The sequence below is a fragment of the Mobula birostris genome, chromosome 2, assembly GCF_030028105.1.
Source record: "Mobula birostris isolate sMobBir1 chromosome 2, sMobBir1.hap1, whole genome shotgun sequence".
Lineage (NCBI taxonomy): Eukaryota > Metazoa > Chordata > Chondrichthyes > Myliobatiformes > Myliobatidae > Mobula > Mobula birostris.
In genome coordinates, this window is record NC_092371.1 from 71248652 (window position 1) to 71392830 (window position 144179).

The window sequence follows — 144179 nt, forward strand, 5'->3', positions numbered from 1 at the left end:
TGAAGTTAAAAGCACAGGCAGTTCCTCAGACTAAGAGATTGCATATGCAAAAGCCAAATGTTAAGACAATGGGGTTATGTTAATTGGCCTGCGTCAAACCAGGCAACATGGCTATGTTATTTGCGCCTTTATGACTTGGGTACAAGTTGGCAGAGTAGGTAGATGTTGTCACTTAGCATATCAAACATGGTCACAGATATAGGCAATCAATAGCCTTTATGTACTCAGAGTCAGCCCTGACAACAATATTTTTTGGTATCTGGCTCTCTGTCATCAAAAGGTTTTAGAATTTTTGTGTTAATTAATTTCTCCAAAAGGTGTTTGGACCTTCAGAAGTGCCTTATCAAAATTACAATGTGCTTCCACTATGTATCTCAAATAAATCATTTGTCAACCCAAAGTATTGAAGTAAACAATGTCATTATAACTCTTGAAATTGTATTGAATCACCTACTATTACCTTTGATCTTAAATGTATAAAAATATCATGTACTTTTGGGTTTGTGAGCCTCTATCAAGAGGGTCTCCAGAATTATGCCTGTTTGTTATGACGAATAAAGACTTCCATATCATCAGCTTCAGTGTCTCTCCTTCGGCTTGGTGTGTGGTTGAGAGAAGTTCAGACATCAGCTGAAGTAGTCGTTCATTTCTTGTCTTGCTTTACAGATTTAAATCATTTAAGGAGCCATTTTGATACCATTTTCACTATCATAAAGATGGCTATCACTTGTCAACATTTAAAGGTTACAACATAATTATGGTATAAATGCTTAATGCTTATTAAATCAAAAATTATGAAACATTTTTGAGAATTTTCCACATAGTGCATTTCTAAAAGTAGATCTACAATAAAACAAATTAACTTCAATCTCTCAACACAGTAAAAAACACCTCTTGAAAATTTATCATTAGATTAATACCATAATACTCAAAATAACCTGCACTACCCACTGATTGTACAGTCCTATTTAAGAGCCCAGGATCAATAAGAGTGCCATATAAAAGCAAGTCATTTTCTTGCCTATCAAGATCACATCATCAGGATGTTTTAGCCTGGGGCTCTTTATACACCCTGCACTTAAACAGTTGAACTGAAAGCCATTTTGGCTCATTTAAAAATATATAGTCACTAAGAATGTAATGATGTCATTCTGTTCTGGCTGATTTTGCGTCGGATGTACATTATCCTACGTTGAAGTGATTTTGCATTTGACTGATTTGCATTGCACGGTACATTTTGAGACAATTTACATGATATATTTTCTTAAATTTAATCTTTTATTTTAAATGAAAAGCATTTATGCCTTAAAGTGCAAGCAAAACATTTCTTGTAAAAAAAAACTAACAGCCTTGCAAACTAGGAACTAAGCCCATGTCACTGATCATAGTTGGTTCTGTTGTGTTTATCAGTATTAAGGTTATATGAAAATATACGTATTTCAATATAGTCAGTCTGATCTCAACCTGCACAATCAGTCTTCCGTATGGATTATAAAATGGGAGACCAGTAAAAGTTCTCATTTCTGGTATAACTCTAAATATGATCCATATTCAATCAAATACTGTGCTCTTTTTTTTCTCCATATTATCTGTGGAGTGTGCTAAACTTGATTCATTCCTGACCTTTCTAGTGCACAAGAGATCATTATCTGACTCTTGCTGAGATACCCAGCTGATAAATGTAGATCGTAAAAGTGACACAAGTTAAACATTTTGGCCCCTTTTTCAGGCAGTATGCTCCATTTAATGATCTTCATTTAGATGATGCCTTAAGTGCACTCAGGCCATTCATGAATATATTTCATTACACCATTAGAAATGCACATATTTAAATAAAATTTAATGATAGCTAATCCTGAGTTCGAAATGCATACACATTAAATATCGTACAATTTCATTCCTGAAAAGCCCTAAAACTATTAAAACAGTACATTTTATTAATTTAATTTATTGAATTGTAAATTTTAAAATATTTCACTTCTTCCTCTAACATTTATATTTTTTGCATGAGTCAATCTGTGTAAAGAAGAATTGCAGATGGATGATTGAATTCTGACATGCTTAAATTGAAAGAATCAAGGAATCACAATTATACCAGTGATTCTATATCTAGCTAACCATGCGCCTGAGTTTTATACTCTTGAGGATATTAATGGATTTTTAAAATGATTGTCCATAGGCTTGTGGACCTCGCTGGCTAGGCCAATCATCCCTACTTGTCTTTGGGGCAGTATCATTTTATGTTTGTACTTACGACAATACATAGAGAGGCCACTTAGCCCATTAGATCTATGATCATTCCCAGAAGAGCAATCCAATTACTCCCATTATCTTGCTCTTTTGCTTATGCAGTTTATTCTTTCTCACTCATGCCAATTCAAAATTCAAAATTCAAGATCGTTTATTGTCATCCTTCTGGTTTAAGATGACACTGGTGAATCTCGGAGACTTCTGGGTGGTGGTGAGGAAACAAGAAATGAAACTCAATATGTTGTAAAACTTTTTCTGGTAAATGATCATCACAAACAATAATCTGTAACTTCCCTTTGGACTTGGAGGTGATTTGATGTGTCACAGCCAAGGCAAGGTCCACCAACAATTGCGAGGAAGACTCGAAGTTTGATCAAGTTAAGGGCCGGGTCATAGAAACATAGAAACTTAGAAAACCTACAGCACAATACAGGCCCTTTGGCCCACAATGCTGTGCCGAACATATACTTACTTTAGAATTGGAAAGGTCAGGTACAGACGGAATCAAGGCAGACAGGTCCAGGCCCCAGAACGTACTGAAGTGACTGAACATAATGTTTGGATGATGATTTAGGCACTGGGCCAGATTAAAAAAGTCAGGGTATTGGGGCCTGATGTGAGGGAAAGGCCGGTTCAGCTCATTGCTCCGCTCTGCGCTGAACTAAAGGTCTGGGGTCAGACTTTCTTTGTAGATTTCAGTTCAGAATGTTTTTTGCTTGCATTTCTTGTTTGCATGATTTGTTGTTTTTTTTCCCCGCATATTGGGTGTTCGATGGTCTTCTTTTTCTAATTTTTTTTGGGTTCTTTGTTTCGTGGCTGCCTGTTAGGAGATAAATCTCAATGTGTATAATGTATAATATTATACAGCTGTATAAGACCTTGGTCAGACCCCACTTGGAGTACTGTGTTCAGTTCTGGTCACTACAGGAAGGATGTGGATACTATAGAGAGAATGCAGAGATTTACAAGGACGTTGCCTGGATTGGAGGGCATATCTTATGAGAATAGGCTGAGTATACTTGGCCTTTTCTCCTTGGAGTGATGGAGGATGAGAGATTACCTGATAGAGGTATATAAGATGATGAGGGGCATTCATTGTGTAGACAGTCAGAGGCTTTTACCCAGGGCTGAAATGGCTAACATGAGGGGGCATATTTTTAAGGTGCTCGGAAATAGGCATTGAGGGATGTTAGGGATAATTTTTTCACACAGAAAGAGGTGGGTACATGGAATGTACTGCCGGTGGCGGTAGAGAAAGAGGATACAACAGGATCTTTTAACAGCCTCTTAGATAGGTACTTGGAGCTTAGAAAAATAGAGTTACATGGTCGGCACAATATTGTGGGCCATAGGGCCTGTAACGTGCTGTAAATTTCTATGTTTCTATGTATACAAACTTTGATAATAAATGTACTTTTGAACCTTTGAACCTTCAGTACACAATTGTAAAGGAGAATCAAATGATTGTTACTTTACTTTATTGTCGCTAAACAATTGATACAAGAGCGTACAATCATCACAGTGATATTTGATTCTGTGCTTTGTGCTCCCTGGAGTACAAATCGATAGTAACTAGTACAAATTTAAATTATAAATCATAAATAGAAAATAGAAAAGGGAAAATAAGGTAGCGCAAATAAACCGAGAGGCAGGTCTGGATATTTGGAGGGTACGGCCCAGATCTGGGTCAGGATCCGTTCAACAGTCTTATCACAGTTGGAAAGAAGCTGTTCCCAAATCTGGCCATATGAGTCTTCAAGCTCCGGAGCCTTCTCCTGGAGGGAAGAGGATGAAAAGTGTGTTGGCTGGGTGGGTCGTGTCCTTGATTATCCTGGCAGCACTGCTCCGACAGCGTGCGGTGTAAAGTGAGTCCAAGTACGGAAGATTGGTTTGTGTGATGTGCTGGGCTGTGGTCCCGATCTTCTGCAGCCTCTTCCGGTCTTGGACAGGACAACTTCCATACTCTGGATTTGATGCAGCATATAAAACAAATAATAAGCATAAAGAGCACAATAAAAATTGAAAAAAACAATGAATATAAATATAAAAGCAATCCTATAAAACACAACATACAAGTAACTGTTATATACATAGACACAAAGTGATGCTCAGTGATATGTACGTAGTGATGGTGCTGAGGGTTAATGGGGGAGGTGTTAATCAACTTGACGGCTTAGGAGAAGAATCTTTTGGACTCTATTGAATGCTGCACAGCTTCTTCCCTGATGGGATTGGGACAAACAGTCCCCGAGCAGGGTGGGTTGGATACTTCATGATATTCAAAGATTCAAAGCACATTTATAATCAAAGAATGTATGAATTATACACCTTGAAACTTGTCTGCTTACAGGCAGCCATATTGCTGGCCTTTTCTGGCACCTTTCTGTAAATATGTTCTTGACGGCAATGAACTCCTTTATAATCCTTTCTGTCATTAGCCCATGTCAATGGGAGATAAACAGTAGCTAGTTAGCCTAGCACATGTTTTTGAGACGTGGGAGGAAAGCAGAGTAAGTGGAGGGTACATGCAAACTCCACATAGTGAGCACCCAGAGTCTAGAACAGAAGCACAAACACTAGAACCAAGAGTAAAAGTAATGCATCTCTTACCGGAAAGATCACATCACTAACATTGCCTTTTTAACTCTTTTATTGCATGGCCACTTTCTTAACAGTACAATTAGCAGTCTTCACCAGTTAACCATCTCTGGAGTTGAGAGGAATGAATGGAGGATTTCACCGAATCCTGTCGAATGTTGAAAGGCCTAGATAGAGTGGACGTGGAGAGGATGTTTCCAATAGTAGGGCCTGGGACCTCAGATCAGACGGCACAGCCTCATAATACAAGGATTTTGCTTTATAATGGAGATGAGGAGAAATTCCTTTAGCCAGAGAGTGGTGAATCTGTGGAATTCATGGCCACAGACGGCAGTGGAGGCCGAGTCATTGGGTTTATTTATAGCTGAGATTGATAAGTCCTTGATTAGTAAGGACATGAAAGGTTATGGGAAAAAGGCAGAAAAATGGGGTATAGTGAGGGAAAATAAATCAGCCATGACTGAATGGCAGAGCAGACTTGATGGGCCAATTGGTCTAATTCTGCTCTTATGTCTTATGGGCTTATGGTTTTACTGTTACTCATGTAATGAAGGATCTCTTATTATTGCATTTACTGCCCTGTATATATACTGATTCCAATGCCATTTGAAAAGCAAAATCAACAAGTATTAGAGTAACACACAAAGCTGCTAGGGGAATTCAGCAGGTCAGGCAGCATCTTTGGAAGGGAATAAACAGTCGCCGTTTTCAGGACAAGCCGATTCATCGGGACTGGAAATCCAGTGGGAAGAAGCCAGAAAAAGAATGTAGGGGGAAGGGAAGGAACACAAGATGGCAGGTGATAGGTGCAGCCAGGTGAGGGGGAAGGTTGGTGGTAGGGGGAAGGGGATGAAGTGAGATGCTGGGAGGTGATTGTTGGAAGACAAAAGACTGAAGAAGAAGGAATCTGATAGGAGGGGAGAGTGGAGCATGAGAAGAAGGGCAGGAGGAGGGCAGCAGAGGGAGGTGATAGGCTGGAGAGGAGAGGAGAAGGGGTGAGGCAGGAGCCAGAATGGGGAATGGAGAAAGAGAGAAGTGGGGTGGGGGGCGGGTGGGAGAAGAAATGACTGGAATCATAGAAATCGATGTACATACCGTCAGGTTGGAATCTAGATGGAACATGAGGTGCTCCTCCTCCAACCTCAGAGTGGCCTCACCATGGCAGTGGAGGTGGCCATGGACCGTATTGTTGGTATGACAAAAGATTACTTTGATAAAGTTATAAATAAATAATGAGTTTGGCAATCCACTTTTTGACATCTGTGGTTGCTTATTGCTTGGGATTCTTCTTCCTATTCACTTAGAGGATGTGTATTCTGCTAGCCAGCATTCTTGTCTTTCAGGGGGTGCTAGTAAGCTGTATCTACAGCCACTCTAGTCCTCATGGAGAAGTGTGCACATTGTAATGTTGAGCAATGATTTCCAGGATGGTGAGGAAGGGGCAGTGATGTACCTCTGCACCTGGATCTCATATGATTGGGAGGGGAATTTGGTTGTGCTTTTGTACACGTGCTGCCTTTATATGTCATAGGTTCCCAAGGTGATGTTAGAGTACTCATGATGAGCAATTTGTGGATTGTATACAATGCAGTTACATTCTTGGTGAAGAGACTGAATGTCTGGCATTTGGTGGATAGTGATCAGCACAGTATTGTGGCAGTTAACGTAAAGCTATTACAGGGCCAGCGACCCCAGTTCAATGCCCACTGCTGTCTGAGTTTGTAAGTTCTTCCCAAGACTGTGTGGGTTTCCTCCAGCTGCTCCAGGTTCCTCCCACTTTCCCAAGAAGTACAGGTTAGTTGGTTAATTGGTCACGGGGGTGTAATTGTTGGTCAGGAAGAGCCTGTTACTGTGCCGTATCTCTAAATAATCTTTTAGTAAAAGTGAAAGATTACACTTGGAAGAATTTTTCATTTCCTACCTTTTATTCCCTTCAATCCTTCAATAAAACCCATAACTCTGAAATAATAACTGAAAATCAACGGTGGGTCTTCCAGCAAAATAAAGAAATTTTAAATTTCTGATATGGGAACATTTTCTTGGTATTCTTTCAGATAGAAAAACTTCTAGTACATTACCAGTATTGGCATCCATCAAGGAACCTACTGTATTTTTTTTACATTGCACAAAATACTAGATTGACATTTTATCTTGGTTATTTATCTATATTTTAAATGAAAACTTTCTTGAGGTTGTTAAGGTTTCTTAAGGTTCTTTTAGGTTGTTATAGCTGGGGATGGTAATGGGGACAAACTCCCACTGCCTATTAAATGCTCCCAATGGTGTGCACCTCAAAAAGCCTCTGACCACCAAGTCCAGCTACTGGTCTCCATGTGTGGCTCAGCTTCTACGCCCGGTGGAATCATTTCTACCGACAGGAGAAGGGGCAAAGGTGGGTTACTGGTGCCTTAAAAACCAGTCACTTTGGGCTGATGAGGCTTGTCAGCCGTGGTTGGAAGCTCATCTATGAGAAGGACAATTCTGATCTCAAACCTCCGCTGCCTTGCAGCTATATGGGGAAGGCATCAGGAGTAAACCTCAAGGGGAAGGCATCAGGAGTAAACCTCAAGGGGAAAATCCACAGCTGAAGTCGCTAAGGCAGTCCTAGATTGAGTTCAACGCTAAGGCAGTCCTAGATTGAGTTCAACGCTGGCTGGCAACTCCTGCAACCTTGCTGGTACCAAACTGTATTGGTCTCTGCTGTTCCTTTGGGTTCATCAGTTGTATGGAGAGGGGGAGCTTGCTACATGGATAACAGCTTGTTCTCCATATTGTACTGTCCAGACTTGTGTATCTAGACAGCTGGGACACACTATCCATGGTTAACTCTGACCGACGGAGGCCCTCACTCCACTTCACAAATGAAATTTTTAATCCTCTTCAATCTAGCTTGATGTTGTGTATCTTCATTGTGCCACAGATATGAATATACGAGTGTGAGGTTATATTTGTGAATGTGGTCTGATGTTTGATATATTATTGTAATTAATAATCAACTTAACATTGATGACAGTAGTAACTTCTCACAGGGATTGTGGAATTTCTTGAATTCCCAACCCAGAAGTAGCTAACAAAGTTCCAAGTTAATTTTATTATCAGAGTACATATATGTAACTGCATACACCCCGAGATTCTTTTTCCTGCGGGCAAACTCAGCAAATCTATAAAATAATAACTGTAACACACATAAAAGTTACTGGTGAACACAGCAGACCAGGCAGCATCTCAAGGAAGAGGTACAGTCGACATTTCGGGCCGAGACCCGACCGAAACGTCGACTGTACCTCTTCCTAGAGATAATGCCTGGCCTGCTGCGTTCACCAGCAACTTTTATGTGTGTTGCTTGAAATTCCAGCATCTGCAGATTTCCTGGTGTTTGGGTTTTTAAATAATAACTGTAACAGGATCAATGAAAGATCAAGTAGAGCACAGAAGACAACAAAACTGTGCAAATACAAATATAACTAAATAGCAATATGTAACTAGAGCATGAAATAAGAAGATAAAGAGTCCTTAAAGTGAGATCATTGGTTGCGGGAACATCTCAATAGTTGAGTATAGTTATCTCCTTTTGTTCAAGAACTTGATGGATGAGGGGTAGTAACTGTTTTTGAGCCTGGTGGTGTAAGTCCTGAGACTCTTTTACCTTCTACCTAATGGCAGCAGCAAGAAAAGAGCATGGCCTGGATGGTGAGAATCTTTGATGATGGATGCTGCTTTTCCACTGCATTCTGAGTTAAGAATTTACTACCTTCAGTACTGGATCTGTGATAGCTCTATCTGTTGTTCGGTGTTAAGGAACATGCTGTTGGTAATACCAAGAAGGAAAACTATTAGAAAATTAGATAGTTATTCAAGATATACAATGAGTGAAACAGGTGAGCCAGGTTTGCAGAGTTTCACAATTACACTTTGATTAAACTATGAGATATTTTTCCTATGTTAAAGGCACTATACAAATGCAATTAGTTTTTATGAAACATTGTTGTTAAATATTTCACAAATGCAAAATAAGCACTCCAACCAATGCACAAAAAATTCAAAGGCCCTCTTTGGATTTTAATCTGGATTGGAAAAATTGTTTCAGTGCTCCTGTTTTAGATCACTATAAAGCAAAATTAATAGTGAGAGAACATTCATCCTTTGAAGAGTAAAAACTGTTCATTTTAACAAAATTCTGTCTTCTTAAAGTATTTCCAAGTCTTGTGGCTTCAGTAGAAAACCGGCTTTGGTACCATTTTGAAATATTATGGTAAGAAATACAATTAAATCTTCCAATCCTTTTGGATATTGAAACAAAAATAAAATCTTTACTAATTCTTTCACAACAAAGTAACCTTTGCTTTACATTCATTAAAGAAAATATACTTATTCTTGTCATATCATCTGTGTCTAAGGAAATTACATCTATATTCTTTAGAGGTAAGGGGAACAAAAGTTTCTTATTGAAACATGTGAGATCCTGAGGGGACATGACATGTGGGAGAACCTTGAAAAATGTGACAGGATTTGGAGTGGTCACCTATTTTTTCTCCCTCTCTTTACACTACTTATTAAATTTAGTTTTTATATATACTTCTAATTATAATTTATAGCTTTTATTATTATGTATTGCAATGTACTGTTGATGCAAAACAACAAATTTCGCAACATATGCCACTGATATTAAACCTGATTCTGATCCTCTTATTCTGGCTTCTTCCCCCTTCCTTTCCAGTCCTGATGAAGGGTCTTGGCTCAAAATACCAACTCTTTATTCATTTCCATAGATGCTGCCTCACCAGCATCTGCAGAATCTCTTGTTTTCAGGAACATTCAGTGAGCAGAGGTGAAATGAGGCAGAACACGTCTGATCTCTGATTCACAAATCCCAGCCAACTTTGAAAAGCGAGTACTGTATCGTTAAAAGGAACTTTTTGCACTTGATTTTGCATGTCTAAAGTAATGATTCTTGTGGAGGTATACTGCCCTGTGTGCCAGCAAAGCACATGTCAACACGTTTAGTTACTGCATCTGTGTTTGAAAAGGGAGAAAACTTGGGGGAGACTAAGTAATGGGAGAACATTTTGGTCTATTGGAATCCTGCACTGTCTGTAGGCTGGGGACAGATGTATCCACTTAAGTGGTTTGCTTGTTGAGAGTCCAATATTGCTGTAATTGCCAGTATTCTGTTTATATCTCGTGTGTGCCAAAGAATAAATTGACTTTTTTTCTTATTGTTAATCAAAACCAAATGGAGTTAAACTGTTTGACCACTGTAAACAGATCATTTCAGCTCTGTAATTGACTCCTAATTATTTTCACAGCATAAAAATATCAATTTATTCTCTGGGTGTTGGAGGGATCTTCACAGCCTGACAATGCGATAATTAACCACAGCAAAAATAAAACTCCAACTGGTGGCAGTTAATTATCACTTACCAGTCTGCACTACAAGATGCTGTTCACACTCATGGAAGAATTGTTTGAAATGTCTTACATTTGTAATTTATGTTTATGGATATTTTGCAGAGGACTAAACAGAACTTATAGTTTCCCTTTCCAATATAGCTGTTTCAGGATTGTATTTAACTCATTCAGATCTGCCTCTGCTGGATTGGCTTTGTCCAGTTCACTGCATTCCTTCTTGACATTGTTCAATCACTTTGGCTTCTGGCAGGAAATACATGACTGTAACTGGGGAATCATAGAGTCAAAATTTGAAGTTCAAAGTAAATTTATTATCAAAATATGTATATTATATACAACCATGAGATTCATCTCCTTACAAGCATCCAAAGAACAAAGAGATCATTTTAAAAAGACTGTCAATCATCCAATATGTAGAAAAAGAAACAAATTGTGCAAACAATAAAAATAAACAAATAACATTCAGAACTGAAGTTCATGGAAGTGAGTCCACAGCTGCAAAGCCAGTCACAGCTGATCCAGAAACCCATTAGTCATACAGCAGTAAACAGGTACTTTGACTCTTTTGGTCCACACTGATCAAAATGACCACCTGAACTAGTCCCTTTTGCCTGCATTTGACCCATATCCTTCTATACTTTTCCCATCTGTCCAAATGTCCTTTAAATTTTGTTAATGTAGCGCCTCAACCAACTTCCTCTGGTAGCTCATTCCATACAGAGATCAACAAGCTCAAGGACAGCTGTTGAAAAGACCTCTTATTTGTATTTTTATTTGCTTTATTTAGAGATAAAGCATGGAATAGGCCCTTCCGGCCCTTCGAGCTGCACCATCCAGCAACCCCCAACAGCCCCGTGTTAACCCTAATCTAATCAGGGGACAATTTACAATGACCAATTAACCTACCCACTATGTCTTTGAATTGTGGGAAGAAACTGGAGGACCCGGAGAATATACATACGTGCCAGGGGGAGGATGCATAGAGACTCCTTACTGAGGATGCTGGAATTGAACTCTGAACCCTGACGCCCCAAGCTGTAATAGTGTTGAGCTAACCGCTATGCTACTGTGGTGCCCATGTACAATGAGATGGACTCTTGATCTCACAGTTGACTGCCTCATGGCCTTGCACCTTATCGTCTGCCTGCACTACACTTCCCTTGTACCCCTACACTATTAAGGGCATGCTGTGCTTGCAAGCTGCCCCCAGCATACCCTCAGGTGTGTTTGCTGTTATACCAAATTGTGCATTTCACTGTATGTTTTGTTCTACATGTGGTAAATAAAGATGAATTTTGAATCTTGAATATATAATTAGCACTCTCTTGTACAGCCTCGATGTATTTATGTGATGAAATAATCTCTATTATATATAGTTCGTGATTCCTCTACCCTGGGAAAAAGTGTGTGTATTCATCCTATATATGCTCGTCATGATTCTGTACAACGTATGTGTCCCTCAGAGCTTACTGTCCCCATTGTGATTTATCTTCAGGGAATTTGAATAATGCTGAGTGGTTTAATTGCAGACCACTCTCAGCATCTAAAGCACTGGTCTGATGTTTCCCTACCCCACCATCACCCTCTTCACCCTTTTGGAACACTCAAGCCAAGCCTAGAAGGTGAATACCTCCTGCTATTCACTCTAAAAATAAAGGCAATATGTATTGTTCATAGAGATTTGTGACTTACTCTGTTTATTTTCAGATAATGGACCATGTTCTACATTGATAGATATTTTGTGCTTTCCAATGTTCTAATATGCAGTAATTTCTACACAGAACGTAGTGCATAGACAGTGTATGTGATACAGTACTATATCTCAAGGGTCTACGCCAATATACCCTGAATGCTTTAGCCAAGGCATGTAGAGCCCTGGATCTTGTCTTGAGTATGAAAAGACACAGGTCCTATATCAGCCACTGCCCAACCAGCCATTTATCCAGCCCTCCGTAGAAGCTAATGATATCACCCTTGAAAATGCAGACCACTTTCCCTACCTTGGCAGCGTACTCTCCTCAAAAGCAGACAGCGACTGAGAGATTAACTGCTGTCTGAGCAGTGCTTGTGGAACCTATGTAAGATTAAGGAAAAGACTCTTTGAAGACTGTACCTACAGATCCAAACAAAACTTTTGCTCTACAGAGCAGCTGTCCTTCCTACATTACTGTGTGGAGCTGAGTCATGGACCACCTACAGATGACACCTGAAAGCTCTGGAACAATTGCCCCCAATGTTCCTTATGGAAGATTTTGAGGATCAGCTGGAAGGATAGGCATACTAACACCAATGTACTGAAGGAGGCCAACACAAACAGCATCTCCACCACAGTAAAGCAATACCAGCTCCAATGGATAGGTCACGTCACCCAGATGCATTGCATTTCTCCCATAGATCCTTTATTCTCAGTAGAAGGAAGGACAGCAAGTCCCTAGTGGGTAAAGGAAATGGTTCAAAGGTAACATCAAATTCAAAATTATATCTGAAAAGAGGGAAGACATTGCACTAAATAGATACTGTACACTTGGAGGAGATCTGTTGAAGAGGGAGCTGCACTACATGAGAATGACTTCTGCTGTGCCGCAGAGAACAAGTGGCAGCTGTGAAAGGAGAGACTGAACAGCCGAAAGACCAAGTCACTAACCATAGCCACCAGTTCCTCTTGCCCACACTGTACCAAAATATACGGATCCTAGACCGGCCTCCGCAGCCACTTGAAGACTCATCGACAGACGATTCCCAAGGAGAATATCATCATACACGACTTGAGAGATTGCACTACTCCTAACACTTAAACTGATAACCAAAGGATCATTCTCATAATAATGTGGCATCCACCTCTTTTAAAATAATTTTTAATCCATTTTCTTTAACTTGGACAATTTGTTTTAAAAGTTAAACTTCACCATTACTTGGCATGCTTCTTAAACTTTCATAATATGAAAGCTCCAAGTAAATTTATTATCAAAATATGTATATGTTACTATATACTACATTGAGAGTAATTTTCTCGCAGGCATTTACAAAGAAAAAATAGAACTACTATAGAATACTAATACCAACTAGAGAAGGGGCAGTGTTGGATCTCCTGTTAGAGAATGGGACAGTGCAGGTGACGGAGGTATGCGTTGGGGAGCAGTTTGGGTCCAGTGATCACAATACAATTAGTTTCAGCGTAATTATGGAGAAGGATAGGACTGGACCTAGGATTGAGATTTTTGATTGGAGAAAGGCTAACTTTGAGGAGATGCGAAAGGATTTAGAAGGAGTGGATTGGGAAAATTTGTTTTATGGGAAGGATGTAACAGAGAAATGGAGGTCATTTAAAGGTGAAATTTTGAGGGTTCAGAATCTTTATGTTCCTGTTAGGTTGAAAGGAAAAGTTAAAAGTTTGAGAGAGCCATGGTTTTCAAGAGATGTTAGAAACTTGGTACAGAAAAAGTGAGGGATCTTCAATAAATATAGGCAGCTTGGAGTTAATGAGGTACTTGAGGAATATAAAGAAACTAAAAAGAATCTTAAGAAAGAAATTAGAAAAGCTAAAAGAAGATACGAGTCTGCTTTGGCAAGTAAGGTGACAATAAATCCAAAGCGTTTCTACAGTTATGTTAGTGGCAAAAGGATAGTGAGGGATAAAATTGGTCCGTTGGAGAATAAGAGTGGACAGCTATGTGCGGAGCCAAAAGAGATGGGGGAGATTTTGAACAATTTCTTTTCTTCGGTATTCACTAATTAGAAGGATATTGAATTGTGTAAGGTAAAGGAAACAAGTAGGGTAGTTATGGAAAGTAATGGCAATTAAAGAAGAGGAAGTACTGGCACTTTTAAGGAATATAAAAGTGGATAAGTCTCCGGGTCCGGACAAGATATTCCCTAGGACTTTGAGGGAAGTTAGTGTAGAAATAGCAGAAGCTCTGACAGAATTATTTCAAATGTCATTAGAAACGGGAATGGTGCCGGACGATTGGCGTATTGCTCATGTGGTTCCATTGTTTAAAAAGGGTTCTAAGAGTAAACCTGGCAATTATCAGTTTGATGTCAGTGGTGGATAAATTGATGGAAAGTATTCTTAGAGATGGTATATATAATTTTCTGGATAGAAACATGGATTTGTGCATGGAAGTTCATGTTTGATAAATCTTATTGAATTTTTTGATGAGGTTACTAAGAAAGTTGACGAGGGTAAAGCGGTGGATGTTGTCTATATGGACTTCAGTAAGGCCTTTGACAAGGTTCCACACGGAAGGTTAGTTAGGAAGGTTCAATCGTTTGGCATTAATATTGAAGTAGTAAAATGGATTCAGCAGTGGCTAGATGGGAGACGCCAGAGAGTAGTGGTGGATAACTGTGTGTCAGATTGGAGGACGGTGTGTAGCTGTGTGCCTCAGGGATCTGTACTGGGTCCAATGTTGTTTGTAATATATATTAATGATCTGGATGATGGGGTGAGTATGCAGATGATACTAAGATAGGTGGCGTTGTGGATAATGAAGTAGGTTTTCAAAACTTGCAGAGAGATTTAGGACAGTTAGAAGAGTGCCCTGAAAGATGGCAGGTGGAGTTTAATGCTGAAAAATGTGAGGTGCTACATTTTGGTAGAACTAATCAAAATAGGACATACATGGTAAATAGTAGGGCATTAAAGAATGATTTAGAACAGAGGGATCTAGGAATAATAGTGTATAATTCCCTGAAGGTGGAATCTCATGTGGATAGGGTGGTGAAGAAAGCTTTTGGTATGCTGGCCTTTATTAATCAGAGCATTGAGTATAGGAGTTGGGATGTGATGTTGAATTTGTATAAGGCATTGGTAAGGCTAAATCTGGAGTTTTGTGTACAGTTCTGGTCACCGAATTATAGGAAAGATGTCAACAAAATTGAGAGAGTACAGAGGAGGTTTACTAAAATGTTGCCTGGGTTTCATCTCCTAAGTTACAGACAAAGGTTGAACAAGTTAGGTCTTTATTCTTTGTAGCGTAGAAGGTTGAGGGGGGACTTGATACAGGTGTTTAAAATTATGAGGGGGATTGATAGAGTCGACGTGGATAGGCTTTTTCCATTGAGAGTGGGGAAGATTCAAACAAGAGGGCATGGGTTGAGAATTAGAGGACAAAAGTTTAGGGATAACATGAGGGGGAACTTCTTTACTCAGAGAGTGGTAGCTGTGTGGAATGAGCTTCCAGCAGAAGTGGTTGAGGCAGGTTCTATGTTGTCGTTTAAAGTTAAATTGGATAGATATATGGACAGGAAAGGAATGGTTGGTTATGGGCTGAGTGCAGGTCGGTGTGACTAGGATAGGGTAAGAGTTCGGCATGGACTAGAAGGGCCGAGATGGCCTGTTTCCGTGCTGTAATTGTTATATGGTTATACAATACTGTGAAAAAGGCGTGCAAATAATAAAAATAATACTGAAAAAAAGAGTTGTAAAGATTCCTTGAAAGTGAGTGTGTAGATCATAGAATTATTTTGGACTACTGGTGATTGAAGTTATCAGCGCTGATTCAGAAGTCTAGTGGTTGGAGTGTAACAACTGTTCCTGAAGAAAATAACATTTATATGGTCAGACATTAGGACTCCATAGCATAGACTTGAGATAGTTGTTCCTATATGTGATGTGTTGGAGTATTGCATTGATGGTGTGATGCCTATTGCATCCATTATTGATGTGATCAGTTTCAAGTTCCTGAGTGTCAACTTCTGTGAGGATCTATCCTGGACCCAACATATTGATGCAGTTACAAAGAAGGCATGACAGTGACTATATTTCATTAGGAGTTTAAGGAGATCTGGTATGTCACCAAGGACATTCACAAATGTCTACAGATGTACCGTGGAGAGCATTCTAAGTGGCTTCATCACTGTCTGATATGGGAGGGGGCATGGCACAGGATTGAAATAAGCTGCAGAAAGCTGTAACCACAGTCAGCTCCACCATGGGAACTTGTGTCCCCAGCATCCAGGACATCTTCAAGCAGCGATGCCTCAAAATGGAAGCATCTATCATTAAGGACCCCCATCACCCAGGACATGTTCTATTCTCATTGCTACCATCAGGGAGTAGGTACAGACGCCTGAAGAAACTCACCCAACGACTCAAGTATAGCTTCTTCTCCTCTGTCTTCAGATTTCTGAATGGACATTGAATCCATGAACTTCCCCACTACTTGATATTGATTGTTGCTGAAGTTACTTTCAGTGTTGCTGTTGATGCCATTGGTGAGGCTCCTGATACTCTTGTTCATTCTGGTGTAAGCTGGATAGGAATGTTATGTCTCACTGGCTGGCCCTTTTAAGACTTGACAATACGTGATATTTGGTTATCATTTATATCAGTATCTTTATATTGGTTTCAGCTTTCCAACACTGTCTACTGTACATGTATTGCTTTCCCTCTCAACAACTCAATAATATTAAGTAAGGTTACTATAGAGTTGACTTCCTTTTACTTCGGCACGTGCAAATCATTGTTCTTGGTTTTATGATACATATAGCTTGTCTTGTACTTTTTGCCATTCAGTAGCTCGATTGGTGATTTATATTAGACTTTGGAGATGTGCTCCAGTGTGACATTAAGGCAGGCTTTGGATTTCCTGAAATCGAATGATCAGCATGTCCGAGAGCATCTGTTGTGAGGGAAACAGAGTTAATATTTCAGTTCTGAGAATCTTTCACAGACTATGATTTGGGCTTTCCTTTGACTCTCTGTAACTAATAAGCATCATTTTGAATCTATGGATGGATCTCTCTATGAAGCCGTGTCTTAGATAGTATGGGGAGTAGGTCATAATGTTAAACTCATTTCACTCTACATTCTCTCTAAAATCCCCTGGGGTAAATTGGATCACTGGATTCACAGGGATCTCCTGAACTTTGCACTGGCATCTTAGGTCTTTTATAGTGATGAATATAATCTATATATTTTGACCATAAGTCTATAAGATATAGGCGCAGAACTAGGCCATTTGGCCCATCAAGTCTGCTCTGCCATTTCATCATGGCTGATTCATTTTCCCTCTCAGGCCCAATCTCTTGCCTTCTCCTCATATCCCTTCATGCCCTGACTAATCAAGAATCTATCAATCTCTGCCTTAAATATATGTAAAGACTTGGCCTCCACAATCACCTGTGGCAACAAATTCCACAGATTCACCACTCTCTGGCTAAAGAAATTCCTCCTCATCTCTGCTCTAAACAGAAGCCCCTCTATTCTGTGTCCTCTGGTCCTAGACTCACCCACCACAGGAAACATCCTCTCCACATCCACTCTATTGAGGCCCTGCAGATGTTAAAACTAGTATTCAGCTGATCTAACTCAGCTTGTATCCTCTATATACATGAGCCTAGTTCTCTCTGGAATAAATCTCCCTGCAATTCTTGGATACGAGGATCATGGATACAGCCAATAAGACCTCCTTTCTCAGTGTGATGTCATTTTTAATTGAGCAATAACATTTTATGACTGGCTGTTTGCTTATTCATTCCGGACACTACCTGAATCCCTTGTTGAGGAAACACCTGTAACTTTTCATCTCTATCAGCCTCTTCTCTGACCTTAACTCAGTTTATTGGTTCTCCATTTAATAGGCAGTGAATCTTCACACCTAAATCTCTTACCTCATGCTTCTCCTGTGGTGATGGATGAGATACTCCATCTGTCAGCACTGCTTGATTACCTGGTTTGTATTTTAGAACAATTCAGAACTGTGAAGCCTAACTCTGGAAGGAGTGCATATCATTCCATCCAGGGGAAGAATTCTGGGGAATATGGTGAATTTGTTAGAATTCAGCAAAAAAGAAGAACAAGTTGTAGAAGAAGATGATTCAAGTTGTCTTCATGTTGATACAATTGTAATGGTGAACACATCACATACAACAAATACAGGGGCATGCCTGGGGCTTAATGAATCCCTGCCCAAGTCCTGTAAAAATTGCCAACTACAACTGCATCCTTTACAACACTATGGAATCTTTATGACAAATTGCCACCAGGGATAGAAGACTGGCTGATGGGCAGAAGGCAAACAGTTGTTTGCCAGGGATTAGTGGAGCCTGCAGGGGTTGGTATTAGATCCACTACTTTTCATCTAATATGTTAATGATCTGGATAATGGAATTGATAGCTTTATGATCAAATTTGTGAATGATACAATGATAAGTGAAGGGGCAGGTAGTGTTGAGGAAGCAGTGAGTCTGCAGGAGGAACTGAACAGAGTAGGAGAATGGGCAAAGAAGTGGCAGATGGAAAACAGCATAGGGAAGTGTATGGTCATACACTTTGGTCAGTGGAATAAACGTGTAGACCATTTTCTTAATGGAGAACAAATTCAGAAATTGGAAATGCAAAGAGACAAAGATGTCCTAGTGTAGGAGTCACCAAAGATCAACCTGCAAGTTCAATTGGTAGTAAGGAAGAATTTAAAAGCAAGGAAGTAATGCTGAGGCTTTATAAGGCATTGCTTAGACCACATTGAAGTATTGTGAGCAATTTTTGGCCCCATATCTAAGAAAGAATGTGTTGGCTTTGAAGATGGTTCAAAGGAGGTTTATGAGAATAATCATGGGAATGAAAGAGTTAATAGTTGAGTAGTGTTTGATGTCTCTGGGCCTGTACTCACTGGGGTTTAGAAGAGTGAGTATGGGTTTCGTTGAAACCTACAGACTACCGAAAGGCTTAGATGGAGCGGACGTGGAGAGGATGTTTCCAATAGTAGGCGAGTGAAGGGCCAAATGGCACAGACTCAGAATCCAGGAATGTCACATTAGAACAAAGATGAGGATGAATTTCTTTAGCCAGAGCTTGGTGAACGTGTGGAATTCATTGCCACAGACAGCTGTGGAGTCCATCAGTGGGTGTATTTAAAGCGGAGGATGCTTTTATCTACGTGTTATTTTCAATTCTCAGTTTTCTATCTTGTGGATTTTTAGCATTTTCCCGCCCCAGCTCTTTCTGTTTTTCTTACATATTGTGGCGAGCATTTGGTCCATGATGAGAGGCAAAACGAACTCGTTTATCTCAACTGACGTCTTTATTGCGACAAGCACAAAAACAGACAGTATGCTATGACCGGGGAGAGAACCCACTCAGTCACATACAGATGGGGGAGGTGATTATTACACATCCCGATCAGAGTCACTGTAACACTTTATTCTGCATCCTTTTGTGTTTTTTCCTCTGTGCTACCTTGATGTACTGATGTGACAAATTGATTTGTATGGATAGCATGCAAAACAAAGTTTTTCAATGTACCTTAGTCCATATGACTATTATTAAACAATTTATCAATTTACCACTCTAAGCCTTATATTGTTTTTCTTTGAAGAGACTGTTCGGATATCCAGCTTATAAGTTGCTAGGAAGAATCATTTGGTATGGGCTGATTGGTATAATATTGATTTGTATTCCCCGATCCAACTTGATTAACAGAGTGCTGGTCGGTAGTCCTTTCTCTGAGCTGGACAATACTGTGAATTTCATTTCTGTAGAAACTGCCTCACCTACCTAGTCCATGTAGCTCCAGCATCTGGCTTTCAAACTCTCGTTCATCTTTTCCATTGACCTATTTGTATTTACAGTGTTAACTTACATATTTCAAATTTGCAGTCTCCTTTTAGTGGTTGAGTTTGCCAGGTAATCGGCAGCTGAATTTTCATGCAAGGCAGTTCTTTTCTTCCTGTGAATTTATTGTTAAGCACATCTTCTGCAGCACTTCCTTCCATCTTGGATTTCATGCTTTTTTTTCCTGTTGTATAGCTGCATCGATTTTGTTTTCTTCCGCAAGACTGATTTGGAGGCTCTTAGTCTTCATCTCTCGACCTATGGCATCCTATCCTCTTGGTCTTACTAAACTTATCCTTCTCCATCACAGCTTCCTGCAAACCTGGGCAGGTTGAGCTCCAATTGATTAACTCACTTTTCATTCTCCTCCTTGATTTTGCATTTATCGTCAGCATTTCCACTCCTTGTCTGGAAATATATCAATGTACTCACCTGGTTCCTGCTTCAGGCCTTAGAACCCATATCTGTAGATCCAGTGATTTGATTTTGCCTTGAGGTGTGCCAAAGTTTTCAAAGACTCTGTCACACTTGTAGTCTCTGACTCACTCATTTCCCAAACAATGAAAAGATCTGATCCATTCCAGAGGACGTGGCCGACCTTCACTTTGTTACTTGTGCCTTGCAGAAAACTAAAGTTTCTGAGCATCTGTGTAGCGTAGTTGGCCTCATTGGTTCATCAAGAGCTGGAACTGAGCAATAACTGCAGCCACTTTACCCACTCAGTATACACACACACCACAGGTTCATGTTTATTAGTCAAATCCAGCATTTACATTACTATGAGACTGCTGTCACCTTTTTAGAATTTGTTTCCGAAACTCTTGATTTTTTTTTTAATGATATCTTAACACATAGATCTCTTTTGTTATATCTCCCAACCACAGGCTGGGAGTGTATGTTTTCTCGACAAAATATTGTTCTGTTGATGCCATACAGTAAGTACAAATAACGTACTCCTTCTTATAACAATATAAATTCCCAGTGAAACAACAATTTAAATGCTACAGCATGAACTAGATCAGCTGGAGAGCCTGTTTATGGGCTGTACTTTTCTATGACTTCATGACTGTAACAGATTGGGCCCCATGTCCAAATGATCTAACTGGTGCATTTTGTTTTTATTGGAAATTAAGATTGCCATTCATGCTGTGCAGATTCTTCCTGGGTCATAAACAGGTATTGGCATAAGCTCAAATTCAGAATCAGAATCAGATTCAGGTTTAATATTACTGGCATATGTTGTGAAATTTGTTAACTTTACACAGCAGTACAATGCAATACATGATAAATATAGAAAAAAACCTGAATTATAGTAAGTATATATGTACATTAAATAGTTAAATTAAGATAAGTAGTGCAATAACAGAAATTTAGAAAGACAGTGGTGTTCATGGGTTCAATGTTCATTTAGAAATTGGATGGCAAAGGGGAAGAAGTTGTTCCTGAATCGTTGAGTGTGTGTCTTCAGGCTTCTGTACCTCCTACCTGATGGTAACAGTGAGAAAAGGAAATGGTGGTGGGGGTCCTTGATGATGGAGGCACTGCTCCTTGAAGAATTCAATGGGATAAAAATTCACAAAACACACACCCATTGCTCACGTGTTGCATATACGATAGTGTATTAGTAGTGCAGTGTAGGGTAGTGTTGTGATTATCAACATCGCTTTGTAGTGTCAGGGATCATTGATTCCCTCCATTGTCTATAAGGAGTTTGTACATCCTCCCCATGCCCCAGTTTCCTCTCCTATACCAAAACCATACAGTTAATGTTAGTGAATTGTGAAGCTTGTGAAGCTTTAAAGTCCAGCTTGTGAAGCTTGTGAAGCTTGTGAAGCTTGTGAAGCTTTAAAGTCCAGCTTGTCCAAGAGAAGAGGAAGACAGTGCAGATGTTCTTCCATACCATCATTCACGGCTCTTGGGTCATGAATCCATAAGGCATAGGAACAGATCCTTTGACTCATCAAATCCATGTTGAACATCAGCCACCCATAATCCCATTTTTTCATTCAATCCACAATGTCATCAACTGTCCATATGCTCTACCCAAACATTATAATTTTCATCAATTGGTTGATGAGACATTGTTTATTTTGTATTTGCACAGTTTGTCTTCTTTTGCACATTGGTTGTTTGTCAGCCCTTGTGTGCAATTCCTCATTGATTCTGTTCAACTGTGAATGGCAGCAAGGAGATGAATCTCAAGGTAGTATATGGTGACATACACTTTCTTTGAAAATAAGTGTATAAATTGTTCTCTCCGTGACTGCATGGGTTTCCTTCGGGTGCTCTGGTTTTCTTCCACAGTCTAAAGGCATACTGGTTAGCAGGTTAATTGGTCATTGTAAATTGTCCCATAATTAGGCTAGGTTTAAATCGGGGGTTGCTGGGCGACACGGCTCTAAGTGCCGGAAGGGCCTATTCCATGCTATATTTCAACAAATAAATAAACTAACAAACAAACAAATAAATAAATAATCATCTCCCAAAACAGCAGATAATCTGGTCTCTAGCATGTCATTGTTTGTGAGAGCTTGCTGTGCACAATTTAGCAATTGCATTTCCTAAATTAAAATAGTCTTGAAGTTTGGTTAGCTCTTCATCGACGGTAAAGTACATTGAAGAATGTATCAGCCCTTGATATGACGTGATTGTCTGCTGCATTCTGGCTTGATTGGAAAACCATGGGTATTGAAGTTGAAGATTTAATTGTTCTTCTATTTGTTTCATTTCAGTTTGGCTGATTCACAAGCTAATGATAATACCACTTGCAAACAAGGTCTCCAAGTTTAATTAAAATATTGAATATTTTAAATATAAAAGGTATTTGCTTTACTGCCTGATTTAAGTGAATATATGCTGATAATGGGAAGGAATTTTAACTGCTGCTTAAATCCCATGATTGATAAGAGCTCAACCAATCAGTGACTTCCAAATCATTCTGCGTCATTTATTAATTCCTTTTTGATTGATTTGTGGAGGTATCTCCATCTCAATAACAGAGAATATTCTTTCTTCTCACATGTTTATAAAAAATATTTGAGGATCGATTATATTATAATCGATCCCCGCTTCTTGCCTAGTGTTAAAAATTGTGAATATGACGCTATTGCTATATCTGATCATGTGCCTTTGAGTTTGTCTTTTGAATTTAATAATGTCATTCTTGCTTGCCCACCATGGAACATGTCTCAGACATTATTGCAAAATATTGACCTGTTACAGAAGACAAAGGCAAGAGCCACCTCCAGGAAGCCAGATATATTGGAGTTGGATGTCTATTACAAATCTATGCAACCATTATCATTTTCATCAACACATAACAAGATAGGCCCATTTTTAATATATTTATACGTAAATCTGCTGACAGTGGTGTAGTGGCATCTGCACCAAACTTCGAGGCAAGTGGTCGCGGGTTCAAATCTGGCAGGCTCCGTGCACACTCTCCGTCCATGTCGTGTTAAGCATTGAACTAGTGTTACATACCCCGTAACTGGGTTGCCAAACCTGCAGAAATGGATCACCCAGTTGGAGTCTGGATTACTACAACTAAGAAAGTTTTATTAAAGAAACAAGCAACGCAGTACTCTAATCAAAAGGATAATGAATGCAACAGTTCAGCAATGATAAACATACATGTACACAGAATTAAGATAACAGGATCAATCAAGCTCTATCGTTGTCTAGGGGTAAATGACCAGTTTCAAAGTGACGCAAAGTTCAGTTCAATTTAGTTCAGTTCAGTTCACAGTAATCGCTGCCGTGGCGATGGACAGTGGGGGGAAGGAGAGAGAGAGCAAAACGAATGAATATTCAAGGCTTCCACACAGACCTTCGTAGTCAGCTTTCGGGCGAGTCCTTTGTGATGTCATCTGAGGTCACCGTCCGTGACCCCCCTCCGTTTCCAGATACGATCGTTTCCCTGCGGTGAACCCGGCACCCAGGTAAGGGTGGACACACACCACGTTCCCGCCGATCGTGCCTTTCCACCCTGAGCGTCTATGGTCTGGTCCCGCAACCGGCCTTCCAAAACTTCCCACCGACTTGTGAGAGACGCACCGCTTCCAGGGTCTCGTTACCACGGGTGTCGTGTGTGTCCTACCTTAGCGAACCTGTCCCTTTTTATCCCCCTGCTGGGGTATCGCATGTCCATCACTTCAAACAGTTCAGGGTTCAAAGGGGGAGCCGCTCTTGACAGCTCTCCTTCCTTCACTAACATCTCCAAATGCTGTTCCATTGTTTTCCTTATCTCTCTCTCTCCTGAAGACAGGTGGCAGACCAACTGGTGATCCAACTGGTGCCAGCACAGGGCAGCTAACATCTTAATCTATGTGTATTCTTGTCACACTAGTAACTTGGCCTCATAAAAAAACAGATAAATGCTATAGAAATGGCAAGGTTGTGCCTGATGTGCCATAAGGCGTGGAGAGGAATGTCAACCATACATAAAACTGGTCTCGATCCAATCCATATTTTATACCTAGGAATTTATCTCCATCACCCTGGTTATTTTCATCACTTGGTTACTTATCAAATTCTAATTTATTTCACTCTGATTTTCTTGTGTATATATGAAGCAGTAACTTACCAAGGAAGTTAACCATGGTTGATGTTGAAAGTTGCTGATGGCATGATTAATTTTTTGGGGGAATCAGAGTCCTTGGATAATTAGTTTCATTTCCAATGGATGTTGAAATGTGAATCTATCCAACACGATCAGAATAAAAGGTGTAAAAGTACATCCTAACAATCCACATTGCATTGTTCTATTTCATAAATCTGTGGCATTTACATTTTTATTGGATATTGTCATATCAAAATAATGAATTCTCATTGTGAGTTACTGCTTCTGTTCAGTGATTGTCTGTCTGTAACTACAAATAGCATTGAATCCAATTTCAATCTGTTTTGAGGTGAAGTGATACTGAGACAAGGATATCCTAGTTCAGGAGTCACCAAAGATCAACTTGCAAGTTGAGTTGGTAGTAAGGAAGAAATGTGAGTGAAAAACTGCTAATCTAGATCAAGGAAAAATAATGAAAAGGATCAGAGGACAACTGGGAGATTGAAATTCCAAATTTTCCTGAGGTGGAATGTGATCTTTTATCTGAACTCATGACAAAAATTGATCTCTTCTGACCAAATTGGTACCTGTAAACTGGAACAGAACAAACTTTGTAATAAAACTGTTTGTAATGGCCTTGCCTAATTTTCGTTTATGTTATTGGGGAGCCAATATTTGCTGTCTTATTTTTTGGTCTTTCTTCCATAATAAGACTGACTGCCCAAAATGGGTGGCAATGGAATTGAACTCTGCTAAGGATCTTTCAATTTCTGCACTTTTCGATTCCACACTTCCTTGTCATTTGCCTAGACTTATTGTTAATCCTCTTATCAGACATACTTTAAGAATATGGGTTCAGTTCGGAAAATTTAATGGTCTTCATGGTTTTTCTCTCTCTAGCCCTACTTTACACAATCATCTTTTCCTACCTTCTATGCAGGATTCAACATTTTGCGATTAGTATAGAAAGGTTATTAGGCGCTTTGAAGATCTTTTCATAGATAATCGTTTTGCAACTTTTCAACGACTGTCTGTAAAGTTTAATCTACCTAATACTCATTTCTTTAGATATCTTCAAATTAGACATTTCATTAACCCTTTGATATCAAACTTTCCTGAGATACCTGAGAAAAATGTTCTGGACTTGTTTCTTTGTATCAATCCATTGGGTAAAGGTTTAATATCTGCTATTCGGATAAGTTAGTGATTTTGAGGTGTGCCCCCTTCGATAAAATTAGGACTGCCTGGGAACAAGACCTAAATATCTCGTTATCTGATGCGGTTTGGAATTCAATTCTTAAGTTAGTCAACTCAACCTCTCTATGTGCTCGCCACTGCCTTTTGCAGTTTAAGGTTGTACACAGGGTTCATATGTCTAAAACTAAATTATTGCGGTTTTACCCTGACATTAGCCCTGTCTGTGATAAGTGTAAAGGGACTGAGGCTTCTCTTATTCATATGTACTTGGCCTGTCCTAGTCTAGAGAAATTCTGGAGAGAAGTTTTTTCAATCCTATTTCATATTCTTAATTGCCATTTAGAACCTAACCTCTGGTTGCTCTTTTTGGCACCTTGGGTGAAGTAAATATGCACTTGAGTCCAACTAAATGTTGAACATTATCTTTTTCCTCTCTCTTGGCTAGACGGTTGGTTCTTCTTAGGTGGAAAGATGCTGCCCCACCCACTCACGCTCAATGGCTTAGTGATATTATGACCTGTTTAGACCTCGAAAAGACTAATTATTCACTTCTTAATTCGACATAAAGTTTCGTAAGGTGTGGGGACCTTTTCTTGAATATTTTCATAACTCTACTTTAGGGTAAGTTTATCCTTTTTCTTTGTATGCTACAATCCCTTACTTTCAGCATTATGTTTTGTAAGTTATACAGTTTTTTGTTGTGAATTACATTATACTTTTGGTAGTTGGCATTATACTTTCTTTTTTCCTATATATATTTACAACTCTCTGGGGTTGAACGCTCTGATTAAATTTTTTTCTTTTACACGCAGAAATGGTTGGCCTGGGTTTTTTTCAGTGGGAGGCTGGGGTGGATACTAATTTTACATAATTGTCTTTTGAGTGCTTTTTCTTATTGTTATGAATTACCTATTGGATTTGTTTGTTTCGCACTGTATAAATCTCCATTTAGTTGTTTTTTTTTGTAGTTTTACTGTAGAAACACATAAAAAAAATTAAAAAATAGAATAGAATAAAAAAATCTGTTTGTATTTATAAACAGAAGAGGTTTTGCAGAATCCAGAGTAAAACACACACAAAATGCTGGAGGAACTCAGAAGGTCAAACAGCAAATATGGAAAGGAATAAAGAGTCAACATTTCCGATTGAGACTCTTCACACTGATACCCTTCATATCCAAAATGTCAACAGTTTATTCCTTTCCATAGATGATGTGAGAATCTAGCACCAGAGGACACAGCCTCCCAATAGAGGGGTATCCTCTTAGAATGGAGATGAGGAGAAATTTCTTAGCCAAACAGTAGTGAATCTGTGGAATTCATTGCCACAGGCAACTATGGAGGCCAAGCCATTGGGTATATTTAAAGCAGAGTTTAATAGATTCTTGATTGGTCATGGTGTGAAGGAATATGGGGAGCAGGCAGGAGATGATGAAATTGTGGTGCAGACTCAATATGCCAAATGGCCTAATTCTGCTCCTATATTTTATGGTTTTGTGCTGCTTGGCCTGCTGAGTGCCTTAAGCATTTTATATGTGATACTTTGTGTTTATAATTGTTAACCACAACCTGAATATCTTCTCTGCTGTTTATATTTATTCACCCTTTAAAGATGTTCTCATCACTTGACTGGTTCACTTGGCACACAAACTTCCTCATCTCTTCCCATTAGAATTCCTTAACAACATAAATTAATATTTGCAGAGAACAGTGACAATACTTCTCTGAATGCATAAGGAAAACTCATAGTTAACCAAAGAGTATAATAGCTTTGTGAAAGAAAGAGAATGTTTTGACCAATGACTGATAAGACTGGGATGCAGATATTGATATTATTACACGTGAACAATTCAGCAGCGTTTGTGATAGAAACTCAAATTGGGTTGGGATCTTTCAATGCAGATTTGTGGGTGAATTGATAATGATCCTGTGAAGCATCTTGAGATGTTCTACGGTGACTAAAAAAATTAATCAGTCCAAGTTCTTGTAGCAATTGGACTGATGAGAGGATGGAGCGAGGAGATGTTTAGTGGTGCAAGAGCTTATCAGGAAGAATTGATTACAGAGAGATTGAAAGCAAGATTTGGAAGTGTTCAGGCTGATGACAGTCTCCTGTTATTTGTGAGCATGCTATTGATGGTGCTGGAATGTGTTGGGACATTTGTGGGCTGCCTTAAAGGCATCCTTGGGCGTGTTAGTTGTTAATGCAAATGATGCATTTCACTGTGTGTTTCAATGTACATGTGACAAAAAGTCTGAATCTCAATCTTAAACACAAGTTGTCTTGCAGATGCTGGAAACGCAGTGTAATGCACTCACAGAATGCTGGCGGAACTCAGAAGGTCTGGCAACATCTATGGAAAGGAACAAAGGGTCGACATGTTGGGCCGAGATCTTTCATTAGAACTCTCGGCCTTACATGTTGACTGTTTATTCCTTTCCATAGATGTTGCCTGGGCTGTTGAGTTGCTCCAGCATTTTGTGTGTGTGTATTTGAATCTATTGGAATCGTTGAATTTAAATAACAGAACATTATGTTCGAAAGGAGTGCCAGGCTAACAAATATTTGTCGAAATCATGTAATGCATTTATATTTAAATTAAATGACCTTGCTCCTTTAGCAAACATATCTTCAGCTATACAAACTGATAAGTGTGGGTTTCCTCTGGGTGCTCTGTTTTCCTCCCATAGTCCAAAGATTGGTAAATCAGTTAGTCATTGTAAATTGTTCCGTGATTGGGCTAGGTATGGTAAAATCAGGAGCTGCTAGGCAGCATGGTTTGAAAGGCTGGAAGAGCCATTCCATGCTGTATCACAATGTTATAAATAAATAAGTAAAATAACTTACAGCAAAATGCACTCAAACAGTCATCTATTTGGTATGAAACAGCTTATAAATCAAAAAAGAATGGCATGAAACAGCTTATAAATAAAAAAAGAAAGTCAAAGCATTGGTGAGGCTCATTCAAAAATGCAGCCTCCACCTTCTCTAGGTTGTACTTACCTCTTTGACCAAATATTCGTTTAATCACATCTCTATTAATTCCCAGTAATGATGTGCTGGGTGCAGCCTGCAAGAGTCGCCATACATTCTGGTGCCAACAGTAGCATGCCCACAAATAACTGGAGAGTGTCACCAGCCTGAACACTTTCAAAGAGATCACAGGTTTCTTCATTGTCAAATGACCCTGTGATGCTAAAGAAAATCTTGTAGCAGTTGGACTGATGAGGAGATGTTTAGAGGTGCAGGAGCTTATCAGGAAGATTTGAGAACAGAGAGATTGAAAGCAAGATTTGAAACTTCTTTCATTCATTACATTTATTTTATTTCCTTGGGCTATTGGGAGCAAACAGAGTTTTGGAAGTAAAGAACTGGAAGCATGGGTAATGAAAAGATGTATGGGACTAAACAGGTGCTGAATACCTGAAATGAAGATGTACAAGGGAGACACAATGATGCTGGAATACAAAGCATAAAAGAATGGATCCACCTATAATTTTTCATCTCTTGTCCCATCCTTTTTATACTGGATATCTCCTCTCTACTCTTCCATTTTAGATGAAGAGTCTCAACTCAAAGCATTGACTTAGGTTGGAGGAACAGCACCTTATATTCCGTTTAGGTAGCTCCAACCTGATGGCATGAATATTAATTTCTCAGACTTCCAGTAATGCTCCAACCACCCCCGCTTCTCTATTTCCCATCCCCTTTTCCCTCTCTCACCTTATCTCCTATCGCCTCCCTCTGGTGCTCCTTCCCCCTTTATTTCTTTCTTCCATAGTCTCCTGTTTCTTTCACCAATCAACTTCCCAGCTCTTTACTTCATCCTTCCCCCTCCGGGTTTCACCTGTCACCTGATGGTTCTCTCTCCCCTCCCCCCATCTTTTAAATCTACTCCTCAGGTTTTTCTCTCCAGTCCTGCTGAAGGGTTTTGGTCCGAAACGTCAACTGTACTTTTTTTCATAGTTGCCGCCTGGCCTGCTGAGTTCTTTCAGCATTTTGTGTGTGTAGCTCTGATTTCCAGAATCCGCAGATTTTCTCTTATTTCAAAACATTGACCGTCTATTTCCCTCCACAGATGCTGGCAGACCTGTTGAATTCCTCCAGCAATTTGCTTTTTCTTGTGTAAAAACGTGACGTGCCAGGAGGCAGCCTCCATTGAAATTTAAGTGAGGTAGAGTGGTTGAACTGAGTTGTTCTCTGATCTTGGCAGTTTACTTGCAAACGTTTTGTCACCATACGAGGAGATGTCGTCAGTGCGCTATTAATTGTGGCATGCCCTCTGAATGCTTGGACACACCACAACTAACAGTGCACTGATGATGTCTCCTCATATGGTTTGCAAGTACATTGCAACGATTGGAGAAGAGTTCCACCCAGCCATCAACCACCCGAGCTATACATTTTCCAAATTATTTCCAACAGAAGGTATAATTTCAGTCAAGAACTTTTCTTTAGAAGTAACAATTCATTGACCGAAAGCATCAAATATGCTGTCATTATTTGGGATCAAAGGAAAAGAATAATGATTTTTTAAAAAAAAAATTGAAGTGAATGCAGAAAGTGCCAGGAGTGTGTGGCAGGACCATCAGAATCTCAATTTCAGGGCTTTAAGTGGGGAAGGTTCTTCATAGGCAAGAAGGCTTCCCTCTAAAATATTAATCAGCTTAAAGCTAGCACCACTGAAATTTTTACCTCCTTCCTTCCCTGGAAGCCTGCTGTAATAAATTCTTTCCAGCAGTAATTAGCAGGTTTTATATTTTTAATAGATTCATAAAACAAAGATTAATCAAATGAAATGAGGAGCCCTTGATTTACTGTAAATGAAAGGATAGATGAATAAAGATATAGGTGTTAATATTGCTCTTGGTATTACTGTATTTAGTATAGTTCTTCACAGGTCCTGGGGCCTTATCATACCTGTAGATGCTTTGCAGAAGATTGCCTTTAAGTTTAATGTTCAGTGGCTAAAGAGAATAACCTTTGGGATAACTCAGGTCAAGTTGGCAGTGGATTTGTCATTAAGCATGTTGATTGGACTATATCTTTCTAATAAATGGATGTGCTGAATACCTGCATGGTATCCCTGTATCCTATAATTGTGGATGCCAGGTCACCAAAAGGGGGACACTACCAGAAACTTTCCCTGTAGTATTATAAGGTCAAATGACAACTTTAGTCAAAAATGCAACAATGTCAATGAAACAAATATCTACTCAGTTAGAGAAGAGATAAGCCACAACCAAAGGTATATGGCGATGACATTACAGGGAAGAGGATCCCTCTGAATCCAGGGGCCAAAACATTTCCACCCTATCATTAGTCAAGCTTTTGACTACTTTGGTCCTTCATGAAAAATAATTACACGTTATTGAAGGCCAGAAATAGGAACCTTAGGACCTACGCCACCAGATTCAGGAACAGTTATTACTGTTCAATCATCAGGCTCCCAATGACTTCACTCACGTCAACACTGAACTGATTCCACAACCTATAGACTCACTTTTGAGGACTCCACAGCTCATGTTCTCAGTACTACATTTTTTATTTGTGCTATTTGTCTTCTTTTGCACATTGCTTATTTGTCAGTCTATGTTTATCCATCTGTCTATCTATTGATCTATCTATCGATTGATCTATCTGTCAATCTATCTATCTATCAATCTGTCTATCTGTCTGTCCATCTGCCTATCTGTCTGTCTGTCCATCTGTCTATCCATCTGTTTATCTGTCAATTTCTCTGCCTATCTCTGTCTATCACATTATCTATCTCTCTGCCTATCTATCTATCCATCTATCTATCTATTTGTCTGTTTATCTGTCCTTCTGTCTATCTGTCTGTCCATCTCTATCCACCTATATATCTGTCTATCTAGCTCTCAATATGTTGATCTATCTGTTTATCTGTCTGTCTGTCAATTTCTCTGTCTAGCTTTCTGTCTATCTCTCTGTCTATTTCTTTCTGTCTATCTATCTATTTGTCTGTCTATCTGTCTATGTCCTATCAATCTATCTGTCTGACTATCTGCCTATCTATCTCTGTCTAGCTTTCTATCTATCTTTTTCGCTCTATCTATTTATCTATCTCTCTATCTATCTGTCTATCTATCTATCTGTCTGTCTATCTATCTCTCTATCGATATATTTGTCTGTCTATCTATCTATCTATCTATCTATCTATATATCTATATATTTATTTGCAGTTTGCTTTTAGAAACATAGAAACATAGAAAACCTACAGCACAATATAGGCCCTTCGGCCCACAAAGCTGTGCTGAACACGTCCTTACCTGAGAAATTACCTAGGGTTACCCATAGCCCTCTATTTTTCTGAGCTCCATACACCTGCCCAGGAGTCTCTTAAAAGACCCTATCGTCTCCGCCTCCACCACTGCTGTTGGCAGCCCATTCCATGCACTCACCACTCTCTGTGTAAAAAACTTACCCCTGACATCTCCTCTGTACATTGGTTGTTTGTCAGACTTTCATCGATACTATTGTATTCCTCATTTCTACTGTGAATACCTGCAAGACTGAATCTCTAGGTAGTACATATGTGTACTTTGAAAAAAATTACTTTGAACTTTAAACTTCTTGAGGTTTCCTTTGTTGAAAAAGAGCTTTGAAACATTGTGAGTAACAGCAGCAAACTACTTGTACTTGAACTTCAGATTAAAACGTATGTAGAACAGAGGAGCACAGGAGCAGGCCCCTTGGCTCATGATGTTATGCCAATCTAAATAAACTAATGAAATATAATAATTTCTGGCTGCGTATGATCCATATATGAACGTAATACATCCAGTAAGGTGCTCTGAATCTCATGGAAGTAAACAGTCGTGTTGAAGAATATGTATTGAATGGTATCTATACCACAAATGACAACACGGCAAGGGACTGTAGCAGGTTTGCATCCACCATTAAAAGAAATGGTTGGATATTGTGATGACTTACAAACTCACACCTGCACTGTGAGCTGAATGAATCTCCTTCACAGCTCTCATGGCTTTGTCCATCAGATCTATAAAGTTCAAAGTGCATTTGTTATCAAAGAACATATACAGTATACAATCCTGAGATTTGTCTTTCCACACACAGCCACCCTGGAAGAAAACCCTGGAAGCCATTTAAAGAAAAACATCAAAACACCAATCCGCCCCCCCCCCCAACCCGCCACGTGCAAAAAAACCAAATTGCACAAACAGTTAAAAAAAAAGAAAAAATTGAGTGAAAAACACTGAATATAAAACATAAAATCAGAAGAGTCTAGCCATATTCAGTTCAGCTCAATTTAGTGCAATGTAGCATTATCTACAAACCGCGCTGATCAAAATCACCTAAAAGAACAGCAAAAAAAGGAGCGACCAGAAAAACAGAAACACGTCAAAACGTGAACTATAGAGTTCAATCCATAATCCACATCGATTAAACCTTACCCAAGACCTTAGACTCCAGCACAATCCTTCAGCAGATTCAAGCGAGAGGGAGAGAGGGGACCATTTGAACACAGGGATCTTCCTCCAGCAGCGTCAAGTGAGAGGCCAGTAGACAGCGTTGCTCACCCATTCACCTTCCACTTACGCCTTGGTGATTTCAATCTTCCTTGACGCTTTAATTGGCAAGATTGGCGAGAAGTGGTGTTGATCATGGGCTTGCACACCATCTCCAGGCTCCTTGGCCTCGAGGCCACATGCTTCGCTTGAAACCTCGGAGATAGCAAAGTGCCAGATCACACAATCGGTCCAAAAACACACCCCCGAACTCCATCACAGGCTCCAACAGAAGAAGGATCACATTTGTAAGAAAAAGAGATACAAAAGAAATGAAAGATTTCTGGTTCAAAGGTACAATTTAATGTTAGGGAAATGTATACAATATATGTCTGGAGATGCTTTTTCATCGCAACCATCCACGAAAACAGAGGAGTGCCCCAAAGAATGAATGATAGTTAAATGTTAGAACGCCAAAGTCCCCCCAGCTCCTCTCCTTCCCGTGTTTAAGCGGCAGTAAGCAACAATCTCCCCCTCCCGCCACTGACAAAAAAAAGTATCAGCACCCGCTACCAAGTACTCAAGTGTGAGCAAGGCAATAGCAAAGACACAGACTTGCAGTTACCCCCAAAGACTTTGCATTTCACCCAGTATACGACATACCACAGACTCTCTCTCTCCCTAATAAGGGAGAAGAAGGTGTCTCTATTTTCCCAGCGAGTGGGGAGATGTAACAAACAACTCGCTGGTTCACGATCTTAAAAATCCGTTACGTCACTTTTTTCCAGCTCTGTGGCGGAAGATCTCAAATATCTTGGGTCTCCAGGCACACAGCTGTGGATGTTTCGACTCCCCCAACGACACATGGGTCTCCTGCTGTGACACTGACCCTCGATCCGCCCGTCTTCAGAGACCCGAGATCCTAGACTTCCAAATCCGAGCCAGATTCTTAGTCTGAGCCCTTGGCGTGCCGAACAATGGCCAGTTATGAAACCTCAAGAGCGGGTCCCATTCCCGCAAAAAATTGAAGTCAGCATTTAACTCCAGGTCAGGGTCTTCAAATGAACCCTGAAAGGGAAAAATACTAAAGATGGAAATAGAGCTGCTTCCAAAGATGCAAGCGAAGGAGTTGCCATTTAGTGCCAGCATTGCTCCGCTCCGCCTCTATATTATGTGATGATATTATGCATAATTATACTGCATAATAATGGGACAATGCATTTACCTATAGGTCCAAGGTAGAGGCCTGTGAATGAAAGCAATCTACTGCTATGCAACACACACAAAATGTTGGTGGAACTCAGCAGGCCAGGCAGCATCTATGGAAAAGAGTAAAATTGACATTTCAGGCTGAAACCCTTCGACAGCACTGGAGAAAAAAAACTGAGTGGATTCAAAAAGTGGGGTGACGGGAGAGAGAAACACAAGGAGATAGGTGAAACCTGAAAGGGGAGGGATGAAGTAAAGACCTGGGAAATTGATTGGTGAAGGAGATACAGGGCTGGAGAAGAGGGAGTCTGATAGAAGAGGACAGAAGGCAATAGAAGAAAGAAAAGGGGGGAGGTGCACCAGAGGATGGTGATGGGTGGGCAAGGTGATAAAGTGAAAGACGGAAAAGGGGATGGGGAATGGTGAAGGTGAAGCAAGGGGTATTACTGGAAGTTCTAGAAATCAATGTTGATACCATCAGGTTGGAGGCTACCCAGATGGAATATAAGGTTTTGTTCCTCCACCCTAAGTGTGACCTCATCACGACAGTGGAGGAGGCCACGGATAGACATATCGGAATAGGAATGGGAAGTGGAACTAAAATGGGTCGACACCGGGATATCCTGCTTTTTCTGCCAGATGGAGAATAAGTGCTCGGCGAAGTGGTCTCCCAAGCAGTACTGTTATGCATCTGCTCCAGAACACTGGGAGAAATTAAATGCACTGTGGACGAAGGTGATAGGGCAATCATGTTGCCAGTAATTATAGCAGATGTCCATCAGAAACCATTTCCTACATGTTAGAGATCGTTAAGTTTAACCATCCTATTTATGAAAAAAATAGGAAGGGGAAAAACATGGAATTGCAGACTAAAAAGGCTAGTATCACTGGTGGGAAAAATGCCAGAATCTATTATAACAGCCACATTAGTGGGATGCTTGGAGCACATTATTAGCATTGGGCCTAAACACAAAAGATTGTACAGATGCTGGAAATATTGAGCAACATAAAACAGTAATGGAGGAACTCAGTAGTTCTGACCACATCTATGGAGGGGAATACACAGTCAACATTTTGGGCTGAGGCTCTTCATCAAGGTTGGATCAAGGTCAGTGAATTCAGTAAAGAAAATTATGCTTAATGAATTCAGTGGAGTTTCTGTTTTGGAGGATATAACTCATAGAATAAAAAAGGGAGAAACATTGGAAATGCATTTAGACATCCAGAAGGTCTTACTCAGAAGTTCATCTGCAAAATTAAAGCAGATATAATTGGGGACAAAAGGGTGAGATAGGTCGAGAATTGATGGCGACCCAGTCAAATTTAATACCACAGAAGGGAGTGGATAAATAAATATTTATTTATTCAAATTTGTTTATTTAAATTTTTATTAATTTAGATTTTAAAATATTTATTTAAATATGGATAAACAAATAATTTTAAAAGAAGGTAATTATATTTCTAAGTATTAAAGGATATGAGGAGAAGGGAGAAGAGGTACCAGAGTAAATAAGCTACCATGATCATGTTAAATTGTGGAGCAGCTCCAATGGGCTGAACAACCTTCTGTTCTCTATACTTCTATATGTTTTATTGTTATATAGATGTTGCTTTAATATATATTAAACATGCAAGTTTACATTCAGCCTATGCTAACCTATCAGTGCATATAAGTCTTTAATTGGAATAGTTTTTCAGCTTATTCAGCACTGTTCATGCCTTCTTTTTTAATCAAGAAGAGTGTGATGTGCTTCTCATAAAAGGCTAACTTTTGGGTTGATGAATTGCTACTACCTCAAGAAACAACTTCATACAGTTAACTCTTGCAATCTTGTTTATATTTCGCTTGCAGTTTGGTTGAAGATTGACTATATTGTTTACTTGTCCAAGTGAGTGATGGGGTACTCAACTCCAGAGACCAGTTCAGGAGACTCTGCAAGCAATACTCTCAAGATACTCTACAAGCATCACTGAAGTAGATGATCTAGTCATTATCAAATTACCATTTGTGAGATATTCCAATATTTGGAGTATTGTGAGCAGTTTTGGCCTCTTATCTAAGAAGAGATGTGCTGGTATTGGAAAGGTTCTCAACAATGATCCCAGGAATGAAAGGGTTAACATTTGAAGAGTGTTTGATGGCTCTGGCCCTGCACTCGCTAGAGTTTTGAAGACTGAAGGAGAATCTCATTGAAACTGAGAGGTCTAGATACAGAGGATGTTGAGAGGACGTTTCCTTTCGTGGGAGAGCCCTGGACCAGAGGGCACAGCCTCAGAATACAAGGATATCCCTTTAGAAAACAGAAGAGAAGGAATCTCTGGAGTCAGAAGGTGGTGAAAGTGTGGAATTCATTACTACAGACGATGGTGGGGGCCAAGTTATTGGATATATTTAAAGTGGAGGTTGATATGTTCTTGATTAATAAGGATATCAAAGGCTACAGGAAAAAGACAGAAGAGTGGGGTTGGGCGGGCTAACAATTGAATGGCAGAGCAGATTCAATTGCGTTGAATAGCTTAATTCTGCTGCTATGTCTTATGGTCTTTTAAATCAGTTGCTGTGCTGCCAACTTTATAACAATGGCTGTACTTTAAAGAGCTTTGAAATCTTTCAGAGTCACGAAAAGCACCACATTCAGTACATACAAGTCTTTTTTCCCCTTCCTTAAACCTCTTCTCCCTGATGCAGCTGCCTGGTCCAGCCTGGAGACATCGATGTTGATGCTGTTAATACCAATCTTTGTTTGATCTGTGCAGCAGCAGCTTCTTCTCCAGGATAATTCCACTCTCCTTCCCATCCCATCTCCCCTGATGGCTTGGCTAAATGTGTTGAAACCTGTCCCCTCAGGAAGCCAGACTGCTATGTCAGTGCAGACTTTTACTGACACCTTACAATGCAGTTCTCAATTGAATAAAATACTTCTGACTGAATCTCCGGTTGTGAAACTGGAGAACAATTTGCTATCCATTATCTTTTCAAATAGAGACCTGTTTTCTTTCTAACAGTATAGCTGTTTCCTTTTAGGGTTCCCTTCCCTCCACTATTGCTGAATTCATGAACTCTTACTCTACAATGAAAGGTTAAAGAACCCTCAAACCAGAAATGATTATTTCTGCACCAGCATTAACACATATTGTATGACTTTTTAAAAAGAGATATTTCGTGGTTTTTATTTTGCATGCACTGGGGAATTTTAAAGCAACTCCTGCACATCACTCTAAAGCAGCAGGTTAACCTACAAATCTCTTGTGTGTTACTATTGTCTGCATAATATTGTTTTGGAAGTTCAGGAGTTAGGGAAGAATAGTGAGAGGTTCTTAGGATACACAAAAGATGCTTCAAATCATAAACACAAGTTTCTACAGATGCTGGAAATCCGGAGCAACACACACAGAATGCTGGAAGAAACTCAACAGGTCAGGCAGCATCTATGGAAATGGATACACAGTCAACTCATCTTCAGGACTGGAAAGGAAGGCAAAAGACACCAAAATAAAAAGGTGGGGGGAGGGGAAGAAGAACAGTTAGAAGGTCTAACTGGGAGTTTGGAGCTGGTGCTCTTTACACACAGCAAGCAGTTGCTTACTGGCGATATACTGGAACAAAAAATCAGGCAGTTCACTTTGGGGGGAAAGAACACAAAAAGAAAATGCACTAATCTTCGATCACTGGATAGACTTGCACTGATTCCCCATGTTGCTTGGCATTGAAATGTAAAACAGTTCTGGACTCCTGTCATTTTTGTATCACACATGGCTCAGATTTAGTTGCTTTTTAGATTTTTTTAGATAGCTTTGGGACAGAGAGTGGCGTAAGGTTTCAAGTTAGGATTTAGGGACAGGAATGTGAGGGAATTAGAGGACAGGCCGGAGTCTATCCCTTCTTCTTTGTGTTCGAAGGCCAGCCACGCAGATGTTGGACACCTGTGGTCAGATATCGAATGTCAGACCAGCAGGTCAGCATGGATGAGGGCTGATGCACCCAGGGGCAGGGATTTGTTGGTGGGTTTCAAAGTCAGAGAACCATGCAGGCAGAAGGAATTCAAGGCCTAGTATTCGGTGTTTGGTACATCCTGGGGACAATGCCAAAGATCAAGACCCGAGGGTTGAATTGAAAGTCTAGAAGTCAAAGTTCATTGACCGGAGCCTGAGTCTGCAAATCTCTGTGAGTCCGCTGGAGAAGTCAGATCCCAATGTCTCCGGACTTGAGTCCCAGTCAACTGGAGGCTGGGGTGGGGGATGGTGGTGGATGGCAAAGATGGCCATTCCTGGAGGGTATGTGTGTGTGTGTGTAGGTGGAAGGAACAGAACTTGTTTTGTTTATATTTTGATGCTTGTTGTGTTCTGTGTTGTTCTGATGAGTATTTTTGGCATGTTTTGTTTGTGCTGGAATATATGGTGATACTTGCAGGCTGCCTCCTGCACATCCTCAGGTGTGTGGCTATTAACACAAACACCACATTTTGCTGTATACTTCGATGTACACATGTTAAGTAAATTTGAATCTTGAATCATGAATCCTGAATCACACGGCAAATTCTTCACAATCTATTGACTTAACCATCACTGCTCTTATGCATTTTCACTCAGAAGTACAAATGGTTTCCCTATTAGTTTCCAGGAGATTATTATTCCCAAAGTCACACACAGCTGCGGCAGGTCACAAAGAATAATAATGACATGCCATGAATAGGGGTTTCTTTGGGATCGAAAGCTATGAGGAATTGTACTAGTAACAATATAGGTCATCTCCTTCCTCTTCCCATAGCTGAACTGACAACTCTAAGTTGCTTCTGTGGAAATTTTGATTGTCAGAAGAATGGCTGTGTTCTTAAGTTCCCACAGTAAACTGAAGGAAACCCATGGGTTTAATTAACACTCCCTAAATCTAAATCTGATGATTGAGATCTTGTACTTAAGGACTGGTCACCTTTTTTGTAAGGTCTTCACTGTAGAAAACAATGGCTTTAGATTTAACTTCCTCAGAATTCATACAGTTATTAACTTGAAACAGGCTGGCTCTGGCAGCTGCCTTCAAAGGGAATTGCCAGCATTAACCTACTCCCAAATATTACATTCCTGGACTTATATTGACTTGCTATTGATCTGGGATGTCCATGGTGATAGGTGCTAGCTTACTCTTTACTTTATTCTAATCCAAATGGAGTCCAGTGGGGTTACATGGGGAAATCTCCTTCAAAATCCCCACTAGTGAGATTTTTTGTTGTTGTGTGGATTAGACCTGTTTATTTGAAAGCAGATTCCAGACCAGAGAGAGAAAATGGTTTGGTTTACTTTATTTTAATGATTTCAGTGACTTATTCAAACGCTTAAGTTATAGTTCTCCAACATTATTTACAAGCAGTTTTATAGATTTTAAGGTACCTCTGTATATTAGAGACATTTATAAAAAATCTCAGGATTTATCAGGAGGTCAATGGACACCACCTGTAATGTACATGACAGTAGAACTTAGATTATTCTGAAAGTGCTGGTACTGTATATATACAACATAGATTATTAGGTACGACATCAATGAGAAGTCTTAAGGAGCAAGTTTCCCACATTACCTCATTATTGAATCCTCAGCCCTCATCTACTGGTGGTTGTACATGTCAGATTTTTGTATTACTGCATTCAAGCAGTTAGAGTTCCCTTCTATGGCTAAATATGAAATGCATCATTGGCTTCTGATGGGCAGATATTGTATAGTGACTAAATACCATCAGTGACTTAGTTTACCCTCCATTCAATGAATATTTCATTTGCTTTGGCTATTCCTGACCAATCCAGAATAAACTCAATCCAAAACATTTGGTCGGACTATATTAGGAGTATTGTGAGCAGTTTTGGGCTCCATATATAAGAAAGGGTATGCTTGCATTGGAGAAGATCTGGAGGAGGTTTGCAGAATGATCCCAGGAATGAAAAGGTTAATGTTTGAATTGGGTGCCAGGTTGGAGATACATCTCTACCAAAGAAGATTTTAGACACTAATTTCCTCCACTAGTCTGCAGGTAACCCTTGGGCAAGGTGTAGCACCAGCTTAGCACCCCCCCACCACCGGAGCAGGGTCACATGAAGTCATGGGAGCAGATAGTGGATGAGCAGCGGGAGCATATCATAAGTTCTGGTTATGCGACCACTGACACCAGGCATACAGTCTCTGAGGAGTGTTGATAGTGGCTGGCCGTCACCTGTCTTGTAGAGACAATGACAGAAGAAGACAAATGGTCTGGAGAAAGAAATTGCCAAGGACAATCATGATAATGGATAGAGATAGATGGAAGACCATGGTCACCCACATCATATGTCACGGCACATAATGATGATGATGAATGTGTGTATAGCATCTATTGGCTCATGGCTTGTATTCACTGGAGTTTAGAAGACTAAGGTGGGAATTCATTGATACGAACTGAATGTTGCAAGTCCTAGAAAGAGTGGATGTAGAGAAGATGTTTCCAGTAATGGGAGAGTTTAGGACCAGAGGGCACAACTTCAGAATAGAAGGAACATCCCTTTAGAATGGAAATGAGGAGAAATTTCTTTAGCTGAAGGATGGTGAATCTGTGGTATTCATTGCTACAGAGACCAAGTCATTGGGTATACTTAAAGTGGAGGTTAATAGGTCCTTGATTAGTAAAGGCATCATAGTTACAGAGACAAGACAGGTAAATGGGATTGAGAGGGAAAATATATCAACCATGGTTGAATGGTGGAGCAGACCCAACTGGTCAAATGGACTAATTCTGCTCCTATGTGTTGTGGTCAATCAACCAAGTCCGGGCATTACGCTGTTGATGATTTCAGCACAGAAGGAGCTCAACAACAAAAAAAAACTGATTTACTCTCAACTAGATTAAGAAACAGAGTGAAAGAAATAAAGCCAGGATATTTTGCGAAAGCTTGGGAATTGAAAGAGAAACTGTGCGGTGGAGGAGAGGGGGGAATGTGAATGTGAAGCGACCTGCATTCATATTATGGAAGAACAAGAGATGGCGATGCACGGTTGAAAGAATGTACATCTGTAAAACACCAAAAAAATGCAGGAGGAACTCAGCATACTGCACATGTGGTTGTTGTGAAGCCTAAAAGATGAAAGGAGGAATCTTGAAAGTCTATTTCTGGAAAATAGTGAGTTCCCAGAGCTGGACCAAGAAAAAAAAGAGAGGGCATAAAATGTGGATTTCTAAACAAAGTGGGGTTTCTTAAAAGAAAATTCTGGAGAGTAGCAGAGTAAAGCTAAAGAAGTGAAGTCAAGAAGACAGAATCCAGGGGTAAGGAATGGAAGAAGTGAATGGAGCCATGGCAGATCGAATCCTCAATAATCCTACAACTCATGTTCTCAGTTTTATATGTTTATTATTATTATTATTATCTTTTTTTGCACATACACACTTTGTTTTCTTTTGCACATTGGTTGTTTGTCAATCTTTGTGTACAGTCTTTCATTGATTCTATTGTATTTCTTTGTTCTACCGTGAATGCCTGTAGGAAAATGAATCTCATTGTAGTATATGGTGACATATATGTGCTTTGATAATAGATTTACTTTGAACTTTGAATGGTGTGACTGAAATAGCTTGGTCAAAGAATGAGAAGATTTTACCTATTAGAATGGGTTCACCCACCTTAACTTGACAGAAGCAGGGAATTAGGAATCATTTTGTGAAATCTGGAATAGTGATCATACCTATTATGCTCACCAGTTAGTAGATTCCGAGTTCAGCTCCCATTCCAGATGCAAATCTCCAGGATGCCATTTTAGGGCAATGCAGAAGGAGCACTGAGGCAATAAGGGGTAGATGAGCATGGATTCGAAGAAGGAGTCTGAGAGTCTGAGTGGGAGTGCCGAGAAAGACATTTTTGAAATTTTCGTTATTTTTTTTTCTCCAACGGCGTTCTGAGAGGCGGGACTGCGCAGGCGTGTGACGGCGGGCAGTACAGCGCGGCAGATTTAAAAGGAACAGAGCCTCATAGAGCGGTCAGCGTAGTTTGCGGGCTGCGGAGTGAGCCGGGAGCAGAGTGAAGACTTAAGGGCTTCGGCTCAACGGGCTTAGGCGGAAACAGGCGAGGAAGGTTTGGCATTCATTTTCTGTTGTTATTTGAGGAGGGGGCAGTATGAGTGTGAGGGCAGTTTGCTGTTCTCGGTGTCGGATGTGGGAGGCCCTGGAGTCTCCAAGCCTCCCGGACGTCTACATCTGCGCCAAGTTCATCGAGATGCAGCTCCTAAGGGACCGCGTTACGGAGCTGGAGCTGCAGCTCGATGACCTTCGTCTAGTCAGGGAGAGTGAGGAGGTGATAGAGAGGAGTTGCAGGCGGGTGGTCACGCCGGGGCCACGGGAGGCAGACAAGTGGGTCACGGTTAGGAGGGGGAAAGGGAAAAGTCAGGTAATAGGGAGTACCCTGGTGGCTGTGCCCCTTAACAACAGGTACTCCTGTTTGAGTACTGTTGGGGGGGACAGCTTACCCGGGGGAAGCGACAGTGGCCGTGCCTCTGGCACAGAGTCTGGCCCTGTAGCTCAGAAGGGTAGGGCAAGGAAGAGGAGGGCAGTTGTGATAGGGGACTCGATAGTAAAGGGGTCAGATAGGCGATTCTGTGGACACAGTCCAGAGACCCGGATGGTAGTTTGCCTCCCTGGTGCCAGAGTCCGGGATATTTCTGATCGTGTTCAAGATATCCTGAAGTGGGAGGGTGAGGAGCCAGAGGTCGTGGTACATATAGGTACCAATGACATAGGTAGGAAAAGGGATGAGGTTCTGAAAGGAGAATATAGGGAGCTAGGAAGGGAGTTGAGAAAAAGGACCGCAAAGGTAGTAATCTCGGGATTACTGCCTGTGCCACGCGACAGTGAGAGTAGGAATGCGATGAGGTGGAGGATAAATGCGTGGCTGAGGGATTGGAGCAGGGGGCAGAGATTCAAGTTTTTGGATCATTGGGACCTCTTTTGGCGCAGGCGTGACCTGTATAAAAAGGACGGGTTGCACTTGAATCCTAGGGGGACCAATATCCTGGCAGGGAGATTAGCGGGGGCTACTGAGGTGACTTTAAACTAGAATGGTTGGGGGGGTGGGAATCAAATTAAAGAGGCTAGGCGTGAGGAGGTTAGTTCACAACAGGGGGATGGGAACCAGTGCAGAGAGACAGAGGGGTGTAAAGTGAGGGTAGAAGCAAAGAGTACTATGGAGAAAAGTAAAAGTGGCTGGCCGACAAATCCAGGGCAAGCATTAAAAAGGGCCACTTTTCAGCATAATTGTATAAGGGCTAAGAGAGTTGTAAAAGAGCGTCTGAAGGCTTTGTGTGTCAATGCAAGGAGCATTCGTAATAAGGTGGATGAATTGAAAGTGCAGATTGTTATTAATGATTATGATATAGCTGGGATCACAGAGACATGGCTCCAGGGTGACCAGGGATGGGAGCTCAATGTTCAGGGATATTCAATATTCAGGAGGGATAGACATGAAGGAAAGGGAGGTGGAGTGGCATTGCTGGTTAAAGAAGAGATTAACGCAATAGAAAGGAAGGACATAAGCCGGGAAGATGTGGAATCGATATGGGTAGAGCTGCGTAACACTAAGGGGCAGAAGACGCTGGTGGGAGTTGTGTACAGGCCACCTAACAGTAGTAGTGAGGTCGGAGATGGTATTAAGCAGGAAATTAGAAATGTGTGCAATAAAGGAACAGCAGTTATAATGGGTGACTTCAATCTACATGTAGATTGGGTGAACCAAATTGGTAAAGGTGCTGAGGAAGAGGATTTCTTGGAATGTATGCGGGATGGTTTTTTGAACCAACATGTCGAGGAACCAACTAGAGAGCAGGCTATTCTGGACTGGGTTTTGAGCAATGAGGAAGGGTTAATTAGCAATCTTGTCGTGAGAGGCCCCTTGGGTAAGAGTGACCATAATATGGTGGAATTCTTCATTAAGATGGAGAGTGACATAGTTAATTCAGAAACAAAGGTTCTGAACTTAAAGAGGGGTAACTTTGAAGGTATGAGACGTGAATTAGCTAAGATAGACTGGCAAATGACACTTAAAGAATTGACGGTGGATATGCAATGGCAAGCATTTAAAGGTTGCATGGATGAACTACAACAATTGTTCATCCCAGTTTGGCAAAAGAATAAATCAAGGAAGGTAGTGCACCCGTGGCTGACAAGAGAAATTAGGGATAGTATCAATTCCAAAGAAGAAGCATACAAATTAGCCAGAGAAAGTGGCTCACCTGAGGACTGGGAGAAATTCAGAGTTCAGCAGAGGAGGACAAAGGGCTTAATTAGGAAGGGGAAAAAAGATTATGAGAGAAAACTGGCAGGGAACATAAAAACGGACTGTAAAAGCTTTTATAGATATGTAAAAAGGAAAAGACTGGTAAAGACAAATGTAGGTCCCCTGCAGACAGAAACAGGTGAATTGATTATGGGGAGCAAGGACGTGGCAGACCAATTGAATAATTACTTTGGTTCTGTCTTCACTAAGGAGGACATAAATAATCTTCCAGAAATAGTAGGGGACAGAGGGTCCAGTGAGATGGAGGAACTGAGCGAAATACATGTTAGTAGGGAAGTGGTGTTAGGTAAATTGAAGGGATTGAAGGCAGATAAATCCCCAGGGCCAGATGGTCTGTATCCCAGAGTGCTTAAGGAAGTAGCCCAAGAAATAGTGGATGCATTAGTGATAATTTTTCAAAACTCGTTAGATTCTAGACTAGTTCCTGTGGATTGGAGGGTGGCTAATGTAACTCCACTTTTTAAAAAAGGAGGGAGAGAGAAACCGGGGAATTATAGATCGGTTAGCCTAACGTCGGTGGTGGGGAAACTGTTGGAGTCAGTTATCAAGGATGTGATAACAGCACATTTGGAAAGCGGTGAAATCATCGGACAAAGTCAGCATGGATTTGTGAAAGGAAAATCATGTCTGACGAATCTCATAGAACTTTTTGAGGATGTAACTAGTAGAGTGGATAGGGGAGAACCAGTGGATGTGGTATATTTGGATTTTCAAAAGGCTTTTGACAAGGTCCCACACAGGAGATTAGTGTGCAAACTTAAAGCACACAGTATTGGGGGTAAGGTATTGGTGTGGGTGGAGAGTTGGTTAGCAGACAGGAAGCAAAGAGTGGGAATAAACGGGACCTTTTCAGAATGGCAGGCGGTGACTAGTGGGGTACCGCAAGGCTCAGTGCTGGGACCCCAGTTGTTCACAATATATATTAATGACTTGGATGAGGGAATTAAATGCAGCATCTCCAAGTTTGCAGATGACACGAAGCTGGGTGGCAGTGTTAGCTGTGAGGAGGATGCTAAGAGGATGCAGGGTGACTTGGATAGGTTGGGTGAGTGGGCAAATTCATGGCAGATGCAATTTAATGTGGATAAATGTGAAGTTATCCACTTTGGTGGCAAAAATAGGAAAACAGATTATTATCTGAATGGTGGCCGATTAGGAAAAGGGGAGGTGCAACGAGACCTGGGTGTCATTATACACCAGTCATTGAAAGTGGGCATGCAGGTACAGCAGGCGGTGAAAAAGGTGAATGGTATGCTGGCATTTATAGCGAGAGGATTCGAGTACAGGAGCAGGGAGGTACTACTGCAGTTGTACAAGGCCTTGGTGAGACCACACCTGAAGTATTGTGTGCAGTTTTGGTCCCCTAATCTGAGGAAAGACATCCTTGCCATAGAGGGAGTACAAAGAAGGTTCACCAGATTGATTCCTGGGATGGCAGGACTTTCATATGAAGAAAGACTGGATGAACTGGGCTTGTACTTGTTGGAATTTAGAAGATTGAGGGGGATCTGATTGAAACGTATAAGATCCTAAAGGGATTGGACAGGCTAGATGCAGGAAGATTGTTCCCGATGTTGGGGAAGTCCAGAATGAGGGGCCACAGTTTGAGGATAGAGGGGAAGCCTTTTAGGACCGAGATTAGGAAAAACTTCTTCACACAGAGAGTGGTGAATCTGTGGAATTCTCTGCCACAGGAAACAGTTGAGGCCAGTTCATTGGCTATATTTGAGGGAGTTAGATATGGCCCTTGTGGCTACGGGGGTCAGGGGGTATGGAGGGAAGGCTGGGGCGGGGTTCTGAGTTGGATGATCAGCCATGATCATAATAAATGGCGGTGCAGGCTCGAAGGGCCAAATGGCCCACTCCTGCACCTATTTTCTATGTTTCTATGAAATAGTCTATGGCACTATTTCAAAGAAGTACAATAGTGTTGTCATTAGTTTTTTAATCTAATAAAAATCCTCAATCAATATTACTAAAGCTGATAATCTGACTATTATTCACATAACTGTTTTGTGGGAGCTTGATAGACACAAACTGGCTACTGCATTTCCTACACTGCAACAATGACTGCACTTCAAGATTGTCTACAGAATGTTTTGAGATTTTGCGAAAGGGTCAGAGAGGCTGTTGCAATCATGAGACAATCTAGGACCAGAGGGCACAACCTCAGAATAAAAGAATATCTCTTTAGAAAAGAGGTAAGGAGGAATTTTTTTAGCCAGAGTGTGATAAATCTGTGGAATTCATTACCACAGACTACTGTGAAGGCCAACTCATTGGGTATACTTATAGCAGAGGTTGATAGGTTTCTGATTAGTAAAGGTATCAATGGTTACAGGGCTGAAACTAAATTTTACAGGAACACTATTGAGAGTATCCTGACAAGCTGCATCTCCATCTGGTATGGGAACAGTCGAGCACTGGACCAGAATTCCCTGCAAAGGACTGTGAGAATGGCTGAGAGGATCATAGAGGTTTTCCTACCATGCAATGGAGATATTTATCAGGAACATTTTGCACGCACGGTCCTTCGTATTATCAAGGGTTCCACCCATCCATCCAGCACCCTCTTTGATTCTCTACCATCAGGCATAAAAACAAGAACGCAAACACGAGGAAATCTGCAGATGCTGGAATTTCAAGCAACACACATCAAAGTTGCTGGTGAACGCAGCAGGCCAGGCAGCATCTCTAGTCCACGTTTCGGGCCGAGACCCTTCGTCAGGACTAACTGAAAGAAGAGCTAGTAAGAGATTTGAAAGTGAGAGGGGGAGGGGGAGATCAAAATGATAGGAGAAGACAGGAGGGGGAGGGATGGAGCCAAGAGCTGGACTGTTGATTGGCAAAAGGGATACGAGTGGATCATGGGATGGGAGGCCTAGGGAGAAAGAAAGGGGGAGGGGGGAAAAGCCCAGAGGATGGGCAAGGAGTATAGTGAGAGGGACAGAGGGAGAAAAAGGAGAGAGAAATAAAGAATATATATATAATAAATAAATAACGGATGGGGTATGAGGGGGAGGTGGGGTTTTAACCGGAGTTAGAGAAGTTAATGTTCATGCCATCAGGTTGGAGGCTACCCAGACAGAATATAAGATGTTGTTCCTCCAACCTGAGTGTGGCTTCATCTTGACAGTAGAGGAGTGGATAGGCATATCAGAATGGGAATGGGACATGCCTCTACTGTAAAGATGAAGCCACACTATAGATTTTATCCTTACTTTCCTGAATTATACAGTGTTATATGTGTGTTACGTGCTTTATACCCTGGTCCAGGAAAATATTGCATAGTTTGACAGTATGCATGTATATAGTTAAATGACAATAAATTTGACTTGACTTGGCTGGAATGTGGCTGAGAGGGTGTTGCAATGTCTAATTTACCTGCTCATTGAAAGGCACTTCTCTGTGGGAGGTGTAGACTGGCCTGTGTAAGGAGCATTGCAGTCCTTTCGGTACCTTCACTTTAGCTGGTGACATCATGGCGCCGGTAGAGTTTAAACCTGGAGTGCGGTAACCGTGTGACCTTTTTTTGCTTTCTGGATCGCTGTGGAACAGGTAGTCAAGGGTGCCATGGAAACAATAAACAGTGGAGGAGTGCTGCCGTATAAAGGGCCCAGGTGCACACTCCAGATAAGTATTTGCCACTGTGTGCATGCTTAGTGTTTGTTTTGTATTGCCACTTTGGGTGGTTAGTTTTGATAAGCATTTGTTAAAGAGTTTACTGAATGTTTAGTGTCTGCCTTGTCTTGCAAATAAATACTCAAGCAACTTACTGGTAGTGAATCACTTCTGTTCTCACTCACCGAACCCACAAACCTGATTTCACACAGCAGGAGAATAATAAATCAGCAATGATGGAATGGCAGAGTAGACTTGATTGGCCTAATTTTGCTCCTATCTATCAATCTCTTATGGTCTTATGGACATGAAATGCACTCTAGAAATACTTTTAATCCATAGCACTGTTGATAGAGAATCTGTGAAATTTGCTACTGACTCATAAAATCCGTAGCAGTTTCTATACTGAGCATGAAGGTTTTAATCTGATGTTTGCTATTTAAATCTTGTCAGTAGCATCAAGACCAAATAGGTCTGAAATCCTACAGATCGTGTTTAAAAAGGTTCTTCCTACAACTGAATACAGTACTCTTTCAAAACCATTCTCCAAAGTTCAAAGTAAGTTTATCATCAAAGTTCATGTCTGTCACCATGCGGGCATTCTCAATGAATCCATAATAAAATAAGAACCATAATGGAACCAATGAAAGACTGCACCAACTGGACATTCAACCACTGTGCAAAATACAACAAAAATAAATAAATTAGTAATAATAATAATAATAATAAGTAAATAAGCAATAAATATTGGGAACATGAGATAAAGTGTCCTTGAAAGCGAGTCCATAGGTTATGGGAACAATTCAGTGATGGGGCTAGTGAAGCTATCCCCTCTGGTCCAATAGTAGTCATAGTCATAGTCATAGTCATTCTTTATTGATCCCGAGGGAAATTGGGTTTCGTTACAGTTGCACCAACCAAGAATAAATATAACAATATAGCCTGGTTGTAATTGTTCCTGAACCTGGTGCTGTGAGTCCTGAGGCTCCTGTACTTTCTTTCCGATGGCAACAGTGAGAAGAGAGCATGTCCTGGGTGGTAGCATTCCTTGATGACAGATGCTGCTTTTCTTCGACAACTCTCCGTGTAGATATACTCAATGGTGGGAAGGGCTTTACCCGCGATGGACTGGGCTGTATCCGCTACTATTTGTAAGATTTTCTGTTCAAGGGCATTCTGAAGTATGATTCTGAAGCATCTACTTCAAAAGGAGATTTAATTTTCAGACAGATATTTCCTTTGGTTATTGTTTGTATGTAACTCTTGGGAAGGTGAAGAATGGACTGGCATATAATTAATTTCAAGGTCTCTATATACTCAGTGAAGCAAGGGAAGCACACAAGAAAAGAATGCGAATTTTACAAAGATCTGGTAGTGTGATATTGAGTTAACTACTGAATAGTTGTATTATATAGCTCACAGCATTATTTCTTTGTAAAGCCATCTTTGGGAAAATATTCTAAGGGTAGTTTATGTAGTTACATAGCAATTTTGAGTGTACTGCGATGCCTGTGCAAGTACTTGCTGTTATTAAGGGAGTATTGAAATCTCTTCAAACATGGGATTCTGATGTGTTAAACCATTCAATCTCAATCAGGTCAATTCTTCAGACTTTTTTCTATTGCACTGGGAAGGTAACACATTGTAACAGGTGGTTGCAGACAAAAATTTCCTGCTATGGTTAGTTTCTGTATTGGGAAAGTCAAGTGAAACTGGGCAGGAAGTCCTTGCCTATTGTTCCTTTGTGACATTTGAGATAAAAAGTGAAACCGTGAATGATGGGAATCTGAAATACAAACATTAAATGCTGGAAAAGCACAGCAGGTCAACCATTGTCTGACAGAGAATAGCATTTTGCATGGGACTTCTGATTGTGAAGGAAAGTAGATCCCTATTTATATTTTGCCGATCTGTGTACTCACCTTCTATAGCCCTGGTTTATTTTGCAAAACACAGCAATCTCAAGCCTATTTCTTTTAGGTCAAACTCTATTGTGTTTGAGTCATAGGGTGGAGATATTTCTCTACCAAAGGAGGCATAAGGCACTCTTTCCATCAGCTAGCCTGCAGGTCACCCTTAGACAAGGTGTAGCACTTGCTTAACCACCCCTCCCCCCACCTATTCAGGGTAATATGAAGGAGCAGGTAGTGGATGGACATATGAGCAGCTGGTGCATATCACAAGTTCCAGTTTTGCGATGACTGACACCAGGCAGACAATCTCTAAAGAGTATTCATAATAGCTGGGATAACTTGTCTTGTAAAGACACTGCCTGGAAGAAGGCAATGGCAATCACTTCTGCAGAAAAATTTGCCAAGAACAATCATGGTCACAGAAAGACCATGATCAGCTATGTCATATGACACGGACATAACAAACAAACAAACAAACAAACATGATTCATGGCATCAAGAGTGGGAGCTCTGCCAAACTTTCTACTAGAATGGAACTTTGGGGATTAAAAGAAAAAGTTGCAGATGACAAGCATGCAAATCTTGCACAAGGAGACTCAGGTAGAAGATGAGGAGTGGGCATTTGGAATGGAGGTGCATAAAATCTTCTTTTTACAGGATCTATAGATTTCTCTGCCCCAAAGGTTTGTTGAGGCTAGGTCATTAGAAATATTTCAAATGGAGATAGATAAGACTGCTGTCTTATGCAAAAAGATGAATTCTTGATTCCCCAATCTACCTTGTCATTGTCTTTGCACTTTATTGTCTGCCTGTCCTGCACTTTCTCTGAAAATGAAACACTACAATATTCTGTATTCAGTTTTCTCTTTTTCTACCTGGATGCACTGATGATCTGTCTGGATGGCATGCAAGTAAAAACTTCTCAGCGTACCTCAGTACATGTGACAACAATGAACCAATTCCAATTCCAAGGAGACGAGTTGAGTCCAGCATTGATCAGCCATGATCATGCTGGCACACTTGAAGCACTGGCTTGAGGGGTCAGGTGACCTACTTTGCCTCCTAATTTCTTGGGTTCCTTTAGCAAAACTATAGGATATCTCAAAGTAGCCTAGATCCAGCAACAACAAACTGTATTTATGTAACACCTTTAATATAGCAACATATCCCAACATACTTCACAGGAACATTACCAAACAAAGCCAAGTGAAGTGAAATTATAAATGTAGATAGAAAATGCTCAATGGGTCAGAAAGTATCTGTGGAAAGAGAACTGGCCTAAGTGTTTCAGGACGATAACTATTCAACGGAACCATCCACCTGATGGAAGGTAGCAAAACTAAAACATTGACTCTATTCCTTCTTCATACTTCTGGCACAGAGTATAACGGCTGGTCGACCAGTTTCTGTACTGTAAAGTCAGCATAATTTCTTCTAAAGATGGTCTGAGACCTCAGGATAAAATGGATCCACGTTCATTTACCCAACCTATCTACCAAATTTACTTTAGAGGTGAGGAACTTGTTACGTTACTTCATTTATTTAAATCTGGACATTGCACCTGCAAATGTAAAGTTATGTCTAATTTTTATCTAATTGCTTGTAGTGCGACCTATAGTGCTAACCTGCAAGCATCTGATTCTGTTTGATCTCACTATTTAAGCAGACTTATGCCTTATTGAACGTTGCAACACAGTACAGGCCCTTCAGCCATTTCTGCTTCCCAGACCTTTTAACATACTTCAAGATCAATCTAACCTTTCGCTCCCACATAGTCCTTCAGTTTTCTATCATCCCTATGCATATCTAAGAGTCTCTTAAGTGTCCCTAATGAATCTGTCTCTACCACCATCTCTGGCAGGACATTCCATGTGCCCAACGCTCTGCAAAAAATAAATAAATAAATTACCCCTGACAACGCTCCTATACTTTCCTCTAATCACTTTCAAAATATACCCCCTTGGATTAGCTATTTCTACTCTGGGAAGCAGCCTCTAGCTATTCAATCAATCGATGCCTCATCATCTTGTACAGCTCTATCAAGTCACCTCTCATCTTCTTTCTCCACAAAAAGAAAGGCCCTAAATTACTCAATCTATCTTTATAAGACATGCTCTCTAATCCAAGCAGGATCCTGGTAAATCTCCTCTGCACCTTCTCTAATGCTTCCACATCAGTATTGGTTGGTATTTTGATAGGAAGCTACTAAGGAATACCAGGTTCTGTAGACTTTACTGGTGAGGAGAGTGTGGACACCAAACAGTGATGTGCACTGGGCATTAAATTGGTCACTATTAGAGGACTATTTACTCACAATGAATGTGAATGGGTGAGTGTGTACACCCATAACCTCACCAGGGTACTGGAGGTGACACACACCTATCCTGAACCTTTTAGTCACATCCTCACCCGCAGGCCTCCTTGCCCAAGTGTCATTTGTATTACAAAGTAGGTAGCAGCATGGTTTCAGTTCTGATGTAAGATCATAAGACATTTTAGGAGCAGAATTAAGCCATTTGCTCCTTTCAAGTTTGCTCCATTATTCTATCATGGCTGACTTATTATCTCCCTCAACGCTATTCTCCTGCCTTCTCCCTGTAACCTTTGATGCCCTGACTTATCAAGGACCTATCAACCTCCACTTTAAATATACTCAGTGACTTGGCCTCCACAGCTACCTGTGGCAATTAATTCCACAGAGTCACTACCCTCTGGCTAAATAAATTCCTCCTCAACTCTACTCTAAATGGATGGCCATCTAGCCTGCGGCTGTGCCCTTTGATCCTAGACTCACCCAATATAGGAAACATCCTCCAAACTTCCAATATCAATAGGTTTCAATGAGATTCTCCCCCCTTTCTTCCAGGATCCATCGAATACAGGCCCAGTGCCATCAAACACTCCTCATACATTAACCCTTTCATTCCCAGATACATTCTCATGAACCTCCTCTGGATCTTCTCTAATGTCAGTAAATATTTATTAAGTTAGTCTGCCATTACTACCTCGCTAACATCATTTTCCCCTCTTTCAATATCCACTTTCACCTCTCTTTTTATATATTTTTCATAAAACTTTTGATATCCTCTTATATTATTGGCTAGCTTAACTTAGTATAGTCATAGTCATAGTCATACTTTATTGATCCCGGGGGAAATTGGTTTTCATTACAGTTGCACCATAAATAATTAAATAGTAATATGTAAATTATGCCAGGAAATAACTCCAGGACCAAACTATTGTCTCAGGGTGTTTGACCCTTCAAGGGAGGAGTTGTAAAGTTTGATGGCCACAGGCAGGAATGACTTTCTATCTTCATATTTCATCTTTTTTCTCTTTATGGTCTTTTAGTTACCTTCTGTTGGTTTTTAAAGGTTTCCAATCCTATAACTTACTACTACTTTTTTATATTTATTGCATGCCGTCTCCTTTGCTTTTATACTGCCTTTGAGTTCCCTTGTCAGCCACGGTTGCCTCATCCTCACTTTAGAATACTTCTTCATCTTTAGGATGAATCTAGCTTGCACCTTCTGAGTTGCAGCCCCAGACATGCAGTTTTGCAATCATCCCTACTAGTGCCTCCTCCCAATCAACTTTGGCCATCTCCTCTCTCATGTCTCTATAATTCCCTTAGCTTCACTGTAATGCTGTCATATCTGGCTTTATCTTGTCCATCTCAAACTGCAGGGCGAAATCTATCAGATTATGATCACTGTTTTCTAACGATTCCTTTTCCTTAAGCTCCCTATCAAATTTGGTTCATTGCACAGCACCCAATTCAGAATTACTGTTCTAGTGGAATCACCCTCAAGCTGCTCTAAAAAGCCACCTTGTAGGCATTGTACAAATTTTCTCTCTTGGGATCCAGCATCAACCAGATTTTCCCAGTTTACCTGCATATTGAAATCCCCTTTGATTGGTACAACATTGCCCTTTTTTACTTGACTTTTCTGTCTCCCATTGTAATTTGTAGCCCACACCTTTGCCACTGTTTGGAGGCCTGTTTATAACTCCCATCAGGGGTTTTTGAACCTTGCAGTTTCTTAAATCTACATCTTCCAATCCTATGTCACCTCCTTCGAAGGATTTGTTTTCATTTTTTACCAACAGAGCCACCCAACCCGTTCTGCCTACTTGTCTGTCCTTTCAATACAAGGTGTAAGCTTGGATGATTGGGTGTTAAGCTTCTGACTAGGACTTTCTTTCATCGTGACTCAGTAATACCCACAACATTGTATCTGTCAGTCTCTAATTGGTTTACAACAACATTTACCTCATTCTGTATACGGTGTGCATTCAATCTGAATTCATCACCATTTTCAATTTTGCCCCCATGTTACACTTCACTCACTGTCCTTCATTTTGGTCTCACTACACACTGCATCTACTTGTATACCACCTGCCTCATCCTCAGACCTAGCACTCTAGTTTCCATCACCCTGCCAAATTAGTTTTAAACTTTCCTAACTGCTCTACCAAACATACACACAAGGATATTGGCCCTCTTTGGGTTCAGATGTAATCCGTCCCTTTTGTACAGGTCATACCTTCCCCAGAAGAGATCCCAACGATCCAGACAATTGAATCCCTGCCCCAGACACCATTTCCTCAGCCATGCATTCATCTGCCATCTCATCCTATTTTTATCCTCACTGCCACATGGCACAGGCAGCAATCGAGAGATTACTACCCTGGAAGTCTTGATTTTCAGCTTTCTACTGAACTCTCTTTTCAGGACCTTCTCCCATTTCCTACCGATGTCATTGGTACCAATATGTCATTGAGTTCTGTTGGCACATCCTTCCCCTTTAGAATGCTGTGGACCTGATTCAAGACATCCCCAACCCTGGCACCTGGGAGGCAAAATACTATGGACACCTCCTTCATGTCCACAGAATCTCCTGTGTGCTCCTCTAACTATGCAATCCCCATCACAACGTCACTTCTCTTCTCCCTCTTCCCTTCTGAGTCACAGAGACAGACTCAACGCCAGAGATCTGCTCGCTGTAGCTTCTTTCTTCTAGATCATCCCATTCAACAGTATACATAAGAACATAAGAAATAGGAGCAGGAGTAGGCCATCCGGCCCATCGAGCCTGCCCCACCATTCAATAAGATCATGGCTGATCCGTCCATAAACTCAGCTCCATCTACCTGCCTCTTCCCCATAACCCTTAATCCCTTTACTATGTAAAAACTTATCTAACTGCATCTTAAATAAATTTAGTGAAGAAGCCTCAACTGCTTCCCTGGGCAGAGAATTCCACAGATTCACCACTTTCTGGGAAAAACAGTTCCTCCTTATCTCCGTCCTAAATCTTCTCCCCTGAATCTTGAGGCAATGTCCCCTAGTTCTAGTCTCACCTACCAATGGAAACAACTTTCCTACTTCTATCTTATCTATCCCTTTCAAAATTTTGTATGTTTCTCTAAGATCCCCTCTCATTCTTCTGAACTCCAGAGAGTATAGTCCCAGGCGACTCAAACTCTCCTCATAGGTTAACCCTTTCATCCCTGGAATTAACCTGGTGAACCTCCTCTGCACTGCCTCCAAAGCCAGTATATCCTTCCTCAAGTATGGAGACCAAAACTGTACAGAGTACTCCAGGTGCGGCCTCACCAGTACCCTGTATAGTTGCAGCATGACCTCCCTGCTCTTGAATTCAATCCCTCTAGCAATGAAGGCCAACATTCCTTTTGCCTTCTTAATATCCTGTTGTATCTGCAAGCCAACTTTTTGTGATTCATGAACAAGCACTTCCAAGTCCCTTTGCACAACAGCATGCTGCAATCTTTCACCATTTAAATAATAATCTGCTCTTCTATTATTCCTTCCAAAGTGGATGATCTCGCATTTACCAACGTTGTATTCCATCTGCCAGACCTTGGCCCACTCGCTTAACCTATCTATATCCCTCTGCAGACTCTCCACATCCTCTGTACAATTTGCTTTTCCACTCAGTTTAGTGTCATCAGCAAATTTTGCTACGCTACACTCAGTCCCCTCTTCCAAATCATCAATGTAAATGGTAAACAGCTGCAGGCCCAGCACCGACCCCTGCGATGGCCCACTCACCACTGACTGTCAACCAGAGAAACACCCATTTGTACCAACTCTCTGCCTTCTATCGGTTAACCAATCCACTATCCATGTCAATACACTTCCTCCCACTCCATGCATCCGTATCTTATTTATAAGTCTCTTGTGCCGCACCTTATCGAATGCCTTCTGGAAATCCAAGTATACGACATCCACCTATTCTCCTCTATCCACTGCACTCATTATGTCCTCAAAGAACTCCAGTAAGTTTGTCAAACAGGACCTGTCCTTTCTGAATCCATGCTGCGTCTGTCTAATGGAACCACTCCTTTCTAGATGTTTAGCTATTTCTTCCTTAATGACAGCTTGGTTAATTGCCTCTGCCACTGCAATATATTTTATTAGGTTGCCTATAGGCAACATCTACCAGTGATTTTTTCTCTTTACTATTCTAAGCCTCTACCCAGGTGGACTCAACATTCTGCTCCGTAGATCTTATATCGTCTCTTACAATCGCCCTGATCTCATCCCTAATCAAGAGCGCCACCCCACCTCCTCTGCCTTCCTGCCTATCTTTCCGTATTACCTGATACCCTTGGATATTTAATTCCCAGTCATCTCCACCTTGCAACCAGGTTTCTGTAATGGCCACTAAATTATATGCCCTGGTACTGATCTGTGCCACAAGTTCACTAACCTTGTTTCTAGTACTACGGGCATTTAGATAAAGTGCCCTTGTACTCATTGTCCTTTTAGAATCTAGTGACCTATGCGATTTTTGCTTTTTACTTTTATGCATGCTACTCTTAATTTTTTCTTCACTAACTCTAGCTTTGATCTCCGCATCATTTCCCTCTTCTTTTCTGTGTGGGTTCCCATCCCCCTGCTATATTAGTTTAAAGCCTCCCTAACAGCACTAGCAAACAATCTCCTAAGGACATTGATCCTGGCCCTGCCCAGATGCAGACCGTCCGGACAGTACTGGTCCCACCTCTCCCAGAAGCAGTTCCAATGCCCTATATCTCATCCAGTATCTATAGCACTATACAATATTGAGGGAAACGACCACAGGAGTACTCTGCACTGGCTGCCTATTCCATTTTCCTCTTCTGGCATTCACCCAGGTACCTGCCTCCTGCAACTTAGGGATACCTACCTCACTCTAGCTCCTGTCTATCACCTCCTCATTTTCCCATGTGAGCTGGAGGTCATCAAGCTGCAGCTCCAGTTCCTTAACGTGGTCTCTAAGGAGCAGGAGCTCAGTGCACATTGTGCAGATGTTGTTATCAGGAAGACTGGATGTCTCCCACGGTTCCACATCTCACACAAGGAACATATCACTAAATCTGGACCCATTCTCAGTGCACTCACTACGTACTAACAGAAGTAAAAATACTAGAAACTTACTTAAAGTCTGCATCTGTGCTTGCCCAAGCCTGTTTAGCCTATGCTGGACCACTCTAGCACTGCCCCTCTCCAAGAGTCGCTGCTCCACTTTCACCTTCTATGCTGGACCACTCTAGCACTGCCCCGCTCCAAGAGTCGCTGCTCCACTTTCACCTTCTTTCTTTTTATAGTTTCAAATAAAATTCACTCCCGATGAGATTTCCCATTTCAAACAGCTCCTGCCTTGCGGGATGTTGCTCTCTCACACATTATTTCAAACGATGACACACTCCTGATGAGATTTGTGGCTTATAACATCTCCCACCCTCCAAGATGTCGCTCTGTCTCGTTATTTTAAATCACTCTTGATGAGACTTGCAGTTTCCGATGGCTCCCAGTCTGCAAGATGTCGCTCTCTCACTTGCTACTTCAAACAATGACTCACTCCCGATGAGATGTGCAGTTTCAAATGAATCCCATCCTGCAAGGTACTGCTCCTTCACTTGCTACTTGGCTTTGAATTGTAGCAGCTGCCCCATGTTGCTGGCATTCCTAACCCTTTGCAAGCAATGAGTTCTCTCACTGATTTAGGGGACATTGTAAAACAGTGCTTCGTCTCTGAAGTGTTAAGAACTGGACTCAGTGGCATTTGTATTGTTTAAGCAAAAAAACTCTGAACATAACTGGTATCCTTCTGCTTTGGTCATTTAATTCATCTTCCCATTTGCTTTGGTGATTGATTCTTTCGAGTGATTGGACTTGTCATACGTCGAATCTACTAAAACTCCGAGATCTCATTCAGCTTCACCCTTGGCTATTTTAACACCATACATGTTGTATGCGATAATGAGGTGCCAGTCTGGTACACTCCAAACAATCAAAGAGAAAAATGAAAGCTTGTTAAATTTTGGCTGCAGTGCAAAAATTATACAATAGACTCCAGAGGATAAATTGATACTTTCAGACTGGTGTGTAAGCTGCCTGAGATGCAGGTAAATTCATGACTTTTATAAAGTAATTAGATTTATTGACTCGCAATAAGGTCCTGAAAGGATATTAAATGGGATGCCATTTATTCTGAGCTCTGATATTGTGAAGTGAGTATATTAATCTGAGTCAATATAGAGTGGATCAAATCAAAGGTTACACTTACAAAGGAAAGGGATGAAGAGGAAAGATTATCAAATATGGAAGGATGAACTGTCGTAATCCCCAGACCTCAAGTGCCTTATCTTTCTTACCTATCATATAAGTTCTTATGGCCATGCAATGGATCACTGTGAACAGTCATCAGTTGCCTGTGATTATAAGTATTGAACATATACATTCACTGGCTCTGTTACTATAATAAATCTTCTTGGGCTTGTTATTAAATAATGTCACTGTCATTGAATGCAGTCCTGAATCTTTTTTGTTTGTTGTTGCCTCTGCCACCAAAGATCATGCTTGCTGCCACAAGAGATTGTAGATGCTGGAAGCTGCAGTTAAAATTAGCTGCTGAAGGAACTCAAATGGGTCATTCAGCATCTGTGGAAGGAAATGGATAGAGAAATTGTGCACAGTGATCTCCCTCATGGCACTCACCCTTGCAAGTGGAACAAATGCTACTCCTGTCCCTTCACCTCCTCCCTCAATACATTTCAGGACCCTAGGCAGTCCTTCCAGGTTAGGCAGTACTTCATCTGTGAGTCTGTTGGGATCATATACTGTGTTTGGTGCTCCCGGTGCAGCCTCCTGTATATGGGTGAGACCCGACGTAAATTCCGAGACCGCTTCACTGAACACCTACACTTCATCCACCAGAAAAAATGAGATCTCCCAGTAGCCACCCATTTTAATTCCACTTCCCATTCCGATTCCGATATGTCCATCCATGGCCTCCTCCTCTGTTGTGATGAGGCCACACTTAGGTTGGAGGGACAACACTTTATATTCCATTTGGTAGCCTCCAACCTGATGGCATGAACTTCGATTTCTCAGACTTCCTGTAATGCCCCCCACCCCCGTCCTTCACCATTTCCCATCCCCTTTTCCCTCTCTCACCTTATCTCCTTGCCTGTTCATTGCCTCCCTCTAGTGCTCCTCCACCCTTTTCTTTCTTGCATGGCCTTCTGTCTCTTTCACCAATCGACTTCCCAGCTCTTCACTTTATCCTTCCACCTCCAGGTTTTACCTATCTCCTTGTATTTCCTCCCTCTCCTCCCCCACACCTTTTAAATCTACTCCTCCACTTTTTTCTCCAGTCCTGCCGAAGGGTTTCGGCCTGAAACGTTGGCTATACACTTTTCCTAGATGCTGCCTGGACTGCTGAGTTCCTCCAGCATTTTGTGTGTTTTGCTAGGATGTTTGCCAAATGGATCAGGCAAGTACCTTTGCGAGACTATAGAATTGTATGTCTGTATTTCTTAATGCCTGGATCAGCAGAAAATCCTGGTGTTGCCCTTTAGCCTACTGCTGTAGACATAAGAGTACGCGATGTTGCCCTCTGGCTTACTGCTGTATACCACGAGTCTATGTGACTTGGGTGTTTTCACTCTAGCTTACTTGGAACAATACCAAATACGGAAACGTTGAACAAACCATACCTATTCGAATCAGCTATAAAGGGAATGTGTGTACTGATTGTAAGCAGAGTCGTTGCTCTCTGGAGGGACGGATCTCTGTGTCCTGCAAATAAAGAGTCTCCAAAAGAATATCTGGGTCTGAGACATGTGTGAAAAAGGAAATTCCCCAACAGAAACTATTGGTTCAAGGCCTTTTATTGGTGCTGTGATGGTGATCAAAGTCACTGGGAGATACTGAAGCTGGTGATACAGAAGTCTTTATTCAGCACACAAATAGGCACCATACTGGAAACACTCTTAGAAGAGGCTCCCTGACCTAATGTTACATGACATTTTTAGATGCTAAAAATCAAAGATAACAACAGAACAGTTCAGTAATTACAATGTGTTCATACAGCTTCCCTTGACTCAGACACCTAGATCTTCACACCGACACTCAAGACACTCTAAACTGAACATGAGGAATTCTGCAGATGCTGGAAATTCAAGCAACACACATCAAAGTTGCTGGTGAATGCAGCAGGCCAGGCAGCATCTCTAGGAAGAGGTACAGTCGACGTTTCAGGCTGAGACCCTTCGTCAGGACTTGAAGGGTCTCAGCCTGAAACGTCGACTGTACCTCTTCCTAGAGATGCTGCCTGGCCTGCTGTGTTCACCAGCAACTTTTATGTGTGTTACTCTAAACTGAATGTTAATCACTGCTGTCTCTGACATCTCAGGGCTTGGAGGAGTGAATCTTGTGCAGAAATAAATGTGTGAGGTGTAGCCTGCACAAGCATCATTGCTCCTTGCCTTTGGTGTGTTAAGCATTGTACTGCCTGCAAATTTGGAGGTTGCCTATGAAGTAACAATTTGTCCATACAATCTCCAAATGGAACTCCTAAACAGGAACCAGTACAAGAGATAGACTGGTAAAATAGGAAAAGTACTTGTAAGGTATTGGGCACCCTCATTTCCTAACATCCAGCGAGATCCAGAATGGTCATGGACCATCACTTTAAATCCTCTCTCAGTAGATCAGTTACGGTAACACAGCTTGTAGAGCGGCTGCATCACAGCTCCAGTGTCCCAGGTTCAATCCTCACCTCTGGTGCTATCTGTGTGTTCTCCCTGTGACGCCGTGTATATCCGCAGGGCACTAAGGTTCTGCACACAAATCACAAAGATTTGCAGGTTGGTAAGTTGATTAATCAGTACAGATATGGTAAGAGGTAGAATCTGGAGGGAATTTGATGGGAATGCGGATGGAATCAGAATCAGGTTTAATATTGCTGGCGTATGTTGTTGTGGGAGAAAAAGGGTTGGAGTAGGATTGGAGTTAAAATGGGTGATTGGTGGTCAGCAAGGGCTCAGTGGTTTGAAGGGCTTGTTTCTGTGCTGTTTATCTCTATGACTTTGTGAATCACAGACTTCATGATTCTATGATTATCACCACCACACTCTCCCTCATTTTCAAAGACCTTGAATGACTGTTGGTTTATTAGAGGAGAAAGTACCAGAACCTTCCAGTGCTACTTTAAATCATTCAACAGAAGTTCCCTCCATTAAGCTTTGCTTTCCTGGTCAAGGTTACAGAGATTCATTCTCACTTATTCATGCTGTAGTGCTACAGAGCAATCTGGCTATGCATTGGGTGATAATGGGTATTCAGCTTTGCATGCAGTAAGTAGCCTGTTGGTTTGTCACGCAGGCAAGAGTACAGAATTCACTTCTGTTTGTTTAAAAGAACTGATTTTTGTATACAATTTAACTGCATAATGCATAACAAGTCAATGACTGATTCTCTGATGTCATTCAGACATAAGAGGAAACCTGAAAAAAAAACAACAAGTTACTGGAGGAATTCAGCAGATCAGGCAGCATCTCTGGAGGGAAATGAACAGTTGATGTTTGAGATGAGGAATGATAGTATCAACATATCCTTCTCTAATGTCTAGTAACCATTTCCCTCTGCCTCTCTATTTTGCTTTTCCCTTTTCTTTTTTCAATTTCCTCCTTCTCATTCCCCTCCCTCACCCATCAGTTACATCTTTCTCCTGCTGGTTCCCACCTTTTTCTGTTTATGTTATGGTCCACTGTCCTCTCCTGTCTTATTTCTTCTTCTTCAACCCTTTGTCTCTTCCACTCATCACCTCCCAGGTTCTCACATCATTCCTTTCTCATCTCTCACCCACCTTCTGACCCTTCCCCCTCACCTGAACTCACCTGTCACCCACCAGGTTATGCTCCTCCTCTTTTTTAATCCCGGCTTCTGCCCTCCTTCTTCCAGTTTGTGACAAAGGCTTCTGCCCCAAAAAACCTCCCCAGTAGATGCTGCCTGACCTGCTGTGTTCCTCCAGCATTTTGTGAGTGCTGATCTTTGGTGTTACTCCCTACTTTTCTCTGCCAATGGAAAAGAAGAAATTTATTTGTTTACATGTACAGTGTGGAGTAGGCTGTTCTGGCCCAACGAGCTGCACTGCCCAGCAACTCACCTGTTTAACCCTAACCTAACCACAGGACAATTTACAACGACAAATTCACTTATTAACCAGTATGTCATTGGACTGTGGGAGGAAACATGGAGCACTTGAAGGAAACGCAAATACTCATGGGAAGAATGTACAAGTTTTCTTATGGAGGACACCAGAATTGAACTCCGAACTCTGACGCCCCGAGCTATAATAATGTCGTGCTAATCGCAATGCTACTGTGGCATCCTATACTGCACTTCTCTGGGGAAGTGTACCTCTATATCCCTCCGAATACTGGAGTTGCCCTCCAATAAAGGTTCAGAAGTACAGAACTTGATAGTCTCTGTAATTTTTGCAGTGTCTTTTTTTAAATTTTTACAGCACTTCTGGCCCTGCTCTGTGACTGTAGTTGTGGTTCCACCATGTGGCAACTCTACACCTGCACCTCTTTGGTAAAGAAAAGTTTCCTGAAGCTCCATATTAGAATCCCACTCTGGAGAAATGCTCTCTAAATACCCTGGCTGAATTAGGTCTGTTGCTGAAAGCCTCTCTCCCTCCTCATCTTTTTGCATTTGTGGACAGACTGTCCTGTTCTGCAGTCAAGTCCTGTGCTTCACTGCTGGTGGGTCAGTCAGTAGAGCACTCACATCTGGGAGCAATATCCCTTTTGCTGATGCGTGACATTAAATGAACGCACATTGTATCCTTCTGTGGAGTAGTCAATAGGTTTGTAGAACTTCCACCTGGTCTGGAGAAAGATTCAACTCATAACTTGCTGCAGTCAGCATCACCTAATTCAATCATCAACTAGCCTGTAAGAAATTAATTCTCCGAGCGAGTACAGCAGCTGGGAGGCTCAACCATTGCCAAATGCTAGATTCCTTTGTGCATTTTTTTAAACAAAAGGCAATGCTTGTTGAGTTCAGTATGGCATCAATGGCACCAATTCAGCACTGAACACTGGCTGACATCAAGATCTGCCGGGGTAATTGGTAATTGGTTTATTATTGGCACATGTACCGAAATACACGTTTGCAGCCCATCTAGACAGATCGTTCCAAATGCAAGTACATTGAGTTAGTGCAAAAGAAAAACACAAGTTTGACAAATATAACATTACAGATACAAAGAAAGGCCAGTGCAGGTAGTCAGATAAGATATAAGGGGCAGGATGAGATAGACTGAGAGAATAAGCGTTCACTTTTATCATCCAAGAGATTTATCAAGAGTATAATAACTTAAGACCATAAGACTAAGGAGCAGAATTAAGCAATTTGGCCTATCGAGTCTGCTCTGCCATTCTACCATGGCTGATTTATTATCCTTTTCAACCCCATTCTCCTGCCTTCTCCCCATAACCTTTGACACCCTTACTAATCAAGAACCTATCAACCTCTGCTTTAAATACACCCAATGTCTTGGCCTCCACAGCCATCTGTGGCAGTGAATTCTACCGATTCACAACCCTCTGGTTAAAGAAATTCCTCCTCGTCTTGGTTCTAAAGGGACGTATTCTGAGGCTGTGCCCCCTGATCCTTGACATCCCCCCACTACAGGAAGCATCCTTTACATGTCCACTCTATGTCCACCTTTCAATATTCAATAGGTTTTAATGAGACCCTGACTCATTTTCCTAAACCCCAATAAATATAGGCTCAGATTCAACAAACATTAACCCCTCCATTCCTGGGATCATACTCGCAAACCTCCTCTGGACCCTCTCCAATATCAACACACCCTCACTTAGATAAGGGGCCCAAAAGTGCTCACAATACACAAAGTGTGGTCTGACCAATACTTTGTAAAGCCTCAGCAGAAGGATAGTGGGATTGAATTGGGATAACAGCTCTCCTTGATCCTAGCAGTATAACTTCTCAATTGTATGTGGCTTCTATCTGATGGAAGTATGGAGAAGAGAGAATGACCAGAGTGGGTGGGGTCCTTGATTACGCTGGGTGCTTTCCTGAAGCAGCCAGAAGTGTAGACAGAGTCAATGGAAGGGAGGCTGGTTTTCAGGATAGACAGGACTGCGTTTCCAACACTCTCTAGGTCTTTTAAGGTTGCTGACCAGCACAACCCAACATGATACATGATATAAACCATGTAGTAAGTCAATATATTTGGCCCTCAAATAATGAGCACCAAAGAGATCAATTTTGTTATCAGCTCTGTTACCAAATTAATGTTCATTTTGTCAACTGCTGCAAAGAAATTGCAAAAAAAATGCTCAGTATTTTGACCCAAGACCAAATTGTTAACGTTCTTAAAGTAAAGGAGAATATATTCATTTTTTACAGAGATTGGTCCCTCAGCAATTTGCACTGGACACAGACAGGCTGAGGGATTAAGGGTTCAATTCCATACTAATCTGGAACTACAAAACAGTACCTTGCAATTCTAACTTCAGTGCTGCCAGTAAGATGTCTTTCTTATCCACAGCTCATCATGTTACATCAGAACCAACAAAACAAGAGCCAGACAGGAACTTTGCTTTTTATAAATGATTACTCCAATCACATCATTCACAGACAAAAATAACTCCACAATTTAAGAAAATCTTCTTATTTCAAGATTGTGTTTCTGAAAATCAGAGCCATCCAACAATAATATTCATAGACATAAGGACAGATATCACCGGTTTCTTGTTTCACTCTAGCTTTTCTTGAAAGAGCTAAGTAAGATTTACAATGTTGAGAAAATAAATTTTGTGGAACTGTTTTCATGCTACTGATTTTACTTTCTGGGAATATTGTATGATACTTGTCCCTCTGTCTGGGAATATTATTCTTGGATAGCTCTGATTTTCAGAAAGGTGGTCTTGAAATAAGAAGATTTTCTTAAATCAGAATCCTTGACTCTGAACTTTAAATATTATTAATGATCTGCTGGAGTTTACAAAAGACTCAATTGCCCTTGAAATTTTAGGATCATCTCTGATTGATGACTTTTGATTTTTCACTTACACTGATCACTGTGACAAATTTACAATAGCTAGTTGTAATGTTCTAATATATTTATAAAACATTTACCCATATATGAAATCCACAACCTGTGGACTTATTTTCAAGGACCCTTCATCTCATGTTCTCAATACTTATTGCTTATCAATTTATTATTATTATTTCTTTTATTTTGTATTTGCTCTGTTTGTTGTCTTTTGCACACTGGTTGAATGCCCAAGTTGTTGTGGTCTGTCATTGATTCTATTATGGTTATTGTTCTATTATGGATTTATTGGGTATGCCCACAAGAAAATGAATCTCTGTTTAGTTTATGGTGACGTATATGTACTTTGATAATAAACTCACTTTTAACTTTGAACTTTAAATGATAGGGTGAATAACTTCATACAACTGTATTGCATAAAAATTATAAATGTAAATTTATACAGCATCTTGTACATCTCTTTGAGGGCATCATTTATCTTTGTCAGGCAATGAAGTATTGTTGTGATGTAGGAAAGGAACATTGTTTTTTTTTCAGATCACAGTTGCTGTACTCAAATACAGAGTCTATCTCTTTCCACCAATTACACACACACAGTCAATATCAATGGTTACAGCAATGGTTAATGTGAAATACAAGAGATTCAACAGATGTTGGAAATCCAGAGTGACACACAAAAAATGCTGGAGGAACTCAATGGGTCAGGTAGCATCTGTGGAGAGGAATAAAAAGTCAATGTTTTGTGTTGAGATCCTTTTAGCAATATTTCCCTGCAGGTAGACAACCATATTTGCAAGGTTCTGTGTGCCTTTGCTGCCCCGACTATAAACATGGATAATACCTACACCTAAATTCATCTAACAAGAGAGTAGCAAAACTTATTCATTTTAAAATATTAGTTTAGACCTTTGTCTTTCCCGGATTAATCTCTCAGTACATTGGATATTTTTGCAAAAAAAATATATCATGTAAATTACCAGTTCATGATAATGAGTATGAAAAAAAATTAGTATGTATTTTCAAACATAAGACCTGTATTATTTGAGATTTATCTAAAATCTTCAAACTCCTTGTCTAAAGAATGTTAATGACCCACATCTAATCATTGGCAATAACTAATATTGAATGAGGACAATTATTTCTCCAGGAATAACATATCTGTGGGTCTATAGATGACCAGACAGTTTCTATTGTTCACACTCTCCCAGTTCTTGCAACCAATGTCTCAGATCACTGCTTCAGGTTCGCTGCCAACATAGGCCTATTCTGAGCAATTGGAGTTGATTGCCCTGAGCAAGTATTTGAAATGTTTGCCACTAATTTGGAAAGCAAGCCAATGTTGAGCTTAGAAAAAAACATGATGCAATTTGTCCTCAGAAGAATGTTTAGTCTGGCAATGTGGTCCTGGGCACTTCCTTGGAGATATACAGTGCTGTGCAAAAGTCTTAGGTGCATATATATAGCTAGGGTGCCTAAGAGCTTTGCACGGTACTGTATTTGTTAAAGTGGAGTGGAGAGCAAGTTTGTAAATCTGCTGGGAGCAAAGGTGGGAATGGTGAGTGTGGAGAACTGTGGGAGAAGCGTGAAACAGGTGGCAGAGAAGGAGAGCCAGGGGTGGGGGTTGGCGTGGGTGGAGACATGCCCAATCTGGAGCGAGCAGGAAGGTCATTTGATTCCAACCGATTTATTGATCATTACAGAATGCCCCTCTGGTGTTTCTGCTCCCTCCCCTCTCCCTTCCTCTTTTCCCAACCATGATTCCCTCTCCCTGTCCCCTTCCCACTCTCAGTTCACTATAGAGACCCATATAAAAATCAGGTTTATCATCATTCACATATGTCATGAAATTTTATTTTCTGACAGCATTACAGTACAATACATAAAGTTACTACAGTACTGTGCAAAAGCCTTAGGCATCCTAGCTATATTTTTGTGCCTAAGATACTGAAGAGTTCTGTACAATATATTGAAGTTTTGTTTACATGTGAGGGAACCTTTGAAACATCAGCAAAGAAATAATTGAATTGGATCATTTCCATCGATTGTTGAATATTTATTGTTGTATTTATTTTTATCATGTGCACTGTTTAATCGGCAAGCTAGGAAATTCATTCCACTCTGTTGTATATGACAACACATTTGATCTGATCTGAGGGAGCCAATGAATCTTAAAGCTGGTAATAATGAGGAAAATAGAAACAGAAGACACAAGGAAAACTCAGTGGGTGTCAGCACCTGTGGATAGAGAAAAAAATGAGTTAATATTTCAGATGAGTAACATTTCACGAGAACTTTAAATGTTAACTCTGATTCTTTTTCTTACTTGTTGTTGCAAATGCATTTCGCTGTGAGATATACATGTGATAAATGCCGTCTTCATGAGACTGGAGCTTCTGAGAGTTTCAGGATTCTTACCCAAAACCAACACAGAAAGCAACACACACAAAACACTGGAGGAACTCAGCAGGTTAGGCAGCATCCATGGAAATGAACTGACAGTCGAACTCTTGGGCCGAGACCCTTCTTCAGCGTGCATAGTATTTTACTGCTGACTGATGTCCCCATTGTTATGTTTGTAACTTCAAAACTTTAAACTAATTCAAAGGAAAGCACAGGAGTGTGAAGGAAGGTTCCTTCACACACCGTTTCCAGGTGGATAGCTGGAGTGGTGCATATATGGCAGAGTAACTACTAGTGCTGCAGAGTATGTTATTGCTGACTGATATTCCCATTGTTTGATTTTGTAACTTCAAAACTTTAAACTAATTCAAAGGGTGATACGGGAAATGTGAGTCTAACTTTGTGTTTACTTTAAGCGAGGTGCACATGTAACGCATGGTAGCGTGATGATGTATGCAACTCACGTACGTTTACATGTAATCATAATTCATGATACAAACAAAGGATGCTTAATCAAACAATATATTTATAAGATTTCTCAAATATTTCTGAAATATTAAATATACAACACCTATTGCTGCCTTCTCCTTCACCATAGCTTTGATAAGATTTATTAGCCGGATTAAAGTTAGATTTATCCTTTCACTTGCCAGTTGGACATACCTGGAATTTCTCCTAGATTACCGTATAAGTAGCAATACTGGAACAGTTGGGCTCAAAAGGCAGTTGGTTGTATTGCAAAGAGCATCACCTCTACCTCTTTGATATCATAAGAATCCTGATAAATATCCTGACAAGCAAGCTCATCCCCATCATGAATGGACTGAGCACATTTTATGTACCTGAGTAATTACATTCAGGAACGGTCACTCTAATATTTTGTTCCTCAGAAGGCGAGATATGCCATTTGCTTTATTTGTTTCTATTATGGAACGAAGCTGAATCTGACAACACAAAGTTTAAAGATGGATTATTTATTTTATGCATATTATATTATGCATATTATGTTTTCTAATTTACTGTGATATTTTTTGTTTAGCAATCTATTCAACTATTCTAAACTGGGTGACCATTACCAATACAAGTCACCTCAAAGTTCAATGTAAATTTATTATCATAGTGCATAAATGTCCTCATATACTATCCTGAGATTCATTTTCTTATGGGCATTCACAGTAGATACAAAGAAACACAATGGAATCAATGAAAAAAATACACATGAACAAAATGGACAAACAACCAATGTACAAAAGACAACAAATTGTGAAAATACAAAAAGAACAACAAAATAATAATAATAAGTAAGTAACTAATAAATAATATTGAAATACGAATTTTAGAGTCCGTGAAAGTGAGTCCATAGGTTGTGGGATTCAGCTCAGTATTGGAGTGGGTGAGGTCATCTGTCTATTCTTTTCCCACCAGGTATCAGTCTTCTCTTGGTCTTCTCACGAACCAATGCCACTGACCAAATCTTGGCCTTACATAAGGTTCTGTCTCCACCTAAGACTCACTCCACCATCTTACAAGAGTACTTATCTTCAGCCATTACTGCCTGGGGGCTGTTTTTCCCCATTACTTAAATAACAGCTGTGATAAGGTGAGCATCAACATAATCATTTAAAAATATAGCACGATGTATTTCCCTTTCTGTACTGCAGGTGGTTATCGTTTAGAAGTTTCGTTATAGAATAACGGGCGATTGGTGGCACACCACACTATAAATTCCATAAGTGACTACGGAAAGGCCAAACGGTTGAGTGGGTTCACAGCTTCCCGAATTCCTGAACTGAATTAGTTTGCGGTGTACTACCCTTACAAGTCAGTTATTCTATTTATACCTTCCTTTGGTTAAGTAAGGTCATGCTTTTCTCCATTGGCTTTTTATATTTGTGACTCCGAATAATGTCAGTGTAACTTCTCAGTTTGCAGACCCAACCAATTTAATCTCATTACCATTTGGCATAATAGGAGCATAAAACTATTACAGAAACAATGGGATTTTTAAACTCTTAAATTCATTGAGGAATCCATTATATATCTTTCATTTACATACATGTCTCAATCTTTTGAATTACTGACTCTGTCCCGCAAGTAATTTCACGTTCAACATCTGACTCCCATCATCACAAGCCCTTCGCATCTGCCCATCCTTCTCCCTTTTTCCTACTCAACCCTGTGGAACTTCTTATCTTTCCCATCAGTTTATGAGTCAGAATTTTTATTTGGAAAAAGCAGGCATGATTTCAGCCAAATTGAACTAATTACAGAAGCTGAAATCATTTTGATTGAACTGCCTTTTTCTGCATGCACTTTCTGGCAAAAGGACCCTAACTGTGGAGCATTGATGTTATTGAGATTTAGCAAAGGTGTCACCTGCACCCTACTGCCATTATGTCCCTACACCCTTAAGTGCAAATAATTTACAATCAAGGAATAAGGATAATTACAACTTGGTGTTGTCCAAAAAGTTATTATTATAGATTGGAATGCTAAACTGTTAAGTATAAAGCTTTCACTCTGGTTCTACATTGGAAGACATCCCACTTTCCACATTAGTGAATAAAAAAAAATCAGTACTGTATGTTTTAATATTTAGGTAGAAAATGCAGTTTATAAATATACGGAAAAAAAACACTCGTTTGTTATGTGCCGTGTCGTATAATATGGGTGATCATGGTCTTTCCATGATCATGATTGTTTTTGGCAAATTTTTCTGCAGGTGTGGTTTGCCATTGCTTTCTTCTGGGCAGTGTCTTTACCAGACAGGTGACCCCAGCCATTGTCAATACTCTTCAGAGATTGTCTGCCTGATGTCAGTGGTCGCATAACCAGGACTTGTGATATGCACCAGCTGCTCATACAACCATCCCTTGCAGGGTAGCGGAGGGAAGGACCACCTAACACTGCTTTTGGTAGAATTTTTTATTAATAATGCAAATTTTAAAAGCATTAGTTCATATTTAACACAACCAAGCTACAATACTTCTTTTCCTGGAAGGTTTGCACTTGGCAAACTCACCTGTGAATATTGCGTTTCCTATGAACAATGTGATATATTCGGAAACTTGAGCCAAATAATTTTCTAGTCACTATCTCAATAAAACCTGTATCAGGTTAAAGGCCATTGACGATCATATTATCACAAGTCTTTTGATTGCCTGTAGTGAGTTCAGATCCAAAATGAGGTTGCTACTGCATCTCTCAGATACCTCCTCTCACTTACCCTTTGAGTAGGACTCCACTAAGGAGCACCTGGCCATTGTTTCCCACACCATCACCAACCTCACTGACTCCAGGAATTTCCTATCCACTGCAACCAATCTCAGTTTCCTTACCCCACACCTTCCAATTCTACCTCCTACCCAAGATCTTCAGACCTGACTGTCCAGCTAGGCCCATTGTTTCTACATGCTTCTGCCCCACTGAACTTATGTCTGCATATCTCAACTTGTGTTTTATCTCCCTTGGTTCAGTCCCTTCCTACCTACTTCCATAACTCTTCATACGCTCTTGATCTTTCCAATGACTGTAGGTTGCCTGGCCCCGATCATCTCATTTTCACTATGGATGTCCAGTACCTACACGCTTATAACCCCCATCAGGAGGGTCTTAAAGCTCTCTGCTTCTTTCTGGACAACAGACTCAAACACCTTCCTCTGTCTGGCGAAATGGTCTTCACCCTCAACAATTTCTCCTTCGGCTCCTCACACTTCCTTCAAACTAAGGATGTAGCCATAGTTACTTGAATGGGTCCCAGCTATGCCTGCCTTTTCATTGGCAATGTGGAGCCACCCATGTCCCAAGCCTACACTGGCATTGCTCCCCAACTCTTCCTAAGCTACACCGACAACTGCATTAGCTTCCTGCACCCATGCTGAGCTCGTCAATTTCATCAACTTTGCTTCTAACTTCCACTTTGCCCTCAAATTTACTTGGTCCATTTCTGACACCTCTCTCCCCTTTCTTGATCTCTCTCTCCATCTCCAGAGGTAGTATATCTACTGATATCTTTTATGAACCCACTGACTCTCACATCTATCTGGACTATAACTCTTCTCACCTTGTTAATTGTAAAAATGCCATTTCCTTCTCTCAGTTCCTCTGCCTCCGCTGCATCTGCTCTCAGAATGATGCTTTTCATTCCATAACAAGGAGGTGTCCTCCTTCTTCAAAAAATAGGTCTTCCCTTCCTCCACTATCAATGCTGCCCTCACCCACATCTCTTCCATTTCACGCACATCTGTCCTCACCCCATCCTCCTGTCACCACGTAAGGGATAGAGCCCCTCTTGTCTTCACCTACCACCCCAGTAGCTACCGTGTCCAGCATATAATTCTTAACTTGTGCCATCTTCAAAGGGATTCCCCCTCCCCCCAATTTCCACTTTCCTCAGGGATTGCTCCCTCGTCTACTTAGCCCTCCTCACCGATCTCCCTCCTGGTACTGATCCTCTCAAGTGGAACAAGTGTCACACCTGCCTTTATGTCTCCTCCCTCATTAGCACTCAGAGTGCAACGCAGAACTTCCAGGCGAGGTGACACTTCATCTACGTGTCTGTTAGGGTCATCTCCTGTATCCAGTACTCTCATTATGGCCTTGTGAATATTGGCAGGACCCGGCATAGAATACTTTGTTGAGCACTTTTGCTCCATCTGCCACAAAATGCAGGAGTTCCTGTTGTAACCCATTTCAATTCTACTTCTCATTCTGACATGTCGGTCCATGACCTCTTCTCCTGCCACAATGAGGCCACATTCAGGATGGAGGAGCAACATTTCTGTAGTAACTGGGAGTATCTTTACTCACAGTACTGAATTCTCCTCACCAACCACAGGTACAACTTCCCTTTTTGGAATCCTCTGCCTCACGAAGCACTCCTTGCAGTAGGGTCTCCTCTTCAGATGGGATCCTCCAAGTATCTTTCCTGGAGCTCTTCTCTCCGTATTTACCATCAACAAAACCCCAAACCTGACAACAGACCTTCAGAAAACTCTTCCCTCCCAGGTCTCAAAAATGTTTCATGCTATCCCACTCCTGACTAGTTGACATGACATTCCTAAGTTGGACAACATGACTCCTTATCTTTAGCTGAAGTCAAAACACTTTTACCAGCAGGACACACTACTTTTACAGAAAACTGCTGAAATGAAATAACTCACAGCATAGCAGTAGACATCTTAACTAGGGCATTACATTCTCCCCCACCAAAAATAGTCATGTCCTCATGACTTCGGAACTTATTAAACCATTATTAATAACACAATATTCAAATGAAGGACCTCCAATCCACTTGTGAATGCCAGTAATATACCTCACTATTAGGATGGATGCAACACTCTGTTTTCCCAGTGCCAGCCTATCTGGGGGTTGCCTGACTCTCTGAGATCTCCTTATCTCATCGTCAGCTTCTTCGGCCTCAGGCACTTCTCGTGACTGTTTCTGTTTACTTGGGGATGCCTCCCCGTCCACCACTTGTACCTTCCGGCAGCTCAGTTCCCCCAGCCACCTGGCTGAACTCAACTTCATCTCCAAATATATTGGAGCCCAGTTTCCCCTCACTGTCTATTATCATGTCTGCCTGTCCACTGGTAGTCTTCCCCGTTACATCTGAATCAGGGCTAGGAGATTCAGAAATCACTTCATTAATTCCTGGGGAGCTTGCACAATTTAAACATACCATACTCCCCTTTCCTCTGAGTCTGAGAATATTCAGTGGTTGGTCCCTCTTCAGGTCTTTCCACTGACATCACACTATTGTCAGTGGGTTGCCTTTTTGTTCTTCACCTTCTGTGCAGAGTTCTCTTACTAGGTGTAGGTTCTGTGTCAGACTCTGGGTCAACACATACTTCCTGCCCTAGGGCTTGAAGGTGATTCCGATAACGAATTTTGACAGGATCATTCCCATCTGCTGGCTTCACCTAGAAAACTGGCAAATTTGGCGTCTGGCTCTCCTCTACGTAAAGCATAGCTATCCAGCAAATGGCCAACTTATTCTTCCCTGGTAGCCCCAAATTTTTTATTAAACATTTGTCCCCAGGCATTAGTTGAGGGAACCTAATCTTTTGATCATATCTCCTCTTGTCTAGTTTCTTTGGTTTTGCTTGGTAGCAGAACCTGCTGCTAGCTCAAACGTTTTTTGCAGTTCTTTCCCCACGCCAGACACATACTTGAGATACATCTGCAGCAAGTTTCACCATCGGTTCCAAAACAGAGATTTACAGGTAATCTCAGTTCACATCCGAACATCAAATACGAATAGCCGGTAGCTTCATTCTGTGTACAGTTGTAGCAGTGTACCAAATGCCCAATATGCTGATTCCACTTGTTCTTTTTGCTGGCATCCAGGGTTCCAAGCATGTCCATCAGTGTTTGGTTGAATCTTTCAGGCAGAGGATCACTCTAAGGGTGATATAGAGTGGTCCTTGAATTCTCGACTCCAAGCATGCCCAGTAACACATGTATGAGCCAACTCTCAAAATCCCTTACCTGATCACTGTGTATCCTTCTTGGGATGCCATAATGAACAAAGTATTTCTCCCATAACACTTTGGCAACTGTGGATACTCTCTGATCCTTTGTGGGGAAGGCTTGGTGTAGTGATCCTTGGTGACCAAGACATTTGCAATGTTACTGGAACCAGGTTCTATGGAGAGGAAATCCATACAAACTAAATCAAGTGGTCCCACTAATCCTTCAGGAATAGAGTTTTTCACTTTAGCGTTTCCTTGATGCATTGATTGGAACGTGTTCTCTCTGAGATGAGAGGCATTCCCTTACTGGGTCCCTCTAATGTTTCCTGACTTCCTTTTCTGTTTAAGCAATTGCTGGGTTACTTTCCAAAGGTTTTCCTGTCCTTCACACTTCCACGTCAAATGTCCATCCTCTCCATAGTTGCAACAGAAAATACTGGCTGCTTCCCTCAGCAAAAGACCCCTTTCAGCAGCATCCCTTTGCTTAGTATGTCCTACAGGTGGGTTAGGTTTCCCATTAGACTTGTTACGCTTGGTGAATATACCTGCTGACATCAGTCAAGAGACCTCAGCTTGCAGGTCTTTCATTGCATCCTGCAAAACCCCCACTTGTACAGCATCAGGGGTCACTTCAGCAATGGATGCTGTTACTGAGGACCTTGCCTGACTGGTGGAGGCTTCCCACTCCTCCATCATATTCTCCTTCTCTCTTACTTCTCTGATCATTTCCACAAACAAGGAAGGAGGATGTGGCTAGTGAGTCATTCGAATGCTTAAAGCAATCACGTGATGTAACAGCATGTTCTTCACAACTTGCCCCATCCAGAATTGATTTATCTCAGCCAATGGAATGGCCCCTTTACGGCACAAGTTATGCAGCTGTCTCTGTAGCCTGAAAATGTAGGCAGAAAGTTTTTCACCTTTCTCCAGGAATGTGTGCCTGAACCTTACCATAAGCTCCGCTGGGCTGTCTGTCATATCAAAAACATTTTCTAATGCTTGCACGTAGTCCACGGACGTGACTGATGGGTTCTCTGCCTTTAGGGACCTCACTACCTCAGCAATGTGACCTTTTAAACTCTCTGCCAGTCACTGTTTTTTCATATTACCTGAGTACTGCCAATCATCCAGTAACTAAGATGTCTGCTCTGCCCCAGCCTCGTATTCCTATTTCCCATCGGGGGTGGGCTTGACTCTAGAGAAAACTCTCAGCTTACGATAACTTTGGCACTCCACAGGTACACTTTGGCATTTATCAACCAGTGATGTAATTGGCAAGACCAGCTCAGGATTTAAATCAACCACTGAAGGACCCATTGAACCTTTCTCAGAGAACTCCTTTCCCTCACTTCACAGAAACAAGAACAACATGTCTTTAAAGCCTTCATCCTCAGCTAGATTCCCCCATGGCCCCACCTCTCCAGGCTCCCCTATTTTAAAAGACAGCATGACTTCAGTTATGCCACTGGGAGCCTGGACTAACACATCATCCTTACCCACTGATTGGTTAAAATGCAGTTCCATCTACATAACTTGCCCCAATACTTTCACAGAACTCAACACTCTATGTAGCAGTTTGCCGGGAATTCTAATATCTACTCACTCAGAATACAAGCATGACTTGTGGATAATGGCATCGAATCACACCAAACCTTAATCCATAATAAGTACCTTAATTAGAATACACCTCACTTTCCCCAGACTCTAGTTTAAACACTGCTTAAACACACAATAAACTGCTTAATCAATCCTTATACAGAATTCACACAGCATCCAAAATCCGGGACGGGCCCCCACAAATGCAACCCTCTCACTGGGGCTTGTACACCAACTTGGCTTATTAGCTGACTCTGCTAACAGTCGTGAGACTCAGTGGTGAGAAGGCTGCTTATCATAAGTAATACACATCTAGGGTCCGTATGATTTGGGGTTCAATCAAATAGGAACATCGGGATGTTGAAATTAAAGGAACCTAGATCTGAGCAAATGCTTTGTAAATATTGCCCATACACAGTTATCAATAGCTCGGAAATGACAGATCATTCACGAGCATAAAATTATAAAGGAAGTATATTTACCAATTTTCAATTTTATTGAACAGTTAACAGAGAAAGAAATAAAAAGAAAGATACAAGGGCCCATTACAGTTGAACCAGTTAACTATGCACATAACTGTTGGACCTCATTTCTGTAGTAGCTGGGAGTACTTTACTCACGGTGCTGAATTCTCCTCACCAACTGCAGGTAGAACTTTCCTTCTTGGAACACTTCACCTTGTGAAGCACCCTTTGCAATGGGGTCTTCCCTTCAGATGGGATCCTCCAGGCACCTTTCCTGGTGTTCTTCTCTCTACATTTCCTGCCAAAAAACCTCCAAACCTTACTATTGTTCTTCAGAAAACTCTTCCTGTCCAGCTCTCAAGAATGTTCCATGCCACCCCTCTCTTGATTGGCTGGCACAACATTTCTAAGTTGGACAACATAGCTACTTACCTCTAGGTGAAGTGAAAACTCTTACCAATGCTTTTACAGAAAACCGCTAAAATAAAATATCTCACAGAATAGCAGTAGAAATCTTAACCAGGATATTACAACTCTTTTCCATAGATGCTGCCTGATCTGCTGAGTTCCTCCAGCATTTTGTGTGTGTTGCTTCGGACTTACAGATTCTATGTATTTTCTCGTGTTTGTGTCAGTGAGGTTCTATTTCCAATACTTAAGCATTACTGTCTCAAAAATTACTTGGGAAGATCTGGGAAGGAGAGCCATTAGACTTTCCTAAAGGTAGAAATCAAATGAACAAGCTAATGGTCTCTAATATATTTTCTGTGGAGCAACACCATACGAGTCATTTTGGTTTTCTTTAAATCTTCATTTCACGTAGAATTCATTTCTCAAATGAACAGAACAATCCAAATTCCCTTCTAAAGTCAAAGTAAGAAGTTCAACTTCACACTCATCTCTTGTGAGATTCTGTGTTGGTTTGAAAATGAGGAAGCAATTGGGTGAGGCCATCACCGAGAAAGCCAACATTGCTGGTTTTATCATAGAAGAATTAAATATTCTGCAAGATCATATATTTTATTTCCTCCCATGAAGAGTTTTACACCCTGGTATAAAACCACAGAAACTGCAATAATTTCAGAGTAATTATTTTCAGACGCTAGTTTTTGTTCATGAGGTTTTAAAAAAAATTGTGTCCATTACTATGTCTAACCCATCATCTCAGACAATGATCTCAACTTTTGCCCCTAATTAAAATGGACTAGGACTGCTTATTGGTAATTCAGTAAAACATATGGCACCATTGACTTCATTGTTTCTCTTTGTTTTTCTCTATTTTTCTCTTTTGTTCTTCCCAATTTTCTTTTCCCTGTGTATAGCGACTTAATGGTTAAGATTCTGAACTGAAATCCATTGAGTTGGAAATATGACAGTTCTGCCATTGCAGTTGGGGGATTTAACTTCAAGCATTCAAAGCAGTACTGGCTATATAATATACTGTGTTAATATCAGTAACTATATAATCATCGTGAAAGTCCATTTGATTCATTAAACTTCTTCAGGAAAGTATACCAGTAATTCTTGTTCATTCTGGTTTTAAGATAACTCTGGGTCCACCAATGATTGTTGACTGCCTATTTGGGGGTAATTAAGGATGATCCTAATATCAGTGATCCTAACCTGGACAATAACGACTACATCTTGCAACGGATAAATAAAAATGTTATTTACCTTCCTTTGAGACTTTCCAATATCTGGCCTGTAATCTTTCAATCAAGTAAACAAACAACTTTTTCCTCAGAGTTAGATGTGGATATTTAGTAGGAGAATTTAAATTATTGTAGTTTCTGTTGCTTTGTACCTAGGTCTAAAAGCCTTCATGGGAGGAAATACAGTATTTGATTTTGCAGAACTTAAGGATGACCTAAATGCTTTTTGATTGAAAATAAAGATTAACAAAGAACAGTTATCCAAAGTGTTTTAAAAAAAATGATAGGCCACGAGGCCCAGATGGATTTTGGAATAGTGAATAGATATGATATACTTTCCACTGATTGAGAATACTATTACGAATACAAGTCTGACCTGATGATCCAGAGTTATAAGTTCAAACAGCAAAAAATGGCATTTACCTGAAATCTAAAATAAATGCAGAAAGCCTTGTAAATCTTCAACACAGGTCAGCCAGCAATTGTGGAGAAAGGAGGAGAGTTGATGTTTCAGGTCAATGATTTTTCATGTTTGATTTCATATGGCAAAAAAGGTCTTTTTTTAAAAAAAAAGTCTGAACGAATGTGTGTTCAAATCTGAACAATGCATCTCTGGAATTTAAAATAATTTAATTAAATAGTATTTTGTTTTCTAAAGGCTACTTGTATGTTTTGTAACTCCAAAACATAAAAACCAATTGAAAGAAAACACGAGATCTGGGAATGCAAGTCTAACTTTATTTGTACTTTAAATGAGGTGTGCATGTATCATGTGGTGGCATGATGGCGTAATGCCATTTATGTACTTTTACAACTAACCTGCAATGCATTACAGAATAAAGAATGCTTAATCAAACAACTTATTTACAATGTTACTGAAATAACACTGAAACATCGAATAAACACTAACCTCATGAGATTATTGTTTTGTTTTAAGAATCAATCTAATTTGTTAACATATCTCAAGACAATTCTGTCTTCCTTTGTTCATCCGTGACTTCAAAGTGGTTGACTTTTAATTGCCCTCTGAAATGGCTTGGCCAGCATTTCGAGTTTCTGTGTTTGTGATAGGGCATATGCACCAGCACTTATTGTTATGGAGAAAAGATGTGTGCACGTGTAAGTAATCCTATGCTTTACAGCTTTTTCTTGATCATTAATGGGTTGAGTGTGGTGGTGGGATATGTGGATAAATGCCCCATGCTTCATCTTCCATATGCACACGATCATAAACACTAGAGATTCTGCAGGTGCTGGAATTCCAGAGCAACACATACCAAATGCTAGAGGAGCTTAGGAGGTCAGGCAGCATCTATGGTGGGGAATTAACTGTCAACGGTGACTGTTTATTCCCCTCTATAGATGCTGCCTGACTTGCCGGGTTTCTCCAGCAATTTTTGTGAGTGACACATGCTCATGTTTTTAGGGATGCAAAATCCTGGAAGTGACTTCTTTCAAAAAAAAGTCAACTTGTGATAAAATTTCTGGTCTTAAGTCACCTTTAGTTTGAGGGGTCATTATCCGAGGAATGACACAGTTGGCAGGATTCTTCATCAGACCTGAAGTCTGTTGGAACAGTTTCCGCATCAACTCTGGTTGATTGCCTCCACTGGGCTGACTTGACAGCAAAATAGCACCAGATAAACCTTCAGATTTCCCTTGATTTCAATGGGAAACAAAGTAGTCAAAAATATTCTGTCCGACATTTTAACAAGAACTTTCTTGGCTAAGTTAATTTTTTTTTTAGTTCCTCTGAAAGCAGAAAAAAGAACACCAGATAAATATTGTTTCTCATTGGAGAACACACAAAGTGCCAGAGAAAAAAATTATAAGTACCTTAAGTTTATAATATTTTGTTGTTATCTCACATGCTAATGAAAATAATTTTTTTACAATTGAAAACAAAAGATTCTGCAAATGCTGAAAATCCAGAGATGGAAATCTTGATGAAAGGTCTTGGCCTGTAAAGTTGACTGTTTATTCCTTTCCATAGTTGCTGCTTGTCCTGCAGAATTCCTCCAGCATTTGGTGTGCGTTGTAATCAAATCTTCATTAAGATCACTGAAAAAATTTCAACCCGTTAAGTCTTTCTACATTATTGTACTCCATCATCCCTAATGCTATACCTGTGTATATAAAGTATACATCTGTTTAATTGCTTTTATTTCCTTTCTAAAAAGAGTTGCTCAAAACTGTGCACACAATTCCTAATATATAGTCAGAGTTACCCTGCCTTATTTTTTATCATTTTCCAGATATGTAGTACAATACAAAGAACCGTTTTGAAATTTTATTTATCTAGGCAGAATAATAGCTCGGCATGGACTAGATGGGCTAAAGGGCCTGTTACTGTGCTTTAGTGTGCTATGGCTTTAATAAATTATATTTATATTTCTCTAAGTTAAGAATTTTCTTCATGCTTGCTGCTAAAGTACAGTACCTTCTCAAAAGGGAGCCGATCTGTTCAATGCAAAGGAATGAGTATTCTTTATTAAGTAGATTCAAATTTTGCTAACTCTTTACCTAAGTTTAATATTTGTCAAATTACTGATTCATCAATCAAACAACTTAGAGCAGAGGTTCCCAACCTTTTTTGATACCATGGACAGATACCATTAAGTGAAAGGTCTGTGGATCCTAGGTTGGGAACCCCTGACACAGAGGGTGGAAGCCATTGTTACTGTAAATGAAGATTTAAATCTACTAATCAAGAAAATGGAGATTATAATGTGTTGTCGCCAGAACCAAAATGGATTTAGTTTTTAAAGTTGAGCTTCATGTTGCAAATTGCTGATCTGCATTTTGCAAAATAACTAGAAATGTAATGAGAATTGTTATAATTAACTAGCCTGTGACCAATTGAGGTACATTGGTCTGAATTTTCGGCAGAGAGTTTACTATGTTCATTTCAAACCTATTTAATTTCACGAACAGAGTGCATTTCTTGCAGGAAAGGTATTGAACTGCTGTAGTTCTCTAATTTCTTGAGAACCAAGCTGATGGGAAAGGGTTCAGGATGTAATTCAGGTGAGCAGTCATCAAATTTACATCAAAGTATTCAGGGTGGCGGGGTGGAGATATGTCTCTACCAAAGGACGTGTAGAGCACTCCTTCCCTCCACTAGCCTGCAGATCACCCTTGGGTAAGGTGTTGCATCTGCTTAGCCCCCTCCCGATCAAGGTCACGTGAAGCCATGGGAACAGGTTGTATGAGCAGCTGGTGCATATCACGTCCTGGTTATGGAACCACTGTCGCTAGGCAGACAACCTCTGAAGAGTATTGAGAATGGCTGGGGTCACCCATCTTGCAAAGACACTGCCCAGAAGAAGACAATGGTAAACCACTTCTGTAGAAGAATTTGCCAAGAACAGTCATGGTCATGGAAAGACTACGATTGCCCACGTCATATAACACGGCACATAATAAACAAACGATTCCTGAGGGTGCAGGTAAAGCAACTGTCCTATTTTAATCAAATATCTCCACCTAGTTTTAGATTCTTAGAAGCCCAAAGATCATGAAACACTGTCTTCTTTCATCAGCAGCCTGTTATCTTTTATTTAAAATGTAAAATCTCCTCATAGATCATCCCCTAGTGACACATAACACAGGTTTAGCATGATCCCTTTAAGAACTACAATGGGTGACTGACTGTGTGCTGCAGAAGCTAGATACTTTAAAAGAGTTATATCAAATGAAAGATTTTTTTGACTTTTGCATACCATTATTGTAGTTGTAGAGTCTATTCCACTTAAGTGAATATCTGATGAGTGAATATTTCTGTCAGGTAAATGTAACCTATTTCTGTCAATATCTGTCATCTTTATTGTTGTTGCTTTATGCAGTTCATCAGCATGAAAGTAAATCCAGCGAGTGCATTGCACGAAAGCTGGTTGAAGCTTACACATCGAAAACGGCTTTTAGTTGAGGTAGCAGCTGTCATTCATATGGCTCCTGAAACTAATCAAAATCAAAACTAATTAACACCAATTCTTCCCTGAATAACCCAAAGCCTTCCCTTCCTGATGGGAAAAAGTCCTAAATCTAGTCTGAAAAAAAAAACCATGCAGAACCTGCTGTTAAAGCACTTTCTTACGTGGGACCAGATGTTAGTAAGTTCTTAGGCAGAAAAAGAGCACATTTTTAGTTCATGTTACACATTTCAGCTTGAATGTCATGTCTGAAGGAACAGAAATATTTAAGTAGCAGAAAAAAATAAACCCATCTAGGTTAAATAATAGCTGCAAATGGTAGAAATATTTAGCAGGTTTAGCAGCATATATGGAGAGAAAAGCAGAGGCAATATTTCAGGTCACTGAGCATTGACGAGAATACAGTTGTGTTGTATAAACAATATTAATATGAAATGTTGGCTTGAACTTTGAAAGAGAAGTGTGGTGGGGGGGGGAGGAATGAATTGGAAATTATGCTTTTTTAAGGATACAGAATGGTAGAAGGTTTTCTGGCCCAATGAGCTCAGTCTGCTCAATTACACCTGTGTCCTGATGAAAGGCTTAAAACATCGACTTTTTATTAATAAAAACAAATGCTGCCTGGCCTGCTGAGTTCCTCCAGCATTTTGTGTGCATTGCTCTGGGTTTCGAGCATCAGCAGAATCTCTTGTATTTATAACCTACTAATCCATACCTCTTTGGAAGGTGGGAAGAAACCAGAGCACCTGGAGTAAACTCACATGGTCAGGGGAACAACGTATAAATTCCTTAGACAGCTCTTCTTCTCTTTACCTTTACCATCTCTCCCTTCAATCCTGCTGCAGGGTTGTAACCCAAAACGCTAACATAGATGCAGCTTTCCACAGATACAGCTCAAATCGCAGAGTTCCTCTGGCAGAGTGAATATTGTAAAAAGATGATATGCCTGTGATTCACAATTGGAATGAATGAATAAGGATGGCAATTTTTTTCCTTCTAATGGATATTAGTGGATCAGATGTTTCCTTTGCTATTAACCCTGATCACCCTTACTAACGTCAGTACTTTGTTCCAAATTTATTCAGTTGCCTGTGTTTAAATTATGTAACAGCCACGGCAAGATTTTACTTGCATCTCAGAATTAATAATCCAGACTTCTGGATTGTTCATCCAGTATGGTAACTACTACACCACTGTAATAGTTCATAAATATTCTTGTAAATTAATTGCAACTCATCTATGTCAGAGGATAACCCAGGGAATTCTCAGTTATATGGTAAATTCCATTATTTGACTGTATAATATTTTGATCCCCGAATTTCTGTTGACTATGTTCTCAAGCTAAAGCATCAGGACATAGTTAACAACAGGAATAATTTCTGAAGATAATTTTGAGCTCATCTTGTAATGGAATTAGTTGCCTGTTTCTTGTCTCTCTGTACATCGATGGTGGGATTGAAATCAAGAAAGATTTATTACAAGTTAACTCAATATTGCTTCCAATTCAAAAACATGCCCCTCCCCCTCATGTCAATTCTGCCACATACCTCATCATCCAAAGCCTGCTGTCTCTACTACCAAGGGCAAAGGTTGCAGGTTGAGTATCCAATTGGAATTGGACTTATTATCACTGACTTATGAGGTGAAATTAGTTGTTCTGTGGCACCAGTACAATGCAAAGACGGACAATTGGTATAAATAAATAAATAAGGCTAAAATTATGGAGATATTATTTTTAGGCTCAGGGTCCATTCATTCCAACATCTGATGGTGGAGGGGAAGAAGCTCTTCCTAAAATGTTAGTGTGGGTCTTCAGGCTCTTGTCCCTCCTCCCCAGTGGTGGTTAAAAAAAAAGCAGACATGTCCTGGATGGTGAGGGTCTGATGTGATGGATGCTACCTTCTTAAAGCAGCGCCTCCTGAAAATGTCTGCAAAACATATGTCAGGCTGCTGCTTATCGATTACAGCTGTGTTCAACACCATCATTCCCTCAGTACTAATCAGCATTTGTAAACCATCCTGGCTGTCAAAATACTTTGCTGTTTTCTTGTCATTCCTAAGGCTGGAAATCCCTTACCCAAAAGCACTCTGAAAGCATGTTCACCGGTTCAAGAAAGCAGCTATCCAAAGGCTCTCAAAGGCATAACGGAATGGTCAGTAGTTGCTGACCTATACAGCGATGGTCACATCTTGTAAAGGAACACTATTAAAATATATACAGCTAGAAATCCAGAATTTTTCTTTTACAATGTTAACCTGTTCCTTTTTAGTAGCATTCACACTATTAAGATTTATATGAAAGTCAAGTAATCCTGTCAAGCAATTAATGTTATGTGACAGACGGATAGCAGTATTTTTAGCAACAGTTACTTTATTCAGTTCCATTTCAAATTACCAGCCACACATCTGTCTGTTTGATAAAGCCATACAAAGAAAAATATATTTATAAGACTCTCACCAGCAGTCACTGGAGTTTTAAATGTTTAATTCACTTAAATCCTAATCAGCAGTTAAACGTGTGACTCAATTTCTAATTGAACTGTCACCTTGCCCAACTAATGATTGGATTTTGGGTTTTAAATAGGAGCCCAGTGCATTTCTGAAGCACCGATCGGCTGCTGTGGATGTATTATAAATACATCTGGTAAAGTGCGCCAGAATTTAACAAAAACTAAAGTTCATTTTGCCAACACATTATTTTACTTATTTATTTATTATTATTATTTTATTTTTTCTCTTCTTCTACATTATGTATTGCATTGAACTGCTGCTGCTAAGTTAACAAATTTCACGACACATGCCGATGATAATAAACCTAATTCTGATTCTGAAATGCTAAAACACTAATGCCACTATCACATGCAAAAAGCCTACGTCAGAAGTTCAAATGTGCATAAAATTAGCAAATGAATAAAACATGATTTGAAAATAAAATCATTTGGCATACTTTTGAGGGCACAGTACCAACCATTCTGAGGACCTTCTTCAACAGTTCTGCTGCCAAATCCTAAATATTACGCTGATCAAAAAACTCCTTTAGTTAATTTAACGGCTGCTATACTGCAACCTAAAAATCTGCTTAACAATTCTGTACATTCTTCCATGCTCTATTTTTTTCTGATTTAAATTATTAGGGAATAGGTAGAAAATTATTCTCAGTGGCCACTTTATTAGGTACCTACTGAACCCAATGAAGTGGTCACTGAGTGTATGTTCATGGTCTTCTGCTGCTGTAGCCCATCCACTTTAAGGTTTCATGTTTTGTGCATTTAGATGGTCTTCTGCCCACTATTGTTGTAATGCCTGGTTATTTGTGTTACTGTAGCCTTTCTGTCAGCTTGAACCAGTTTGGCCATTCTCCTCTGACTTCTCCCTTTAGCAAGGCATTTTTGCCCACAGAGCAGTCACTCTCTGGATGCTTTCTTTTGTTTTTCTCACCATTCTCTGTAAACTCTACAGACTGTTGTGCGTGAAATTCCCAGGAGATCAGAAGTTTCTGAGATACTCAAACCAACCCATCTGCTCCAATAATCACCCCATGGTCAAAGTCACTTAGATCTAATTTCTTCCCTATTCCAATGTTTATTTTGAACAACTGAATTTCTTCTTCTTCTTGTAAGGTTTAATGGCAGTTGGCAGACCAACTTTAAGGTGCATTACTGTCACCTGCTGAGTTGGAGTTTGGAGCAAATTATACCCACTAAGTTACCCCATGCACAGAAAAACTCAAATAATATCAAGAAGTCTAATATTTTCTCAGAAAGTCAAATGTGCACTTATATACAGTACATTACAATAACAGTGATATCCTAAAAAACTTTCCAAGCTGGGTCTATATCAAAGATCTCAATTTAGCAATTAATTTAGCAATCTAATATAGCAATTAGATCTTGACTTTGCACCTCATAAAAATGCATTCAAGTAATACATGCTGCACCATTTCTGGACAAGAGCACTCCTGCAGATGCCAGCATTATACACATCAACTCTGAACAAGGAATTATTCAACAGAGTATGTCCAATACATAAAATATGTAAGTATAACTTTTTCTCTTCTATCCCATCTTCCAGTTGAATTCCCATCATCTTCTGACTTTTATATAAATGCCATCCTTTCTTTTCCTTATCCCAACCCTGTTGCCGCGAGGATTGAATAGACTTCTTAATTTATGGCATTCATCTCCCCATTATGCAAAGGCACGGCCATATTTATATCTTTAATTTTAAGTAATTCCTCAGCAAAAATGTCTATTGTCTTGGTACCTTCAACCCCAAGATGGAGAGAAATACATACGAAATGCATGCAAATGAAAGGCCTAGATACTGTAGCCTCACATACTGTCCAATCTCAAGAAGAATGTCTGGCCTACAACTTGAAGTACCTGTTTTAATAGATGTCAAGACCAAGACAGGAGCACTTGAATGTCTTGTCACTGGATCTTTTGAATCAGCTATGTAGATATGTAAGAACCCATAATCTGTTCTTTGCATATATTGCTGAATTTCCTTTGCCACTGATAAACAATCACTTCTTATCTGGATCTTTTCCTGAAGGCTCAAATCAACCGTAGAGGGAAATCATGGAGGAGTGACAGAAAGGGGTACACTGGACCATAATCTACATTAAACAAACCAAGATTTTGTGCCCATCCATTTCTCAGCCACCCAAAACTGAAGGCCTTAAGAATACAGTGTTCCCAACACTCTACTAACGTTGCTGATATTGGAAGATCTACTGTATGTCTTCTTACATTAGCACAATAAACCATTGCTAAGTTTCACTGTGAAGATGTAAAAATACTTCACCTATTTCTACCAGTAATGCCAAAATTGGGGATGATTTAACTGCACCACAACATAATCTCAGTATGTGGGCTTGAAATTTATCTTGGGGTTTAAGACCGTTGGTGAGGCTGATGCATAAGCGATAACCATATTCAAAGACAAATCTGATTAAAGCAAGAGTTACAAAATACACATGGACTAAGATGTTAACTGTCCTGTGCTATCACCAGTGGGATCATCAGTTGATCTGCCACCTGTCTTCAGGAGTTTTGGCCCGCTTATGATCAAGACTCCTTCGAGGTGGTGGACCAGCAGTGCTAAAGCACCACCTCCCACTGGTGAGCTTAAAAACTTGGCATCTGCCTCTATCAGATTTGTTGGTCACTTCCATCCAACAGATAGTCTGTTCTTCAGGTGTCTATGCAACTACTGAAGGGTTTGCAAGATATGTATACACTGTCTGACTATCTGCCCCTCTGGACATACTTGGTCCACACCCATGCTGATCCTTTCTCTGCTGCCTCAGCTACAGCCCTGCTGGTTGACTTGATCTCTCTTCTAGTGAAGCCAAGGTCACGCAGCCACTTCTGGAGAGTGAACGCAATAAACCCACGGCAGCCTACTTCGAATGGATAGCATGAGACCTTCCACCCTCTGTCTCTGCACTCTGATCTCAACTCTGCATACTTGGTTAACTTGTGCTCATGGGCTTCATCGATGTTGTCTTTCCAGGGGACTGTGAGTTCACCAATAACTGCTTCTCTACTGGTGTCAGACCATACGATTATATCTGGACACAATGTTGTGAAAGCTATTTGCTCCGGGAAACTGCCTTTCCCGTCCAGGTCAGCCTTGACACACCAATCATTGGCTGAAGAAAGTATGCTTGATCGTGAGCCTGTGCTGTACACCCTTGACTTGGAGCCTTCTTTCACAACTGATATGCGATGTTCTGTGCAGCATGGGGCATGAGATAAGTTGTGCTGCAGTACTCTCTGCTCAACCGCTTCTGTTACAACTTTGAGAACGTTGTTATGTCTCCAAGTGTACATGCTGCTGGAAAGATTGACTCTGCATGCACTCAAAATATGTTGAAGTGTTCCCTTCTCGCCACAAGCAGCACACCTGTCAGTCTTATCTTCATAACAGGTGCTGAGGTTGGCAGGTGTTGGGAGCAGATCGTACGCTGCTCTGCATAGAAAAGAAATGCGGTGCGGTTCCATCTGCCACAGCACATTCCAAGATAGGTGTCGTTGTTCAACACTTTCCCACCGGGTCCAAGCCCCTTGTTTGGCCAGGCCAGCTGTTTTAGCTAACCTCTTCTCCTCTTCTACCTCTCGTATTTCTTGTGTTACAAGCTCACGGCGCTCCTTACCTGTAGAAGATGACCACCACTTGTGGGTTGTCCATCCAAGTCCCTGGCGGCCTAGCTGGATAGCCCCAACCATCTCCTTGTGCTTCAATCTGGACTCTGCCTCATCAACTGCTACACGGGCTGACCACTTCCTGCCTGATCTCACATCCGGCTGGGTGTTCTTGATGACAGGGTCTTTTGAGTCTCGAAGCATCAAAACTGATCTTACCTTGGCTACCTTGACCTCCTCAACAAGAGATTACACTGGGATGGTAAGCTTTGTCTGGCTACTGTGGATTGCAACATTGGTGAGGCTGCTCGGTACTCCAAGCCACTTCTTCACATACTTGTTGATCTTTCGTTCCATTGCCTCAACATGGGACATTGCCACTTCATCGACAGTTAGTGGCCACATTATCCGTTGCATCAGTCCGTACTGCAAGCACCACAACTTCAACTTGCCAGGCAAGCCACACTCGTCAACAGGCATCAGACCTCTGCTGATCTGTTCTCCTGTCTCTTGAACCCTCTTGGTGTCTGTCAGCTCTTCTGTGTACCATCGCCCGAGGCTCTTCAATATACATTTAAGTGATTTCCTAGTTGAACCCCAGTCACACACAATTAATCACATTAAAGCTTTTTCTTTACACTTCTTTAGAATTTTATTCACATGTGCCTACCACATTAGCCTTGTGTCCATCTACATAACTAGAACCTTGAGCATTGACTCTTGTTTAAGAGATTAACCATATAACATGATCAATTGTGGGTGTAGTGTTCCTTTGAGAAATCAAATAACTTGAATCCCTGCAACAGAAAATTTTAAACCCCACCAACATCCCCATTCCTTTACTTCGTTAGTAGCTGCCCACATTTTCTTAACTATATAATTTATATTCCTAACTGCACCATTGTCCGTATATACCAATTTGGAAATGTCTGCGCCAACATTTAAGAAAGTATCATTAATCATAATATTAAAAAGGAGTGGGCTACACACAGTCCTGCTTTTTACTATTCCCATCTTTTTTACAGTTTAAGCAGTAATCCTTGAGTCCATAACTTAACATAAGCCTTCTCTACATCAAAGAAAACTGCAACAACTGTTTCTTCATTAACCCGGGCCTTTAAAATATCAAATTTCAAATGTATCAGCCAGTCCATGGCCATTCTCCCTTTTCAAAATTCGGATTGGTATACAGCTAATTTTCTACTACTTCCCACAAAATTGCCATAACCATTCGTTCCATTATCCTATATACATGTGAAGCTGGCGAAATAGGTCTATAACCCGAAGGACCTGATTGATCCTTATCAGGTTTTAATATAGGGATAACAACTGCTAATTCCCAGGAAGGAGAACATCACCCTTCAACCCATATTTCACTAAAGAATTTCAAAACCAACATGTTTTGAATCTGATAACCTTGTAAACACATTATAACAAATGTTATCTTTCCCAGGTAATGTTTGACCAGCATCATTAATAGTTCTTTTAAGTTCAGCCAATGCAAATTCAACATTCTGGAACATTTTTTTTTCATGGCAATCTAAACATTGCTTGCCAAAACTGTTTCTCTGAAAGACCTTTCTTCTTTACTTAAATTGGCAGAACTACATTTTGCTAATAATTCTGCTTTCTCAGAATCAGTAGCTGCACCCTTCCCTCCCCCCCTATACAAAACTGGTAACTCACTAAGTTTTCAAACTGCCCCATTTTCTGGATCTCTTTCTCAATGCTATCACCCAATGCTTTTATGCATTGAGTTGCTGCCGCATGATTGGCTGATTAGATATTTACATTAACAAGCAAGTGTACGGGTGTACCTAATAAAGTGGCTACTGTGTGTATTTTTACAAATGGCACGCTCAAAAAATAGTTATTGCCATATAATCACAAATTATTCCAAAGACTGTGGAGATTAGAGAAAAGAACTACAACTTTATTGGCAACTCCTCACTCTTGTTAAGAAGTTTATTATGAAAAAAAGACACCTTGCAATTAGTCTGGTGAAGGTAATCCCACAATGCAGTTAAGTAGGGGAGTTCTAGAATTTGGATCTGGAGATGGTGAAGGAACCATGATGTTTAACCAAACAATGCCACAGTATTTCTAGTTGAAGTAGATCTGGGGTTAGTTTTAGTGCCTAGGTATTATTATTTAAGCCAAGATAGTACTGGAGACTGCAAGGTGGTTGTCCATTGTGTCTGATGATGATAGGAAACCTCTGTGGGAGAGTTTTTAATGTGGAAAAGCCATTGAACTGGGGTACGTCCACTCTCTTGAGCTCAGATGTCTGGGTGCAGTGGTATGAACAAGTGTCACAAACTGGGATTTTCCTTGGTTGCAGTGGATGATCATGACGTTGTCTGTGCCTTATCATGCCCTTCGCTCTCCACAGAGCATTGCAGAACGGCCTTCCTAGCTGTTGGATCTCACTGTAGATCTCATCCACCCAGTCCACTAGAGCTGACTTCACATGCTAGGACAGGCTTGTCCCTATCTCACCAGGGCATGAGCCTGCCAACTATCCTCTCCTGGCTTAGCCCGCCTGTCGAAGTGGTGTGGCCGCTGTCACATGCAAACAGCTACTTGGAGCCACCAATGAGAGCTGTGTGTCCAGTGGGGACCAAAGGTGAGTGAGCTGCCCTAAAATGGACACGACAAGCCCCTCCACCAGAGGTGCTACCCCTCCCTGGACACCCCATTCTCCCCAGTCTGAGAATGTAAACACAGTTAGTAAAACACAGCCATTTTTTGGTATTTTGCATTTAGATGTGCTGTGGCTTCACCTGAATTCTCCTTTCCAGGAGCACTCAACAGTGCTCTCAATTAGTTCCTACTCATCATCTGGCTTGATGATAATGGTATTGAAAGTGAACGTTTAACCATGAGGCCATAAACTGTTATTTTCTTCCAACAGCTGTTAGCTCGCAGTATTTCATGGTGTACAGTTTTTCAGTTGTTAGTTTGTTTATAATCTGTTTAATTTTGCATGTTGATAATTCACTCAACACAATGAAAGGCATCCTTAATATGAAGAAATTGAAGGCATGAAGAAGTGGCTTATTCTCTGTGCACTGGCATGGATGGGTGCACTTGCTTTAGGTAGAGAATGGAGTATGTTACGTTTTGTAACTTCAAAAGATTAAACTAATTCAAAGGAAGACACAGGAGTCTGAAATGTGGGGCTCACTTCGAGTTTATTTTAGGTGAGGCATTCACCTTATCACTTGATAGCGTGATGACGTATGCAATTCATATATTTATACATAAAACCTTTAATGAATTATTTAAATGTCCAAAAATGCTGAATCAACCAATATATAAAGTATATACAAGATTACCCAAATATTACTGAAATATTAAAAACACAACAGGGTAGGTGGGTTTAAATGAGTTAATCTCTTAATGTTATACTTCTTTTGTATTCACTATAAGCGAAAGGTGGTTGGCAATAGTGCTTTCATTCTGAATCGCCTTTTTAATTTACTTTGTCATAGGATGTGGACAGTTCTGGCAAGGACAGTATTTATTGACCATCTCATACTACCATTGATTGAAGAAACAGACGAAAATCAACTGCACTGATGGATCAGCGGTCACCTATCAGTCAAAATGGGTAAGGGTAGATTTCCTTCCTTGAAAGACATTCTTGAGCCAGAAAGGTTTTCATGATAATTCATTGTTTTACACAGTCAGTTTTTTATTCCAGAAATAGAGTTACTTGTATTTAAATTTCCAAGCTACCTTGGTAAGATTTGAACTTGTAACAAGAACAATGGTCTAGACCTTGGAATACAAGTCTGATAACTGTTATGCTGTTGTACATTCAGGAATGTCACTTCCTGAGATGCTTTTGAAGTAAGTTATAATTATAATGACACTGGTAAGTAGGCTGCTGCATTAAACTTTCCTCTGCTGATTTTCCCTTTGATGTGTCATGTGTTAGGTCACTGAGGAGATGTTGTCCAGTTGGAGTAAATGTTGGCTTGAGCCATTAGAAAAGGTGTATGCATTTTTAAAGATAAAATTGTAGAGAGGGTTAATTACAAGAAAGCCACAGGAATCCAGGGAAGAGTATGTTAACTAAAAGTCAGCCCAACGGGCAAAGAGAGTGGATAAGGGAAGTTGAGTTCCTTGAAGAATGATTGATTTGTATTGACATATCGGAGAGTGTGATTGCTTTATGCATGCATTGATTTCTGTGATGTGATTTCTGCCTAAGATTAATCAGGCTCTCAAGGGCTGAATTCCCTTTGTAAATCAGAGAAGGGAGCCAACCAGCTCTATCAAAAGTGGCCTTCAAAGAAGAACTTCAGTGCTGTCAGATGAAAAAACTATTGCAAATGAACAGCATCTTTTTTTTCTGTTGCGACAAACACAAATACCACCATTGGCAAAAACACAAAAAAGATCCCAGAGAGAAAAACTTTTTGTACAATTCGTTTGATTGTAAATTTCAAAGCTAATTTTACTGGGCCACTGGTGGATTTTCAAATGGTAGAGTGTTTGTGTTAACCATTTCTTGCCCAGATAGTCACAAGGGCTGCTGAGTGGATTAATGGCAACCTGAAAATTTTCGTGGAATTGAAATGAGGCAAAATTGTTGTGTGGAAGATTATTTTTCTGTAACATTTTAGCTGGTTGTATTGATACTCATGATTTTCGAGATAAGGGCACATGGTAGTGCAGCGGTTATCGTGATGCTATTACAGCTTGGGTTGTCGGAGTTCAGGGATCACTTCCAACGTCGTCTGTAAGGAGTTGTATGTTCCTCCCCATGAATGTGTGGGTTTCCTCCAGGTGCTCCTGTTTCCTCTCGGAGTCTAAAGATGTACTGGTTAGTAGGTTAATTGGTCATTGTAAAATGTCCTGTGATTAGGCTAGGGTTAAATAGGTGGGTTGCTGGGTGGTGTGGCTCTCAGTGCCAGAAGGGCCGGTTCTGCCTGCATCTCTAAATAAATGAATAAATATTGAAGCTAATCCTAATCTTTAAAAGGCAGGGTTCATAACAATGCTCTGCAGAATTATTATATGTATTCAAAAATCCTCTCATATCTCAGCAAATAACTTTATGTGATTGATAAACATTGTTTTAGCAAAATTATAAACCAGAGAAGTTTAGCCCCTGGCTGATTTTACAGCATTAAAGATGTGTAATGCTTAGTTGGTTAATTGGTCATTGTAAATTGTCCTGTGATTAAACTGGGGTTAAATAGGTGGGTTGCTGGCTCGTTGGGCAAGAACAGCCTGTTCCATGCTGTAGCTCCAAATAAAACAAAATAAAATTGAAAAAATTGCATCAGTTTAGTCCTACATCATAAAAACAGAATTTGTCTTCATCAGTAATTCAGTCCAATTGCCCTGGTTACAAATGTACATAATTACAGGATGTGATTCATAATTGCAACTCCAGAATTGTAAACATTACAGATATCTTGAAGGAGAATTTCATTAGATCTAGGCACCAGCCAGGAATTTCAAGCAGAAAGAAGAGTATGCGGATTCTGAGATCTGTCGAGGGATGGGCTGGTTCTGCTCTCTGCTCTATGATGTTTACTCAGCTCTGCGCTGAACTGAGATTGTAGCTTGATCCAGCTGCAGTGATGCCTGGCTTTGGGTATGTGGATGCACTTTCATAAACCTTCAGTTATTTTTTTCTTTGCACATTGGGTGTTTGATGCTCTTTTTTTTTACTGGGTTTCTTTGTTTTGTGGCTGCCTGTAAGGAGATGAATCTCAGGGTGGTATAATACATATGCGCGTACTTTGACAATAAATGTACTTTGAACTTTGGTGCAAAAGACAAATTGTTGAAGGAACTCAGGGCTTGAGCAGCATTTGTAGAGGCAAAGGTGTGGTTGATGTCTTGGGTTGAGACCATGCATTAAGACATGTTAGTAGGGAAGTGGTGTTAGGTAAATTAAAGGGATTAAAGGCAGATAAATCCCCAGGGCCAGATGGTCTGCATCCCAGAGTGCTTAAGGAAGTAGCCCAAGAAATAGTGGATGCATTAGTGATAATTTTTCAAAACTCTTTAGATTCTGGACTAGTTCCTGAGGATTGGAGGGTGGCTAATGTAACCCCGCTTTTTAAAAAAGAAGGGAGAGAGAAACCGGGGAATTATAGACCGGTTAGCCTAACATTGGTGGTGGGGAAAGTGCTAGAGTCAGTTATCAAAGATGTGGTAACAGCACATTTGGAAAGCGGTGAAATCATCGGACAAAGTCAGCATGGATTTGTGAAAGGAAAATCATGTCTGACGAATCTCATAGAATTTTTTGAGGATGTAACTAGTAGAGTGGATAGGGGAGAACCAGTGGATGTGGTATATTTGGATTTTCAAAAGGCTTTTGACAAGGTCCCACACAGGAGTTTAATGTGCAAACTTAAAGCACACGGTATTGGGGGTAAGGTATTGATGTGGATAGAGAATTGGTTGGCAGACAGGAAGCAAAGAGTGGGAATAAACGGGACCTTTTCAGAATGGCAGGCAGTGACTAGTGGGGTACCGCAAGGCTCAGTGCTGGGACCCCAGTTGTTTACAATATATATTAATGACTTAGATCAGGGAATTAAGTTTGCAGCATCTCCAAGTTTGTGGATGACACAAAGCTGGGCAGCAATGTTAGCTGTGAGGAGGATGCTAAGAGGATGCAGGGTGACTTGGATAGGTTGGGTGAGTGGGCAAATTCATGGCAGATGCAACTTAATGTGGATAAATGTGAGGTTATCCACTTTGGTGGCAAGAACAGGAAAACAGATTATTATCTGAATGGTGGCCGATTAGGAAAAGGGCAGGTGCAACGAGACCTGGGTGTCATTATACACCAGTCATTGAAAGTGGGCATGCAGGTACAGCAGGCGGTGAAAAAGACGAATGGTATGCTGGCATTCATAGCAAGAGGATTCGAGTACAGGAGCAGGGAGGTACTACTGCAGTTGTACAAGGCCTTAGTGAGACTACACCTGGAGTATTGTGTGCAGTTTTGGTCCCCTAATCTGAGGAAAGACATCCTTGCCATAGAGGGAGTACAAAGAAGGTTCACTAGATTGATTCCTGGGATGGCAGGTCTTTCATATGATGAAAGACTGGATCAACTAGGCTTATACTCGTTGGACTTTAGAAGACTGAGGGGGGGATCTTATTGAAACGTATAAAATCCTAAAGGGATTGGACAGGCTAGATGCAGGAAGATTGTTCCCGATGTTGGGGAAATCCAGAATGAGGGGTCACAGTTTGAGGATAAAGGGGAAGCCTTTTAGGACCGAGATGAGGAAAAATTTCTTCACACAGAGAGTGGTGAATCTGTGGAATTCTCTGCCACAGGAAACAGTTGAGGCCAGTTCATTAACTATATTTAAGAGGGAGTTAGATATGGCCCTTGTGGCTAAAGGGATCAGGGGGTATGGAGGGAAGGCTGGTACAGGGTTCTGAGTTGGATGATCAGCAATGATCATACTGAATGGCGGTGCAGGCTTGAAGGGCCAAATGGCCTACTCCTGCACCTATTTTCTATGTTTCTAAGACCAAGAATACGGAGTGAAGATAGCCCGATATAGAAGAGAGGAAGGTTTCCATCTATCACATAGCAACCACTGTATTACCCTCTTCTTCTTGCTTCTATATAGTGACTATCTGCCCTCTCACTCTTGATGCGTTAAAACATCAGCCACCTCTTTGTCTCCACAGATGCTGCTTGACCTTGAATCCAGCAATTCATTGTTTGGTTTCAAATGGCAATTGGATATGGAGGTTATTTTAGGGAAAAATAGTGTCAGAGCTACTGGGAAAGAGCCCTGGAATGCGACTGACTGGACTGCTTGGCAAAAGGCTTGATGGGCTGAATGGCCTACTTCTGAGCAGCGATGATTCTATAATTCTGTGCTCACTAGCTATAGATACATACAAAGATGTGCCCTCAATGGATTTATAAATGCAAGACTGAATTCAGATGGCTGCTCATTCTCTTGCAAATATTTAGCAGCAGTGATTAAAGCTGAATTTCTACACTTCTTGCTTTGGTTTGATTTCTCCTTTGCCATAGGCCCATGATTCAGGCTCTGGAGATGCCTTGACAGGAGAAAGAGTTGATACATATATCAATGCAATATTTTATTACATCTTTGTAAAGTCTCAAAAACCTCTGGTGCTGATGTAAAGACAAAGGCCTGAAACATGATCTCTGCAGTGGTCCTCCATCACTGCCACCTGATCTGAGAATTTTAAAGTTCAAAGTTTAAAGTCAATTTGTTACCAAAGTACATATATGTAACCATATAGCTCCTTGAGATTCATTTTTGCAACTATTTATAATAAAGAAATACTGTAGAATTTATGAAAAGCTATACATAACATGTACATAACAATACATATATACGTTATAGTGTGCAGAAAAGGAACAGTGCAAATAATAAATAAAAAAATGTAAATAAATAATACTGAGAACATTGTAAAGGCCTTGAAAGTGAATATAAGCTGTGGAGTTAGTTCAACATTGAGGTGAGTGAAGTTATCCACACTGGTTCAGGACCTGATGGTTGATGGGTCGTAACTGTTCCTGAATCTTGTGTTGTGGGACCGAAGGCTTAACAGGGACATAAGGTTGGACCTTGAGAGGTTCAGACTTATTACTTGGGCCATTATTTCTTTAACGTTTTAGAATGTCCAATAAATAACATATGCACTTTCATACCCTAAATCTCCATCTGTGGTGTTTTTGATTCCATGGATCTCCCCTCTCATTGTAAACACTGAATCGAAACAATTTTTCCTGTAAGTTAATTTCCAGTAAGAAGTATTAATAATGCTCTATAATTGCATCAGTACATTGTATTCTGTCTCCAAAACTCATTCCATTAGAATCAGTGAAGTGGATCTCAGAGGTAGCTTACAATAAACTATTGCTACTCTAAAGTGCTTTTTAGCATTGCCAGCTAGGGATGAATTTTAGACCATTTGTTTTCAGTCAAGAAGTACAACTTAGGTTAAAGTTAATACCAAGTACTAGCTATTGAACAGTAAACTTATGCAATGAGAATTATGAAGTTGTTCACTGGCTCACATGCCGTATGATTTTGCACAGTTTTTCTCACACATCTGTCCTACATTCTGAGGGATCCTATACCTATACATGATATGGATTGGTGATTACCACTGGCCAGTTTTGGTGCTGAAGTGGAGAGAATTGGAATTCTACCTGAGGAGCAGACCAAGAGATGGTGTGCACTGCTACCTGCTGTGAGCTGGTAGCCAGCCAGTCTTGGCTTTTCTAATCATTGTTTGGAGCCTGCCATTTAACTTTACCATGGAATATCATAAATGATACAGTGTAGAAAGAGGCCATGGAGTTTATGTCAGCTCTACTAAGACAGCAATCTTGTCATTCCTATTCCCTGCTAGTTGGTGGGTGGTGGGAGTGAATTCCTCTTTCTTCTAGCTTGCAGGCCCACTTCACCCTCCATTTTGAGATCTTTGGACGATACTGTGCCACAGTTGGTAAAGTTGCTGCCTCATTTCCAGACACCATCTCCCGTACATGCTATTAGCAGTTTGTGAATCTCCCCTTTTTCAGTATCTCTGTAGACATAAGAGTAGCTCCCTGCTACCATTTATGTTTAAATTTGTTCTTTTACCTCCAACAGCAATGTATCAACTGTTACCTCAATAAATTCGATCTGTACTCCATCAGGTTTCCCCCTGTTCTGTTCTGTCCTTGCCATCTCCGCAACTTAGAACAAACCTGACCCGCTGAGTTCCTCCAGCATTTTGTGTGTGTCTCTTAGAATAAGCCTGTTTTCTCACTTTTCTGCTGCAGGTCAGGGGTCCTCGATTATGTTTCTTTCCACATGTATGCTGCTTGACCTGCTGAGCGCTTCCAGTCTTTTCTGTTTCCAGCACTGCTAATTTACCCTGGATACAACAGCATATTCTGCTGGGGAAACTACAGCCATTCTTTTAAAGACCTTGACATTTTCATTGCTTCTATTGTATATCTTTGTTCTACTGTGAATGCCTACAAGAAAATGAATGTCAGGGTGGTAAATGGTGACATATATGTTCTTCGGGTAGATGGAGCTCATCAGCCTGTGAAGGCAGTCCATCTAAGAGAGGGAAAACTCTGATTTCAAACCTCTGCTGCCTTGCGGCCATACCCACTCATGGGAAAGGCTTCGAGAGTAAACCCTGAGGACAAATCTGGAGCTGGAGTCCCTAAGGCAGTCCGATGTTGCCTTCAACCTCATTCTGGCAAATCCTGCAATGACACCGGTGCCAAGCTGTATCGGCCCTTGCTCTTCCCTTGGACAACATCGGTGTCGTGTGAGGGGAGACTTGCTGCATAGGCAACTGCCGGTCTTCCATACAACCTTGCCCAGCCCTGTGCCCTGGAGAACTTTCCAGGCGCAGATCCATGGTCTCGCGAGACTAATGGATGCCACCAATATGTACTTCAATAATAAATTTACCTTGTACTTTGAAAGAGTCAAAAGGTGGAAAATATGGTGAAGTAAGCTTATGAGATAAATATTTGGACCTGGATCATGTTGTTGGTAAATGTATTTATTATTTTCAATGTAGGTAGAGAGATTTCATTGTGGATTTACATGTAATTGAGAATTAATAGTTTGAAATTTCAGTGCTTATTATTAACTGCTGATATGAAATTTCTCTATCTGCCATTTTAATGAAGCCATTAACCAGTGTAAGATAGCTTAAGGCCTTTGCTGGATCAAAGGAATTTCATGTGCAGCTATTAAAATGTTATTGAATGGGAATCAGAATCACAATCCGGTTAAATGTCTCTGGTATAGGTCATCAGATTTGTTGCTTTATGGCAGAAGTATGTTGTGATACATAATAATGTTAACTATAAATTACAATAAGAACATGGATCCAGTGAACGATGCGACCAAGGGTGACATCTTTCAGATGGTTCACAAAACGACTTTTTCCACTTTTTTTTGCATCTTCTTTTTCTTTCAAATGTGGCTCTGCTACTGTTGGAGCTTGTGATCTGCATTTTGGTGGTGTGTCTTCAGGCCGATGGAGCGATCGGGAGCTTTGCTGTCTCTGAGTGTGTTCCAGAGGCTTCGGGCGAAGTGTGCAGCCTGGAGATGGGTTTAGCTACCTGCAGGTAACAATCAACACAGAGCTAGATTGAGATGACCTGAGCTAAACTGAATGTGCCTGGACTCGTTCGATTTTGTGTTTTATATCCTGTGTTTTTTTATTTGTTTTTTAAATTCTTTTTTGCCATTTGTGCGATTTTTTTGTGTGTTGGGGGGGGTTGTTGATGTTTTTCAATAGGTACATTTAATGGCAGAGGAATGTATTCCTTGTTTCATGGCTGTCTGTGGGAAGATGAAGCTCGGTGTTAAATACTGCATACATACTTCGAGTCTTTGAATATATAAATTAAATTAAATAACTAGTGCAAAAACAGCACAAAAATGAAAAAGAAACAAAAAATAGTTAGGTGGTGTACATGGGTTCATTGTCCATTGAAAAATCCTATGGCAGAGCTGTTCCTGAAATGTACAGTGTGTGTCTTCAGGTTCCTATATCACCTCCCTGATGGTAGCAATGAGAAGAAGGCATGTCCTGAGTTCAATGCTGAATGGCAACTCCTGCGACGCTGCTGGTGCCAAACTCTGCCATTACTTTGGACTCATCAGCTTCCTGGAGAGAAGGAGCTTGCTGCATGGGCGAGCTTGCTCTCCAATATGGTATTGCCCCGGCTTGTGTATCACATAAACAGCTAGGATGCAATATCCGTGATCAACTCCATTCAACAGAGGACCTCATGGTTTTGTATGTCTCCATCCAGTCATCCCTTAAACTTCTTCGATCCTTTGAAGTCAGATTGCAGAAAAAGGGCTCTTGTACATGCAATATTACATCCTGACCTTACTGCTGAAAGTTCTTAGTGTTTGTAAACTTATCTAAATTCCTTCATAAGTGCTCTCTTCTGAGGCTGACCAACTGAACTTGTGAGGGAACAAAACAAAACTGAAAGAAAATTTAAGCTAGGCATTGCAAATTCATGACAATTGATTTCATATTTAGTAAGATCTACGTTGGGTTAATAGAGCGATGATACTGCACTGGTTAGCAGGCTACACAGTAAGCACATCTTCTCTTCCTGTGTAGTGATTGATTATAGCCTTTCTGTGCCATACTTCTTGTACATGTTAATTCTAATACCATCCAAATGGATTCATTTGAAGTGATTAATTCAAATGTTGCTTCCCCCTGTGTTTCTTTCCCAGGACTCCATTGTCTGGAATTTAGCAGGGATATTAAATTTTCATTTTCAGAATATGAATCTCCATTTTATGATGCTACATAATGGTGTACTTATCATTATTTTAATCATCAGGTGCACTGTAGATCCAATTTCAGCATACAGACAGGCTCTAGGATCGTTCCCCCGTCCCCCGATCTTCCTTTGTTCCGTCCCTGGTCTCCAGACTTTGGCCATCATTTTTGACTTCGAGATATCTGATCGAACTTTGGGCTTCAATCTTTGGTATTGACCCTCAGACTATCTGTTGACTGGACTCCAAACTCCAGGCTCTCCAACTGACTGGCCTCGTGCCCCCTGCTCTTACGGACATCAGATCCCGGGACTTGCTGACTTGGAACATCCCAACATCCACGGATATCATTCATCACCCGTCATCACCGCTTCACTTCTGACAAACCTTCATCTAAAATAGAACTAATCAACAGGAATATGCAGTCTACATTGAGTTATTATTCATTCCACAGTGCCTCCAGTGCAGAATCAAGGGATCTCCAGTTTCAGTAACAGAGTAGCAATGTGAAGATGACATTTGTGCATGGTATGTTTAGAGTCTCATCTCAAAGTCATCCCTAAGGCTTCTTCCCTAAGGCAAATGAGAGAATGCACCTTACAGTCAACATTAGCAAAATAAGATCTGTCAATCTTCCTTCTCTGCAAAACATTGCCACAGCTCCTTCATTGTCTTGGAAATATAGGTCCATAACATGAACTGGACCATTTGCCATGCACTCCACCTTAATAGGTACACCTGTACACCTGCTCCTTAATGCAAATATCTAATCAGATAATTATGGGGCAGCAAATCAATGTATAAAAGCATGTAGACATAAGTTCCCATATGACTATAAGATATAGGTGCAGAATTAGGCTATTTGGCTTAACAGGTCTTTTTCTGCTATTCTAATGTGGCTGATTTAGTTTTTCTCTCAACCCCATTCTCCTGACTTCTACCTGTAACCTTTGATGCCTTTACTAATCCAGAACATAGCAATCTCTACTTTAAATATACCCAGTGACAGTGTGGCCCAGTATCCACAGCCATCTGAGGCAAGAAATTCCATAGATTCATTGCCCTGGACAAAAGGTTCAGATGTTGTTCAGACCAAACATCAGAATGGGGAAGTGACTTTGACTGCGGAATAATTGTTGGTGCCAGATGGGGTGTTTTGAGTATCTCAAAAACTGCAGTTCTCCTGGGATTTCAACACATACCAGTGTCTAGAGTTTACAGAGAATGGTGCGAGAAACAGAAAACATCCAGTGAGTGGCAGTTCTGTGGGTGAAAACACTCAGTTAATGACAGAGGTCAGCAGAGAATGGCCAGACTGGTTCAAGCTGACACAAAGGTGACAGTAACTGAAGTAACCATGTGTTACAACAGTGGTGTGCAGAAGAGCAATTGTGAATGGACAGCCCGTTGAAGCTTGAAGTGGATGGGCTGAAGCAGCAGAAAACCATGACCAGAGGTCCTTAATAAAGTGGTCACTGAGTGTATCTTGGCAGTCATCTCAGGGCAAAGGGAGATCTCAGTGACGATGAAGGGCACAGCAGTTGAGATCTCTAACCTTTTGTACAATATCGACTACATTAAGGGTTTCCATCCATTATGCCATTATGCAATGCTCAACACTATTAGGAACTGGAAAATTTAGTGTTGGCACAGACTTGTTAGGGATCACTCTGGGGTTATGAAATTATGGAGACCATAATTCTGGATTAACTAAAAAGAGAACTAGTCATCAGGAAATAAAAACTGTACACAATTTAACTTCCAACTGATACAGTGACTTGTAAAACCACACATTCTACATATGGAATGATAATAGATGAATTTTCCTACTAATAGAATATCATTAACGATGTATCCTTGCCATTTAATGCACAGTTCAGGACAGATCTGTTTTGCACTTAACCTTCTGGTTAGTTGTATATTCATGAAGAGATCCCTCAACACTGTAGCAAAAGGGGTGTCTAGAGTTTGTACTAAGGCTTTTGGAACAGATGCCACTATTGAATATTGAAAGAGATTCTGCTGATTGGTATGTACTACCATTGTAAATATACTTCCTTATTGCCCATTATGCCACTGGCACTTAGGGCTACAATGAAGGTTCTCCATCTCTGGTGGTGTTCAGGCCTTCCTTCATCCTGTCAGTTCCTTCCTCTCAGTTTTCACTACCATCAGTCAAGGAAGTCCCGGGTGGATATGCAGTAATACCATCACATTCAGATGTTGAAGGATTCTTCATTGCTGTTTCCGCAACAATTTTGTTTTACCAGTCAGGGTTGTTAGCCCTGAGCCGAACCCCTGAACCTGGAGGACCGGTGGACCACTCTTAGTCTGTCTTATACCCTTTGACCTATTTGGCAAGGGTGACCCTACCAAGAACCAAAGCATAAAGCCCTGACTCCAGCCGATATAGCTCTCTGGTTCATTGAGGCATGCATGCCTCCAAACCCAACGACAAGGTTGTGGTCCTCTCGGAGACATTGTAAATATGTAATTCTGTAAATTTACCTATGTTCCAAATGTTAAATTGGAGATTATAACAAATGAAACTGTAGTTAATTGCTTATTGTTATCTTTGTGTTGAAGAAATTTGACACTTTGTGTCAGTGTAGAGAGATTCTCTTGGATTTTTCCATCCGCTATATCCCCTGGATGCTTGCTTTGTGAATAAAAACTTTAATATTTCCCAGTGCAACACACACTGACACACATGGACACACACACAGACACAAAATGCTGGAGAAACTAGGCAGGTCATGCAACATCTATGGAGAGAAATAAGCAGTCAATGTTTTGAGCTGGGATCTTCACTAGTACTTATGAAGGGTCTCAGCCTGAAATGGTGACTGTTTATTCATTTCCATAGATGCTACATGACCTGTTGAGTTCCTCCAACATTGTGTGTGTGTGTGTGTGTGTGTGTGTGTGTGTGAGACTCTGGATATCCAACATCTGCAAAATCTCTTATGTTTATATTTCCCAGTTCCAGCTTCCATGGGGCTCAGTTTCAGTCAAGTCACAATAAATACTACAGAAATATTACAATGATCTTGATGCCAACTTCCCCAATCCTACTGACAAGAGATATGTAACAATGTAATATCCTCCCCCAGTGCTACATGCTGAGCATTGAGACCGTTGTTTGTTGGCTCCAAAGGGAGTGGCCAACACAGTACTTTCAAAACAGGGGTTCTATTCCAAACTCTGCCATCACAAACAATTATAAGATGCACAAAGGAATCAATTCAAAGAAGTTCTCATGGTCTCCTTGAAAAAGTGTATCATCCTCACCAATTTATGGCAATCCTCAGCTACATCAATTGCAATACTTCATGGGTGTACTTGTCATGAGCTTGCAGGAATTCAATGTAAATAGTGCAAGAATCACACACCACATCCCATAGTTGTAGCTCACCCATTCTCCCCATCAGGTACAGTACTGCAGCAGTACCTCTGTGATACATTGGTTGTATCAACCACAACCCACAGAACCTGAATGGATGCAAGTCATCCTAAACCCCAAGGAATTGCTTAAGAGGATAAAACAAAAGTTGATGGCTTAGTCAAGCTCAAGGGTTTTACCAAAGCTTTGTTAGCTTAGTCTTAAGTAAAATTTCCCATCTTCTGATGAGCTTGAAATAATAATGTCCACAAACTATTATTAGTCAATGGGCCAAACATGCATTACCGCATGTATCATAACAATAAGAGAACCAAGTACTGTATTGTTGAAAACCACCATGGTCCGTTGAAAACCACCATGGTCCACAGAAAGACCATTAAAATCAAATACTCAGTCCATGACACCTTAGCCGTAAAACCTTGATTAGTTTCAGTTCATAATGGCCATCTTCAGTTTCCAGTTGCATGTCATTTTAATTCTCTTCCCTATTTCCACACTGACCTCTCTGTCCTTAGTCTTCTCTGTTGCTGCAGAGAGTCAAATGCAAATTAAAACATTTTATATTCCACTTGGCTACCTTGCAACCCAATGGTATGAAGAGAACTTTCAATTTTCAAGAAATTTGCAGTCCTGGTGTTCTCCTTCTACACATACTCATCTGTCATCTAGTTTTCTTCTTCCTATATTCACCTCTCTCATTCCCCCTAAAACCATCTGCTTCCATCTACCTTTAGGGTTCCCAGTATTTTTTAATTCCATAGACCCCTACCATTAACTGAGTGGTTAGTGACACCAGGTTGGGAACCCCTGATCTATCTACTATCCATTTCTCTTCTGATTTCACCTATCACCCATTGCCCTCTCTCCCACGCCATCTTGCACTGCTACCTGCAGGCAAACTTTCCTCTTTCCAGTAACTCCTGATGAAGTCACACAACCCAAGACATGGACTCACACCTTTGTTCCTCCATAAGACCTTAAGACCACAAGTCCATAAGATGCAGAAGCAGATATTCAGCACTTTGAGCCTGCTCTGCCATTCAGTCATGGCTGATTTATTTTTCAACAACATTCTCCTGCCTTCTCCCTGTAATCCTTAAACCTCCCCCCCTTAAGAATCAGGAACCAATCAAACTTGGCCTGCACAACCTTCTGTGGCAACGTGTTCCACAGATTCAACAGCCTCTGGCAGAAGAAGTTCCACCTCATCTCGGTTTTGAGGCTGTGCCCTCAGGTCCTGGACTCTGCTACGAATGGAAACATCCTCTCTTCATTCACTTTCTCCAGGCCTTTCAGTATACAGTGGGTTTCAATTATCTGCTCCCTTCATCTTTCTGAACTCCATTGAGTACAGGACTTAGAAATCAAACTCTTTTCACATGTTAATCTTCGCAAAAGAAAACATTCTAAAAATCCCTGCAGGTCAGAAGCAAAGCTTTAAACTACTAGCAAAGTTATCATCATAGCAGATGTTAATAATTTTAATTTGGTCTAACATCAGTGGCTGCCTTTACTTCTGTGTGGAAAACTTGGGCAGAAGATGAAGGACCAATGTGTGGTGAGCATGGAGCGACATGAGAGCAGAGGGTTCGCACAATACTTTACAGAGTTAGCTGTAGTGTTCGGCTTCGATTCCTGTAGCCCTCTGTAAGGAGTTTGTGCAGCCTCTCCATGACCACGAGGATTTTCTCCAGGTGCCCTGGTTTCCTCCCACATTCCAAAGACAGAGTGGGCAATTCCAAAGCTGTGGGCATACTATACTGCCACCACAAGTGTGGCAACACTTGCAGGCTGCCCAGCACTATCTTTGCTGATTTGATTTGGCACAAATGACACATTTCACTGTATGTTTCGATGTAGATGTGACGAATAAAGCTCATCTTTAAAGACTATTTAAACATGTATTTGTGGGCCTGTGAGTGGAGAGTGTATGTGTTTGAGAATGTACATCTGTGTTTGTGTGTGAGGGTGTATCATTTGCATCCTTAGGAGTCTGTGCATGGTGCCTCTCCCTGTGTGATTGTGTGCATGTGTCAGTTTGAGTGTATTTATCTTTCTGCGCTGAGAATTCTATGATCTGATGAAACCCACTGAGGTTACAATTGAAGTTCCTTTATCAGGATGTCAAAGGGATTGACAGGAATTTGAACAAAACCAGAAGCTCAATAAAATTTAAAACTACATGTGTTTTGCAGAATCTGTATGGAGCTGGCAACACATTATATACATTTATTCTTGTTCCAAATGAATATATAAAACCCATCTTTTATTGGTGGTGACCATGCTGCTCCCATAGATCAAAGGTTTATAAAAAACATTTAAATAGGGAACTGGCAGCAACTAACAGTGTAGTAGGGCAAGTGTAGATTTCATTTTATTCTTATTATAGCCTGTAACTGATCGGCCTTTTTATTACCTGGAACCAACCTTTACTTGTTCCTTTCATTTGGGTGCAGTGTGAAATTTCTACTGAGGTTTGGATTCACTTCAACTTTGAACTTCACCTGTTCAGCCCTCTGTTCCAATGAGCAGCTCTCGAATGTACCCTTTTATAAAATCAATGGCTCTCAGCCAATTCAATCCTTTAACCAACAATCTAAATCTAAATTTAGCTGCAGTTCACAGATAGACTTTTCCTTCTCATTTAGAAATTGCATTTCAAAATAATCCATCAGTTCTAACAAACAATCTCAGGGTGTGTGTACATATTGATACCCCAGCCCTACCCATCCATTCATGCTTATTATATTGCTTATTTACTAGAAGACTAGCTTTATGTTCTCAGGGGATCTGGATGCCACAGGCAAGGTCAGCATTTCATGCCCAGCTGTAATTATCCTTGAGAAGGTCATGGTGAGCGAGTTCCTACAACTGCTGCAGCCCTTCTGATTAAAGTGCTCCCACTGTGCTGTTGGGTGAGAACTGCTAGAATTTAGAGGCAGCAGTTTTGAAGCTCATGGGCTGATTCGTTCCACTTCCATCAGGGAGGAGGCCACGTAGCATTCACACCAGGATAATTACTTTCTGCAAACAGAAAAGCTGATCAACAGACCTACCCCGCCACACCCCCAACCACCACTGCTTTATCACTTCTTGTCAGAGTCACCTTATATACAGACACTCCTGTACCTCATCATCATTTGTCCATCATGCAATGATGTGAACCACTCCAGCCATTTGTGATTTGTAGGGGCTGAATTGATCTTTAGATACGCAAACGGATGGAGAGGTCCAATCCGCGCTCTAAAAGTTCTTTGGCAGGACGGACAAAAGATGGCAGCCATGTTTTTTTGGGGGTCGCTGACTAGGGCTTTCCTAGCCAGCCTACATCTCTCTGCTGCAGTTGTCCTTTCTGCCTCATGTGTTGTTGCTCCCTTATGGAGAGAGGAATGCCACTCAACCTGATCCTGGGCGATATGTTCCCATATGTCTGGATTGATGTCAAAAGCCTTTAGTGAAGTTTTTAGGGTGTCTTTATAGTGTTTCCTTTGGCCTCCATGGGAACACTTTCCTTTTTGTACTTCGCCATAAAGCAGATTCCTCGGCTGCCGATGGTCCGGCATACAAGTGATGTGCCCTGCCCAGCATAACAGGGACTGCCTCAGGACGATGAAAATACTGGGCAGGCCTGCCTTGGTAAGTACCTCAGTGTCAGGGATTCTGTCTTGCCACTTAATACTGAGAAGCTTTCTGAGGCAGACTGTGTGGAAATTGTTCAGTTTCTTGGCACGCCATCGGTACACTGTCCATGTTTTACGAGTGTAGAGTGGGAAATATTATAGCCTTTACTCCTTCAGCTTTGTCTGTAGATGTCTGTCTATTCTGTTCTACTCATTGGTATACAGACTATGCTTGCTTTGGCGATCCTGGTATTTACTTCATCATCTATGGCAATGTTCTGGGATAGTGTTCACTGGGTTGAGTCTTTACCCATTGATTATTATATTTGTCTCAAAGTACGATTTTGCTGGAACTGGCTGAAACACTACTTCAGTCTCCTCGATGTTGATGGATTATTACTAGATTATTAGATTATGAGGACACTCAGTCCTTGTTTATTGTCATTTAGAAATGCATGCATTAAAAAATGATACAATTTTCCTCTGGTATGATATCACAGAAACACAGGACAGACCAAGACTAAAGCTGACAAAAACCACATAATTATAACATATAGTTACAGCAGTGCAAAGCAATACCATAATTTGATAAAGAGCAGACCATGGGCATGGTAAAAAAAAGGCTCAAAGTCCCGATAGTACATCATCTCATGCAGATGGTAGAAGGGAGAAAACTCTCCCTGCCATGAGCTTCCAGCATCACAAACTTGCCGATGCAGCATCCTGGAAGCACCCGACCACAGTCCGACTCTGAGACCATCCAAAAACTTCGAGCCTCTGACTAGCCCTCCGACACCGAGCACCGAGCACCATCTCTGCCGAGCGCTTCGACTTCAGCCCCGGCCATCAAGCAACAGGCAAAGCCAAGGATTCGGGGCCTTCCCCTCCAGAGATTTTGGATCATACAGTAATGGCGGCAGCGAAATGGGCATTTCAGAAGTTTCACCAGATGTTCCTCTGTACTCTCATGTCTGCCTCCATCAAATCAGAATTGTGCACGGCATCCTACTTGACAGATTACAGATATCATTCACTGGAGAGGCCGCGTGTACTGCATTGCACCACCATCTTCTCCTCCCGCCATGAATCACGATGGAAAGCCCAAGGTTGCCACACGCATCTCAAAACGTCGATAGAGTGCTACATAGCATCTTTTGAATCAGCATTGAAGGCACGGTTGTCAGCAGAAACAGACGTCTCTGATGATGTCTATCATAACCTTAGTTTTTGCTTGAAGCTTCCTGAGGTTGAACAATTTCCCATCAGTGCAGAATCTGATGCTGATGCCTAAGTTGCTTTCTCTGAAGGCATCAGTCAACATGGCGGAAAACACCAGACTGTATAGCATTGGCACCAAGATGCAGCTCTGCTTGACCCAGCTTGAGACAGGGAAAGGCTCAGATGACTCACGATAGTCTTGAGTACTGGCTTGCATGCGTTTTTGGAGTTGCTGCACCATGGTGGCGGGTCTTCTTGGGCATCTAATCTTCCACAGACCTCTCTGCTAACAGTGTTACAATAGTGGTGTGCACTTCTATAAGTATGGTTTTCTGCAAGCAATTGTATAAACAGACATGCAGATCTTCATTCCATTTATAAGTCAATGCTGGCAAAATATTCAAACAATGCACAGAACCGCCACGCAACCAGTCAGCTGACGATACCCCACCCTACGTCACAACTGAGTTTCCATAAGGAGCACTAATCAACTAATTGATAAGTATATAAAGGCCAAGCATTCAGAGGACAATCCACAAGTGAACAGTGCACAGATGATGTCTCCTCCTGTGGTGATGAAACACTTGCAAATGGATTGCCAAGATCAGAGGACAACTCAGCCCAACCAGTGTCAAAGGCCTTAGTCAGATCGACATAGCAGGAGAACAGGTCAGTGTTTTTCTCCTGACATTTCTCTTGCAGCTGCCTTAAGCAAACACCATATCGATAGTCCTACACTCTTTCTGGAATTCACATTGGCTATTGGATAGGAGTCCCTGGTCAAGATGTGATATGAGACAGTTGAGAAGAAGCCTAGTGAAGATCTGCCTGTGATGGACAGCAAGGATATTCCCCACGAGTTGTCTCAGAACTGTTAAGTTTCCCTTTCGCTTATACAGGTGCTTGATGTTTGAGCCTTTAAATTCCTGTGGAGTCATCTCTTGCTGCCACATAAGTTGGAAGAGCTGACAAGCTTTCTGTTCGTACTGCGCCAGCCTCCTTGTAGGCCTCAGAGTCACCTTATGTACAGATACTCCTGTATCTAGTATCACTTTATAGACATAAAATCAATCTATGTATATCTTATCTTATGCATTTATAGTATTTAATGTGTTTTTTGTGCTGCATTGGATCCAGAGTAAAAATTATTTTGTTCTCTTTTACACTTGTGTACTGGAAATGACATTAAACAATCTTGAATCTTGAATTATATACTTCCAAGTCAAGATATTGCATGATCTGGAGGGGAACTGCGGATGATGCTGTCTCATTCATCAGCTGCCCTCGTCTTTCTAGACAACAGAGATTGTGGATCTGGAAGATGGTAGTAAAAGGACTTGGTGAATTGTTGCAGATCTTACTAGTTGTAGAAAACTAGACTTGGTGGCCATTGTATTAGGTACCTCCTGTACCTAATAAAGTGGTTACTGAGTGTATGTTTATGGTCTTCTGCTACTCTAGCCCATTCACTTCAAGGTTCAATGTGTTGAGCATTCAGAGATGGTCTCGTGCACACCACTATTGTAACACATGATTATTTGAGTTACTATCAGCTTGAACCAGTCTGGCCATTCCCCTCTGACTTCTCTCATTAACAAGGTGTTTTTGCTCACAGAACTGCCGCTCACGAGATGGTTTTTTTGTGTGTTTTTTGCACAATTCTCTGTAAACTCTAAAGACCGTTGTGTGTGAAACGCCAAGGAGATCAGCAGTTTCTGAGATACTCAAGCAACCCTGTGTGTCACCAACATTCTTTCCACGGTCAAAATCGCTTAGATCACATTTCTTCCCCATTCTGTTTGGTCTGAACAACAACTGAACTCCTGACCACGGTGATGAATCTGTGGAATTCATGGCCACAGATGGCTGTGGATACACTGTCATTAGGTATACTTAAAGTGGAGATTGATAGGTTCTTGATGAGTAAGGACATCAAAGGTTATAGGAGAATGGGGTTGAGAGAAAAACTAAATCATCCATATACTGTACATCAGCCATCACTCTCAAATGAAATCTTTTAAACCTACTGAAGTCATGAAAGATGCTAAGTGAAAAACTTTAATTTTCTGTCTTCTAATCTCTTCACTTCTCCAGACAAGAATGGCTGACTGTCTGACGCGACACGCTAAAAAAAAACTTCTCCCCTTCTCTGTAACCCTAACAACATGTCTTCCAACATTTTTTCTCCTCATGTAAATCCTTCAGCTGAGACATTCCTTTCTTTAACCATTGATTAGTAGCAAGTTTTGATGAACATATATAAAACACTGGTCTGGTCTCAAATTTTGGTCACATCTTCGTATTTGGAAGGATGTGAAGGCCTTCAAAAGGTTGTGAAAATATATGTTTGAATAAGGTTTTAGTTTCCTGCTAGTTAACTGGCCGTCATGTATACGATGTTGATGGGCATACAGGGAGAATAGGTTACAGGAAAAATTAGAGGGGCAATTTTATTTTGTTTAGAGGCCCTTTCAGCTGTTGCACTGCCTAGCAACTCGTCTAATTAACACTAGACAATTTACAATGACCAATCACAGGACAATTTACAATGACTAATTAAGACCAATAAATTGGCACGTCTTTAAATTGTGGGAGGAAACTAGGGCACCTGGAGAAAGCCCATACGGCCAAGAGGAGAACGTACAGACTCTTTACAGGCAGCACCAGAAGTGAATGCAGAACTCTGGAACACGCTGAGCTGTAATAGTGTCGTACTAACCGCTACACTACTGTGGCACCCAACTGAAATGATCTGTGGACCAACGAAAACTAAATAGGCCAAATGATCCCCTCCTACGTTGTAAGGAAATTAAAAGCAACATGGTAAACGAAAACTGTCACTGAGAGTTATCAACCTACTGAAACCCACTCACCACCCACCCGGTGAAGTGGGATCCAAGATGTAAAGTTTACAACGTGTCATTCACTTGGAGGACTGAAAGGGAAAAGCTGCAAGTTAATGATCCAGGCAGTAAGAATCCGAAAAGAAATATTGTTCTTTGTGTTTAAAAAAAAACTGCAGAAAATGAATGTTTAAAGCTGGACTCAGCTTTGAGCCAAGCACTAATCACTGAACCTCTCAATGATGTGAAATAAAATCACGCTTTGCTGGCCTGAAGTTATTATTACAAGGCAGAGACATGGTGTGCATCCAAAAGAAACCAGGGCGTTTTGTTAAAGTGCTCAGTGGAGCAGGGAGCGGTTCATCACCCTGAACATCACGACATGTGAACAGCAGTTAAACATGCCTCTCCTTCACTTGTGACTTGGCTGCGCTGTGTAATGTGCTGCCTAAGATAATAAAGCCAGCACTCACTCTGACCTGTTTTCTTTTCTTCCTCGGGGCTGGAGTTTTACTTTGTACTGTTCCTAAGCCAACATCATAGGATTCCAGTATTTTTTTTCAAAGACTTTGGCTAGGCTTTTTTCTTTGGTGTCCCCAAATATTTTTGATCTACTTCTATTTCAAAAGAGTGATTGACTTCTACAAGGCTAGTATTCAAGTGGCACAACTTAACTTTAAATGACCTGTTACTTTGATTAAGGAACACAGGTTGATCAGTAGGATAAGAGCAGGCTACTGATAGGTAGGACTTCTCAATGTTTACAAGCCTGGAGGATGCCATTGCAAGATTCAAAAGGCAGCCTGCATTTTCTGTCACTTATCTGATCTACAATAGAGTGAATCCTTACTGTAAGCTACCACGATGCATATTTTCTCTCCATAGAAATTTAAGGAAAACAATAATCACTGGAAATTTAATTCTGGCAGGGTTACTGTTCAGTTTTGGTTTAAGGAACAACCAAGTTCTTTAGTAATTAATATTTTTGATTAATCAGGTGAGATTTGGAAAATAATTAAACCTGGTGATGTTTGCCAGCTGAGGGGAAACAACACATACACAAAATGCTGGAGGAACTCGGCAAGTCAGGCAGCATCTATGGAAGTTAATAAACAGTCAGTTTTTCAGGCCGAGACCCTTCTTCTGGACTGAAAAGGAAGGGGGGGAGACGCCAGAATAAGAAGGTGGGGGGAGGGAAAGGAGGCTAGCTGGAAGATGATAGGTGAAGCCAGATGGGTGGGAAAGGTCAAGAGGTGGAGTAGAAAGAATCTAGAGGAGAGTGGACCACAGGAGAAAGGGAAGGATGAGGGAGGAGGGGAACCAGGGGATGTGAAAGGCAGGTGAGAAGGGGTAAAAGATCAGAGTAGGGAATAGAAGAAAAGAGGATGGGGGGGGAGGATTTTATTAATGAACGGAGAAATCAATATTCAAGTCATCGGGTTGGAGGCTACCCAGATGGAGTACAAGGTGTTGCTCCTCCACCCTGCGAAGCACTTAAGATACTGTGTTTATATTAAACACTTTTACATTTTTACAGTAATCTGTTAGGTAAAGGGCACAACATTGTTAAAAGGGTAAAGAATTTTGACATATGCACCTAAAATGATTGCTGATGTAACTTTCAGGGAATCCCCCCTTCTCAGTGCTGTGGATGACTGAGGGTTCTGAAGTGGTTGATGAAGTCAGTATGGGGCAAAGGACACTCACAGATGGGCTGGATGAGTAAAGGAAGTTATATGCTCCCTTCACTCTTTGTGAATTACTGCTATTTGCTCCTGTTGAAGAGACTCAAGGTATACAATGTTTTCTTGAGTAAAACACAGAAAATGCTGCAGGAACTCAGCAAGTCAGTCAGCATCTATGGAGTGGAATAAACATTCAACGTTTTGGGCTGAGATCCTTCATTAGGATTTGACTCATTTCTGGACCTGGCCCAAAACGTCAACTCCTGATTCATGGGTGCTGTTTGACCTGCTGAATTCCTCCAGCATTTTGTGTGTCTTTCTCTAGATTTCCACCATCTGCAGAATCTCTTGTGTTTACAATGTCTTCTTTGATGCTCCTCTGCACCTTGAGTTGTCTTGGACTGGTGGTGTCTTTGATTTTGAAAAGACATTACAATGTTACAATGAGACTTTGTGAACATCCTGTGAGCAAAACCTGTGTCCTGGAAGCCTCTTGTTACAGCAGAGTTGGGGAAGAGTGCCTGTTTCAGGAGCCTTCGTTACATATGCATTTAAAGTGCCTCCAATCCTCTTATGATTGGGGCACATATTTTTAATTTATTTAGGGATATAGCACAGTAACAGCCCCAACTGGCCGAACAAGCCTATTCTGCTCATGTAAAAGGCATCCGTTAGTCTTGCAAGACCATGGATCTGCGCCTGGAAAGTCTTCAGTCTCCAGGGCACAAGCCTGGGCAAGGTTGTATGGAAGACCGGCAGTTGCCATGCTGCAAGTCTCCCCTCTCCACGCCACCGATGTTGTCCAAGGGAAGGCCTTTAGGACCCATACAGCTTGGCACCAGTGTCGTCGCAGAGCAATGTGTGATTAAGTGCCTTGCTCAAGGACACAACACGTTGCCTCGGCTGGGGCTTGAACTCACGACCTTCAGGTCACTAGTCCAATGCCTTAACCACTTTGCCACGTGCCCACACGCTCATGTACGTCATTTTTTTTATTAAGATACAGCATGGAGGAGGACTTTCCGATCCTTTGAGCTGCACTGCCCAACAATCCCCCCAATCATGGGCCAATTTACAATGACTAATTAACATACCAACCATCTTTGTGGGAGGAAACCGGAGCACCTCGAGGAAACTCAACACGAAGAAACTCAAATTTCAACCAATGGCGACTGAAACTGAAGGAGGGTGAATTTTCTGTGCTTGGCCGGCCACTGAGAGACATGGACGAGGAAATGCATTTCAAATATTTTCGGACATCGGCAGGTAGATCTGATGATTTGGTTCATCATCTTCAACAATTTATTTCGCATCAGTGTACGCACAGTATACTCGGAGACTGGCAATCACCATTCGAGTTTTACCTTCAGGTGGAAGTCAACAGGCTATAGCAGCTAGCTACAAACTGGCATCAAGCACAGGGTCCTCCATAATTTCGGAGGTCTGTAAAGCTTTATGGAAAGCATTGCAGCCAGAGTTCCTTCCCTGTCCTTCAGTCACCCAATGGGAAGCTATTGCAGCGTAGGAGGAAATGCGATGCTACCAAGCGGACTAATCACATTTGTTGCGGTCTGCGTCACCACAACATGTAGTTACATTTTTGGGGAGGTGCGCATCAGACTACGGCGTAGGGCACGTGGCTACGCCATAGATTTGACGCAGAAGTATAAATTGGCCTTTAGTCTAGTGTAATTTTGTGTTGTTTCATGTAGCACCATGATCCTGGAGGAACGTTGTTTCGTTTTTACTGTGTACTGTACTAGCAGTTTGTGGTCGAAATGTCAATAAAAAGCGACGTGACTTGATTTGACTTGACTTGACTTGACTTGAAACCCATTGTCACAAGGAGAACATACAAACTCCTTACAGACAGTGGCGGAAATTGAACCTCGATTGCTGGTGCTGTAACAGCGTTACGCTGTCTCCCTTACCACCTGATGTTTTACTAATACTAATTGACTCCCTTCTAAGATGAGGATGGAAATGCGGTGGAGTGTGGTAGGTTCAGGATTGACCGATGATACAACGTGGCAATTTTATCTTCCTGTATTGCATTACCTTTCCTGAACATCACAGTTCTAAGGGGTAGTTCAGTAAGTTATTATAAACCGGCTGAGCAAAACCTGCAGAAACGCTAAAGAGAGATACTGGCTCTCCACAGCGATCCGACAAGAAAAATCACCTTTGGAACAGATCTCCTGTAAACTCAGTGACCATCCCTTCAGCTCCAGAGTGCAGTTTAAGTTCGGCCTCAGTAACAGCCACTCTGCATTCAAATGCAATGGAATGGAAAATTTTGGGGGAGAAAAAAAGCACTCATTTCAGGACCTGATTGAAAATCCATATGCGGACAGTTAGGTAAAAGCTTTAACATGTGATTGTTTTACAATGCACTGAGCAGAGGTCCAAAAGAAAAAAAAAGTAAGAGTTTTCTTTTGCATTTGGTTGTTAACATTTACATCTATTTTAAGAAGCAATAACTAATCACTTATTAAATTAAATGTGACTCTTAGCAGAACTCCCCATGGTGCCCTTGACATGATGTCCAAACATGCAGTAGTCTCATTTATACTCTGCATGAAATTTCTGGGAATAATTCCAAACCTGCTGAAGGAGATTAAATGCACTGAATAACAGGTTCATAGAAATACTTTCCTTAACTGAGAGAATCAAGCTGCTTTTCTGTCTTAGCTGGTGCTTTGTGCTTTACTATCTCACAATCACTAAGGCTTTACATTGTACTGACTACAAATGGTGTTTGAAATGCCTGCTGGTATCTCCATAAATGAGGCATTAATAAGCTTGGTGTTGCTGCTTTGATGTTAGTATTGTGGTAGTTTTCATACTAATGACTGTGCCTTGTTATATCCAGCTGTGTGGTTAGTTACACAGATCCCCCAGCCAGGGGCAGTAGTTTACTTTTGTTGCTGTGTTCTCTGAAGACAAACTTTTCCTTTCTATTCAAAAGTTATACTTTTACTTACATTTCCCTCTTCCCCATTTCATGGGAACTAGTATTACTACTTCCACACCTGTAGCTAAACTGTCTTGGAAAAGGTCAGCAAGGTCTGTGTGGCTGATGCCAGGGTAAAGTTGGCTTCTGTTTTGCATTCTCTGTACACATGAACAAGATTGGAGAGCAGCACACGCAAAATGCAGGAGGAATTCAGTGGGACCATAAGACCATAAGATATAAGAGCATAATTAGGCCATTCAGTCCATCGAGTCTGCTCTACCATTCCACCATGGCTGATTTATTATCCTTCTCAACTCCATTTGCCTGCTTTCTCCACATAACTTTTGGTGCGCTTACTGGACAAGAAGCTATCAACCTTTGTCTCCTCAGCTGTCTGGGACAATGAATTCCACAGGTTCACCACCCTCTAGCTAAAGAAATTCCTCCTCATCTCTGTCCTAAAGGGACATTCTTCTATTCTGAGGCTGTGTGCTCTTGTCTTAGATTGTTTTAAAATACACTGAGCAGAAAGCCAAAGAAAAAGTAAGAGTTTTTTTTCATTTGGTTGTTAACATTTGCATCAATTTTAAGAAGCAGTAAGTAATCACTTATTAAATTAAATGTGACTCTGAGCAGAACTCCCCGTAGTGCCTCCACTATTGGAAACATTCTCTCCACATCCCATCTATCTAGGCCTTTTAATACTCGATAGGTTTCAATGAGACCCACTCCCTCACTCATTCTTCTAAATACTAGTGAGTACTGGCCCAGAGCCAGCAAACAGTCTTCATACATTATGCCCTTCATTCCTGGGATTATTCTCGTGAACTTCCTCTGGTTCCTCTGGTCCCTCTGCATCCTTCCTTAGATAAGGGGCCCGAAGTGTGGTCTGACCAATGCTTTATAAAGCCTCAGCATCTATGGGGAGGAATAAACAGTTGATATTTCTGGTCCAGACCTTTATTAATGGATTTCCAGCATCTGCACAATCTCTTGTTTATGACAAGTTTACAGATTTAACCTTCCAGTTTAACATTCCAGCACTCTCTAGGTCCTTATACCAATAATGTGGACTGCATATTTCCTTTCAGGACTATTATTTCGCAGTTTTCACTTAACCCTGACTCGTCAATGACAATAGTGCAAACATTGTTTTGATGCAGATTCAGATTTATTTGTACATCAATGCAGTGAAATGTATCATTTGTGTTAACAAGCAACGCGACATAAGGATGTGCTGTGTGCAGCCCACAGGTGTTGCCATACATTCCAGCACTAATATAGCATGCTCACAGTGTTCAGCAGAACAAGCCTCTTTCTTCCCTCCCATCCACCCACCCACCCACTCACACACATGGACAGTTCTCCAACCTGTGGAGAGGGCATGACCAGGCCTCTAGGCTCCATTGGACTTGGTGACTCACAGACGCTGGGCCTCCAGCTTCTCACAGACTTGCAGACCCGGGACGTCAGCCACTGTGCCTCGACTTCTGGACTTCCAATCAACCTTTGGGTTGTTTCAATCTCAGGACTCACTGTTGATGAGTCACCAACTCCAGGCCTCAAACTCTGGGCATCACCAGCCCTCGTACCTCCTGCCCACTGATCGCATGGGCACTCACTGACCGGGAGGTGGGGAGGGTTGGGAAGGCACCAGCTGTTGTCCTTGTTGGGCTTTGTCCACAGTACTTATCAGCCATCTAACATCTGTCCAGAATGTCCTTCAGCCACCTCGTCACTGGCTTTCGAACACGGAGTGCAAAGTACAAAGTGGGGGAGACTCCGGCCTGACCTCTTACTTCCCACATCCCTGTCCCTAAATCCTAAACTGGCCCCTTAACCTCCCTCACTGTCCCCAAAATCATCCCTACAAACCTCAAAAAAACAACTAAGTCTGATAGCGTTGAGTTCAACAGAGTCTGCACCTCGACGCCATCTTGACCGGAAGCCATCAAACACAGGTTTTCAACTTACCACACGGGAGATCATTCAGCCCATCAAATCTAGGGCAGAGCAATCCAATCAGTCTCATCCTTTGTTTCCTTATTTCCCTGCAGTGCTACAATTTATTCTCAAAATGTTAAGGCTTAAGGCTACGTCTACACTACGCCAGATAATTTTGAAAATGAAGCTTTTTCTCTTCGTCTTGACCCTCTGTCCACACTAAAACAGCATTTTCATCCCCTGAAAATGGAGATTTTCAGAAACGGTCTCCAGAGTGAATAAATCTGAAAATGCCTAATACCTGTTGTAGTGTGTACGGGGTAAACGGAGAGATTTAAAAATGCTGTCATGACAACACCACAACAACAATGCTTTTTCTGCTTCTGCTTGGTACTGGCGCAAGCACTGCCGTATGACTGTTAGAACGCGCAGTCGGTGCGAACGGCGTGAGTGTTAAATTATAATGTGAGCTTTTTTGACTATTTAAAAACTCTGTCATGACGTGCTGGAACAGATGGAGAGCCCAGAGCAATTCCTTTTAAGTTTTTCTACTTTGTAACTGGACAAACGTGCACTAAGTATACCATTTCCTCTTCGCTTGTTTTCTGTGTGTCCTGCGCGTACCCAGTAGAGGAGATTCGCCCAAATATCTGTGTTAGTGTGGACAGAGATATTTTGAAAAACGCTTAGTGTGTACGCCTGTCATTTTTACTCGAAACCGGCTTTTTCAAAATTATCTGGCGTAGTGTGGACGTAGCCTAAGAAAGATACCTGAGAAGTGCGAGTCCTTTATTTCATCCTATTAGTTCCCTTTCCGAGGAAACAACTTGCCTTCAGCAACATTCTGCTGGAAGATCTCAGCGGGTCTAGCAGCATTTGTGAGAGGAAAGGAATAGTCAATGCGTCATATCAAAACCCTGTCTCGTTTAGAGTACAAAGTAAACTGATTACCATATACAACCCTGAGATTCTTTTTTTTGTGTGGGCAATCACCATGAATACAAAGAAACACAAAGGTTAAATGAACCCAACAGGATGAACAGCTGAAGTGTAAAAGACAACAAACTGTGCAAATACAAAAAGAAAATAAAATGTTTGTGGGGTTGTTCGGTGAGCCTGGGGGTCAGGTAGCAACATTTCATCACCAGTCGAAGTGACATCATCAGTGCGTGACCGAGTGTTGTTTCTACCCAGTGCTCGCGTTTATATTTGTCTGACTTGTTGTTCTGCTTGGCTGACTATTGCGCTGGGGCTCGGCGAACAACCTTACAAACAAGCCGCCAACCCAAGCTACCACTCTTTCCTAATAATAATGAATTAGCCAGTGTACTGTCAGGACCTGATGGAGGGTTTTTACCTATAATGTTGACAATTCTCTTCCTCTTACAGATGCTGCTCGACCTGCTGAGTTGCTCAAACAGATTGTTTTGTTGCCCCAGATTCCAGCATCCACTGTCTCTTGTCTGCTGTCTCTCCAAGCAGCTTGCTGCCCTAGGCAGCTCAACAGAAAGGCTACACAGGGACCAGGAGATCACAAGCAACAATGGTAAATTGGGGAAACATACTTTGGGGATCTAGTTCATTTATGTGGGACATTGATCAAAAATAACCTCTATTAAGTACTAAAGTCATTAAGTTTGGTAAAAAATAGAAACATAGAAGCTACAGACCCGCCCCCCCCGCCCCCCCCCCGCAAAAAGTAAAGGTTAACTCCATATAGCAAAATATTAAACAGTCTCTTCAGTTTTGGCACACCTGGCGTATATTCGATACTTTCACTTCAAGTTCGAGTTTATTATCATTTCAACCATGTACATGTATTCTGCCAAACAAAACAACGTTCCTCAGGACCAAAGTGCACAACACAGTACTAATAACTCACACACTACACATCAGGTAATATTATCACAAAAAATAGGGTGAATTTATGGCACAAGTTCAAAGCTAAACAGTAAATTGGTGCTTCATATTTGATGAGACCCGGGCTGTAGCAGGGAGTTCAGTAGCCTCACAGCCTGGAGGAAGAAGCTATTTCCCATCCAAACAGTCCTTGTCGTAATGTTACAGTACCTCCTAGTAGGAGGTCACCATTTAGTCATTTTCCACAGATCTAATTTTCCATTGATTGTAAAATAGCTTTAAAAATGTGAGAAAGTCTGCATGTACTGGAAATCTAAAGCTACACACACAAAATGCTTGAGGAACTGGAGCAGCATCTATGGAAATGAATAAACAGTTGACGTTTCCGGTGTTGGTGGCAGGGGAAGAAGGATAGCGAGAAGGTAATAGGTGAAACCAGAAAGGTCGGAAAGGCAAAAGGCTGGAGAAGAAGGAATCTGATAAGAGAGGAGAGCGGACCATAGGAGGAGAGGACCCAGGGGAAGTGATACATAGGTGAGGAGAGCTGAAAGGCCAAGGTGCAGAATAGAAGAAGAGGGGAGGGGGAGGGAAGAAACTTTTTACCAGAAGGTTAAAAATGCACATATCATTTTAGAACATTTAAAGTCCTGACTGTCAAGTTCTATTGATTGGTGTGTAAAGCCGAGGTGTTTTTCATTTGAGCAGATTAACAAATTTGATTGAGATTCCTAACACATAATAAAGTAAATACATGAAGTACTATATCCAGAGAGCTGCTAGTTAAAGCTTGTTATTAAAATAGTGAGGAATTGTAGTACTGTAGTTCCAGGGATAAAGACAAGCAGATTAGATTAGTTAAAATGGGGCAGTTTTCTTTAAGATGAAGAGGCTGAGATGAGATTTGATAGCAGACCATTATGGATTTAGATAGTGTAAACACGAGAGCTTGTCCTTATTTTCCTATGTTCAAGTGATGGCAGATTTAAACACAAAAATACCTTTTGTTTGTGCAGAGTACTTAGGGCTTTAAGACAGAAAATTGGAAGTATATTTGGGAGAAAATAATTTGCAGGGCTATGGGGAAGTTTGGGAGAAAGAACTAAACACTGAACTTTAATGGAGTTGAAAGGCTTCCTCTTCACCAGTCCTGTGATGATAAGACCATAAAACATAGGAGAAGAATTAGACCATTCAACCCATCGAATCTGCTCCACAATTCCACCATGGCTGGTTTATTATCCCTCTCAATCCCATTTTCCTGCCTCAAATGTTTCAAAGGATTTAAGTCTTAAGAAGGTTTAAGAGATTCCTTTTTTAACAAAGGCTGTGAGCTAAAATCTGAGTCAGATTTATTATCACTTAGTTATATGAGGTATTGTTTTGTGGCAGCAGTACTGTGAAAAAACATAAAATTACTATAAATGATGAAAACAAATAAGTAGTGTCAAAAAAGAGAGTAACAAGATAGTGTTCATGGACCGTCAGATATCTGATAGTGGAGATGAAGAAGCTGTTCCTGTATCATTCAGTGTGTGTCTAAGACTCTTTTATCTACTCTCCAAAAGTAGTAATTTGTAGAGGGAATGTCCCTCTTAGTGGTGATGGATGCCAACATCTTGGAGATCAGCCTCTTGAAGATGTCCTCAGTGGTGGGCAGTATTGAGCCCATGGCGCAGCTGGCAGAGTCTATAATCTTCCGCAGCTTCTTGTGATTCTGAGTCACCACCCCAGGCTGTGGGCGATCATGGATGGTTTTTGACCATGATTGATCTTGGCAAATTTTGCTACAGAAATGGTTTGCCATTGCCTTCTTCTGAGCAGTATCTTTACAAGACGGGTGACCCCAGACATTACAAATACTCTGCAGAGATTGTGTGCCTAGCGTCAGTGGTCACACAACCAGGACTTGTGATATGCATCAGCTGCTCATATGACCAACAACCACCTGCTCCCATGGCTTCACATGACCCTGATCAAGGGGGCCAAGCAGGTGTAACACCTTGCTCAAAGGTGACCTGCAGGCTAGTGGAGGGAAGGAGTGCCTCACACCTCCTTTGGTAGACATATATCTCCACCCCACCACCCACTCCAGCATACATCTACAGAAATTTGCGAGTCTTTGGTGACATAGTGAATCTCCTCAAACTCCTAATGAAGAAGAGCCACTAATGCGCGTTCATTGTGAATGCATCAATGTGTTGGACCCAGTATAGATCGTCTAAGATGTTGATATTCTACAACTTAAAGCACCTCACCCTTTCCACTGCTGAATCTCCAATGAGGACAGGTATGTGTTCTCCCAACTTCCCCTTCCTGCATAAGAAATTTAAAGGAAGCTATGCTACAATCATGAAAAGATAAAGTACTTGAAAAAAATGTAATTTGGATGGTAGAAGGATCAAGAAATGGAATAAAAGGAAAGAGTGAAGAGGTTTTCAAAGGCATGATGGGTATATTATTCCCTTTTGTGATGCAGAATGCATGATACAGCAGTGAGAAGGCATAGTTGTAGAACATAATATGTTTTGCCCCAAGGAGACTTGGCTTATATCTCTAGTAATGTTGGTGGCTATCCTTTTTTTTGGACTGATTAGTCTATCTATTTGACTGTTGTGCTGATGTAGTATGATTGATCTCTTGCGATTTACACAAATTGACTGAAAATGAATATGTCTCTATTGCTCACTTTGGATCATGTTCAACATTATGCACTGGCTAAGCTCAGATGAGCAGAATGTGTGCTGGGTGCTTCAGATCAGAACAGTGTGTACAGGTTAGAATGGAAATCATTCCAATGTTGTTGAAATATATTAAATCTGAAATGGTTCCTTAATGTTGTTATAGCCAGGGGTGGTAATAGGGACAAACTCTCACTACCTATTAAATGCCTCACATAGCCTCTGATAACCAAGTCCAGCTCCTGGCCTTCACATGTAGCTTAGCTACTAAGCCCAGCGAAACCATTTCTACTAACAGGAGCTGGGGCAAAGGCGGGTTAATGGTGCCTTAAAACCAGTCATTTTGGGCAGATGAGGCAGCTCATCTAGGAGAAGAAAACTCTGATTTCAAACCTTCGCAGCCTTGCATTTATAACCACTCATGGGGAAGGCTTCGGGAGTAAACCCTAAGGGAAAAATCCAGAGCTGAAGTGCTTAAGGCAGTCCTACATTGAGTTCAATGCTGACTGGCAACTCCTGTGACACTGCTGGTACCAAACTGTATCAGTCTCCGCCGTTCCTTTGTATTCATCAGATGCACGGAGAGGGGGAGCTTGCTACGTGAGCAACAGCTTGCTCTCCATATTGTACTGCCCAGGCTTATGTATCAAGACAGCTAAGATGCAACATCCATGGAGGCCCCAAATCGGAAATCCTTATTCATTGGCGCTCCAGAGCAGGAATAACAATGACATGGGTATGAGGTCATAGAGTCACAAAGAGGCAGAGCACTGAAATAGCCCTTTAATTCCACTGACTATTAAGCTTTCATTTTTATACTAATCCTACTCTAACCCATTTTGCTCTCCACACCTTTCCATCAACTCCCCTCAGTTTCTACAACTCACCTGTACGTTAGAGGCAATTTACAGTGGTAGACTCACCTGCACATTTTTGGCCTGAGGGAGGAGACCATAGCATTCGGAGGAAACCCGTGTGGCCATAAGGAGGCACCGCACATGCTACTACCACCCAGACAGCAGAGGTCAGGATTGAAATAGGCAGGCTGAAGCTGTGGGAGAGCACTACTTCAGGCTGAGCAGGTGTGCTGCCCAAAGTGAAGAGGCCCAGAACTTAACCTGAAATGTGGGAACATTTCTTTTGAAATGTTTCCTCAGAGGAGGGGTAATGGTGCACTGGCACTGTCTGTTCCAATCTACCAGCAGCAAAGTCAGAGTAGTTTCATTCAACATAGGAAGACCCTTCTTCCATGCACTTTCTCTTACTACAATGGCAGCCTTTTCTGCCTCTGTATCACAGCTTCCATGGAGAGGTTTACAAACTGTGACCTACTTCCCAGGAGTCAGTGGTGTAATGACACAGCAACTGCAAGGTCGGTGTATCCAGCTCCCGACAGGAAATGCATGGGTTCTGTGTTAATGCAAGTCTCTCTGCGCAAAATGAGGCAACAACACTTTTAATGGATTTCAGCAAGATTTTGGGAGATTGATGAAGCTGTTCACATCCTACTCAACATCCTAAGCACACTAAGAACGGATGAAATTCAATTTCTAGGCATTCCAAGCTCCTTAGAACCCAATGGCATTCCACCAGATATTGAACAGACTGCATTGTTGATCACCCAGGCCCACTCTTAGCCTCCTATTCAATTGCTACAGTTATAAAAAATGTTTTATATACTTTATTTGGAGTATTGTCTGTCGTTCTGGTCACCACACTATAGGAAGAATATGATTAGACAAGGTGCAGGAAAGTTTCACAAAAAATGCAGCAGGTGTTGGAAATCCTTCATGCAAAATGCTGGAAGAGCTCAGCAGGTCAGGCAGCATCTATGAAGAGGAATAAATAGTCGACGTTTCAGGCCGAGACCTTTCATCAGGACTCGTCATGATCCATAACAGTACTGGCCAGGTTGGAAGGCACGAGTTATAGAAAGGCATTGGATAGGCTGGGGGGTTTTACCTTTGGAGTAAAGGAGATTGAGGGGTGACATGAGAGAGTTGTATATAACAATGGTCCCCAACCACTGGGCCGTGGACCGGTACCGGGCTGCAAAGCATGCGCTACCAGGCCGCAAGGAAACAATATGATTTGGCGATATGAGTCAGCTGCATCTTACCTCATTCCTTGTCATGCCCTCTGTTGAGCCATTACGCATGCGAGGTCATTACCCGTGCGTCATCCATGTCAACGCGGGAAGAAGATCAACTCCTCGAGCTTTCAAATGACGGCGGGCTGAAAAGTATGTTTGACATAACATCTCAGCCGGCATTCTGGATCTCAAAGTCAAGGCTAAATATCCTGAGATAGCCACGAAAGCACTGAAAACGTTGCTTCCATTTCCAACATACCTCTGCAATGAATGCAACGAAAACCAAATTGCGTAATAGACTGGACATAAAGAACCCCCTTCGAGTATCACTGTCTCCCATCACCCCTCGATGGGACTATCTTGTTGCAGGAAAACAAGCCCAGGGCTCCCACTGATTCAACGGTATTGGTGTGTTGCAATGATTTTATATGTTCATATGGGGAAAATATGTGCTGTGTGTTTAATATCCAAATGTTACTTAAAATGTTATGATGCTATTGACTTATAAGTGACTTATATAACCATATAACAATTACAACACGGAAACAGGCCACCTCTGCCCTTCTAGTCCGTGCTGAACTCTAATTTCACCTAGTCCCACCGACCTGCACTCAGCACATAACCATCCATTCCTTTCCTGTTCATATACCTATCCAATTTTTCTTTAAATGATAATATTGAACCTGCCTCTGCCACTTCTACTGGAAGTTCGTTCAACACTTACTTCAAGCTCCCCTGTCCTCCCCTGATAATTGACTTATCGCTATATTAATGCGAGGAAAATATGCGCTGTGTGTTTAATATTAAATTCGTTAGATAAACCCTTTTAGAAACGAAATTGAGTGTATTAGCCACTTATCACCTATATTCCAGTCGTGATTAACATGATTAACACCCCCCCCAAAACAGAATAGCCAAAAAGATTTGTAGAAAAAATAGGCGCATACACGCATGCGCACTGGTGCCTGCGCAAGGCTTCATGGTCATTGTAGTCTCAAGGTAAACAATGTATTTGACTGTTACTCTTGTCCGTTGCCAACCCTACCCCCCCTCCACCCCCCGGGTTGGCCAGTCTGCAAAAATATTGTCAATATGAAACCGGTCCGCAGTGCAAAAAAGGTTGGGGACCCCTGGTATATAACTCTGAGTCGCAAAACTGCGGTAGATAGGCAGTGTCAGCTTCCCAAGATAAGGGTGCCTCAAACTAGAAGGCAGAGGTTTTTGGTGAAAAGAAGGAGGTTTAGAGGGGAACTGAGGAGTTAATCTTTCACACTAAGAGTAGTTGGTATCTGGAATGAGCTGCCAGGGAAGGTGGAGGCAGGAACAGTAACAATAATCACATAACATCTAAATTAGTACGTGAATGAATAGGACACAGATTAAGAGCGAATTAATGCAGTCAAGTGAGTTTAGAGATAGGCTGATGTGATGGGCCAAAGGTCCTGTTTCTTATGTCGTGCAACTCTGACACTTAGGTGCAACGGTTTGTTTGGTCCAACAGCATTTGATTCCTTGGATTTGCACCTTTCACACATCCCCCTTGCACTCAGATTCCCTTTGATGTCAGCAAACCCTCGTGCCTTGCCTCCCTCCTTTTCCCAGTTTTATAATGTTTAAGGGACCAGGACTCATCCTAGTGACTGGCTGGGCTGTAAGGCACTGCTTTACAGGATGTAGCCTGATTATTCAGTGAGGTTGAATTACTGGCAAGTAATCTCTGCCATCTCCTCGTCTGTCAGCTATCCTGAGGCTAGGGAGGCTGCTAAGTATAAGTTTGCTTGGCCACCTGGTCAGAATTTGAACCCTCCCATCAGGCAACTGCAACTATAACTGGTATCCCTTACACTGACTCACTTTATCTGAGACATTCCATTTTCCCGTGTGGAGTTCAATGTATATATATCTTTCAGTTCCACTCCCAACTCTATATAATCACAGCCCCAAGGATAGTTCAACATGGTAACTTTACCACTGGTTCTTCTGGTCAAAAGTACCTTGTAACTGTAGCTTAAGAATAAATGTTTATTTACTGTTTTATCATCTACAATCGAGGTTAGTCCACTCATGAAAATAGGAGGAAGAGTAGCTACTTAGCCCCTGGAGCCTGCTCTGCTACTCAATATACTTGTAGCTCCAGGCCTCATGTTCTCTTCTCTGCCAAAAAGCCGTGAATTCCCTATTATCAAAGTTTAAAGCTCGAAGTAAATTTAATATCCAAGTACTTACAGTATATGTTACCGTAAACTAACCTGTGATCCATTTTCTTCCAGGCAGTCACAGTAGAACAAAACAAAATACAATAGAATTAATAAAAAACTGCACACAAAGACTGATGTGGAATCGAAAACAAATTAGGTGGATAGAGGGAAACTACACATAGAGGGTATAGGATATAACTAACAACTTGGACAAAAGAAATAAGAGGCATGACAGTAAAATCATATTTAACTCAAGGATTAATTAATATCTGTAGTAGGTTTACTATAGGAGTAGTGCACATATAATTGGCATTTGAAGGAGGATACTTTATAGGTTTATGGGGCTAAATGGGGGAATGGGACAAATGTGGTTACTTACTCTTAGGAGTTGACATTTACTTGAATGGTTGAATGCATCTTATGCAATAACATTTCAAAGTTCATAGTAAATTTATTATCAAAGTGCATATATGTCACCATATCTAACCCTGAGATTAATTTTCTTGCAGGCATACTCAGTAAATCCATTATAGAATCAATGAAAGACCACATCAAGTTGGGTGTTCAATCAGTGTACAAAGACAACAAAATGTACAAATGTAAAAAGAAAGAATTAATAATAAATAAATAAATAAATAAATAAATAAGCAGTGACTATTGAGAACATGAGATGAAGAGTCTTTGAAAGTGAGTCCATAGGTTGTGGGAACATTTCAGTGATGAACCAAGTGAAGTTGAGTGTGGTTATCCTGTTGGCTGAGGGGTAAGGACCTGATGGCTGAGGGGGTAATAACTGCTCCTGAACCTAGTGGTATGAGTCCTGAGGCTCCTTTAACTTCTTTCTGATGGCAGCAGTGAGGAGAGAGCATGACCTGGATTGTGTAGTGCTCTGATGACTGGTGCTTCTTTCTTGTGACAGCGCTTCAGTAGATGTGCTCAGTGGTGGGGAGGGCTTTACCCGTGATGAACTGGACCGTATCAACTACTTTTTGTTGGATTTTCCATTCAAGAACATTGGTGTTTCCATACCAGGCTGTGTTGCTATACCAAATCTTTACAAACTTCTAAGGAAGTAGAGGTGCTTTCTTTGTAATTGCACTTAAGTGTTGGGCCTAGGACGGGTCCTCTCAAATGTTAACACCGAGGGATTTAAAGTCGTTGACCCTCTCCACCTCTGATCTTCCGCTAAGTACTGCTCATTGACTTCGAGTTTCAATGAAGTCAATAATCAGCTCCTTGGTCTTGCTGACATTGAAAGAGGTTGTTGTGTTTCAATGTTCCTCCTATATGCTGATTAGCCACCACCTTTTATTCAGCCTACGGCATTGATATTGTCAAGAAACATGAAGATAGTATAGGAGCTGTTCTTAGCCACAAAGTCATAAGTGTAAAGCGAGTAGAGTAGGGGGGTTGTGGTGCACCTGTGCGGAAGCAGATTATGGATGAGATGTTTTTGCCAATTCAGACTGACTGGGGTCTGCAAGTGAGGAAGTCAAGGGTCCAATTGCACAGGAAGATATTGAGGCCAAGGTCTTGAAGTTTATTGATTAGTTTGAGGGGATGATGGTATTGAATGCCAAGCTGTAGTCGATAATGACCATCCTGATGTATGTATCTTTGTAGTCCAGTTGTTGTAGGTTTGAGTGAAGAACCAATGAGGTGGCATCTGCTGTGGGCCTGTTGCGCCAGTAGGCAAATTGCAGCAGATCTAAGTTGCTTCTCAGGAGCGGATACTGTATGTTTCATCACCGACCTCTCAAAACACTTCATCACAGTGGACATAAGTGTTAATTGAGGCAGGTTACTATGTTTGTCTTAGGCACTGGCATTACTGTAGCCTGCTGTTATGATTCCATAATTTATTTGTCTCATTGCCTATGTTTGTATTTTTCATCCTATTAGGTAATAAGACCATAAGACATAGTAACAGAATTAGGCTATTGATTCCATTGAGTCTGTTCTGCCATTCCATCATGGCTGATTTATTACCCTTCTTAACCCCATTCTCTGGCTTCTCTCCAAAACCTTTGATACCCTTACTAATCAAGAACCTATCATTTTCCATTTTAAATACACCCAGTGACTTGGCTTACACAGACATCCTGGGCAATGAATTCCTCAGATTTACTACACTTTGACTAAAGGAGTTCCTCCTCATCTCTGTTCTAAATGTACGTCCCTCAACTCTGAGGCTTTGCCCTCTTGTCCTAGATTCATCCATTATAGGAAGCATTCTTTCCACATCCTCTCCATCTAAGCTTTTAAATATTCAATAGGTTTCTATGATATCCAACTTCATTCCTCTAAGCTCCAGCATGTGCAGGCCCAGAGCCAGCAAACGTTCCTCATATGTTAACCCTTTCATTGCTGGGATCATTCTCATGAACCTCCTCTGGACCCTCTTCAATGCCGATTTATCCTTTCTTAGACAAGGAAGAAGAACCGGTGGCTGACTCCTTATCTTACTGGCGAGCCAGATAAAAATCATTGAGCACTAGAGCGGAAAATGAACAAGTGTTCAGCATTGTCTGCCTGCGTTTTACTGGTCTCCCTTTCTTCTTGCTACTACCGTTGCATGGGAGGTGCAGGACTCTTTGGTCCCACACCGCCAGGTTCAGGAGCAGTTGTTGCCCTGCAGCTATTGGGCCCCTGGACTGGCTTCACTTGCCTCAGCTCTGAATGGGCTCTGCAGCTGTGGAATCATGTTAGGGGACTTTGCAAATATATATTCCCGCAACACACATCAAAGTTGTTGGTGAACGCAGCAGGCCAGGCAGCATCTCTAGGAAGAGGTGCAGTCGACGTTTCGGGCTGAGACCCTTCGTCAGGACCAACTGAAGGAAGAGCTAGTAAGAGATTTGAAAGTGGGAGGGGGAGGGGGAGATCCAAAATGATAGGAGAAGACAGGAGGGGGAGGCCAAACTCATGAGATTGAGACACCCCTCCCGCCCCAAACCCCGCTTTGTGTGGATGCTGTGTAATTTACCACCCTGTTACAAATTAGTGCCACGAAATAACAGACAACACACTGCATACGACTAAAGGAATTATATTTATGAATCTTAACTTAAGGGTTAGTAAAGAAAAGGAAAAGAAATCTGACCCCTATGGAACACTCCTAGTCACCAGCAGCCAACCTGAAAAGGCCCCCGTAATTCCCACTCTTTGACTCCTGCCGGTCAGTCAATCTACTAACCAATCTTTTCTCTAATACCACAAGCTCTTATCTTGCCTCGTGTGTATCATCATGTCAAAGATCTTCTGAAAATCCAAATAAACAGCATGACTGACTCTTCTTTGTTTATCCTGTCTGTTATTTCGTCAAAAAGTTCCAAGAGATTTGTCAGGCAAGATTTCACCTTGCTGCCTTTAGCGAATTTTATCATGTGCCTCCAAGTATCCCAAAACCTCATCCTTAATAATGGATTCCAACATCTTACTATAATTTAAACCATAGGTCAACTGGCCTATAAATTCCTTTCTTCTACCTCCCTTCCTTCTTAAAGAGTGGAATAACATTTGCAATTTTCCAGTCTCTGGATCTGTTCCAGAATTTAGTGATTCTTGAAAGATCCTTATTAATGCTACTATCTCTTCAGCTACCTTTTTCAGAACCCTGGTGTGAATTCCATCTGGTCAGATGACTAATCTACCTTCACACCTTTCAGCTTCCCAAGCACCTTCTCCTTAGTAATAGCAACTACACTCACTTGTGCCCCCTGACAATCTCACATTTCTGGCATATTGCAAGTGTCTTCCACAGTGAAGGCTGACACAAAATACTAATTAATTTCATCTTCTGTTCTTTCTCTCCCATTACTATCACTCTATTGTAATTTTCTACCAGTCCATTTTCTATTTTATTCTTTATATAGCTGAAACATTTGTTGGTATTCTATTTTATACTATTGGCTAGCTTACCTTCATATGTCACCTTTTCTCTCCTTATGGTTTTTTTAGTTGCTTTCTGTTGGTTTTTATAAAATTCCCAATCCTTTAACTTTCCACTAATTTTTGTTATATTATATGCCTTCTCATTTGCGTTAATGCTGCCTTTGACTTCCCTTGTCAGCCACAGTTGCCCCATCCTTCCTTTAGAATGCATCGTTATCTTTGGGATCTTCATTCTGTGCCTTCTGAGTTGCTCCCAGAAACTCCAGTCATTTCTTTTCTGCCATTATCCTTGCTAGTGTCCCCTTCCAATCAATTTGGCCAGCTTCTCTCATATGCCTCTGTATTTCTATTTCCTCCACTATAATGCTGATACATTTGACTTTATCTTCTTCCTCTCAAACTGCAGGGTGAATTTTATTATACTATAATCACTGCCTCCTAAAGGTTCCTTAAGCTCCCTAATCAAATCTGATTCATTACACAACACCCAATCTTGAATTGCCTTTCTGCTAGTGGGCTCAAGCACAAGCTACTCTAAAAAGCTATCTTGCAGGCATACTACAATTTACTTCTCTTAGGATCTAGCACTTCCAGTCGCCGACTCACAGAGAATTCTAGACTTGAGGCTCTGGCTAATGGGACTCGACTTCAGGAATTCTGATTGGCCCACTGGCTTCAATCCTCAGTATCATCACCAGGACCTGCTGCTCACCAAGCTTGAGGAGATAAAACAAGCTTTGTGGGTGATTCTCAAATCAGAAATTGTATTGTAGGTTACTGAATAATAGGTTAGTCATCAATGCAAACTGATTTGTCATAATGTGTGTATCAAATAGTCAGACAAAAAATGGAATTGATATCATGATGTTATGGCTGCATACTGTATATATTCTAAAATCCAAGCCTAAGGTTGCAACTCGTCAATAATCCAAACAGATCAACAATATTTATTGCTTCCTTTCAGTTTAAGAGAGCGGGGCACCTTTCCAGGACTCTGATACTACTTTTTGTTGTCTTTTTGTTTAAATTCCTTTTCCCCTGCCAGACACTGCTTCATAACAAATGCATCTTTTCATTGAGCTTGTCCCTAATGGAAACGTTATATTCTACAAGTCTCGATGTCAAATTTGAGGAAAAAAAACTTTTGGCACTGAATTCTGCTTTGGAAAGGAGCAGGAAACTTGAGCCAAGTGCATTGTGAGCAGGAACATTGGCATTGGAACAAAGGTTGCTGAAGGGGTCAGAGACAGAGGGTTTCTACATCTAAAGTGTAAGATGAAACAATAGAAAGGATCTCTAACTTGGTGTTGGTAGTTTTAAACTTCCTCGTGCTGGTTTAACCCATGTGTTTCAGGGACAGATGAGGGGGTCTTTAAGAATGCATACGGACTCCTGTTAAGCAGCATCTGGGCAGGGGGCTTCCTGTATGTTTCAAAGACTGAATGTTATTCTCCACGAAGAAAGAATGGTTGGAAGCATCCAACAAGAAATCTGTTTGATTGTTCCTTCCATTGAACTGGTTGTATGATATTAACCAATTACTCCCCCCATTCCTACAATGGGTGTCCCATACCATTCTGCAGGATTAGGTGCAGCATTGAGAGACAAATTGTCACACAGGGTAACGTTGACTCAGACCATGAGAGGCCTGCGTCGGGCATTTTCATGCCTTACAAGGCGCAGATTGGAAGTCTGTGTGGGGCGCCACTCCTCACACAGACTAGAGCAATGTGTGATTAAGTGCCTTGCTCAAGGGCACAAACACAATGCCACAGCTGAGGCTCGAACTAGCGACCTTGAGGTAACTAGACGAACGCCTTAACCACTTGGCCACGTGCCCAACACTACATTATGTGTCACACAACATTATGAAAATATCATGTATTTTTATGCTCTCTGAAATACATTCAAGATAGTCTGAACACTGATTAATCAGAAGAGCATAGAATATAGAACAGCATAAAACATAGGACATAGAAAGCTACAGTACAGTACAGTCCCTTCAGCCCACAATGTAGTGCTGATTTTTTAACTTACCCTAAGATCAATCTTTGGGTGGTGGGGCGGAGATAGTAAATCACGTTTTAGCTGGGTAGCCTTCAATCTGATGGCATGAATATTGATTTCTACTTTGGGAGAACGTTTCCCCCTCCTCTTCCTTTATTCCCCACTTTAACGTTTCACTTCTTCTCACCAGCCTATTACTTCCCCCTGGGTCCCGGGTCCCCTCCTCCTTCCCTTTCTCCTACTTTCCACTCTCCCCTCCTATCAGATTCTTTATTCTCCTGGCCTTGACCTTTCCCACCAATCTGGCTTCACCTATCACCTTCCGGCTAGCATCTTTCCCCTTCCCCCACCATTTTGTTCAGGCATCTTCCCCCTTCATTTTCAGTCCTGAAGAAGGGTCTTGGCCTGAAATGTTGACTGCTTACTTTTTTCCATTGATGCTGCCTAACCTGTTGAGTTCCTCCAGCAATTTTTTTTTTTTGTGTTGCTATAGGGGTAGAGATACGTCTCTACCAAAGGAGGTGTTAGTACTCCTTCCCTCCTCTCACCTGCAGGTCATCTTTGGACAAGGTGTAGCACCTGCTTAGCCACCCTACCTCCTGTCAAGGTCACAGGAAGTCATAGGAGCAGGTGGTGAATGGTCATATGAGCAGCAGGTATATTTCGCAAGTCCTAGTCATGCAACCACTGACGCCAGGCAGATAATCTCTGAAGAGTATTGATAATGGCTGAGGTCACTTGTCTTGTTACCCAGAAGAAGCGAATGACAATGCACTTCTACATAAAAATTTGCCAAGAACAATCATGGTGACAGAAAGACCATGATTGTTCATATCAAAAAACATGGCACAGAATGAACCAACAAAGATCAATCTATATAGCATGCTATTTTTCTATCATCCATCTGCCTATCCTAGAGTTTCTTAAGTGTCCCTAACATATCTGTCTCCACCATCACCAGGATGTTCCACACACTCACCTCTCTGTATGTAAAATAAAAACCTGAAATCTCTCCTATGATTTCCACCAATCATCTTCAAATTGTGCCTTCATTATAAAATTATGAAGAGAAGACACACAAAAGTCAAAATGTAAGTACTACAGGATCAGTGAGGAAATGGAACAATAAGAGCGACCGGGCCCAGTCTGAAATGCTGTTGGGTGTGGACTCAGGAGCTTTGGTTCCTATTTGGTGTCTTGTTTAAAGATACTTCATACTTTATGCTTTATTGTTTAAAAAAAGTAGTAGGGATAGTCCGGGTAATTATAGACCAGTGAGCCTTACGTCTGTGGTGGGAAAGCTGTTGGAAAAGATTCTTAGAGATAGGATCTACGGGCATTTAGAGAATCGTTGTCTGATCAGGGACGGTCAGGATGGCTTTGTAAAGGGCAGATCGTATCTAACAAGCCTGATAGAGTTCTTTGAGGAGGTGACCAGGCATATAGATGATGGTAGTACAGTGGATGTGATTTATATGGATTTTAGTAAGGCATTTGACAAGGTTCCACACGGTACGCTTATTCAGAAAGTCAGAAGGCATGGGATCCAGGGAAGTTTGGCCAGGTAGATTCAAAATCGACTTGCCTGCAGAAGGCAGAGGGTTGTAGTGGAGTGAGTACATTCAGATTGGAGGATTGTGACTAGTGGTGTCCCACAAGGATTTATTCTGGGACCTCTACTTTTCGTGATTTTTATTAACGACCTGGATGTCGGGGTAGAAGGGTGGGTTGGTAAGTTTGCAGACGACACAAAGGTTGGTGGTGTTGTAGATAGTGTAGAGGATTGTCAAAGATTGCAGAGAGACATTGATAGGATGCAGAAGTGGTCTGAGAAGTGGCAGATGGAGTTCAACCTGGAGAAGTGTGAGGTGGTACACTTTGGAAGGACAAACTCCAAAGCAGAGTACAAAGTAAATGGCAGGGTACTTGGTAGTGTGGAGGAGCAGAGGGATCTGGGGGTACATGTCCACAGATCCCTGGAAGTTGCCTCACAGGTAGATAGGGTAGTTAAGAAAGCTTATGGGGTGTTAGCTTTCATAAGTCAAGGGATAGAGTTTAAGAGTTGCGATGTAATGATGCAGCTCTATAAAACTCTTGTTAGGCCACACTTGGAGTACTGTGTCCAGTTCTGGTCACCTCACTATAGGAAGGAAGTGGAAGCATTGGAAAGGGTACAGAGGAGATTTACCAGGATGCTGCCTGGTTTAGAGAGTATGCATTATGATCAGAGATTAAGGAAGCTAGGGCTTTACTTGTTGGTGAGAAGGAGAATGAGAGGAGACATGATAGAGGTGTACAAGATAATAAGAGGAGTAGATAGAGTGGATAGCCAGCGCCTCTTCCTGAGGGCACCACTGCTCAATACAAGAGGACATGGCTTTAAGGTAAGGGGTGGGAAGTTCAAGGGGGATATTAGAGGAAGGTTTTTTACTCAGAGAGTGGTTGGTGCGTGGAATGTACTGCCTGAGTCAGTGGTGGAGGCAGATACACTACTGAAGTTTAAGAGACTACTAGACAGGTATATGGAGGAATTTAAGGTGGGGGGTTATATGGAAGGCAGGGTTTGAGGGTCGGCACAACATTGTGGGCCGAAGGGCCTGTAATGTGCTGTACTGTTCTATGTTCTATGTTCAAACAATTGATACTAGAACGTACAATCATCAGAGTGATATTTGATTCTGCGCTTTGTGCTCCCCGGAGTACAAATTGATAGTAAATAGTAAAAATTTAAATTATAAATCATAAATAGAAAATAGAAAAGGGAAAGTAAGGTAGTGCAAAAAAAACAAGAGGCAGGTCTGGATATTTGGAGGGTACGGCCCAGATCCGGGTCAGAATCCGTTCAGCAACTTATCACAGTAGGAAAGAAGCTGTTCCCAAATCTGGCCGTACGAGTCTTCAAGCTCCTGAGCCTTCTCCTGGAGGGAAGAGGGACAAAAAGTGTATTGGCTGGGTGGGTCATGTCTTTGATTATCCTGGCAGCACTTCTCCGACAGCGTGCGGTGTAAAGTGAGTCCAAGGATGGAAGATTGGTTTGTGTGATGTGCTGGGCTGTGTTCACAATCTTCTGCAGCTTCTTCCGGTCTTGGACAGGACAACTTCCATACCAGGTTGTGATGCACCCTAGAAGAATGCTTTCTACGGTGCATCTATAAAAATTAGTGAGGGTTTTAGGGGACAGGCCAAATTTCTGTAGCTTTCTCAGGAAGTAAAGGCGCTGGTGGGCCTTCTAGGTAGTGGACTCTGCTTGGTTGGACCAAGTCAGGTCATTTGTGATATTGTCCCCAAGGAACTTAAAGCTTTTGACCTGTTCCACTTGCGCACCACCGATGTAAATGGGGTCGTGCGGTCCGCTACTCCTTCTGAAGTCAACAACCAATTTCTTCGTCTTGCTGACGTTGCGGGATAGGTTATTGTCTTCGCACCATACCATCAGGTTCTTAATTTCCTCTCTGTACTCAAACTCATCATTACCCGAGATACGGCCTGCAATTGTGGTGTCATCAGCAAACTTACATATTGAGTTTGATGGAAACTTGGCTATACAATCATGGGTGTACAGTGAGTACAGCAGGGGGCTGAGTACACAGCCTTGTGGGGCACCGGTGCTCAGAGTGATTGTAGAGGAGAACTTGTTCTCTATTTTTACAGCCTGGGTCCTGTCTGTAAGGAAGTTGAAGATCCAGCTGCAGATCTGAGTGCTAAGGCCCAGGTTCCAGAGCTTAGTTTATTTGGAATGATGGTATTAAAGGCAGAGCAGTAGTCAATGAAAAGGAGTCTTACGTATGCGTCTTTATTCTCCAGGTGTTCTAAGGAGGAACGTAGGGCCAGAGAGATGGCATCTGCGGTTGACCTGTTGCTCCGGTAGGCGAAATTGCAAATCGTCGAGGTGACCGGTAGGCTGTGGTTGATGTGTGCCATAACCAATCGCTCGAAGCACTTCATAGCAATTGATGTCAGAGCCACAGGTCAATGGTCATTCAAGCATGCCATCTTGCTCTTCTTTGGCAAACAAACACTCCAGCTAGCTCGCTTGCACAGGCCCAGAGAACCTGTCCCGGGACGCCATCTGGGCCTGTCACCTTCCTTGGATTTATCTTCAGGAAGGCCCTTCTAACGTCCTCCTCGGTGACGATGAATCTCGATGCCACCAGGTCCCGTTCATCCGGAGGGACCGGGACGCTCCTCTTCTGTTCGAATCTTGCATAGAATACGTTAAGTTCGTCGGGAAGAGAAGCGCCACAGTTATTGATATTCCCAGCCTTTTCTTTGTGCCCAGTGATCTCATTTAGACCCTGCCATAGTCTACCAGCATCCCTCTGGTTAGCCTGGGCTTCCAACTTGGCTCGATATTGCCTCTTGGCATCCTTAATGGCTTTCCAGAGTTCATGCCTGGATTCCGTGTAGCAACTGGTATCCCTGGACCTAAAAGCCGCAGCTCTAGCCTTCAAAAGGGGCCTGACCTCATAATTCATCCAAGGTTTCCGGTTAGGGAATACCCAGATCATCTTGCGAGACACACAGTCCTCTGTACATTTCCAAATAAAGTCCGTGACAACTGAGGTATATCCATCGAGGTTAGCTGCCAAGTCCTTGAATACTAACCAGTCCAACGATTCAAAGTAGTCACGGAGGATCTCATCCGTTTCCTCCGTCCAACGCAACACCACTTTTGACACCATGACCTCCTGCTTCAGTTTCTGTTTGTAAGCCGGGAGAAGGAGTATGGCCTGATGGTCCGATTTTCCGAAGTGAGGTCGTGGGACAGAACGGTAGGCAACCTTGACTGCTGTGTAGCAGTGGTCAAGTATATTCCAGCCTCTAGTAGGGCAGGAGACATGTTGGTATAACTTTGGTAGAGCCTTTCTGAGGTTGGCCTGGTTAAAGTCCCCGGCTGTAATGAGCAAAGCCTCCGGATACCTGGTCTCAAGTTCACTGATGTTGGCATATAGTATGTTCAGAGCATAATCCACGTCTGTCTGGGGGGGTAATGTAGACGGCTGTCAGTATGACCAAGGTGAATTCCCATGGCAGATAGTAGGGTCGATACTTCACCGACAGGTGTTCCAGGTCTGGGCTGCAGGAGCTTGTCAGTGCCACTGTGTCCGAGCACCACGCAGTGTTGTTCAGTAGGCAGACACCACCTCCCCTCGTCTTGCCCAAAGACGCCGTGCGGTCCATCCGATGGATTGAAAATCTCTCCAGTCGGATGGCACAGCCGGGGGGTGGCAGGGGAGAACCAGGTCTCAGTGAAACAGAATACACAGCAGTTCTGCATCTCCCTGCAGTAGGTGAGTCCCCCTTTAAGATCATCCACCTTGTTCTCTATGGCTTGCACATTAGCTAGTAGGATGGTGGGCATAGGGACCCTGAAGCCCCTCAGCTTCAATCTGACCAGCAGCCCAGCTCTTTCCCCACGCTTCCTCAGTAAATAGTGCATCTTTCCAGGTCTCCATTGATGCAGTATGTTGTTGGCAGCTCTTTGAGGTTAGTGGACGTGATCCATGGGGATCGATCGACGGGTCACGTCGACGGGTGCTCCAGGTCGGGCTGAGTGACGGGGAAGGCTCCGCTGGCACTTCCAGCTGCCGGGGGCCTGGGCTGTCAATTGGGTCGGGCCCCGAAGCCGACACTTAATCGCGGAGGGTCGAGCTCCTGGCTGAAACAAGTCTGTGAGCTGAGTCACAGTTGCGGAGGCCTTCGATCCAGCCTAGCCTCAGGCTCGATTTCCAAGGTCGGCGGCAGAGGCCTCACTTCTGGCAGCCGTGGATGTCCACCAACAGCGCTTTACGGTGGTCGCTCCGGGGAAGTGTCTGGGGCACCTTGAGGTCTCCGATGTCATTTCTGTGTGGTCGTCTGCTCCGGAGAGGTGCTGGTCATCATCGGCCGTGTCTCCAAGCTCTCTGGTACCATAGCAGGCCGCAGGTCTCTGGGAACTTGGTGGGCCTTGGACCAGGCCTCGTTGGTCGGGTCCAGGTACGGTCTGGAATTGAAGAAGCAATTCTGGTGCAGTGATCTCCAGCTGGGTCAGTAGTTTCGCCAGGGTGTTGTTGATCTTGCTAGATGTAGCAGATTGGAGGTTTAGGAGGATTTCTCTGGTATAGGATAGTGTAGAGGGCAATTTGCTTGGGAGAGTCGCCAGATACCGGCGCCATTTTGAATGATACATTCCCAATCTTCACATGCTGTGCAAATGTATAAATATTGGGAAATGTGTGTTAGTCAGTGTGCCACAGATGAATGATTGAGCAGAGAGGTCAACCACATATATGTCGAAATGCTGATGGTGACTACACAGCACCCTTGCTCCTGGAACTTATCCTTGGAACCTCCCACAATTAAGGTTCTAGGGACAATCAGTGCTTCCTGGATGATTCCATTGTTGTGTTAGTTCTGGCAGTACAGGAGACTGTAGATGCTGGAGTACGGAGCAACATGAAAAGAGCTGTAAGATTTCAGTGAGTTAGGCAGCACCGATGGACAGTCAACACTGGTTCAAGACCCTTTGTCTGGACTGGAATGAAAGAAGGAAGATAGCCGGTATAAACACATGAAGCAATGGGGTGGAGCAAGAGCTTACACTTACAGTACGCTGGAGGAACTCAGCAGGTTGGGCAGCATCAGTGGAAACAATGAGTCGACGTTTTGGGCCAGAACCCTTTGTCAGGACTGAAGAATGAAGGAGGGGGAAGGATTGTTGTGGAGAAGAGCTGGCAGGTGATTGTTGGATCTAGGCAAGGGGGAGGGTTTTTAGATGGATGAAGGAGTTGATGGGGATCTTCAAACCTTTGTCACTTCCACCTGCCACCTCCCAGCTTCTAGGATACTGCTATCCATCCATTTTCCAAACAATTTCAACTGGGCTACAGTCCACCACCTTCTGTGTTCTTGTTGGTGTGGATGGAGATCTGTGGCATTGCAGAAACATTAATGATAACAGTTGCATGGCAGGAAGGCCCCAGATTACGTGATGCTCCCCTTATTATCACAATGCAGGTAGCGTCTTGCAAAGAATGAATATGATAATGAAAGAGAACAGCAACTGAATATGTTAGGTGAACCTCTGCTCACATCTCTTTAGACTTTAGCCCCGTCACTAACAAACCTTCCCAGCCTGTCTTCCCTCTGGAAGCAACTGAAGAGGTGATTCCCAAAAAATGAATCATGCTGTTTGTTTAGAAAGAGTGATTGAAAATTCCAGTTGGATGTCAAATGCCAGAATGCACTGGCCAAATAAAAAATGTGGGCAGAAGCAAAACAAAGTGGTTAGAAAAATGTTAATTGCATTAAAAAAAATTCCATGCTTAAATCTTGTAATTTATCTGCTCATTAGATGGCTTTGCAAAGTTACAATTGAGGTTGACCACAGAGGTAGAGGGCTGGGGTGGAGAGGGTGCCATGTTATTAGCACCTCATTTAAACATGCCTGCAATTAATGAATTCCTCCAGTATCTTCCAAAAAATGGTTGGGCGTTTAATCAGTTGTGGATCCGGCTGAGTTCCCCTACAGGACACTACCCAGATATGAGAGAATTTAAAGGGAAATACAGGCGCATTTCCGGAGACCAATTTCATGGCCAGGTGTTGAACTTTTTTGATTCAGTTGTAGCTGCATGCAAACACGCTACTAAAGATACACACGGAGGCAGAGAGAGCTGAACTCAGAATGCCTTTACTGATTCAAAATCGCCTGCTTAAATCTCCCCTCCCATGGGCCCCTGCGACCCGTGGGGTGGACGTCAGACTGTCCCCGGGAGGTCCGCCCCGAGTGGGTAGTTCCAAACGTGTGACTGTGTGTCTGCCCGCGGTTCCCGATGGCGGTTCTAGTCCCGCGTGTGCGGCCGCCACCCCCCCACCCCAGAAATGTCCATCGGGGGAGTGGAGCCCCCAGTCTGAGTGGCTTGCCTGGGTGGCCAGCCTCTCCGGCGCGGTGCGGGTACCCTCACTGGTTGCTCAATGTCTAAGTGTGCCGGTTTGAGGCGGTCCACTGTAAAAGTCTCTTCCCGGCCACCCACCTCCACAACACACGTGGTTCCGTTGTGCTGGATCACCTTGAAGGGTCCCTCGTACGGCCGCTGTAGAGGTGACCTGTGCATGCCCCTGCGAATAAAAACATACTCACAGTCTCGGAGGTCTTTAGGGGTGAAGGACGGCATAGGACCATGCCTGGAGGTTGGGACCGGTGCCAGGGTCCCTACCTTGTCCCGCAACCTCATTAGCACTGCTGCTGGAGTTTCTTCCGAACCTCAGGTCTCTGGTACAAACTCACTTGGGACTGTCAGGGGGGCGCCGTAGACCAATTCGGCCAAGGAGGTGTCCAGGAACTCCTTGAGGGCTGTGTGGATGCCCAGTAGGACCCAGGGAAGCTCATCTGTCCAGTTGGGGCCCCTGAGGCGCACCATCAGGGCCAACTTGAGATGCCGGTGGAATCTCTCTACCAAACTGTTGGACTGGGGATGGTACGCTGTGGTGTGATGCAGCTGGGTGCCCAGGAGCTGCGCCAGTGCTGTCCACAAACCAGACATGAACTGCACCCCTCTGTCGGAGGTGATGTCCGTTGGGAGGCCGAACCTGGTGATCTGGTTTGCAATGAGTGTCCTGGCGCAGGACTCAGTGGACGTGTCTGTGAGCGGTACGGCTTCCAGCCATCTGGTGAACCTGTCTACCATGGTAAAGATATACCTGGCACCCTGGGAGACTGACAGGGGGCCGACGATGTCCACATGGATGCGTTGGAACCTCCTGTGCATCGGCTGGAACTGCTGGAGGGAGCCTTCACGTGCCGCTGGACTTTGGCGGTCTGGCAGTGTACGCAGGTCCTGGCCCAGTGTCTGATCTATTTGCGTAAACTGTGCCAGACAAATCTGTCCGCTACCAGCTTGATGGACGCCCACTTGGACGGGTGGGCCAGGTCGTGCAGTGTGTCGAACACCCGGCGCCTCCATGCTGCTGGTACCACGGGTTGGGGTTTGCCGGTAGACACGTTGCACAGGAGTCGATCTGCTGCTGGGCCGATGGAGACGTCCTCCAACTGGAGCCCCGAAACGGCGGTGCGGTAAGCCGGGATCTCGGTGTCCGACCGCTGTGATTCCCCCAGTGCTGCGTAGTCTGTTCCTGAGGACGATATCCCTACTGAGTGGAGGCAGGGCTGCGACAGTGTGTCGGCGACGACGTTGTTCTTCCCTGCGATGTGGCGGACATCCGTGGTGAATTCTGAAATAAAGGACAGGTGCCTCTGCTGCCGAGCCGACCATGGGTCCGATACTTTGGCCAGTGCGAAGGTGAGGGGCTTATGGTCCGTATACACAGTGAACTCCCTTCCCTCGAGGAAGTACTGGAAATGCCGGACAGCCAGGTAGAGCACTAGCAACTCTCTGTCAAAAGCGCTGTACTTCACCTCTGGTGGCCGTAGGTGCCGGCTGAAGAAAGCAAGTGGTCGCCACTGGTCCTCGATGAGCTGCTCCAGGACTCCGCCGACTGCCATGTCGGAAGCGTCGACTGTGAGTGCCGTGGATACATCGACTCTCAGATGCACTAGGAGGGCCACCTTTGCCAGCGCCTCCTTGGCCTGCTCGAACGCCTCCGTGGACTCCGCGTCCCATGCCACCTCTTTGGCCTTGCCGGCCATCAGGGTGAACAAAGGTCTCATGATGCATGTCGTCACCGGCACGAACTGATGATAAAAGTTGACCATCCCTATGAACTCCTGCAGGCCCTTGACCGTGCTGGGCTTGGGGAACTGGCGGATGGCCTTGACCTTGTCCAGTAGGGGAACTGCGCCATGTCGGTTGACTCTGTGGCCCAAGAAGTTGATCTCCATCAGCCCAAAATGGCACTTTGCCAGATTGATTACCAGTACGTGGTTGCTCAGGCATTGGCAGAGCTGGCGCAAATATGCCATGTGCTCTTGGTGCGAACTGCTGGCCACCAGGATATCGTCCAAGTAAATGAAAACGAAATCTAGGCTGTGTTCCACTGAGTCCATGAGCCTTTGGAAAGTTTGGGCTGCATTCTTGAGACCAAAAGGCATCCTCAGGAATTCGAACAAGCCGAAAGGGGTGATGAGGGCTGTCTTAGGCATGTCATCGGGGTGCACTGGGATCTGATGGTATCCCCTGACTAGGTCGATTTTGGAGAAGATGGTCGTTCTGTGCAGGTTCGCTGTGAAGTCCTGGATGTGGTGTACCGGGTATCTCTCGGCGGTTGTGGTGTCGTTGAGCTTTCTGTAGTCTCCGCAGATCCTCCATCCTCCTGCGGACTTGGGTACCATGTGCAGCGAGGATGCCCACAGGCTGTCTGAGCGGCATACGATTTCCATCTCTTCCATCTTACGGAACTTCTCCTTGGCGAGGTGAAACTTGTCGGGTGGGAGCTGCGAGCTCGGGTGTGCAGCGGTGGTCCTTGCGTGGGGATGTGGTGCTGCATGCCACGCTTGGAGTCGGCCGTGGAGAACTGCGGGGTGACTATGGAGGTTCGAGTCCCGTGTGTGCAGGCCGCCACACAGTTATATTTGATTATACACACTTGTAACCATGCCCCTGTGGAGGTGTCAGTTGGAACAACTTTACACACTTTTTTTTTGTTTTTTATGCAGCTATGACCATTTTGGGTCATATTTTCAGGACATCAGCTGGTTCAGTACAGGGCAATCCTGATTTGGACATCTGTATAATGAGTAAGGGAAAGCTAATTGAAGTGTTCAGTTTTAGACAGTAATGTAGGCATTGGAAGTGATGATAATACACACTTGTAGATAACTGGAGGTTCTGAAGAGCCTTCTCCCTATGTTGGAGGGTTAAATGAAGTGGAATTTGTTCCTTGAGTAAGTGAAGGTTAGAATATAAGCAGTTCATAATTAAAGTTCAAAGTTCAATGTACATATACCACATACAACCTTGAGATTCGTCCTCTTACAGGCAGCTACAAAACAAGGAAACCTGAAGTTCAAAGTATATTTTTTATCAAAGTACATATACATTATATAACCTTGAGATTTGTCTCCTTACAGGCAGCCACAAAATAAAGAAACCCAGAAGAACCTTTTAATAAAAAGAAGACCATCAAGCACCCAATGTGCAGAAAAGAACACAAATCATGCAAACTATAAAAGCAAAGAAATAATATTCAGAACTGAAGTTCACAAAAATGAATAATAAAATGTCAGCCAAAATGCAAACGCTTTGAAGGAAGTAAACAAAAATTGAAGTTCCACTTATCCATAACTCCCTTTTTGCAGTCTCAGGACATTGATAAATGCTTTATATCTAATGAAGCATATGTTATATTCTTGTACAGCAAATGCAGCAGCCAATTCT